The sequence below is a fragment of the Leucoraja erinacea genome, chromosome 13, assembly GCF_028641065.1.
Source record: "Leucoraja erinacea ecotype New England chromosome 13, Leri_hhj_1, whole genome shotgun sequence".
NCBI classification, from domain to species: domain Eukaryota; kingdom Metazoa; phylum Chordata; class Chondrichthyes; order Rajiformes; family Rajidae; genus Leucoraja; species Leucoraja erinaceus.
The window spans coordinates 34,334,190-34,441,997 of NC_073389.1; the positions used below are offsets into that span (position 1 = coordinate 34,334,190).

At 40.4% G+C, this 107,808-nt stretch overlaps 2 protein-coding genes across 7 annotated transcripts; one reads left to right on the forward strand and one right to left on the reverse strand.

Moving 5' to 3' along the window:
• Positions 1-4,872: 4,872 nt before the first annotated feature.
• Positions 4,873-21,213, forward strand: serpine3 (serpin peptidase inhibitor, clade E (nexin, plasminogen activator inhibitor type 1), member 3). Its single transcript, XM_055644210.1, has 8 exons — positions 4,873-5,541; positions 7,992-8,032; positions 8,316-8,549; positions 10,184-10,381; positions 14,661-14,859; positions 16,556-16,656; positions 16,982-17,068; positions 20,552-21,213. Exons 1-8 carry the CDS (start codon positions 5,267-5,269, stop codon positions 20,740-20,742), a joined length of 1,326 nt encoding a protein of 441 aa, XP_055500185.1. The 5' UTR covers positions 4,873-5,266; the 3' UTR covers positions 20,743-21,213.
• An 825-nt stretch (positions 21,214-22,038) lies between these two features.
• Positions 22,039-107,483, reverse strand: LOC129702847 (integrator complex subunit 6-like). 6 transcript variants are annotated; one of them, XM_055644875.1, is made up of 18 exons: positions 106,967-107,378; positions 106,729-106,806; positions 99,007-99,156; positions 75,608-75,697; positions 71,966-72,149; positions 67,775-67,903; positions 62,561-62,724; positions 61,251-61,403; positions 55,310-55,442; positions 47,622-47,716; positions 40,927-41,037; positions 39,420-39,635; positions 35,044-35,170; positions 33,264-33,406; positions 31,246-31,483; positions 28,768-29,139; positions 27,822-27,915; positions 22,039-22,837 (listed from the first exon to the last, which is right to left on the reverse strand). In XM_055644875.1, exons 1-18 carry the CDS (start codon positions 107,075-107,077, stop codon positions 22,744-22,746), a joined length of 2,682 nt encoding a protein of 893 aa, XP_055500850.1. In that variant the 5' UTR covers positions 107,078-107,378; the 3' UTR covers positions 22,039-22,743. The 6 variants fall into 6 exon arrangements, 3 of the variants coding, with proteins under 3 accessions (XP_055500850.1, XP_055500851.1, XP_055500852.1); XM_055644876.1 differs by lacking the exon at positions 99,007-99,156 and having other exon boundaries at positions 106,967-107,377; XR_008724452.1 differs by lacking the exons at positions 22,039-22,837; positions 27,822-27,915; positions 28,768-29,139; ... (2 more) ...; positions 35,044-35,170; positions 39,420-39,635 and adding an exon at positions 53,162-53,286 and having other exon boundaries at positions 40,928-41,037; positions 106,967-107,400.
• Positions 107,484-107,808: the final 325 nt, after the last annotated feature.

Below are 107,808 nucleotides of genomic sequence, written 5' to 3' on the forward strand. Positions count from 1 at the left end.
CGCCGGGCCAGTATCAAAGGACAAATGTCACACGCAGGTAGACAAAAATGCTGGAGAAACTCAGCGGGTGTGAGGCAGCATCTATGGAGCGAAGGAATAGGTGACGTTTCGGGTCGAGACCCTTCTTCAGACTGATGTCTTAAACAATGTCACACGTAGGATATTCAACGACTTTTAAAGTAGACCGTGGGAACTAGGAATTGGTGAATACAGCGTGGGAGGGAGAGGGGCAGGGTGAGAGGGAGGGAGAGAAGGAGAGAGCAGGAGGGGAGAGAGAGAGAGAGATAGAGAGAGAGGGGTGGGGGACGTGGGATAGACAGCAAGGCTTTTACATTGGTCGGTATGCAGTAGTGAATTTGAGTGAAAGATGTTTTGAGGGATTTGGGGATTAGGTCGTGGCTGTGACGTGATGTCCCCTTTTTCCTCGCCTGGTTTTGTACATAAGAGCCGCTTGTAAGGATCCGGGGAGAGTGGTACTGGCAGCGCCGACAGCCGAGACTGCAAACCTGCCGCGGTCACAGGCAGAGTCTCATGACTTCTCTCAGGAGGGCATGAGAGAGGGCGCAAGATAGTTGGCGAAGAGGGAAAAAAAAGGCAAAAGAAACCAGGAAGAAACCAGCAGGTAATTAATCTAAAATGATAAAACACAAGAGGTTGCAGACGCCGGGATCTTGAGCAAAGATCAAACTGCAGGTGGAACTCAGCGGGTCAGGCAGCATCTGTGGAGGGAAATGGACAGAGGTCGGAATCCTACAAGAGTAAATAATTTAACATGTTTTGGCGCATCCAGGCGGCTATTTTATTTAAAGAATTGCAGGGAATCATATGCATATTTCAATTACTAAAGTGGGTAAAATGATGAATAAGCAGTTGAAAGTGGGGTGATGGCAGCAAAAGCTGAGAGATGAGATAAGATGAAAGATGAGATGCGGTGAGATCAGGTGGGCACATTAACACTGCAAACTAAGGTCCAAAGATCTTCTCTGGAATGATAGAATGACTACTGAAAGCACTCAGCGGACAGACAGTGTCGGTGGAAAGAAAAACTGTTTCAATTTCTGAAGAAGATTCTTCAAACTGGAACGGTAACACCGTCTCGCTTTTCACGGGTGCCTCTGAGAGTTTCCAGCGTTTGTAGCTTATATTTCATATTTCCAGCATCTGCAATTTTCTGAGCTTCAATAAGTAAGGAGAAAGAGGCAGTCGGTGTGAAAGAAAGATTCACAAGAAATGGAGGAGTTGGTTATGAGAAATTATGGAAAAGTCTGGACCATTGCCACAAGAACACGTCAGTTTTCTCTTCTCAGGCTCATAAGAGGATTTGAGAGCAGATGATACTTCCAGGTGCCACAAAGACAGTAACAAAGATCAAGACAGTTTTTTTTAAAATATAGGTACTGCAGCAGAAGCTTCTCTCCACCAGGGGGCAGTTAAGGTGTAAGACTCCCAATTTCACAAGTAGGCTTGGGAGGTTTCAGGGGGAAGCTGGGTGGCCATTAGAGGAAAATGGACCAAAGGCTTTGGTGAGATTTGTTTTTAAGGTGGGGGGTGGGTTGCTAGTGTGAAAATAAATTGTTGACGCTGTCTGAGGGAGAGTTGTTCCAGTCCAATCAACAGGCTGAGGAGGGAAGTCACCTGAAAACAGAATGCAAACATAAGGAAATAAATTTATGCAAACATCAACTGTGACAATTAACAAACTGATTTGTTTTTAAATATATGGGTTTGTAGTTATTTCCCAAGAAATCATTGCTCTTTGGGAAGTCGAATATAAGGTGAAAATCAATGGTTAATGGCATTGTTACAGAAGCTCTTGGAGTCTACAGTCCCCCAGAAGCAGCAACAGAAGTGGATAGAATGGTTTTGGTGGGTTTACTGGCAGAGGAGATTAGTGGCATCTTGTTCAACATGGACATTGTGGTTTGGAAGGGGTCTGTTCCTATGCTGCACTGTTCTATGTTGAGAAGTTGCCTGCAAGCCTAACACGTTGCTTCCCCCCCCCTCATTTCTTATCCAATAATTTGCGTGGAGCTTACTTACACCAAATCATCCAGGTGCGAATTGTCTTCAACTCACAGAAACCCTACTCAGCTCACTAGCGTAACCTGCCCCCGTGTCAAATAACAGCTTTCCTGAAAAGACAAGTTAACATTTGATTCTAACATGGGCAGGATTGCAGGGGTCTATTCTTGATGTTTGTAAAGCAATTTTGTTTACCAAAAAGTTAAAAAAAATTCTCCTTAATGTATTTTCCGCATAATGGTTTTGCGGCTTCAGATCGGTCGTAGTTAAAAATAATCACACTTACATAAAATTAGTAAGTATAAGGGAAAGCTTGTTGCATTTTAAAAAGGAATAGTAAAAGAGAGTTGCAGGGAAACATTATTATGATTTACTTGGGTCTGATTGTTTGTGTTTGAAATGTTCCAGGGTGTGATGATGAGATTTTAGAAATGTTGGATCAAGTTATTTTAGAAATATTAACATGTAAAATATGAGAATCACTTTGTCTGAAGTACATCAAGGACATTCTTAGGCATACTAACAGTAGTGTGATATTGATCAGGTCATTTGATCAGAGAGGCAGCATTGTACCATTCAAAATTAAACAGGATAAGGTGCTTAGTTGGAATTACAAATCAGTGCACAACCGTTACAAAGCCCAGTAAGCTTAGCTAAAGAGTAAATGAAGTGAAGGCACCAAGATAAGGTTGCTAAATGTGCAGATGACACAAAGATAGACAAGGGGGGAACTAGGGTAGGTTGTGGGAGCTCAAAGATTTGGCAAAAGGAGTGGAATGTGGGAGATTACAAAAACATCTATTTTGACAGGACTTTAAAAAAAAAGCATATTGCCTAAATAGAGTCATAGAGTGACCTAGCATGGAAACAAGCCCGTCGGCCCAACTTGCCCAAACCAGCCAACATGTCCCAGCTACACTAGCTCAATCTGTTCCGTTTGGTCCATAAACCCTCCAAATCTGTCCTATCCATGTACCTGTCTGTTTCTTAAATGTTGGGATAATCCCTGCCTCAACCACTTCCTCAGGCAGCTTGTTCCATACACCCACCATCCTTTGTGTGAAAAAATTATCCCTCAGATTCCTATTAAATCTTTTCCACCTTAAACCTATGCCCTCTGGTCCTTGATTCACCTACACTGGGCAAGAGACTATGTGCATCTAATCGATCTATTCCTTGCATGATTTTATACCCATCAATAAGATCACCCCTCATCCTTCTGTGCTCCAAGCAATAGAATCCAGGCCTACTCAACCATTCCCTAAAGCTCAGACCCTCTTGCCCAGGCAACATCCTTGTAAATCTTCACTGTACCCTTTCCAGCTCGACAACATATTTTCTATAACATGGTGCCCAGAACTGAACACAATACCATTGGCCTTACCAATGTTTTATACAACTACAAAATGACCTAGCAACTTCTATACTTAATGATGACATACTGCAGAGATCTGAGGCGCAGATGGGATCAAAATGTCTGAGTGCTTGATCCGTAAAAGGCAGGCAAGTAATTAGAATTATTAGAGCACCATAGAATTGTCAACTTGTCATCTCTGGCCTTTGTCCACCTATCTGCCAATTAACCACTGTCACCTGTGTCCACCTATCACCGACCTGCTTTGTCAAGTCCCCACCTCGCTTGCAGCTTCCTTTCTCTGACTACAATCAGTCTAAGGGTCCCGAACCGAATGTTGCTTGACCCGTTGAGTTCATCCAGCAGTGTGTGATATTTGCTGAAGATTCCAACATCTGCAGTCCCTGTGTCTACAGAACACTATCATATATTGCTTCAAAAATTGAATTAAAAAGGAGCCATATATTGGGGATTAGTGTGACCACATCTGGAATACTGTGTACGGTACTGTTTTCCTTACTTAAGGAAAGATTTTAATGTTGGAAGCAGTTCAGAGAGGGTGTACTAGACTAATATCACAAATGGCAAGGTTGTTATAAAATTAAGAGTTGAAATAAGGGAAGGTTTGTATTCGATAAAGTTCAAAGGGGGACATGAAATATAAGATCATGATGGGATTTGGCAGGGTGGATTTGGAGATAATGTTTCCAGTTTTGGGAGAATCAAGGACTAAAGGTTGGTGTTTTAAAATGTAAAGCAAAGATGAAGAGATATTGTTTTGTCTTTCAGGTTTGTATGGCTTTGGAACTCTTTTCCTCCAACGGTAGTGAAAAGAGTCTTTAATTTTTTTTAAAGTAGAGGCAGATTAGACTTTGTAGCCTTCCATCACAGTGAGAAATGTGGGGAATCCACTGTGGTGGATGTTAATGTTAACTTTTATATAGTTGTATGTCTTGTTGGGTTTTTTTTAGTGTGGCTGCATGGTAATTCACATATCACTGTACCTTAATTGGCACACTTTTTGGATTATTGGTGCTCCACACCCTTTCCTGCTGGACATATACAGGAAGAGATGTATCAGCAGAGCCATCTCCATCATCAAAGACCCCTACCACCCATCGCATCACATATTCACCATCCTGCCATCTGGGAAGAGGTACAGGAGCATTAACTGCAAAACCAGCAGGATGCTCCTCAGCTTCTTCCCGCAGGCTATAAGACTGATAAACGGACTTTGCCCCCTGCCAAAGTATCGCGCACCAACCACCAACCTGGACACACTGCAGCAGAGCCACTGTCGTGCCGCTGCCGATCGGAACACCTGTTGAATGTTTAGTAGAGTGTTAAATTTGTTCATGATATATGTATTTTTATTTCTATTTATTTTTAATGCACACTGAATGGACACTGGTTGAGCAACGTTTTTTTGTTTCCTCTGGGTATGTGAATACTCAGGAAATGACAATAAAGATATACAATACAATACAATAAATACACGTGATAATAAAAGAGCTTTGAAACTTTTGAAGAGGAAGTGCTCCCTCTCCTGGCCAACTTCATCAACAGCACGGGAACATTGTTATTATCACTGCAGAAACCTTATATTGCCTGTCGCGTTTTTGTGTAACGGTGACCGAGTTGCAAACGTCATCAATCTAGTCAAAAGAATTATGCAAATACCTTAAAAAATATATTGCATTATGCGTCAGACGATATGGACCTTATGGCCACATTTATACTTTAGTTGTGTTAAGTAATGTGTTGTGCACTCGCTGCAAAGCTGAAGACGAGCAATGTTTTGTTTGTTTCCCCCACCTCATTTGCCTGCATCTTATAGGCACTGAGCCTCATCGAGGCAGAGTCGAAGCTCGCTACAGCCGCCACATTATCATGCGTCCCCCCTCGATCCTCAGTTTACTACTGCACTTGCAGTTAACGTGGGAGAGCAGTGCTTTCCAGGACTTCATCAGGCAACGGAACACAGAGTTCGCTCTCAACCTTTACCAGCAGTTTACTGTCGCTGAAGAGAAGAGCAACCTCATCATATCGCCTGCGGGTGTCACTTTTGCATTGGGGCTCCTGCAATTGGGAGCCAAAGGAGAGACTTCCGCGCAGCTGGAGAATGCCCTGGGATACACTGTACACGGTAGTGGTGAATATAATCTGTAACAATGCCCTGGGATACACTGTACATGGTACTGGTGAATGGCAATAATGCTCTGGGATATAGGGTGATTTCACGAAAGGTCACTGGAGCGTAGATCTGCACACACGTGACCGAAAATCTCAAGTGGAGGACATGCTAGACATCCCGTACATGTTAGCGGATGGGAAAACACGCACTTTCCCACCCGTTAAAAACATAGAAAACGACCAGATTTTGATCTGCAATTTATTGTGCCAGTCGGGGTGACCGTGAGGCACAGCTACCTAGATTTGCAGTTTAAAAAAAAATATAGAAACTAAGGTAAATTAAAGAGGGAGCTGAAGGTTCCAATCCAGCGGAAGTGAATAGCGGACATTTGCCGTGGAGATTTAAAGGTCCAAAATATCGGGAATTATCGCGTTTGCTCGCTGAATTTCATCAAAAGTAAGGCATTATTGGCTCTCCACGGCAAATGTCCGCTGTTCACTTCCGCTGGATTGGCACCTTCAGCTCCCTCTTTAATTTACCTTAGTTTCTATCTTTTTTTTTTACTGTAAATCTAGGTAGCTGTGCCTCACGGTCACCCCGCCTGGCACAATAAATTGCAGATCAAAACCTGGCCGTTTTCTATGTTTTTAACGGGTGGGAAAGTACGTGTTTTCCCAGCCACTAACATGTACCGGATGTCTAGCATGTCCTGCACTTGAGATTTTCGGTCACGTGGGTGCGGATCTACGCTCCAGTGACCTTTCGTGAAATCACCCTATACAATGCGTGGTACTGGAGAATGTGCCCCTGAACAATGCCCTGGGATATAATGTACATGGTAATAGTGAATGTATCCTGGAGAATGTCCCGGTCTTTGTGGCTGACTTGTCCAAGCCGACCAACATGCCCCCATCTGCACTAATCCCATTTGCCTGCTCTAGGCACATACCCCTCTAAACCTATCCTATACATGTATCTGTCTAAATATTTCTTAAACGTTGCGATAATGCCTGCCTCAACTATCTCCTGCGGCAGCTTGATCCACACACCCACCAACCTTTGTGTAAAAAAAGTTCACTCACCCCACCCAGGTTCACACTAAATCTTTCCTTGGTATATACCGTAGGCGGTACTGGTGAATATTGTTAATTATATTGCACGGTAAATTGTTGATTTTATTAAATGCAAATTAAGTGCATCAAGATAAAAATGTCACCAAAGATAACACAAAATGCTGGAGTAACTCAACGGATAGAAGGAATCATAAGGGTCGGGTCATAAGGAATAGGAGTAGAATTAGGCCATTCTGCCCATCAAGTCTACGCCATTCAATCATGGCTGATCTCTCTCCCTCCCAATCCCATTCTCCTGTCTTCTCACCATAACCTCTGACACCTGTACTAATCAAGAATCTATCTCTCTCTGCTTTAAAAATATCCACTGGATTGCCCTCTACAGCCTTCTGTGGCAAAGAACTCCACAGATTCACCACCCAGACTAAATACATTTCTCCTCATCTCCTTCCTAAAAGAACGTCCTGTAATTCTAAGGCTATGACCTCTAGTTCTAGACTCTCCCACTAGTGGAAACATCCTCTCCACATCCACTCTATCCAAGCCTTTCACTATTCTATATGTTTCAATGAGGTCCCTTCTCATTCTTCTAAACGGCTGCTCATTCCTGGAATCATTTTTGTAAACCTCCTCTGGACCCTTTCCCGAGTCAGCACATCCTGACGCAGATATGGTGCCTAAAATTGCTCACAATATTCCAATTGCGGCCATACCGGCACCTTTTTGAGCCTCAGCATTACATCCCTGTTTTTGTATACAGGCCCCCTTGAAATAAAAGATAGAATTTAGTTTGCTTTCTTTACTATCAATTCGACTTGCCGATTAACTATTTGGGAATCGTGTACCAGCACTCCCACGTCCCTTTGCACCTCCGATTTCTGGATTCCCATCCCATTTAGAAAATAGTCTACGCCTTTATCCCTACTACCAAAATGCAAGATTCCACACTTTGCTACACTCTTTTCTATCTGCCACGGTCCTCTCTATCCACTCTCCCAACCTGTCCAAGTCCTTCTGCAGAGTCCCTGCTTTCTCAACACTACCTGGTCGAGAGTCGAGACCCTTCTTCAAACTGAGCCAAGGGAGAAGGAGACATCGAGATGATGTGAAAACGAGACATCAAAGGGGACGTGGATCAAGGAAATGTAGGATAGATCGTTATTAGCTAGGAAAAGGTACCAACGAAGCATACAGATACAATTTAATCAAGGGGGTAGTCACTAGGAAACTAGGAAGGGGGAGGGACGGTGAGAGAGGAAAAGCAAGGATTACTTGAAGTTAGAGAAGTCAATATTCATACTGCTGGAGTGTAAGCTGCCCAAGTGAAATACGAGGTGCTGTTCGCATTCATTCGTCAAACTGTGAGCGTTTTCTACTGCTGCTACCATTGTTAAATGTTTAGGTGAAGGGGCGCGTACAGGGACCCCGCCAACCAATTTGAGGAGACAGGTTGGGGAGCTGCACGGAAACAACCCAAGTGATTCGGAGCCCGAACCCTGGTCCCCGGGCAGTCCAGACCTGAAATGATACAATTTCTTGAGTTGGCGCAAACGTCATAGAACTGGATCAAATAGTTGGGCATGACGACAGTTCCTTAATCTAAAAGATTTCATGATTTTACACTGAATGTCCAGTTTTAATTATAAAGCAAATGAATATTTATTTCAACTAATGTAAGATTTGTTACATCAGTTTCACAAAGCATGCAATAACTATTATCAACGCTTATCAGATTCGCGAGTGCAACATTTGTTACAATCGACCTACGGGGCTCTGACGAACTCCAGCCATAGTCCAAACATCCATCTGTCGTGTGGCCTCTTCGTGGAATCCGGCATCCAGCTCTCTCCCAAATTTTCGGAGGACACGGCCATCTGGGTAAACGGGAGCTTGCAGCGGGTGAACTTCGGCAACCCCAATGAAACGGCCACGCTGATAAACAAGTGGGTTGGCACCAGGAGTCGAGGTAACCAGCACTAGCGCACATCTGTGAAACAACGAAGCGCGTTCTTTCAGTAGGTTGTGTAGGGAGAACGCAGACTCATAGATTCCAACCAGAATGGTGAAGGAACATTATCCAGAAACAGTCGCGTGTACATCGGGCCTTTACAACCTTACAGCTCCTCAGAGGTTTACATGCAACAAATATTAAAGAGCTCATGGTGGGAAATTTTATAGCCTCTGATCTGCCCCCACCTCATTCCTGAAACCGCGTTGAAAAAATGTGACCGTATCCTGAACGTTTTTAAGTAGTTAGTTGGATATTGGAATTCTGTAGTAGTTAGTTTTTAAGTAGTTAGTTGGAAGTCCAGCACTTAGCAGCATGGTGCGCAGACAACAACCTGGCCCTTAACTCCAAGAAGACCAAGGAGCTCATTGTAGACTTCAGGAAGTCCAGAGGCGGCACGCACACCCCCATCCACATTAACGGGACGGAGGTGGAACGTGTTTCTAGCTTCAGGTTCCTGGGAGTCAACATCTCCGATGACCTCTCTTGGACCCACAATACCTCTACTCTGATCAAGAAGGCTCATCAGCGTCTCTTCTTCCTGAGGAGACTGAAGAAGGTCCATCTGTCTCCTCAGATCCTGGTGAACTTCTACCGCTGCACCATCGAGAGCATCCTTACCAACTGCATCACAGTATGGTATGGCAACTGCTCTGTCTCCGACCGGAAGGCATTGCAGAGGGTGGTGAAAATTGCCCAACGCATCACCGGTTCCTCGCTCCCCTCCATTGAGTCTGTCCAAAGCAAGCGCTGTCTGCGGAGGGCGCTCAGCATCGCCAAGGACTGCTCTCACCCCAACCATGGACTGTTTACCCTCCTACCATCCGGGAGGCGCTACAGGTCTCTCCGTTGCCGAACCAGCAGGTCGAGGAACAGCTTCTTTCCGGCGGCTGTCACTCTACTCAACAACGTACCTCGGGGACTGCCAATCACCACCCCCCCCCCCCGGACACTTATTATTATTTATTCAAATCGTTTGCTATGTCGCTCTTCCAGGGAGATGCTAAATGCATTTTGTTGTCTCTGTACTGTACACTGACAATGACAATTAAAATTGAATCTGAATCTGAATTAGCCAAAACACCCCCGCTCTTAAAAATAGTGATACGGAATATTTTAAATGCCGCAAGGGGAGAGGAGCGTTGGTTCAATTTAACTTCCCTTAGGCAAACTTAAGATCTATTAAGAACAGAATTAATCTAATCATGTTCTAAATTATACTTCTTTGGAATTCGAATTAATTTATTGTTCCAATGTAGTTACGTTTCAGTTTAAATTATTCTTTTCACTTTCAGTGCGTTTTACGAAAAACTGGGTGTTGTGGGAAGTCGGTTTATGGGTGTTGTAGCGGTAATAAAGAACCAAAAAATATTAAACAGTGTATATATAAAGTAACAGAGTAATAATCAAAACTCCTAATATCCCAAATAACAAATTTTATAATATTTCAAATCAATTGCAAGAGTTAAGTTTTTGTGCCGTTTTGTTCTCTATGCCATTAGTTATACTCTTTAACATAACAAGCCTATTTCAATGGAAAAACACAAATGCTTGAGAGTCAAAATAGTGCAATTATTTGATTATCTTTACAGGTGAAATACAAAATGTAATATCTCAGCCAATAGAAGATTCATCGCCAGCGCAGATTGCTGTTATCAGCACTATGCACTTCAAAAGCAAGTGGCAGAATCCCTTTTCACTCTCAGAGACGCAGCATTTCAAATTTACCAAAGCAGACGGATCTGTCATTAAAGTACCAATGATGTATCAAGTATCAGAAGTAAATTATGGTAAGTGGCATAGGCCATGCGCATATAGTGCTTGCTCGGCTCCATTGGTAATCATGAAAGTACAAGCTCAAAATAAGAATTTCAACTAGAAATGGAAACGGAAAGCAGGTATCAGTGCCCATGAAAGAGTTCGTAAAAAAATTAAAAAATTGGTTAATGTCCTGCGAGAAAGATTGACTAGCAATGCTTATCTTGAGTTAGATAGAGCTCTTAAAGATAGCGGAGTCAGGGGATACAGGGAGAAGGCAGGAACGGGGTACTGATTGTAGATGATCAACCATGATCACAGTGAACGGCGGTGCCCAATCCTCTTGCTTCCCGCTCATCTTTGCTACCTTGTACTTCTTCGCTTTAATTTTTAAACTGTCCCTGACGTCCCTTGTCAGCCAAGGTCACCCCTTGGAATCTTTCTTCCTCCTAGGAATGAACTGAACCTGCACCTTCTGTATTATTCCTAGAAACACCTGCCATTTTTGTTCCACTGTCATCCCTGCTTGTGTATCTTTTCAGTCAACTTTGGCCAGCTCCTCCCTCATGGCCCCATAGTCCCCTTTATTCAACTGCAACACTGACACCTCCAATCTACCCTTCTCCCTCTCCAATAGTAGATTAAACCTGACCATGTTGTGGTCACTGCTTCCTAATGGCTCATTACAGGCTATTCTATTCTATTTTAACCACAAGGTCCTTTTTCAAATCCGGTTCATTACATAACACTAAATCCAGAATTGTCTTCTCCCTGGTAGGCTTCAATACAAGTTGTTCTAAGAATCCATCACAAAGGCACTCTACAAAGTCCCTTTCTTGGGGTTCAGTGCCAACCTGATTTTCCCAGTCTACCTGCATGTTGAAATCTCCCATAACAACCACAGCATTACTTTAGCTACATGCCAATTTTAACTCCTGATTCAACTTGCGCCCTATGTCCAGGCTACTGTTTGGGGGCCTGTAGATTACTCCCATCAGGGTCGTTTCACCCTTACAATTCCTTAGTTCTATCCATACTGACTCCACATCTCCTGTTTCAATGTCAGCCCTTGCAAGGGACTGAATTTTATTCCTCACCAACAGGGCAACCCCACCCCCTTTGCCCACCTGTCTGTCTTTTCGATAGGAGGTATACCCTTGAATATTCAGTTCCCAGCCCTGGCCCTCTTCCAGCCATGTCTCTGTAATTCCCACAACCTCATACTTGCTAGTTTCTAACTGAGCCTCAAGCTCGTCCACTTTATTCCTTACACTTTGCGCATTCATATACAGCACTTTGACCTCCGTATTCACTTCCCCCCTCGAACCGCTCGCAATTGGCCCTGACCTTACTCTGTTGTCCATTCTCGATCTTTCCTTCCCATTAATTTGAGAATCTTTTGTAATTTTTCCTGTATTCACTTCCCCTTCAACTCCATCTTTATACTCCCAATTTATCAATCGCTCGCCCCCCCCCCCCCCCCCCCCCCACTATTTAGTTTAAACCCACATGTGTAGCCCTAGCAAACCTGCGTGCCAGAATGTCGGTCCCCCTCCAGTTAAGGTGTAACCGTCCCTTTTGTAGATGTCATCCCTAACCCAGAAGAGATCCCAGTGGTCAATAAATCTAAATCCTTGCTCCATGCTCCAGCCCCTCAGCCACACATTGAGATCCCCTGTCTCCCTGTTCCTGTCCTCACTAGCATGAGGTACTGGAAGCAATTCCGAGATAACCATCCTAGAAGTCCGGCATTTCAGTCTTCCTCCCAACTCTCTGAAGTCACAATGGAGAACCTCCTTCCTCTTCTTCCGGATGTCGTTTGTGCCTACGTGCACAACTACTGCCGGCTGTTCATCTTCTCTCTCGAGGATGCTCTGAATTCGGCTCATGACATCCTGAACCCTGGCACCAGGGAGGCAATAGACCATCCTCGCATCTCGCCTGCCGCCACAGAATCTCCTGTCTGCTCCTCGGACAATGTAGTCACCCACCGCTAGGGCTCTGCCCGACGGTCTCGCCAGTCGAGTCCCATCTCCAGGATTGGAGCCACCAACGTGTCCGCCGCACGTACTGGAAACATCATCTCCCCGGACAGTTCCCAAGAGGGCGAACCTGTTTTCATTAGGCACAGCCACCTGGGTCTCCTGCACTCCACGATTTCCACCCTTTTTCTCCGTCACACACCTTGGTTCTTCCCGTATCCTCGGCGTGACTACCTCACTGTAGGTCCTGTGCAGGAAACGTTCGTTTTCGGGATGGTCCTGAGGTCATCCAGCTGCTTCTCCAGTGCCCCAACACGGTCCTTTAGGAGCTGAAGCTGAGCGCACTTGCCACAGTTGTAGCAGCCAGAGGCTCCATCTGTGTCCCTGGGCTCCCTCATTCTGCAAGACTCACACTGTATCATCTGCCCCCACGTATTCACCGCGCTCCGTCCTCTCGAGCTTTATGCGTAGCCTCCTCTCCTCAGTCTCCTCGCCGAAGACTCTCGAGCCAAAGATTCTCGAGCCAAAGATTCTCGAGCCAAAACTCACACTTTCCTTCATAAGGCTGCTCCCTCACTGCCGCTCCCTAAGAACCAGATGCTGGTTTAAACTGAAGATTTAGCCTCACTCTGACAATGGAGGAGACCGACAACAGAAATGTCTGAGTAGGAATGGGAAGGAGAATTAAAGTGTCCAGCAAACGGGAGATTGGGTTGGTTCACGCGGGCTGAGCGAAGGTTCCGCGAAACGATCGCCCAGTCTGCGTTTGGACTCGCCAATGTATGAATCCACATCTTGAACAACGTATACAGTAGATGAGGTTGGAGGAGGTACAAGTGAACCTTTGCCTAACCTGAAAGGACTGTCGGGGTCCCTGGACCGAGTCGAGGGAGGAGGTATAGCGACAGGTGTTACATCTTCTGCGGTTGCAGGGTACGGTACCTGGGGAGGGGGTGGTTTGGGTGGGAAGGGTTGTTAACCAGGGAATTGCAGAGGGAATGGTCTCTGCGAAAGGCAGAAAGGGGTGAAGATGGGAAAATGTGGCGAGTAGTGGGATCCCGTTAGAGGTGGCGGAAATTTCGGAGGATTATGCGTTGTATGCGACGACTGATGGGATGGAAGGTAAGGACTAAGGGGAACCATCTCTGTTATGACTAGGGGGAGGGAGTAGGGAATAGAGTCTTTGCAGGAAGCAGTGTGGGAAGAAAAATAGTCGAGATAGTTGTGGGAGTCAGACGTTAGTCAATAGTCTATTTCTTGTGATGGAGACTGTGAGATCAACAAAGGGGAGGGAGGTGTCGGAGATGGTCCTAGTAAATTTGAGTGCAGGATGAAAATTGGTGGTGAAGTTGATGAAGTCAATGCAAAGTGTTTGTTACAGCAGAAAAATAAGCTTAGTTAAAAAAAAATAAGGAAGACATTTCTAAAATGCAAGTGATGTTGCAGGTATATTGCAGGTAGGGCTATCGCTGTGGATTTTGCACACATTCTCCCTGATTGCATGGGTTTATCAACATCTTAACAACATGCTTATAGGTTAACTTGCCACAGTAAATTACCAAAGTATAGGTGGGTGGTTGGAAAAGTAGGGGAAGTATTACTTCACGCAAGACACAATAGATTACTGGGAAATGAGATTGATCTGAGAGTTGAACAAGAACGTGCTCTGCCCATCAAATCTTTTGAAATTTTGATTGAAGAACAGCGTGCAACAAAAGTTGAAATGACAATTAAAGTGATACAACTCAATTAAATTATGATAATCTGATTAAAAGACTTATCACTAACTTTCCCTTTCAAACCTGCCTCCCAAATCCTTTGACCAAATTTTCTTGAAAGCCCATTTATTATTTTCCAATCCAATATTTTACTGAAAGACTAATTAAAACACTCTTAAAAGGCCACAAATGCAATTGGAGTGACTATCTGCACAATTGATAGTTCTGAGCATCTTCACCTAACTTATTAACTTCACCATTCCAAGAAAATATTAAAACCCAAAAGTCTCTCAAAATTAGCCTGGGACAAATGTCCCAATTGGTTCTGTGATTCATCCAACTCTGCCGCTTTGCAGACTTACTCCCTGTGCAGACCATTCTAATCTCAGACCTTTGCCAAGCTGCAGTGAAAACCATTTGAGCTCTAGATTTCCAAGGGTAAATTTTATCAAACCTATTTTCGAAGTAGACCGAGAAAGAAATACATACAATTGTGAGACCTCTCCCTCATTCTCCCAGATAATAAAAACAATGAATATAACTTGAATAAGAGATTCTTAAAAACAAGGTTATTTATTCTGATATTTATTTCTTCCCCATCTAAATTGAAGGCCAGATCAAGACCGGAGGTAATCAGAGATTTATAATAGTTGAACTCAGCTATCTGGAGCACACAGTAAGCATGTTTATCATCATTCCCAGTGAAAGAAAACAAGGCCTCTCTTATGTAGAGCCACACATCACAGCTCAAACTCTTTCAACGTGGGCAAAAAGTATGAGAAGAATGAAAATGGAAGTTTTCTTACCCAGGTAAGTCTGGCCCTTGTAGACATAGAGGTACATATACAAATACATTGGTCAATGACACCCTCAGTAATGTTTTAGTAACACATTAGTTAAATAAAACATTGACCATGGAACAACACCACAATTCAAACAATTTCCCCATGGCTGAAAATAATAACTTTAGCTGGAGTTTCCATGCAAAGGGGAGTATGAATCCTCGGTCCAGGAGTTTGGAGATAAGTTTGGTTGGAATTATGGTGTTGAAGGCAGATATGAAGTCAAATGATTGGGAGTCTGATGTTGGTGTCCTTTATGTCCAGATGAGGTGGGCTAGGCAAATGGCATCTGCCATTTACCTGATGCAGTGGTAGGCAAATTGCTGGAGATCACAATTGTCTGCGAGGCTGGGATTGATGTGTCCCATGGCCAATTACTCGATGCATTTCATGATAGCCATGAAGGCACGCAACTCTGCTTCTCTTTGCCACAGGGATTATATTGGTTGTCTTGAAGCTGGGGGGAACCTCAGAATGGAGCAGGAAGTAGTTAATGATGTCCATGAATACTTCTGCCAGCAGGACTGCATAGATTCTAAGGCCATGACTGAGAAACTGTCTGAGCCAGTTGCATATCATGGGTTCACTCTCAGGAAAGCCGATCTGACATCTGAAACAGTGGTTGTGAGTATAGGCGTACCAGAAGCTGTCGAGGTGGGCAACATTATACTATTGCCCTCTATTCAAAACAAGCATAAAATGTATTATTGGCAGTGATACCACGAACCTCACTTTGCAACATGTAGAAGTAATTAAGCCTTAACGCAATCGATAGGTTCTATATGGTTATCCTGGGACTCTTTCTCAGGCTAGAATTTTCTCTGGGTGTCCATGATAACTTTGTGTAGGTCGTATATGGATTTCTTGTGTAGGTCATGATTGTTGACTTGCATACTTTCAGTTGTGGAACACTTGGATTGTCTGGAGAGTACATCACCTTTTCTGCCTGTTACAGATAGTATCAGTAGATGCAAAGCAGATCCACCACTATTTTCTCCAAATGGTAGGATTATTTCCATTCCCTCCATCCAAGTGAGTGACAACTGATAAGTGGCGTGACAATTCACACTTGTGGATCTATAGAGACTTTTACGTAGCTATCTAGACTAGACTGAAAAATCTGGTATCGATAAAGAGCGTTACATGTTGCATTAATACCCAAGCTGTTAAATTCATTTTTTTAAACCGTCTTTAATGGTAAATTTCCTTTAACTTACCATTCTCTGAACAGGCATTCTTAAAAAAAAAAACTGCATGTAGATCAGTGCTGCTGTTCTTGTAGTGAGATGTTCTCAATGGTGAGAGTTGGTTCATCAGAAGGAAAATATTTAAGAGGTGGAATATCTTGGTTTTCCCACACTCCAGGAGGGAATGTCCACAAATACTTGAATAGTGGGAAGTCATTAGAATGAACAATGAAACGTCATCTGACCGAAAATGGCTGTGCACATTCATACACTAACATTGCCACTTCGTGACTTAGTATTTAACAAATACACAAGGGTAACTTTGCTAATTCACTAAACTGAAGACTGGCAAGATCAGAATATCCTCACTTTACACACTCACCTGGATTCACTTTACATTGATAATGATTTTGGACTACTCAGTGCCACAGTTGTAGAACATCAAACTGATTGCACCTTATCACACTTAATATTTAGGTTTAAAGTGCAAAGTAAATTCAACCTCAAGACGGTGCTATCAACTTTGGGTATCACTGATCTTTTCAGTCCTACTAAAGCAGACTTCAGAGGAATTTCTGGTAAGCAGCACTCTAATCCTAACTAGGGTGGATTATGGCTATAAATAAAATTGTAATACAATAGGCAATAGGTGCAGGAGTTGGCCATTCGGCCCTTCAAGCATTTTAATATTTAAAATACATTTTAATATTCCTACTTGATCTTCACTTAAAGCATTTTAGATCTTTCTATTTAAATATTATTTATGCAGTGAAATTACTTAATTGCTATGCGAGAAAAGTGGCAGATTAATTTGTTTCTAATAAATAGCCAATAATCCTCTATTTTAAATGCAATTGTGATTTTCAATGCTAAGTAATAACTGACAATGGTTCATAATTTTAGAGCATGAAAAACTATTTGTTTCTGAAGCTATTCATGAAGCAAGAATAGAAGTAACAGAAGATGGCACTGAAGCTGCAGCTGCGACAGGTATTTATTGTTGTGAATCCGTATTTCCCGGCAATGAAGGCGCACCCCCAATTTAAGTAGCTACATTTTGAAAAAAGGATGGCGGGACAGGATCAAGGGTTTGGTTTTATCCAGGGGTCTGCAACATCACCTGCATGCACCGGGACTGCCTGCAGTTCCCAGGTCGCCTGCAAGGAGGGAGGGGGAAGGAGGGAGGGGGAGAGGGAGAATCGTTCCTGAGGTGGCTGTACTGAGGGATAGCCAAGTTATATGTCTTGGCTAACAACCTAACCTTCGGCCTCCAAGATGCAGGTAAATATTTGTGCCTTATTTTGGGGTAAAAAATAGCGTCTTCATTGCCGGGAAATAAGTTAGCTCTTCCAATGTAACTTTGAGAACAAGAGCTCTCAGATGTGCAGAAATAAATACCAACTAGTTTGCCTTGCACTAGAATAGAGATTCAAGAGAGTTTATTGTCATGTGTCCCAGATAGGACAATTAAATTCTTGCTTTGCTTCAGCACAACAGAATATGGTAGGCATGAATACAGAACAGATTAGTGTGTCCATATACCATTATATAAATATATACACACATGAACAAATAAACAGATAAAGTGCAAATAAACAGATAATGAGCTATTAATGTTCAGAGTTTTGTTTGAGTTGAGTTTAATAGCCTGATGCCTGTGGGAAAGAAGCTACTCCTGAACCTGGACATTGCAGTCTTCAGGCTCCTGTACCTTCTACCTGAAGGTAGCGGGGAGATGAGTGTGTGCCAGGATGATGTGGGTCCTCGTTGATGCTGCCAGCCTTTTTGAGATTCCCTCGATGGTAGTGAGGTCAGAACTGATGATGGACTGGGCAGTGTTTACTACTTTTTGTAGTCTTTTTCACTCCTGGGCACTCAAGTTGCCGAACCAAGCCATGATGCAACCGGTCAGCATGCTCTCTACTGAGAACCTGTCGAAGTTAGAGAGAGTCCTCCGTGACATACCGACTCTCCGTAACCTTCTCAGGTAGTAGAGGAGCTGATGTGCTTTCTTTATAATAGCATCAGTGTTCTCGGACAAGGAGAGATCTTCAGAGATGTGCCTGCCCAGGAATTTGAAGCTCTTGACCCTTTCCACCATCGACTCGTTGATATAAACGGGACTGTGGGTTCCCATCTACCCCTTCCAAAGTCCACAATCAGTTCCTTGGTTTTGCTGGTGTTGAGGGCCAGGTTATTGTGCTGGTACCATTTGGTCAGTCGGTTGATCTCACTTCTCAGAAGTAACAAAGGTTCATGGTTTTCTGTACACCACCTATCTTACACATCACCTATCTTAGTATCACCTGCATACTTACAAAACCAATTTACCACACCATCATCCAGATCATTGATGTATATGACAAACAACAGTGGACCCAACACAGATCCCTGAGGCACCCCACTAGTCACCGGCCTCCAACCTGACAAACAGTTATCCACCATTACTCTCTGGTATCTCCCATTCAGCCACTGTTGAATGCATCTTGCTACTCCACTATTAATACCCAACAATTGAACCTTCTTAACCAACCTTCCATGTGGAACATTGTCAAAGGCCTTAATGAAGTTCATATAGACAACATCCACCGCTTTACCCTCATCAATTTCCCTAGTAACCTCTTCAAAAATGTCAAGAAGATTAGTCAAACATGACCTTCCAGGCACAAATCCGTGTTGACTGTTCCTAATCAGACCCTAGATAATATATATTATCTCTAAGTATCCTTTCCATTAATTTCCCCACCACTGACGTCAAACTAACAGGTCTATAATTGCTAGGTTTACTCTTAGAACCCTTTTTAAACAATGGAACAATATGCGCAGTACTCCAATCCTCCGGCACTATTCCCCTTTCTAATGACATTTGAAATATTTCTGTCATATCCCCTGCTATTTCTACACTAACTTCCCTCAATGTCCTAGGGAATATCCTGTCAGGATCTGGAGACTTATCCACTTTTTCATAAGTGTCTGTGCTTCCTCTTCTTTGATCCTCATAGTTTCCATAGCTACCCTACTTGTTCCCCTTACCTCACATAATTCAATATCCTTCTCCTTGGTGAATACCGAAGATAATAAATTGTTTAATATCTCCCCCATCTCTTTTAGCTCTGCAGATGGCTGTCCACTCTGACTCTCTAATGGACCGATTTTATCCCTCGTTACCCTTTTGCTATTAATATAGCTGTAGAAACCCTTTGGGTTTACTTTCACCTTACTTGCCAAAGCAACCTCATATCTTTTAGCTTTTCTAATTTCTTTCTTAAGATTCTTTTTACATTCTTTATACTCCTCCAGCACCTCATTTACTCCATGCTGCCTATTATTATTGTAGATCCCTCTCGTTTTCCGAACCGTGTCCAATTTCCCTTGAAAACCATGGCTCTTACCAATTATTACTCTTTCCTTTCAACCGAACAGGGACATAAAGATTCTGTACTCTTAAAAAGTCACCTTTAAATGTCCATTTCTCTACTACATTCACTCCTTTCAAATCCTTTCACATCTTCTCAAAGTTAGCCTTTCTCCAATCAAAAATCTCAACCCTTAGTCCAGTTCTGACCTTTGCCATAATTATATTGAAAGTAATGGTATTGTGATCACTGGACCTGAAGTACTCCCCAACACATACCTCCATCAACTGACCTGTCTCATTTCCTAACAGGAAGTCTAGCACTGCCACTTCTCTAGTAGGTACCTCTATGTATTGCTGAAAAAAATTATCCTGCACACATTTTACAAACTCCAAACCATTTAGCCCCTTTAACAGAAATAAAGTAAGTTTATAAAATCAATTTCTTCATCTGTCATATACGATCTATCATGCAGGTAATTTATATATAGATTTGAGTTACAGCGTGGAATCAGGCCTTTATGCCTACCGAGTCCACCCCGATCACCTGTTTGCACCACTTCTATGTTATCCCATTTTCTCATCCACTCCCTACACACAAGGAGCAATTCTCAGAGGAAAATGAACCTACAAACCTACTTTGGGATCTGGGAAGAAACCGGAGTGCTCAGGAAACCCATGCGGTCACAGGGAGAATGTGCAAACTCCACAGTGACAGGCACCGAGATCAGGATCAAACCCAAGTCCCTGATGCTGTAAGCTCTAACAGGAGCCACACTATGCTATCCATTACGTAGCTGTGCTACCCACATTTCATTTAGGAAAAATTGGGAATATGGATTACCGGATCAGATTGTCAAGATCTGACAAATCTTGTCGTCAGATTTTACAAAGAAACTAGAAAAATATAGCTTACTTGGAATGAGGGTTGCAAGTGTGGGGCACAGGAAGAAACATACAGCAGTGGGAAGGAGAGAAAAAAACAGCAGAAAAGGAGTTGAGATAAAGGGTACCATATTGTAAAATACGACTCAAAGCAATGATATATATTTCACAAAACAATTAACAATTCTATTTTTTAGTTCTGCCCATTTAAATTTTATTCCATTTTATTTCAGCCATGGTTCTAATGAAAAGATCCCGGGCACTTGTATTTAAGGCTGACAGGCCATTTTTCTTTCTACTGCGCCATCTCAACACAGGTAATGCACTGTTGATGTGTTTCCTTTTCATATACTGCTTTTCGTATGAAGCAGTTGCTGTTCAAATTACAGTGCATTATGTTTGCCATCTTCCATTAATCTTTTAAGCTCACATGATAAAGAATCCAAGCTTAACATGTCCCTCATTCCTGGTCTAGAACATGCATGTCATCCCTGCATCTTTTCAAAGTCTTTTCCAATGTTTAGTGCACAGATTTGAAAACCATGCTCCGAGGTTTAACCAGTGAATTTGCTTTATATGATTTGGAGCATAATCTTTCATGCTTTCGCTAATTACCTACATCTTGCATTGGTCATAATTTGATTTGTAATTGATCATTTGCAATGAATATTGCTCAAAAATAACACTTATAAACAAGTTACGAACAGCAGCACATTATGCAGCAATTTTACTGTACTGGCATTGAATTTTTACCCTGCAGAACTTGATGAACACAATACAAAAATGTCATGTTAACGTGAGCCATTTAATTCCACAGGAACAATAGTTTTCATGGGTCGTGTGATGGATCCGCTTGAATAAAAACATTACAAAAGGTTATCGGGGACAGTCTCTTCAATGAATCACTAAACCAAGGCACTGTCCGCTCTCTCAGGTGGATGCAAAAGATTTCATGGCACTATTTTGAAGTCTAGCCGAGAAAGTATCTCCAGAGTTCTGACCACCATCAATCCATTCACCAGTATCGCTAAAATAAACCATTCCATCTGTTTGTCAGAACCCGGCATGCAAGTTGCAGTGCATCTGACATTGGACTATAAAGTAGATAACCGGCTTGAAATAACTGTGGGATGTCCTGAAAGGTGTTATAAAATTGATACCTCTGTAGAATTTTAAGGTATGAATTAAGCAATAAGTACTTTGCATATTCCAGGAAATATTATGATGTTGAAATACCTACTTACTTTGTCAATTTAAAGACAGGCATCTGGTCGAGATATTACATACCATACATATCACTTGATATATAAACTCAGTGAAAGTGTTGTATAGTTTAATGCTAAAAGTATCAAACATCTCTGTGCAGCATAACATTTTCTTGCTTCTTGTTGAGTCAAAGCACTATTCACACACGTAGCAAAAATGCCTTAAATAATTCACCAAATGTTTATATTTAAGCACTGCATCACTTCCTCCTACCTACAATCCACTTTAAACATTCAGACTTACCTGGTATAAAAGGGAACATCCAGCCGCCCAAATCAGTTTGAATGCACTGCGAATGCTTCATTACATTGCAGTGTAGATTAGTAACACCTGTAAAGCCATCCATTCCAGTAGACAGGTAATTTGCTTATTTCAATGAACCATGTCATTGTTGAAATAAATACCCTGAGTACACAAGGCTGGTTACACATGCACAGGAAATCAATCCAATATAAAATAGATACTTTTTAATGCAGGAAATAGTAACAAAGGCATTTTAAATAATCTCAAAATATGGCCTTTTACGACAGAATGTTCCATTCAAAAATAATTTGTCTTAGGCAAATTAGTTTGTTTTTTTAAAAGACAAATGTCCTCATTGTTTATACAGTTTTCTTGATATGGGCCAGTTTCCAATGATTGATCAGAAGGATTGACCTGGGGAAACCAGGTCAGCCCAGAAACTGTGACAAAAAGTAGACAAGACAAAAACACATCTTGGAATTCATTGGACACAAAAGACTTTTCCTCCTTTAATTCCATGCAACATGAAAATCAAATTGGGTTCATTTTTGCCAAATGATTTATCCCATTTCTGAGGCAAGCTGCTTCAACTGGAAAAAAAATGGTTAATCACAGAAAGCAAATGTTACAGAATGGTGTCTTTCTGAAGGTAAAATAACATAACTCATCTGCTCGAATAGTGATGTGCCTCGTGCCCAGTGTCCTGAATGTGTCATACAATCATCAAAAGATGGCATGTCTAATACTACTTATGCTAAGGTCCAGATAGTCTAACCGTGCAAAGAAAAGGCGGCAAATTTTGCCACAGAGCAAGTGAAAGTACAGTAAAAGTAAGCTTGTGTGGTCCAATATGGATTTCTCAAAGACTTTAAGAGAACACCAGAAAACAGTCCAGTCTTATGTTTCTCAGGATTCATTATCGGTTGTTGATATAATTTACCCGACTGGATTTACTTTGTATTTCTTCCAAAATCCCTTCAAGCTCTTCAATCAGTACTCGTTTTTTAAACCTATTAAAAAAAAAAAATAACATTAGCATTTACAGCAATAACAGCCTCTTCAAATCCATTTGGAGGCAATAATAATACTAACTGTTCGAATTCCAAAATAGGAAAAGACTGGCTTGATTCAATTCGATAAGATCAATTATTTCAGTCAAGTGAACATCCAGAATAAGTCTAATCAGGCTCATTGAATAAGATTACTTTATTACAAAATAAAGGGTGTGTCACTTTCTCAATTGATGAAGTCATGTCACTTATTTTTAAGCATCTCTCTGCTTTTTGTAAAAAAAATAAAAAGCCGTCATGGCTTTCTTTCAAAAACGGATTCATTGCTTCTTCCTTCCTGTTCAGGGTTAGGAAGTGAGAGAAGGTCATCTGAGCATAATGTGAGGTGTCAAGTGATTACTGGGAAAACATTTTCAGGAAACTAACTTGCATTAGCATTCATTTCATTGGCTCTTTTTAAAAATATTACACTTTGATATATAGGACAGCTAAAAATAATTGTATCCTTTTGGGGGGGGGGGGGGGGGGAGGGAAAGAGAGTGGACATTAAAAAGTTTGAGATGTTACTACTTTCCTTTTGCTTTATGATAAAGCGAAGAGAAAAGCTGTTCAAGAGTAACACATTTGTTGCAGGCAATAGTTTGGGCATCTGTTTTTCCAGCTATTCCTTTCAGTACCTTGGAATGTTTCTTGCTTTTCTCTAAACTCAATGGACAGGTCATCTGCCGCTGAAACCTCTGAGTACTCTGGCCGATGTTACTCTGGTTATGGCTGGACAACACTCTGCTGCCCATCCTCTCTTATTCCACTCACCATGAACTTACTCAAACAATGCTGCCTGTATTCTAATTAAAAACTCATCCTTCACCTCAGAGCATGCTGACCTATATTTGATCTATCCACGAATAGGTCTCCATGGACTTCCATATCCCAAATATTAAACCATGTATAAAATTATCTTCCCAGGTTTAGTGCAGTTTAGAAATACATCATAGAAACAGGCCCTTCGGCCCACCGAGTCTACGCTGAACACAGATAACTTTCACAAACCTGTTCTATATTATCCCACATTCTCATCGACTGCCTACTTATAAGGGACCATTTTATTTTGCAGCAGCCAATTAACCTCCAAACCCAGATATGTGTCTTTGGGATGTGGGTGGAAACAGGAGCACCTTGAGAAAACCCATGTGTTCACAGGGAGAACATGTAAACTCTACAGACAACACGAGGTAGAAATATAGAAAAATAGGTGCAGGAGTAGGCCATTTGGCCCTTCGAGCCAGCATTGCCATTCAATATGATCATGGCTGATCTTCCAAAACCAGTACCCCGTTCCGGCTTTTTCCCCGTATCCGTTGATTCCCTTAGCCTCAAGAGCTAAATCTAACTCTTTCCCTTTGACGAAAGAGAGGTCAGGATTGAACTTGGTCTCTGGCGTTGTGAGGCAGGAGCTCCAGCAGCTGTGAAACTATGTCGTCCTAAGGTTCTCTGCCTGTCACAATTTCCATGGAATCCATATTAAAAGCCATTAAAAATATAAATTATTGTTGCAAAAATATGACAAAATATAGAAGATAAAAATTTCCAGTAATCTTTCAGTAAGATTGCAAAATAATGATTGGCCAAGGAGGATAGTTGAAGTGGCGTAGACAAGGCTGAGAACTTTTATTTTAATTCAACTAAGTATCTGTATCTTAGATGAAAGCATTGCCCAGTGTATTTTATGTGGAACTCTTCCAAGTCTGTTTGCAGCGCCCTTTTCATTGTTTGCATCCACACAGACCTCTACAGTGGTTAGCAATTATTTTTTCCATGGTAAGGCCACTTTGCAATGCAAAGCTGTGCAACACATAACAGGTAACAATTGTGAAGATTCTGGTGATATTTTATGCAAAGCAGCACTTCGCCCATTACACCCTGCAGAAAAATGTGTGCAGATGCACGGGTTTCATAGTTGTGCTCTGCATCAGATAACGACCAAGGAATAAAAAGATGTTAGCGACTGATGAAATTAACTAAATTATCCTTGCAATCATCTTCACATTCAAATAAAAATTGGCAATGAAGAATACTTTCAAATGAAACTATGCTTGGGAAGCAGGAATTAATGCATGAATGAGTGCAACTGATCAATAACAGAACCCTTTGGAAGAAATTCTATAGAGAGCATCAGATTCTGCATTCCCAGACAAACATATAAATTGTATCACTGGATTACTATCCTTTTTGCTATGTTACAAGCAGCTACATAATATTATTATTTGGCAAAAGTGAATAGAGGAATCATCATGAAAAGTTAGTCATCATTACAACAAAGTCACAAATGTTTTTATTACAGATATCTTATGTGGAAAAGTCAGAGGCAATCCTGATCTTGAGTGATCATGTTGCAGCGAGAGAGGATGGGGAGGATGTTACATCTGTTTCAAACTGACAACCGTTCACAAAAATTTGGCTAGGTGAATATGTTGACAAGAAAGCTTTGAGTCTAACATTGATAGTTAACTTTCAGTGATCTGGTAAACATTCCCATCCTGGCAGTGGTGATTACAGCCAGCCTGGATTGTCCTTGTATTCCTAGTTTGGTGAAGGCTACCTCAGTTATGAAACTTAATGACATGGAAGCAGTATGCATTTCATTTAAAGTATGTGAAATTCAAATGTAGTCATATGGTGGGCAGGATTTTACATGGTATAAAATTTAGAGCTTCAAAATTCTTTGTATATTTGCTTTATTACTTTGCACAGACAGTAAATTTGAGTGAGAAATTGCCATGGTGTGTGCTCACGGCAGGAACGAGAAATCGGAAATAATTTGAGAAATTCAGAGACAATAATTCAGTTTTTATTGAGGTGAAAAGAAATATGGACAGCCAATTTATTCCAAGCTCCTTGGGGAGCAGACCCCCAATCCATGGTCAGGCTACCGAAAATGTTCTGAGTCACTGGCAGTATTTTAAAGAAACCCATTTTATTCAATATGTTGTTTGAAGTCTTAAAATCTCTATCTATCTATATATACACACTAGTAAAAGTCTCATCCTGTCTGTCTGTCTGTGAGATTAAGGTGCTGCGCCAAAACGGTACAAATTAGCACAAAATTTTTCACAGAACTTTACTCAACTTTTTCCCGTGGACGTCAGTATCATAGTTCTTCACATTTGATGTTATATTTCACGTTATTGATATTTAAAGTTAAAAAAGCCAGCTTTGAAAATAATAACTGCTTGTGAGAGTAAGACTTTTCTAGCAGCTTCCAGTGATGATGTCACAATGGCATCTCAGTCGTCCAATCACAATGGGATCTCATTTACACAAGCTACCGTGAAGATTCCGAAAACCGAAAATGACATCACAATGTGATCTCTGCTGCCAATACAGAAGCTATGAGAGTTGACGGAGTTGGGGATGACACCGTGTGACGCCAACCCCCCCCCCCTCGCATTGGGGGACGGGGCCCAACTGGTCCCACTTGGTCTAGTATATTATTAAAACTCTCATCTTGTCTCTAACTATGCGTGTAATTTCATGTGATCATGGACCTATGCCAAAACGGTACATGATAGCGCTAAAATGTTTTACACCATCTTACTCACCTTTGTCCCGTGATTGTTTGTTTAAAGTTTAGTTCAGATTGATGTTGTATTTCACAAGTTATTGACATTTCAAAGTTTTTTTTTTTTTAAAACACTTTGAGAACAATCTCTTCAAGTACTGTGACAGTTGCTGGCAGATTCTGGCAGTTGCAGCTATGATGTCACAATGGGATCTCATTTACATAAGCTACCCGTCAAGAGTCCTCCACCCGACAATGACATCACAATGGGATCTAATTTACATAAGCTGCCAATCAACAATGTTCCACCGATGCAATGAGAGATTTGTTACATTGTTGTAAGGAGAGGGAGTGGGGAGGAAAATAAATGTTATTTAAACATAGTGTTTAGTGGGGGAGTGCAATAGGGGAGAGGTGAGGGAGGGAGTGACTAAGGGTAGGAAAAAGGAGAGGTGGAGAGGTGAGAGAGGGAGTGGAGGAGGTGAGGAGAAGAGGGAGGGTGGAGGAGGGGGAGTGAGTGTATGAGCCGCACCTGCGCAGTTGGGGGCTATGGGTGAGTGGTGGAAACGGGCTGCGTTGGGGAAAGGTGAGTGGTGGAATACTGCGTTGGGGGAACGGGGACCAATGGGTCCCACTTGGTCTAGTATATATTTTAAATGTTTCACGGTTCAAAGAGAGATGTTGCTCAACAAATGCTAACTTTCAGTCATCTGTGACTTGCATCATCACCATAAGGGTATGAATTGTAAACCAGATTGTTATTCTGCAGAATATTCACTGAATATTTAACACACTGATCCATATCCAAGCATTTATCCAAACAACAAAATAAAATACAAGTGAATATATGTAAAACAATAACGTCTCCTTTCTAAACAGAAATAATTTATAATCAGAAGGCTAGCTAAAAGTTAGCTATCATCTTCCAAATAATTGAGAGATAATTCATACTGAGAAGTGAGGAAGATCAAAGAAAAAAATCTCAAACTGACAATTAAGAACATACAAAAACAATCGTCAAAAGTAGCTGAAACCATCCAAATAACCCAAAGTAATTTAGGTGGATGGAAAACTGTGTAGTTGGAATTGGGTGGAGGCGGAGTTATATTTGAAAGCATAGTTTTAAACCCACCAAGGATAATAAATCAAATCACTAATCTTTTTTAAAAGAATTGATTCAATTGTTGTGCATCTACATGCATGTGCATGCTTGTCAACTGCCAGAGATTGCTTGAGCCAAAGATGGGGAAATGTGTCCTTTAAAAACATAAAAAGGTCAGCTCAAAATGTGAACAGGGTAAAATACTTCAAAAGAAGTCCTGATTAACTTCATCACAAAATGCAATTGATAAGACATGGAATTCTATAATAAATTGACATTGCTCTTTCACCAAAATTCCAAAGATCCATTCGGTAAGAAATTACCTTGCTGCCTCTTTAATGACATTTTGTACAAATACCATCCGTGTCTCCAGACTGCCTTGCACTAGTTTCAATAAATAGAAGATATTTTCATAATCTGAAAGAGATGATATTCAATTAACAGTCAGCACCATGTGGGAAATGAATGATCAATCCCAGTTTAAGCTAACAGAATCTATGGCTTCTGATGTTCACAAAAAGCAAGTAGGTAATGAGGTTGAGCAACCACAGGGTAACAAAGGTTCATGCTACTTCCACTCAAGAATTTAAACTCCAGAAAGAAACTGAACAGCTGGGCCAGACTGTGTATTCAAATAAAATTAAGTGAAATAGGGTTAAACTCCCAAACAGTTAATTATCAGCTCTACCTGATCATGGCACTTTTTAAAAAAAATAATTATAATCAGAAATATTTAATTGGGTAAATCAGCCAAGTGGTATTATGGCTTTGACAAGGACTTAGAAAAGCAGAGTCCAACAAAATACAGATCAGAATTGAAAGATGTACACTGCAGAACAATGTCTAGACTGGAATTTGACCAGGACCACAGGACTTGTGACTCCCTTGCAATTTGGAAACTGAAACTGATCCACAGTTCAAGGTTAAATCAGACCATCTTAACACTGCTGTAGTTTGGCTTCTTAGGTTTGGCAAAAGATAAAGACTTGACCATGTGACAGGTAACAATGGTTTAAGTGAGAGCAGTAGGAAATATGAAACCAAACACAAAGAATATGAAACCAAGTTCAATGAGCCTGCTTCTGGAATAGAGCCTCACAAAGTAGAAGTAGTAGAGACATGGACCAACAATTCTTTCGGACTTCTAATGGCCAACATTAATCCCTCTGAGGTAGAAATAAATTCTGAATACTTGTAATAGAAACATCGTTGAAGACTATTACTCGAGGGAGCAAAGCAAGTAACATTTTATTCTTAAATCATACTTACGCCTGCCAGGTTTCCGAATTTCCTTAAAAATTTGTGTCCTTAACTCTATATTAGTCTCTTGTTGCTTTGACCTCATAAGTGTTTTAATGGCATTTGGTGAAGACCTGTTCAAATGTCCATCTTGGCATACTTCACTGTCCTTTGATTCCTCATGGTTAAGCTCAACACCATCAATAGAATTATTATTGACAAGTAAAAGACCACCGTCCATCTCATGACTTGCAAATTCTTCTGCAAAATCCACAGAGTCAGATGTCGCATCGATCAGAGGTGCTGCTAATTCAAGTGTGTGGGGTGGAATTTCAGCTGGAAGTAGGTCTGCAATATTGTTTTCAACATAGTCAACACACGTAGCCTGATTTTCTTCAGTCTCTGGAAAAGGAATTAAAAAAATCAGTGGATAACTATTAAGAATTAATGAGACTAAAATTCTGCACATTTTAAATTCTTGCTAATTCTTGTGCTAATTAAACAAAATACACTGGAGATACAAGGAACTGCAGATTCTGGAATGTTAAGCGCAACGCAAAGTGTTGCAGTAACTCTGTGGGTCAGGCAGTATCTCTGGAGGAAGTGGATAGGCGATGTTTTGGGTCACTACCCTTCTTCACTTTGACTACTCTTTCGCATACTCAGCCCAGTTGTCTTTGAGTGTCATCTCAGTTCAATGCTAGCACTCTCAGCTTAGATTTAGAACATAAGTTGACAAGTTGAGTGGAATTCATGCCAGACTGCTGTGGTGGTCAATTCATTGGGTATTTTTAAAATGGAGATTGCTAGATTCTTGATTAGTAAGGACGTCAAAGGTAATGGGGAGAAGACACGAGAATGGGGATGAGAGGGGAAAACAGATCAGTTATAATCAAATGGTAGAGCAGACTCGATAGGTCAAATGGCCTAATTCTATTCCTATATCCTATGGATACCATACAATGGTTCTTACACAGAAATATTGGCTGGTATTTCAGTGCAGCTGTTCAAAGGATGTGCCTGTTAAATCAGATATATGCGAGATCTCACAACATCCTAAAGCAGAAGAGCCAGTTCTCCCAATGTCGTAATCAACAGCCTTTAATCATTATCATGACCATCGCACTGGCTTCATCCGCAGAGAGAGCCATAAAAAACAAACACAGGTCCTTTGGCTCAACTCATCAATATGGACTGTTGTCAAGACATCTCCATAAACTCCTCTAGTTACCCTTCTTCCATTAATATACATAAAATATATTTGGACTTCCATAGGATCCAGTCCTGCACAACCGGCTGATATATTTACCATTGCTCAGTTTGTAGCATGTCATTTGGCAGAAAATTAAAGTTTCATTCCAAACACCCGAGGATCACACACCTTGAAGTACTCAGGGAATGCAAGTAAACTGCAAACATTGAACGATGAGGGCAAACTAAGTTTGGTCACACCAAATGATCAAGCTCAATATATTGAAATGTCAAGTGTTTAAAGCCATGCTCAAAGTTTAAGCATGGATACAAAATAATGCTGAAAGTTAAGAATCTGTGAAGTCATCAACTTCACAGTATCAGAGAAGCAGATTAAACAATAGGACTTGAAACAGATGCTAAACCACAGACATCAAAGTGGTTAAGACGTCATACTCTCTTTCAGGGTACCCCAGACAGGACAGTAAATGATTACAGGTCTTTCCATGTTAAGAATGCTTGACTTATAGACACCCTGCACATATAGACAAATGCCTGGAGACAAGCAGGATGCTGCAAGCATCTTCTGCCAGGTGGGAATGGGGTATTTCTCTCTGCATCCCCTGCCCCTCCAATCCAGAGCCACACAATCAGGGGCTAGGTGGAGTCAAGCAGAGTTGAGCAGGCTCATTTGCTCACTTATTAAGCCAGCAAGTTCAACTGGCAGTAAGCGCTTCCCAGGCCTGTTTGCTTTCCTGTCACAGTTGTTTCTGTGATCCTGTCCCACACAATGTTTATGCTTATTTCTGACTTAAACAGTTCGGGTCACAAACAGTTTTCAGTAACGGAATCCTGTCGTAACCTCGGGACTGCCTGTCACATTATATATAGGGCCGAACATTGATTTGTTGGAAAAAGGCACTTACGTAAAGTGATGATAAAATAAGAGAAAGGAGAAGAAGCAGAAAGGGCTGTAAAGGGTACTCTGCAAAGTTTGTGAACTTGCAGGAAGAAGTCAATCTGGGTAGAAACCATGAGCGGGAAAACATTGGCCATACACATTGACAATGATAAAACTCTCCAGCACAATATCAAAGGAAGGAAGATGATAATGAAAAAAGCCTCCTAAAAGACAAATTCACTTATGTGTTTAAGTACAATGCATTCAACAGAAATGGCTGGTATATTTTGCTTTTGTGATGAAACTTCACATTAGTTCATACACGCCACATTATATTGGTTCTTTCAAACATTCATGATACGACATCCATAACAAACCAATAACTTCAGCATTGATTGAATTACATTTGCCCATACCTGGAACAACAGCTACTGGCTTTATAAGATCTGCTTGTGGCTGTATAACTGGCGAAAGGGGAGGGCCCTTGCCATCGCTGTGATTAACCATTGTTGACGACGTTGGTGGATACTCTTTCAATAAAGGTGACATACAACGACGTCTTTTTGGAATTCCTGCCACATTCAGCTCCATCGGTCGTTTGCTTCTGTTCTGAGGTCCCGACACAAACTCATCGGCTTCATCAATCATCATTCCCTGCAACACAAATATCCGTAACTCTCGTGTCCACAAAGATACGAGTCTCTGTCTATCTATCAATAACTTATCTATCAATAATCTGTCATCACATACCAAAAAACTAAATAAAAATTACATCACAAAAATGTTATACATACAGCACTCAAACTTTAGAACATCTGCAACCACGTGATCTGGGTGCAATATAGATTACGCCTTTAGATTCACAGTAATTTTAAGTGAAATGCAAGTTTTAATCCGGGCACGGTGAAATTTAAGGAGCTGTACCAGAAAACCGTTAGAACTAATTCATTGGAATAAATAAAGAATAAAAAAAATATTCAGTTACAAGCAAAGAACACGGGAATGAGTGTAATTAGATAGCTTGTTCAAAAGCTGTGATTCTAGCAAAAAATAGGGCAAATATGCAAGGCTGCCAAGAGTCAGAGGGAAGTTTCCTCAGTTAGTCTGTAATTTATCCTTTGGCTTTCTACTAACTTCATCACCTCTAGTTGAAGGAAGGAGAGAACAAAGACCACAGGTTCCAGCAATGTGCACAGCACTTTAGTAAGTATCCGGCAAGGAATATGTAAACCTCAGTTGAAAGTCCCATTGCTGAATAACACCCACTATTGATGCTCACCCATAATTAAAAGCATCTCAAATGGTACTGGATACGATACACATTAAATTATTCTCCCTTAAATTGGGTTTGTGTGCAGAAATTGCATAAGAAACTCAAAAGACTGCATGTGTTGAAATGCAAAATAAAAACAAAACGCTGGAAATATTCAGCAGGTCAACCAACATCTGAGGAGAGAGAAACATAGCTGTTTGAGGGAGTGTTTCCATATGCAAAGGGAATGTGAAAAGTATAAAAGAGACATTTGTGATAAGGTGGAGATACATGATACATGTATCTCCAAGTTGATACGGAGTTGATGCTGTCTGATTAATTTGCAAATCAGACCTTGTGGAATGCACAAATAAATAAATTCCATAGCCAGATTAGAAAATATTGAGATTTACTTAAATACATTGAATGGCATTCAAAGAAGCTTTAAAATTGAGTTCAAAGTTCTTACATTACTGCCTCGTCACGTTTTAAAACTGAACTGGTCGGTGTCCATTGACGGCAGTTTCGGTATTGGTAGGCATGTCAAATCTGACACGATTTGCCTGGATAGCATGAAAAACGTTGTTTTGCATTGTATTTCAGTACACAATAATTGTTGCACTGGTTTATTATTGTGTAGAGATACAGTGAAAAGCTTTATGTTGCATGCTATCCAGGTAAATCATGTCAGATCTGACATAAAATACTTCAGTTTGCTTGTTACTTGAAATATTATACAGCAACACTTTGTCCATTCCAAACCCAATCAACATATGCACAGAGGCTTACATTAAACAAAGATTTGTTTCCTCTACCATCCCCGAATAGAAAGTGCACACAAGGTAGATAACATCTGTGTTATGAAGATTTAACTGAGATATACACAATGTTCTATGTAAGCAAGAGTACTCAAGTTAAAACAGCCAAGAGTCTCAAGAGGGCCATTAGCACGTCTGCCAAATGATTTATACTACTTATGGCTTCATAGTCCCAAACATTGCTAAAAATAGCTCTAAGGAAAAAAACAGAAAACATCTGACAGCTCAAGAGACTTAAGCCAGAGTACAGCTGTAAATATTTATTTGAACACCTTGGATCGGTACGAAAGTGCACAACCTCTTTTGGAAAGGTCAAGGTATCCTCAATTTGCAGCTGCCCGTATTTAAATATATAGGTACATACCTTCTTATCCAGTTTGAAAGGATTTCCAAATGTATGCAATCGCCTGGGCTGATCAGGGTCAAGTTCACGCAGGGGAGAAGGCACATGTTTCAGGAACTCCTGGTAATTTCCCATCTGTGCTATTGGGACACTGTGCATCTGATCTGGAGAGGGGAAAAAATAACATGGATAATTCACCATTTTTCACTCTCACAGCAAATCTGAGTAATAATATGAAAGAGTCTGCTGAAATACCACCACAATATTACAGTATCTTTGCAGCATCCATGAACAAAAGCAGAATAAAAGCTGGAATTAACTAAGCATATCTACAGAAATGAAATGGGGTGCTCTATACAAACAAAAATAATCATCAAATATTCTAAAATACTGGGACAATTACATACTGGGACAATTACATACAACAATCAGGGGTTCCACAGAAACTGAGATCCAAATACAGCAGATGGAAATGCTTTCTTACAAAAATATGGTACCTCGGTACACGTAACACTAAACTAAACTAAATTTATCATGGTTTGAAAAACCCAAGGAAAAAAAATGATAAATTAACTAGAAAGTTATGCACCTTTGAGCAACTACTCCAGAATGTTAAAAATATTTGCATTTTAACAGAGCTTAAAGAATAACTTTTGAAAAGTTATTGACATTTTAAGCTTCAATGTAACAGGCTGCCTCTGTGGCAATTAAGAAACTGGAAGATCAAGCCCCATTGTAAGACAAAATTAAAACTTGGTTAGTTGGCATTCAAGTCCATTCAAAGACTCACCATTCTCCATCTCTAACTCTCCTAGCCTCACAGCCTAGAGATAATTTTACAATTCTACTTCTTTCAACTCACTTTAAAATTACCTTCTCTTTCAATACTCTTTAAATTCCAAGGAAGTTCTTAATATTGCACTACCCATCAATTTTTTTTTCAGTTGCAACTTTTATTGGAATTGACTTTGGTATGTGCTTTTGTTCTTAGGTTATTTGCCTTCATAAATCAAGGCAGTATTTTGGAATGGAGCCATAGCATTTTTGAACTTTCCTCAGGTAAGTGTGCACCACAAAATCTAAGTGAGCATCAAGATTCGCTTGTCCAAAATTCCTAACTCATTGAGTTTAAACAGGCTAAATCTTAGAAGGACAAGCACAACCAAGATAGGTGCTGCGCATTTTGTATCAGCTATTTTCATTATTGGCAATCATATGTGTTTGGCAGTTGGAAACCTGCAAATGATAATCTGGTCTTTCAGGTCAATGGCAACAGATTTAATCATTCATTTCAAACTGTCTTACACATTATAGAATGGACTGCTTTGGTGCAAAACAAAATAGAGAACAGTGTCATTAAAGCACATCTTCCATTTATTTTTTTTCTCCCCCATTGCTTGTGCTTGGCGTGATTAATATAGGGCGGCACGGTGCTGCAGTGATAGAGTTGTTGCCTTACAGCACCAGAGATCCATGTTCGATCCTGACTACGGGTGCTGTCTGTACGGAGTTCGTACATTCTCCCCATGATCTGCGTAGGTTTTCTCCGGGATCTTTGGTTTCCTCATTTTGTAATTGGCTTGGTATAATTGTAAATTGATCCCAGTGTGTGTAGGATAGTGTTAGTGTATGGGAATCTCTGATCGGCGCGGACTCGGTGGGACGAAGGGCCTGTTTCCGCACTGTATCTCTAAACTAAACTAATATTGAAAATAGTGTTTAATTACCCCAATAGTGGTTGTCCTATTATCATTGCATCCATTTAAATGGCACAGAAATTGTTAGCCCTGACCATTTTTACCTTCATCTTGTCCTTTCAATGGACCATGTGAAGTTTTCAACAGGTTTAACCTCATGCGTGTAAGCTGATCCAGAAGATTTCGTCTTGGTATATCATAAGCATTCTTGTAACTCTGAGGTTTCAAATCCTTCAAAATAATTTAAAAAAAAAAAAATTAAAGTACCAAAGTGACATTACATGATCTTGCATATCAAACATTCACTAAAGGCAACCTCAAACAACCAGGTCCTGAAGCATGGTAAATCTATAGTTAAAGTTATACTACAACTGTCTGGTGTGGAGTAAATTTTGAGTTGGTATGGAACCTTTCATAGACCCAGAAAAACTGAATGGTTTTGCAAAGGTCAAACTTCCTCTGCAATTACTTTACTTGGACTCTAGACATGATTGTTATCTGAATGTTGCACACAAGAGTAGGAAATATGACTTCCTACAAAGAAAGAGCACCAGAACATCCATAATCTCAAAAACCAAGACTTTGTCTTAGAACCTGTATGAACATACAGTGCCCTCCATAATGTTTGGGACAAAGACCCATCTTTCTTTATTTGCCTCTGTACTCCACAATTTGAGATTTGTAATAGAAACAAAATCACGTGGTTTAAAGTGCACATTGTCAGATTTTAATAAAGGCCATTTTTATACATTTTGGTTTCACTATGTAGAAATTACAGCAGTGTTTATCCATAGTCCCCCCATTTCAGGACACCATAATGTTTAGGACACATCAATGTCATGTAAATGGAAGTACTCATGTTTAGTATTTTGTTGCATTTCCTTTGCATGCAATGACTGCTTGAAGTCTGCGGTTCATGGGCATCACCAGTTGCTGGGTGTCTTCTCTTGTGATGCTCTGCCAGGCCTGCATTGCAGCCACCTTTAGCTTATGCTTGTTTTGGGGGCAAGTCCCCTTAGTTTTCTCTTCAGCAAATAAAAGGCATGCTCAATTGGGTTCAGATCGGGTGATTGACTTGGCCACTCAAGAATTTAGCATTTTTTAGCTTTGAAAGAAACACCTTTGTTGCTTTAGCAGTATGTTTGGGATCATTGTCTTGCTCTAGAATGAACCGCCAGCCAATGAATTTTGAGGCATTTGTTTGAACTTGAGCAGATAGGATATGTCTATACACTTCAGAATTCATTATGCTACTACCATCAGCAGTTGTATCATCAATGACGATAAGTGAGCCAGTACCTTCAGCAGCCATACATGCCCAGGCCATAACACCCCCACCACCGGGTTTTACAGATGAGGTGGTATGCTTTGGATCTTGACAGTTCCTTCTCTCCTTCATATTTTGCTCTTACCATCACTCTGATATGTTAATCTTCGTCTCATCTGTCCACAAAACCTTTTTCCAGAACTGTGGTTGCTCTTTTAAGTGCTTCTTGGCAAACTTACCTGCCCATCCTATTTTTTGTGGCTAACCAGTGGTTTGCATCTTGCAGTGTAGCCTCTGTATTTCTGTTTATCAAGTCTTCTGTGGACAGTGGTCATTGACAAATCCACGCCTGACTCCTGAAGAGTGTTTCTGATCTGTCTGACAGGTGTTTGGGAATTTTTCTTTATTATAGCGAGAATTCTTCTGTCATCAGCTGTGGAGGTCTTCCTTGGCCTGCCAGTCCCTTTGCGATTAGTAAGCAAACAGTTGATTTTGGTAAGCCTAAGGTTTGGCTGATGTCTCCAACAGTTTTATTCTTGTTTCTCAGTCTCATAATGGCTTATTTGACTTTCATTGGCACAACTTGGCATCAAATTGCAGAATGATCTGCGTTGGAATGGTCAGACTCATCATGCAACGGTGAAAGCAACAGGTGTCCTAAACTTTCTGAGGCGCAACTTTCATCATTGTTCAACTTCTGTCAAGGAGAAGCTTTTTTTTTTTTTTTTTTTTAATTTTATTTTTTTTAGAAGTACGGTAAATTACAATCCTACACAACACATATATCTTAATACATTTTTTGTACCCCTTCATTTTTTTTGAGCTTTAAGAAAAAGGTAGAAGTAAGGAAAGTAAAGAAAGTGCAAGAGAGTCGTGCAGTGCAAGAGTGTTGGGAAAAAAAAGCCCCTTAGGAAAGAAGTTAGAGAAGGAAGTAAAGTGAGAAAATAGACCCTAGAAAAGAAAGAGAGAGAAAATAGAAACAATCGCTCTATTATAACATTAAACTCCGCAGAAAGGGGACTACCAACCAAGTCTGTTTTGTTATTTTACCTCCCGTTACCAGGTCCTGATACCACTTATTTATATATTTGTTGTTTTTTTTTAATTACTATTGCACCTCATACTTGTAATAGGTCCAGAAACATAGACCACGTCTTTTGGAATTGGTCTGCTTTACCTGCTAGGAGGAATCTCATCTCTTCCAGATGTAATGTTTCAAACATATTTGATATCCACATTTTTATTGTTGGTGTCGGCGCATTTTTCCAGAATTTAAGTATAAGCTTTTTTCCCATTATTAGCCCGTAATTAAATAAATTCCTCTGAAACACGTTTAATTCAGGGTTATCTTCCGATATTCCGAAGATAATCCATTCTGGTTTTGGTACCAGTTTTATTTTGATCAATTTTGAAAAAATATCAAATATTTCATACCAGAATTTTTGGATTTTTGTACAAAAAACAAAAGAGTGCGCTATGGTAGCTTCTTGACACAGGCATTTATCACAGATTGGTGAAACATTAGGGAAGATTTTATTTCATTTAGTTTTTGAATAATATAATCTACGTAATGTTTTAAATTGGATGAGCGTATGTCGTACGTTGATCGAACATTTATGCACCTGTAGTAAATGATTATCCCAGGTCTCTTTTGAGATTTTTATAGCTAATTCTTGTTCCCAATCTTTTCTAATTCCATCTGTTGTGGGTATTTCTATGTTTAAAATGATATTATATAGGTACGATATTAAATTAGCTGATTCCGCCTTGGTCTTCATTGCTTCATCCAATAAGTCGGAAGGCATATCATGATAGTCTTTTGTGTGTTTTTTCAGATAATCACAAATTTGAAGATATTTAAAATATTGGTTATTTTTCAAATTATATTTCAGTTGTAGTTGTTGAAATGATAGTAAATTCCCCAATTCATACAGATCTTCGAGCATTTTAATTCCCATTCTTTCCCATTGTATAAATGATTTGTCTATGATTGATGGTTTAAACGATGGATTATTGACTATTGGTTGTCAAGGAGAAGCTATACTTCACCCTCGTTAGACCTCATTTGGACTACGCAGTTGCAGCATGGGACCCATACACAAATAAAAAAATTTCTTCCATCGAACGTGTCCAAAGACAGGCAGCTCGATTTGTTACTAACACCTATGAGAGAGAAGCGACTGTCACCAAACGTTTGAATTCTCTGGGGTGGAACCCTCTCCAAGACAGACGTGAAGCTCACCGTTTGACCTGTTTTTACAAAATGTTAAATGGTCAGCTCGACATAGACTACAAGACCTACACCAAACCCGAAACCAATTAGGAGCAGACGAGTAAACTCGATCCAATTTGTGATCCCAGCTACAAAGGCAGATGTATACAGCAATTCGTTCTTCCCCTGCACAATTAAAGCATGGAATAATCTCCACCCAACTATAGTTACCCAACCAGATGCAACTAAATTTAAAGTAGCTCTTTCTTCCCAATAACCCTTTCTGGCTTAAGCCCTCCCTTCATCACCTCCAGTTTAAATTCCATTTGGAATATTTTGGAGGACCAAGAAACCAAGAACTGGTCCTCATGTTGATAAAGTGACTGATAAAGGTTTCCCCCGATTCTCCCCCCACCCCCGCACTCCCCACATAAAACATACCAAGAGACATTAATAAGAAACATTCAAGACATACTTAAAATGATAAAAACAGAGAAGGGACAAGACAGAAAGTGAAACTCATACTCTAAGGTTATACTACAGCCGAGGTCTTATTAATCACATTCAGCACCAATCAGCTTTAATTTTGTTCTTTTACTTGTTAACAGCATTTTGTTTCTCAATAACATTTTTAAATCTCCAAGGTAACTGGAAATAAACGTATATTTCAGCAGACTGCAGATTTCATGGGTCCAACTTGAAGTGTCATCGGGAAACAATGTTTTGTCAATATGCTTGAAATACTTTTCCTTAGATAATCCTATTTATCATTTAAGAGGCAATACACATCCACCGTTCTTCACAATTTCTCTAGTTATAGTTTTTAAGTCAAATAGGCTAATGTCGTGTAGAGATGCTCAAGGGACCTCCAAAGTCAAAAAGGAGAATTTCCCATTTTCAAGCCAGCTGACAGGTCTCTGGAGAAATTTGCAATTAACTTTGCAAGTCCTTTGTTGAAACTGTCAATTCCACTGAAAAAGAAATACCTGAAGGTGTCTTACCGTATTCAGAATCCCAATTTGAAAGCCAGTAAACTCCTTCATGTTTAAATCCATAAGTCTGTATGGAGGCTCTCCTGTGATGCCCATCAAGATTTGCCTTAAGTCTTTGCGCTGTGTTAACGAGAGGGCATTGCTTCTATTCCTTACTTTAATGCCAGATTCTTGAAGCGGTTTCTTACCCACTGAACTTATGATTCGGTCGGATTCCAGTTTAGCCTGAAAATTACAAATGAGTGTTTTACAAAGGAAATAAGTTAAAATTCAAGATAAAGTCAGTAGTCAGTCAAAAATAACCGTAGATTGGTCCCAAACAATAGGAGGTTTGTGGCGGGACAATGGAATTCATATTTCAGGAGGCACCCCCAAAATACTAAAGTACTTAAAAATTCACCCAAAACTAGGCTGTGTTAATCCTGCCTTCGCAAATGCTTCTTCGGCTAGGAGTGGCCTCAACAAGCATGAAGGCACCAAATAATGTTGTTACTATACCAGATTGACTGGAAGAACAAACATTCCAATATCAGTGGCCTCTCCCAGTCCATTACCAGAGCCTCTATCCAAGTTCCTTTGGGCAGCCACATAAGAATCCTGAATTAATTTTGTTTAGAGATACAGCATGGAAACAGGCTCGTCGAGTCAGCACCAACCAACAATACGCTAGTTCTATTCTACACTCTAGGGACAAATTACAGAAGCCAATTAATCTGTATGTGAAATGTGAGAGAAAACCAGCACACCCAGGAAAATCCAAAGCAGTCGCAGGGAGAATGTACAAAGTCCGTAAAGACAGCACCCGCGGTCAGGATCAAACGCGGGTCTAAGGCAACAGCTCTACCGCCGCGCCACTGTGTTGCCCAATTTAACATACTATTCCACCATTTGATTCATGGGAAGAGATTGCCAGGCAGATAAAGGAAAACATTCAATCATGTGCTCAAGTATAAAAATGCAACAACCACAATGGTTCGTGGGAATTCTAAACTCACAATCAATCAAGGAAAATCAACAAATTAGGACTGCATTCCACGCACTGGAAATGCACAAAAGTTGCTCTGCTTAAAAAGGCATAATGTGCACATCCCCCCCAAACAACACATCCATCATGTCAGGCATCTTCCACCCCATCTGCAGAAGAGTCTGCAGTTTCCACCTTGGCCTCACCAGCCACCTCAGAAACCAAAACCAGAGTGGAAGAAAAATTATCTTTAATCTTGCGGGATTGCTTAAGAAAAATTCTGTACTAGAAACTGAGCTGGAAGTCAAACGCCCCTTAAAAATTGGTTTTGCTGCACGTAAAGTGGGTGTAATACCTTTGTCACTTCCTCACCGACACACAATTCACACATGGCTTTCACCTTGGGACAACTTGGCTGCAAATCTTGCTATAAAACATGACTATACAATAAATATTTAAGAGCTTCTGGAATTAATTCAGTTATTCCTTAGTAGGAAGGCTGTGGGAAGGCTGCTAGAAAGTAATGGTTAGATAAATTGAAAAAAATCTTACCTGTTGACTAAGTTTTTTGAGGTAAGAAATTACACTGTAGCTAAGACCATAATCCACTCCTTCTGCAATCAAGTTGGGAGCTCCCATCATCCTCAATGCTTTTTTCAAAGGCTGGTGAAATTCAACAAAATATTTACTGCATCAAACGTCCTTCACTCTCACAGAATCATCAGAATGCAAAGTCTAGTGATAAATCTCACGCTCGCCAACATTATACACCACCTTAGCAAAGTATAATTCTTCAGGTTTAAGCACTGTGCTTGAGGGGGAAGGACACTAAAATTAGAGATAAGAGACTGCATTTGCTGAAATCTGGAACTAAAAATCTAACAGCTCAAAGAACTCAGCAGTTAAACAGCATTTGTGGAGGCAAAGGGATGTTTCACATCAGGTCAGATGCAGGGTCTCAACTTGAAACATCGGCTATCTCTGCGCCTCCACAAATGCTTCTTGATGTGATGATTTCTTCCAGCAGTATATTTTGTTACTCTTGCCACTGTAATTACGATTAATATTCGCAAAAATTAAAATCAGCTCATAATTCTGTTCCTGGAACATTCAAAAACTGCAAAATCAGAATGTTTGATAATGTCTAATGTCACCAATCAAACTGCATTTTAAGTATTTAAGAAGGAACTGCAGATGCTGGAGAATCGAAGGTACACAAAAAAGCTGGAGAAACTCAGCGGGTGCAGCAGCATCTATGGAGCGAAGGAAATAGGCAACGTTTCGGGCCGAAACGTTGCCAATTTGCATTTTAAGTATTACTTTTACACAACATATGCAATTGTTTGATCAATGTAATTTCCAAGCACTGTCTTTTGAAGAGGCGAAGGCAGCCAGATACTTCCTTTACACCACTGCAAAGAAGCACACAAAACTCTCGTAGGCCACATGATAAACCTCAATGCCAACATTGCAGTGTTGGCAACTCTCACATATTGAGCGCGAGTCTCAAGCATTTCACGCAATTCTCATGCTGATCACAGAATTTCTCACGCTAAAAAAAGTTGATATAAATAAATAGATACAGGGAGTCACAAACAATTCTTCCAGATCTAGACAAGGCTTCCAGATCTCCGCCACACTCACCAATGAGAATAGTTTTCTGTCGGCGGGTTTCCCATAAAGAACGAGCAATTTGATTGGCTTAAACCCACCGCACACTATTTATATGCATAACCATCTACCGACAACAATTGATCCGAAGTAAAGCAGCTGTCATAGAGCTCCCAAACGCCATATCCCATTGGCTGCAGATGTATACGCTCGTTATGCCCATGCCCGCGCGACATGGAAATGTGTAACGTCGCCAGATCGAATCCGGGTACGTTATACGTGCAGACGATCTCAGCTCATCATTGCACTTTGGTGAATTTAGAAGTTCCGCGGTTTCACTGACAGTGACTTTGCACGGTACGTATTTTGTTTATGATTACTTTGTTTATTTATCTATGAAGTGAACATGTATTAACTTTATTTTCTGGAATTTAGTTTTAAATGGGCAGAAATAAACTAAAGAAGTATCAAGTTAGACTGCCAACTTCTAAGCTTAAGTTAAACGCAATAAGCCACGCACCACCGCCCCGACGCTACAGTGCAGTGCAATTAGTGCCATGACATCACTAGGACGTGACGTCTCTGGTTGTTGCCGACAGGGTCGTAGCTTGTTGTATCTTGTCACGGGTGGACGTAAGTTGATCGGTTGTCGTAGGTTGTCGCCTGTGTGGTCGTAGGTGGATGTTCCAATTCGGGAGGAATTATGTCGCCGGTCAACATTGCTTGTCGTAGCTTGACGTCGACTAGGTGGTAGCTTGTCGTAGACATTGTCGTTGGATGGGTCCAGATTTCTCACTCTCAACTCTCACGCAATGTTGGCAGTTCTGACATTGTGAAGGAATGCAAACCCAAGGAGATCTGTTGTAAAGATGCCTGGGACTTGCAATCAATACCCAAGACACTGAATATTAGCATTCCTCACACCTATAGGTGGTTGCCAGAACAAGCAGAAATTCTTCTGATGCACCAAGAAAATTAGGACTAGCAAGACATGTTGTGAATTGATTAATCGATTGATTGAAAAATACAGCATGGAAACGGACTCTACAGCGCCTATCGATCACCCATTCACATTTGTTTTACGTTATCCCACTTTTTCACCACGCCTCACACATTAGGGGTAATTTGAGAGGCCAATAGACTACAAACTCGCATGTCTTTGGGATGTGGAAGGAAACCAGAGCACCCTGAGAAGATCCACACAGTCAAGCAAGAATGTGAAAACTTCATTTTGAGTAACCCAGATCTCTAGTGGTGAGGCAACACCCCTACCACCTGCACTACTATGCCACTTTAATATACCAGTCCATGCTTTACTGTGAAAATAATAATAATAATAATATTTATTTATATAGCACTTTTAAACAAAATCACTTTGAACCAAAGTGCTTTACAGAGATTGATCAAATTAATTGAATAGATTCAATGTCACAAATTCATACAAAATAAAAAAAGAAAAAGAAAAAAGGAAAAAGACACAGAACAGTACACTATAGAAATCAACAAGAAACGTCCCCCCACAGCAGAATACACTGTGAGGGAAGGCACTGAAAATATCCAGTTCTCCTCCTCATAGTCCACCCGATGATGTAAGATGAATCGCAGAAAGGGGACAGAAAGAGGCCGAATGGACAAAGCGACGGATGACAGGAAGAAACGGCAGCTGGTGAGAGGGGAGGGAAGCCCACTGTGACCAAGTGCGTCCAGTTGCTGGCAGCAGCCTAAAAAAAGCACCAACCCCTGGGGCTACAACATCAGCCGCAACAACAGCCACGTCAACAGGATCGTGCAGTGGGTGAAGAAAGGCTCACTGGTTCACCGTGCGTGCTGAGGGTCACATTGGAAGCCGGGGCTGTAAGCAGCCAGGGGGGCTGTGTGAACCGGGGGGTGACATGGGCAGGTCCGTCCGCTATAACTAAAATCCATTATAAAGGAGTCCGTTAAAACGAGGGTTTACTGTACTTGACTCTCACCAAACTGATAAAGTATTTGTGCACTTCTTCTTACACCATCATCCACAACACACTAATCAATGTGATCTTAGTTATCCAATTTTATGCCACTATTGCTAGGAACATAAAAAGCAGGAAACATGGCTCTGTATCTGGGCCTGCCCTCATCCTATGACGAAGCTGAAACCAAGGATGGTTCAGAAAAGCCGACAACACAAGTTGTGGATCAAAGGATTTTACCTGCATTTGCCAACTGACATAAGCTTTAAAATAACCTGGCGGAGGCTACCAAATAAAATATGTAGAAGCGCACACTGTCTCTAAAGAAAAGCACAGAATTATACATTCGCAAAATTTTGGGAATATAATGTTCAAAAATTATTTTTCTATTTTAATTTCGAATCAGTGGGAAGTCAGATTTTGTTTCCAAAATCATAACAATTCCTGAATTTATAACAGGATTGCCTTGATGATGATTTGTTCAGTTTTGTCTAGTGTGAGCAACCTGTCCTCAGAATATGACATGTTACCACATATGAATAAGTTGTTCTTTTTAATAAACCAATGGCTATCTTTATACTTAGCATAAGGGCATCCCCATCATTTTACCTCTAACCCTGCTTGTGCATCTCACTCTTGTCTCCCCTCCCCTCTGAATTATTTCCATTCTGAGGTTCTGATTTACACCAATTTGATACAAAGAAAATTGATATTTAAGCTTCATAATTCATTTATTAAAATTTCACTTTAAATCAATTACGTTGATGGGCATTTTTTGCAACTTAATATAGTAGCAGTTCACACAAAGTTCAAGTACAAACTACATTCAACAAGAATAGGTGTCATAATTTGCAAGAAATGCATTTGATGGAATTGGACTTAAGGAATGTTTCTACAATTTAACATGCAGATCAGATTTACTCTCCATATCTTCACGTGTTATATTCAGACAAAGGCTACACCAATTTTCAAAGGCTAGACAATTTAAAATTAAAATGCCAATTCCCACATTGGATTGCAATGAATGATTCAGTGACCACATTTAATTTGACCCTCCTAGTCCAATAATAGCAATGTGTGCTTTAATCTTGGCAAATAAATTAATCTTCTGAACAAAATTAAGTGTTTTATATTAGGCAGTGTGTCTGTACGATGCATATTTAAAGTAAAACGGTCATAAGTGATATTTAGAGGAATGTTGACACCTAAACCAGGTTATTTGATCTGGGTGACTCATAGCGATCCTCATCTAATTGAGTAAAGTAAATGGATTGAGAACATGCAACAGAAAATGCTGCAGGCAGAGGTCAGAGTGTATCGATTGGGAAAAGGGCACACCAATAAACATACTGGGTTTAAACCACTGATTAGACATCTGTCAGATAAATGTCGCATTAGTACCTGAACAAAAGGGAAGGGGGGGGGCGGGGGGGGGGGGGGGGGGAGATGATAGGTGCACACGGCTAATTATTTTTGATTTACATACAAAACGAACTGAGAAGTAGCAGCATTTTTTGGTATTCCATGTTTCCCAGGCGTCGAAATTATTTTGTCTTCAACATTAAAAATATTAGATGCTAATTTAGCAATGCCACTTATGCAAGGCATAAATTGCACTTTACTGCAACCAGTTTTGTGGAAAATTACTAAAAGGCTAAATGCAAAATTATTGTCGTTAATTGTGAGCAATGTTACATAAATTGCAATGCACAATTCACACATGACATTTAACTAGATTGTTCTAATCAGCACATAGAAAAAGATGCATTTCATGAAGCATATGATCCTTTATTATTCAAAGAAATATGATCAGTACTTTTAATACCCCTGTCCAAAACCTCCGAAGTGCCAGGTCATCCTTGTTTTCAGAAGGCAACACGCAATACGATACCTGACTGATTGTAACACAACCCTATTCAATGGTAACAGACCAAGCAAATAAAGTTTTATTACTTAAAAATACTTGATAAACTAGAAATATGCTACAATATGAAAATAGCTTGAACACTGTTGACAAATCAGCAGTAAAACAAAACTCAAACCAAATAATGCTAAAGCCCAACACAATTTGGCAGATGGGCAGAGATCGCATATTCTAACACACAGAGGCAACTTGATCTGGAATCTAAAGTACATTTAATTTCTATAATTTTCTCACTGTTCATGGAAGTTTTATTTGAAAACTTGAGTGAGATTCTTAAATTTGAACAAGCAGCCTGATGGATATCTTCAAAACTGGAAAATGTACGCAAATGTTTAGTTTGATTCAACAATGCAGCGCGGAAACAGGCCCTTCAGTCCACCAAGTCCGAACCGACCAGCGATCCCTGCACTCTAATGCTACCTTACACACACACGAGGGACAATTTACAATTATACCAAGCCAATTAACCTACAAACATGTATGTCTTTGGAGTGTGGGAGGAAACCTAAGATCTCGGTGAAAACCCACGTGGTCATAGGGATAACATACAAACTCCGTACATATAGCACCCGTAGTCAGGATCAAACCTGGGTCTACTGGTGCTACAAGGCAGCAACTCTACCGCTGCGCCGCCATGCCGCCCTAAATGTTGCACCAATAACTCAAAAATATTATCCATTATATTTCTTCACAACAGCAGTGGGTTAGAGATGAATTGTATGGTTTGGCTCCTTTTTAAAAAAAACTCAACTAATCATTTAACAATTATACAGTAGACCATGCTTTACAACTTAAATTTTAACCTAATGATAAAGTGTCAGAACTAAAGATATCACAAACCGTTAGACAAGACAAGAGAGTTTATTGTCACGTGTCCCAGAAAGGACAATGAAATTCTTACATTGCTGCAGCACAACAGGATATTGTAGTCATAAATACAGATCAGATCAGATGTGTCCATGTACCATAGAATATATATATACACACATCAGTAAACAGATAAAGTGCAATAGGTTGTTCATAGTTTGTTTGAAGTTGTGTTTAATTCATTTTCAGTCCGATGGCTGTGGGGAAGAAGCTGTTCCTGAATCTAGATGTTGCAGATTTCAGGCTCCTGTACCTTCTACCCGAAGGCAGCGGAGAGATGAGCGTGTGGCCAGGATGGTGTGGTTCCTTGATGATGCTGGCAGCCTTTTTGAGGCAGCGACTGCGATAGATCCCCTCAATGGTAGAGAGGTCAGAACCGATGATGGACTAGGCAGTGGTTACGACTTTTTGCAGCCTTTTCTGCTCCTGGACGCTCAGGTTGCCATACCAAGCCACGATGCAACTGGTCAGCATGCTCTCTACTGTGCACCTGTAGAAATTCGAGAGAGTCCTCCTTGACATACCAACTCTCCGTAATCTTCTCAAGAAGCAGAGGTGCTGATGTGCTTTCTTTATGATTGCATCAGTGTTCTGGGACCAGGAGAGATCTTCGGAAGTATGCACGCCCAGGAATTTGAAGTTCTTGACCCTTTCCACCATAAAACTCAGACTATTACTCTGTGCATCGACATTTATTGACCCAATAATTTAAATATATCCTTTATTTTCTAACCCACACCATAGACATAGCTTAATTGAGAAATAATACATCTTTAAAACTTACAAACATCTTAACCATTAAGTGCAGCCAAAATCTTCTCACCATGCAATAATCTACACATATAACTATACACCAGATTTACGAATAAAGCTGAATATTAAATTCTACATACCCCGATATAATAAGGAGGCATTGTCTTCAAGTAATTTTCAAACGCCTGTCGCCATTTCATAACTGGCTTCAGCTTATGCACTTTAAACAAATCATCTGCAAAACAGAAAAAATAATTCATTACTAGTTAAGTGAATTAAGAAATTCCCTTTTGTACACCAGCTGACCTGGTTTTTAAAAGAAAACATTCAAAGGTTATTTTCTGATGCAGGAGAAATATGCAGAGTGCGATTTTCCCCAGGCCTTAGTTTACATATAGTGTAAAGATCTTGTGCCTCTGCTATTAAAAAATCTGACCTGCTTCATGCTGGAGGTGGATATGGAGAAGAGGGATTAAAATCAAAAATGCTTTAACCTATCAAATAAGAAGTTTGAACTCTCCTGCACCTCCAAGTTACAATGGTAGGTTGGCAGTGAATTCAAAATACTTCAGTATTTAATCAATTTACTTCAATGACTATAATGATACATCCTAAATGCACATGTCACAGATGCACATTCCATTAAAAATTTTAAAAATGGAATGTTTGGAGACTAGAAACTAATATCCCTGCAACTCTAGGTTCAGAAATAAAGCAGTGTTGAATTAATGTTTCTTCTCTCAAACTGAAGGCTGCCAATGCCTCTATCATGTTCCTGCTGTATGTCATTTCACATTACAATTTTATTCAATTCGCTTATGCATTGCTGTTAAATTAGGTTCCTGGCAACTTGCACCAATTGCTCATGTTCTGCACATAAAGCAGAATTTAGTTTTTCTCAACACAGCAGAATTTTGCTTTCATGAAGTAAACACAAACATAATAAAAATGGTTTTAAAGGTTGGTGTCAGAATTGTGAGCACTGTTCCAAAGTTATAGAAGTTATTTCATTATACCAGATTAGACGGAAATGTATTTTGTACTTGGCCACTCTATAACTGACGTGGGGATGCCTGAAATTCTCAAAGTCCATGTTATTCTGCACCTAAATATTTCCTATAATACACTAAAGGTTATCAAAAAATACAATGTTATAAAAATATATAAATTAAATATTTTTGTACATCAGAGCAATTTGCAGCATTGCCAAGATTCAAAATTTTAATCTAAAATTATTTAAGGTAGCAATAACCAGGGAGGTTTAGATTGCAATTCACTATTTTTGCCAAGTCATTAATTTGTGAATAAGTATATAGTCAGATAAGATCTTATTTAAACCAAGGTATTAAGCACCGAGCATTTCCATATTTAATCTGTACTTGAAATTTGCTGACAATATCAATGGAGTTACAACAGCAATATGAAACAAGTTGAAGCAATTTCTATGCTTCTCGAATTTTAAATGAGTAGGAATCAGTCAAAAACCATGTATAAAGACCACAGTAATTCAGTCCCACCTGTGTTATACAAAACAGAATTAGATACACCACTCGCATTTTTATAATACTCGTTTCTGGACTAGGTAGACAGAATGGAATATGGAAACCTGCCATTCCAGTCCGGAGTTGTGTTGGCTTGAAAATCAGCAGCATCCAATCCAACCAATTCATACCTGGTAATGCCAATCTAATTTGGCAGACCTTGGAAGTAGTAATGATGCTGTATGGATTTATTTTTCAATTACAAGCAATCCTCACATTATTTGGCAGGGGGAGGAAGGGTATTATTTTCCAAGAATAAGCAAGTATTGTAATTTTCGGTAATGTGAAGCCACATAATGCGTCAAGGAATGTGAGTTTAAAGAAAATAACATGTTTATTTTCTTCCCCAAACCTCGCACAAATTCTGTGAGAGTGAGTTTTATTCCATGTCCCAAATTTTTTTTGGAGGCAATTAGTGAATTATGCGAGGACATATATTGTTATCCGTAATGCAGGGATCACCTGTAATAAGGTCATTTTACCCTAAAAAGCACAAATCACAACACCTCCAACTCTCCTAAATGTATCTGCAATCTGATAAGGCCAACCAACTAAAATACCATTCCTTACCCAAAATCAAGTCACTATCATAACAAAGTTGGGTGCAGGGAGATGTGTCGTCATCATGAGTTAAGTACTATTACAAATACCTTTATACAGGGAAAGAGAAAGCTAATTATACTAATACATTGTCTAGGGCTCAGGATGCATTCTCAGAAACAAGAGTATGAACAGTGGCGCAGCGGTAGAGTTGTTGCATTACAGCAAATGCAGCGCCAGTGTTTTTGCAGCGCCGAGCTCGATCCTGACTATGGGTGCTGTCTGTACGGAGTTTGTACGTACTCCCAGTGATCAGCGTGGGTTTTCCCTGAGATCTTCGTTTCCTCCCACACTCAAAAAAATGGACAGGTTTGTATTTTAATTGGCTTGGTAAATATAAAAATTGTCCCTAGTGGGTGTAGGATAGTGTTAACGTGCGGGGATCGCTGGTTGGCACGGATAGGTGGGCCAAAGGGCCTGCTTCTGCGCTATATCTCTAAACTAAACTAAACCAAACATTAGAAGCAGACAGAGCAGCATTAGAAAGAAAAATGTTACAAACAACAATGGTGTTCTCGGAGCCTGGCATGAACTTGTCCTACCCTCTGCTGTGTTGGGAACCATTGCCCTTGATGTGTGCTGCTGTGCACATCCTTACCTTCTCCACTGTTGTGCCAGACACCTGGCAGACTTTCAGCAACTAATTGCCCACAGCTTAATATGGAGAAACTACCCGTGAGGTCCGCAATTGAGCAGGCCAAGTCAAATGGTGCGGCTGTTCAGCATTGCACATTAACCACCATAGTGTGCGTAGGGCTATTGTGGGGTTTACAGAAGCTGCTCCATGTGTTGACAAACGCTCAGGTCCTGTAGTCTCTCCCATTGCTTTCTGCAAATGTAATGGAAATTGCCATTGCCCCTTATGTTTGGCTGCACAATTCTCCCAAGCCCTGTGATTTCCGAATGGTAAAAAAATATTTCAATAGCAAGCATTGTTACGGCTGTTACCATTCATAATTGCTGGGCTGGGGACAGCCAGGATTTCTGCATCCGAGTGAAATGGGAGACAGCAATGTTCATCAGGTCCAAAACTGATAGCCAGATCAGATAGGATTCAGGCAGTCTATCAACACATGGAGTACATGCACCGTCCTCACCAACAGTCCTCATTCACCATGCTAGCCAGGGTGCAATCCCAAGGGTCACATCTAAGCTCTGCATCACTCACTTCAGACTGTTCGACTGTCTCTAAGGCAGCCTCCCCACGCTAAGCCGTGGATAATTGATAGCTGTAGGTGTGCCAGCAGATGGCAGGGATTTATCTCAGCATCCGAGCACAACAGCTCACACCCCGAATAGATATATATTTTACAAGTGGAGGGGAATGTGTCTCAGTATTTGGAATGAAGGACCAAGAGCATTATAACAAAATCAATGCTCTGTGGGATACCAATGTATCAGTATTAAGGAAAGTGACAGAGTTTGAGCTTTCATCATTTGTAAAAAATTGATTCCATTGTCTGTCAATTTGCCCATTAAACGCTGCTCTTCAACAGAGTGCAGAGAAGAAGGAAGGGCGACGAGTTGGAAAACTTTCAATTTGTTTGTGAAGCCAAACTTGAAACTTATGTCCTGCTTGGTAAAATGCCGAAGACTGAGAAAAGGTTCACACATAGCAAAAGGAACGTTTACAGCAGAGCTGGCTGATTTACTTTGATAAGTTGTAGGTTATACAACAGAACTTGAAAGATGTATTCCTACATGAAGAATGGAATCTTTGACCCGAAACGTCACCAATTCCATCTCTCCATAGAAGCTGCCTCACCCGCTGAGTTTATCCAGCATTGTGTCTACCTTTTCCTACTTTGCCACATGATATGTGCAGCAGGATCGTTGCAGTTTCTTGTGTCAGTGACCAAGAGTCCCAAGAATCTGAGTACACTATCAAGACAAGTTAATAGAAAATGCAATGACATTACTGTCTTTTCCAACCAAAAGCTGCAGGATAGCATAATTTTCGATAACAAAACAGTCCCGCCAAGTTAATTCAAAATGTATTTGAAATGCTTAATTGGATAGCTTGTCAAATTAAAATCAACTATTTAAATTTGTGAATGTAGTCTGATCTGTTTATGGTCATTGTCTTATTCTGGATGTGACATGGAAGATAAACCAAGCAATATGAAGGGAAGGACATTGCAAACTAAAGGTTTTTAAATGACACAGAACATTTGAAAATATGGACCTGTGCTTGTTGTCCAAGAATGATTTCCAACCAAGCAAAAGTTTTAACTCCCATCTTCATCTTTAATTACATCCTTGACCTATTATATGTCTAATCTATACTAATCTTACAAGTCTCCAATGGTGATGACACACAAGCCAACCATTTTACTCGTGGATGCACTTTCAGCTACCAATGTCACGTGGTTTAGAAGTCTCTCTCTTGGCCTCAACACCTTTCTACTCTGGCCCATCTTTATGACAATTGTTTAAAAAAAACTCTCATTGCAGTGTCAAATGCTTAATTGCTTAAATCTGTGAAGCATAGAATCATAGAAAAATCAGTGCAGGAATTGGCCATTCGAGCCAGCCATTCAATATGATCAGGGCTGATCATCTAAAATTAGTATCCATCTCCTGCTTTCCCCCCTATATCCCGTGATTCCTTTAACCCAAGAGCTAAATCTAACTCTCTCTTGAAAACATCCAGTGAATTGGCCTCCACTGCATTCTGTGGCAGAGAATTCCACAAATTCACAACTCTCTGGGTGAAGTTTTCCTTGTCTCTGTCCTAAATGGCCTACCCCTTATTCTTAAACTGCAACTTGGAACATTTTGCCATGTTAAAGAAATATGTGATTATTATATAAATGTATGCTGTTTTTGTTTCATAGCTCAGTCCAAGAGTTTGGATTCACATTGCAACATTAAGGTAAACTCTTTCCTGGAGTATGTCTTGGAATAAAAAAAATCATGAGCCACAGAGGAAACTGAAAGATGAGCTACTGAATGCTTAATCAAAGGAAATGGGTCTTAAAGAGAAAGTCTACAAAACCAGAGATAGTTCTCAAGCTCACTGCCCAAAATAGCAAAATGAATTGTCACCAACAAGAGGATTAAAGAAAATACAGGTGCACAGAAAATGATCAGAAATGGAAAAATACAGAATTCTCAAAGAAAGTATTGGGTTGAGGAGAGGGTTAAGGCCATGAAACAATTTGAGTTGATTGAGAATTATTTTTTTTGCACGGTGGAATTGTTGGATATAAATGTTTACAAGCACAGGGTATTGGGTAAACTAAACGTCATTATTAATTCTTTAAGAAAAATGGAGCAGGATAAATTTATATTGCATTCTGCTTGTCCAATTAATTATTTAATGCAATACTCTGAACAATGCTGCACATTTATTAGGAAACAGTGAATAATGTGCAATCAACTTGTCAAGGTGTTTTAATAGAACTCGCTATTGATAATAACCCAGAATAAAATCATACAAAATGAAAATGCAACTTCATGAAATCTAAATAAATTGGAGGGAAGCAATTGCATGAGAAAATGTTACATTATACCAGAGTTCAGCAAAAGTTACCTACCCATGAAACAATGCAACAGCAATGGCGGGCCTTGGTGTCGACCAATGAACCATGTTTTCTGACTGTCAGAGGAAGTCGAGAGAGAGGCTTATTGGTCAGGCCCAGTTCGTGCTGATTGCATTTCTCTGGACATGTAAAGACACACACACATATACCATCATTAGATTCATGAACAACAAATAAACGCATCATACAGCAAAGGCCGAGAAGCAGAGATGCAAAAGCAGATTTTCTATGGCTGTTCAAAAATGAACTGTAAAGCAAAACAGCACTGACTGTTTTGCAAATGCAAAGGCCAGTGATCAACAAATCTGCTAATTTCTGTGTCAAACACATACACAATTGATAGATTAAGAAACCATTAATATGAGCATTGATAAATGGATAAACCAAACATTCCATGGGACTCCATTTATTACACAACTGGAAACGGATCAGATTGCAACTTTGCCTTCTATCATTCATAATTATTGTGCATTAGATGATTGAAGAACAGGATGATATTTAATTGTAATCAATTTATACATATCCCTAATCTCTATTCTATTTCATCTACAATATATTACCAGAATGTTGCCTGGAATAGATGGTTGGAGATAGGGAGAGATAGAATAGGCTAGGTATTCTCACTAGAATTTAGGAGGGTGAGATTTTTTTTTTAATTATGAGGGAAATAGAATATAAAATATTACCCCCCCCCCCCTTCCCCTAAGACAGGAAAGCCTAGAACTAGAGGGCACAGATTTGAATTGAAAGGGCAGAAATTTAAGGAGATCAGAGGGACATGAGATGTGGTGAATATCTGGAATGAGCTGCCAATGGATGGTGGAAGCAGGTATAAGCAGGCATAGACAAGGTGGGCCAAGAGGGCCCTTATCTGTTGTACGTTTCGATGACTCAAATACACAATCACATCACTTAAGTTATGGTATTCTCCTCAGATACAACCTAAAACCTCATCCTCTGCACAAGGCTAATTAATTGATTAAAAATAATTGTGCTTCCATCCACTTTTCTCCAGAAAACAGGCATCATGGGCAATTTTCATTTTGTGTATCACAAATCGCACAACTGGCCAACAAAACGTGTGGTGGGTTGCAATCTAATTTGAAACATAGCTGAAGTCTAAATCAGCTTTTTAAATTTACCTTTAAAGAGGTGGGCGCCTGCCTGCCGCCCCCCCCCCCCCCCCATGGCTTCTCTGAATGAGATTCATTACACTACAGCTTGAAGTGAACAATGCAACAGCACTACCAGGACATTTAAAATCTCAATTATATCATCAACATTAGTTCAGTACTTATTATTTTCTTTGAAGTTAAATTTGACCTGCAAGTCCAATGGGTAAGAAACATGCCTGCTTGATTTTTTTTCTTTAACAAGCTACAATGAAGAGCACAAGAACCATCGAGATATACAATCAGTTCGCAGGGATTGGAATGGTGCAGTCCATTTGCGTACCACACACTGATAGAGATTTATTTTTACTTGTGGCATTGTAGAACAATTAAGATTATACTTTATAGCAATTTGTAAAGGCAAAATGTTTAACTATGCTTCTACAGACTAATTACAAAATACTTCAAATAATAGAGGAATCCTAGTTTCACTACCACAAGATGCTTAAAGGTGCACAATTTTGACCCCAAGCAAGTTATTATATATAATATATATTATATAATATAATTATATAATATATAATATATATTGTATATATATTCTTCCAAGCTAAGATAGATCAACAAGGCATATGTCACTTTTTTTAAATCATGCAATGCATTAAGATTTCAATTGCAATGAACTTTCACAGCTCATTGGACATTTCAGTGTTTATATGTAGTATTTGACCTGCAATCATATTCATTAGTGCTTCTGCTAAAAGTCACTTATTTAATTCTAATTCAAACATCATTATTCATAGAAACTGACTCAGGTGCCATTTCTTTTATTGTCAAAACATTGCATATTAATTCAAATTTATGAGTTTATGAGCAATACATCTGCATTTGCATCCCATAGAATAAATAGACAATGACCATTATCAATAAATTCACAAGAATACAAAAGAAAATCAGATGACACAAGGACTTTATAGTTCACTTCAAAACTGGGCCCCTCCTTTAGCAGGGTTTACAACAATATACTTACCTAAAAGTGGAAGCAGTACAGGATAGTTGTAAGGCATCACAAAAAGATTAACACAATTCAAAGCTGTACTAGCTTTCAGGTAACCAAAAGGATGACCAAGGTCACTATACTTCCCACTGTTGTTCACATACACCTGGAATAACAATAGGATGAATTAGACTATGAAAAAGGAAGTCTGAAATCAAGTTTGGAATTCAGCTGCCTATATGACTTTGTAATAATAAAAATTGCATAGCTCAGATCAAGTTTAAAAACTGAATATGAAGTTTAGGATAACTTTTTTAAATGGTTATTTTAGAGTTATTTCCTGTAAACTACTTTTGTCTGAAATGTAACTCATTAATTCTTATAATATGGTCCATGTCAATATTCCGTCCCTGGTAGTAATCCCTGTCACTGTTCCTGAAAAACTTAAATCAAAACAAAGAGTTTGAAATACACAATGGCAAAGCTGATCGGGGGGAGTATTTCAGCCATTCAAATACATGATCTTACTTAACAGTAGACACAAAATACTGGAGTAACTCAGCGGATGAGGCAGCATCTATGGAGAGAAGGAATGGGCGACTTTCGGGTCGAGACCCTTCTTCAGACTTATTTAACGGTTTAGTTTAGTTTATAGATACAGCGTGAAAACAGGTCTTTCGGCCCACCGAGTCAGTGCTGACTAGCGATCCCTGCATATGAACACTGTCCTACACAAACTAGGGACAATTTTTACATTTGTCAAGCCAATTTACCTATACACATGTTTTGCACACATCTTTGGAGTGTGGGAAGAAACAGAAGATTTTGGTGAAAACCCACGTGGTCACGGGGAGAACATACAAACTCCGTACAGACAGCACCCGTAGTCAGGATCGAACCCGGGTCTCTGGTGCTGCAAGTGTATATATAAATATATAATTTAGCCAATTTTGTTCCCTATTCCTTAATATCCTTGGTCCATGATAATCTAACCCTAAATTATTAATCAGAGTACTACGATCATCAATTGACCGCCATCGACCATGTTTTTGTTGGGTGTCAAATTCCCTGTACCTAGTTCACATCTTTGCAAAGTTAGAAGACATAGCTACGTGAAAATATTAAGTTGTAACAAGAAATAAATTGAGTGGACATACCAATGGCAAATATAAAAATGGGGCAAGTTATTCACCTACACTGGGTAGAGAAAGAATAAGGATTACTTTCTTCATTAAAAAAAAAGCAAGTTGGAAGAAAATAAGGAATTGGAAGACACATATGCACACGAACCCAAGAGCGGGAAAACAGCAGCAACTTTCAAATGGGAGTAGGAAGCTTCAAATAAATATGTGCCCTTGGGTATGATTAGTGCAGATAAACTAACTGGATAGTGTTTTAAATAACTTTCATAGCAGTTAGTTTATTCCAAAGAAAGGTTAATGTGATCCTAGCCTTTCGTCTCAAGAGAGTTAAAATTCAAAACTTAAGTTCCAAGAATTAAAAATAAAACCAGAGCTCAAGAGTACCATATTAAATATTTAAAAGAAAAATATTCAAAAGCAACATTTATTTAAATATAAAATCTATCAGGGCCAGGAATCAACTTAGAACACAGCAGGTACCATAAACTTCAGATGCTCATTTACAAAGAAAGATACAAAGTTCTGGAGTAACTCAGTTGGTCAGACTGCATCTCTGGAGAACATGGATAGGTGATGTTTCAGGTAGGAAGCCTTCTTCAGATTGACGAGTCACAAACCGAAACGGAGCGGAATTTGACCATTCAGCTCATCGAGTCTGCTCTGCCATTTGATCTTGGCTGATCAATATTTTCCTCTCAGTCCCATTCTCCTGCCTTGTTCCCACAACCTTTGATGCCCTTTCTAATCAAGAACCCATTAATCTCCGTTTTAAAAATACCCACTGCCGTCTGTGACAATGAACTCCAGATTCACCACTCTCTAGCTAAAGAAATTCCTCCACATCCCCATTCTAAAGGTACATCCTTTTATCCTGAAGGTGGAGCTTACCATCTAAGCTCCACCAGCAATTTTCTGGCTGTGCATTAACTGTATGACAGACCTGGATTTTGTGAAACTCTAGCATTTTGACGATCAGGGTGGGTTGAGGGTGGGGGTGGGGGAGTAGAAATTGGTATTGGTTCTCAGATCCAGCACAAAGTTAGAACTTTAAGACCATTGGGCAGAAAGGGAAGAATAAACCAAGCATTTCCTTTTACTTTTGGTTTTCTTTTAATAAATACTTTTAAGTCTGAATTGCAAAACGTCAGGAGGAACGCAGAAATATTTTTTGCAATCCTGACAAAACTTCAGATCATCACCAGGTTTGAGGGAATACATCGAAGTCCCTCACCGTGAGCACAGGATCGCCCCAGGGTTGCGTCCTCAGCCCCCTATTGTACTCCCTGTACACACATTACTGTGTGGCTAGGTTCAGCTCCAACTCAATAATTGAGTTTGCTGATGACACTGTGGTGGTGGGCCTGATCTCAGACAACGATGAGAAGGCCTACCGGGAGGAGGTGGCTGATCTAGCACTCTGGTGTCAAGCCAACAGCCTCCTCTTGAACATCAAAAAAATAAGGAGCTGATCGTGGACTTTAGGAGGGCACATCACCATTGAGGATGTGGGGATATTGTGGATAGGGTGAGCTGTTTTAAATATCTGGGAGTCCACATCTCTGAGGATATGACATGGACATCACACGCCGCAGCACTCGTGAGTAAGGCAAGGCAGCGGCTTTACCACCTCAGGCAATTGAGGAAATTCAGAGTGTCTCCGAGGATCCTCCAGTGCTTCTACTCAGCGGCTGTGGAAAGCATCTTGTCCGGAAATATTACCATCTGGTTTGTGAATTGCTCTGCCCAGGACAACAAGGCTCTGCAGAGAGTAGTGCGTTCGGCCGAACGCACTATGGGAACTTCACTCGCCCCGCTGCAGGAACTATACATCAGGAGATGCAACTCCAGAGCCAATAAAATCATGGGAGACCCCTTCCACCCCTGCAACGGAGTGTTCCAGCTGCTACAGTCAGGCAAACACCTCCGTTGCCATGCTGTGAGAACGGAGAGGTTGAGAAGGAGTTTCTTCCCAGAGGCCATTCGGACTGTAAATCTCACCAGGGACTAACTTTACTGAACACTTTTCCTTCCGCCCACAATATTTAATATGTAAAAGAATATGTGTGTGTTTATGATTGTGTTTATAGTTTGTTTGGTTGTTTGTTTGTTTGCCTTTTTGCACAAAGTCCACGAGCATTGCCACTTTTCATTTCACTGCACATCTCGTATGTGTATGTGACGAATAAACTTGACTTGACTTGACTTGTCTTGAAAGGCTTACAGGAGAGTTTCATGGAAAGACCAAAAATGCTGGAGTAACTCAGCGGGACAGACAGCCTCTCTAGGCTGTCTGTCCCGCTGAGTTACTCCAGCATTTTTGGGATGGGTGGGGGAAACTTTTAATCTCTTCCCTGCATGGAGACCCGACCTTTTCCCTGTCGGGTCTCCGTTGCCGTTGGGGCCTAGCGCCGTGGAGCGGCCTCCACCGGAACGACCTGGAGGCTCAAGTCACGGAGCCTGTGAAGCTGGGGAGCTGCTGTGGAGCCGCGGAGCCTGTGGAGCTGCTGTGGAGCCGCGGAGTCTGTGGAGCTGGGGAGCTGCTGTGGAGCCCGCGGAGCTGTGGAGCTGCTGCGGACTTACCTCCGTGGAGCTGGCCGGCTTTGGGGCGTGGAGAGCGGCGGTGGCGCGTTGCTGCGGCCCGGCTCCGGTGGATGGAACACCGGGAGCTCGCGGATCCCCGGTGGGAGGCTGCTTTGCGGGGCACCGGCAGCGGCGACTTCTCCCGCCCGAATTGCGGGGTTGAGAATGACCTGGAGGGGGGCCCTACAACGCCCGGCGCGGCCTTAATTTGCCGCGGACTAGCGCCCGCCGGGGGCTTTGAGCTCGACTTCGGGAGGGAAATGGAATGCAGGGGAGAGACAAGAACTTTGCCTTCCATCACAGTGAGGAGGAGAGCCACTGTGATGGATGTTTATGTGAATAGTGTTGGTGTGTGTTTTGGTTCTTTTATTGTATGGCTGCAGAAACTACATTTCGTTTGAACCTCATGTGAGGTTCAAATGACAAATAAAGGTATTGTATTGTATTGTATTGTATAGATAGAAGGAATGAGTGATGTTTCGTGTCAAGACACTTCTTCAGACCTTTCTCCAACCATCCTCATCACTCCATTATGTCGACCAAGCCCTGCTGCCACATGGAGCCTATTTTGCTTAATTTGGCTGGACAAACATGGTCTTTCTACATCTGGCAGAGTAATATTTAGCAGAGAACTGACCACAAATGAAAGTCTATTGGGCCCAAAGTAATAAAATCAGAGGCATTGGTTTTGCTGCAAATTTCCCTGGCTTTACTTTTATATCATCATATCGAGCAGCAAAATTTGAGTACCATAAATTATTAATAATTTAATCCTTTTGAAAATGTTCAGCATTAAATGTGCTAGCCTTCTTTATTCTCAGTGGATACAAATGATAAATAGAAAGTGGTTACTCAGGACACCACCTTCCAATTTTCAGCAACATACAGGTGAAACCATTATATATTTCTGGAGGACATGGATAGGTGACATTTCATGTTGGGGCTCTTCTTTAGACTTGAGTCTGAAGAAGGGTCCTGACCCGAAATGTCAGCTATTCACGATCTCTTTTTTCCGTAAGCCAGCATCTGCAGTTCCCTGTTACTACAGGCTACTATATTGACTTTCATTCAGCCCTATTGTAGTTTCTTCTTGGAAAATCAATTTAACAACGTCAGAGATTTTGGGACAAACAAACAAGCATTATAACATTAACAAAACTACTCAATATTTATTTTATCCAACAAAAAGTAGGCATTGAACTTAATGAGCACACAACTTTAGACAATATAATGTAACAAAAAACTTTAATGGTACATTATCAATTTTACCTCAATTTGACTCTTTGAAAATGATCCTTGATACAAATTGAGTGCACAAGTTATCTGCATATGCTGGTATCCTCTTTGTTTAGGCATAATGTGTATAGAGGGCAAAAAAATCTGCACCATGCACAAGAATTTTACGCTCAACAGTTTTACAAGCTTCTCCTACAAACAGATACTTTTGTGAAGATCGCCAATAGAGTACACTGTGTCAGCTTATTTAATCATGGAGCAATGGGATAAAAACAAAATGAGAATCTCCCTTTCAGTAGTAAGGCCACCCAAGCTGTTTACAAACCATCAATGTAAAATTATGTTTTAAAACTTAACACTAAATTTATGCTATGCGATTCTTGTGGCATCTATTCTGTCAAAATGGGGTTTATTTTATGTGCAGGTCACAATGCACCAAGAAATTGGTCCCATTGCAGGTTTGGGAAGACGTATACAAAGACACTGCACCAAATTAAGCATGGATAATCCAATTTACTACCCAACGTTTGTTTCCCAGTCTTTCAGCGCAAAGACCTTGCCACTTCCTTTGCTTAGAAAATTACAAATCACTTTTGATTGCTTTGTTTTGAGCCATTTTATATTCTCCTACACCAGATGTACTTGCATCCCAAATCTGTAAATCATCATGCACTTCATCCCAAGTGCCTGCAGAAATATGCAAATGCCTTTGCTTAACTGTTATAATTGCAGCATAACTTTGAATAATTATTAGCTGTACCTCAGAAAATCATAAGAATATCCCATCATTTAAGAAACAGTTAGACAGGTACATGGATGGGGCAGGTTTGGAGGGATATGGACCAGGCGCAGGCAAGTGGGACTGGTGTAGCTGGGACATCATTGGCTGGTGTGGGCAAGTTGGGCCAAAGGGCCTGTTTCCACACTGCAACACTCTATGAGATATTGATCAGTGCCTCTGAATATAAATTTTGAGGTTGGTATGCTAAAATGCAAAACCATAAAAGATATCTTACCTGCCAGCAGGTGAGAGGAGATTTGCGCTCCAGAATATATTGGGTTAAAGGTGAAGGTTCCAACTCATATTTATCAAAAGGCAGTTTATCAATAACCATTGGGTCACAATCAGCACAAGAAAATTTCACCACTGGATGGGCACTACGAGGTGGCTGAATTAAAAGATAAAACATTCAGAAAGAATTGAGTTACCTGTAATGAAAATGTTAATTGCAAACCCATGATCTCAAGTTGCAATCATCAGTAAGCCAAGGCATCCCCAAATCTGGGTGTACATATTATGCTTTTTAAATGTTAAGAGACAGGACGAAAAGAACACAACTGCATAATATTTATATGCAATGCATATTTCTTTGGGAATTCTTTTCTTGAATATCATAAAATAATTAATGAACCATTGGAAATGCTGTGGTGAATTACAAGAGTAATGCACAGCAAGCTTAGCATAACTGAATGCTGTTGTACAAAAAAATAACAAGACAAAAGAACATTTCCATCTACTATTTTAGGTAAATATGTATTCAAATACAGTAAACCCTCATTATAATCGACCATAGTGGGGGGAGGGGGGGGGGGATGATGTTTGTTTTTCCGATTGTCTAGTACAACCAAGGAAAGTATTATCATTGTATGAATTTGAAACAAAGAACGAAAGATGGTGGTTAATACACAAAAGGACACAAAGTGCTGGAGTAATTCAGCGGGTCAAGCAGCATTGCTGGAGAACAATGGAAAGGTGATGTCAAGGCCCTTCTTCAGACTGATTCAATCTGCTGAATTACTCCAGCACTTTGTGTCGGTTCACCTTAAAACTAGGTGCCGGTGCCACTGCTCGGCACTGCAACTCCTTCACCAGCTGCTGCCCTAATCGGTTGACACAGATGTTGTTGTGGCTCACGTTTGGGACAGCACTTTCTTCAGGCGACTCCAGGGGAGAATGAGGAAGGAGGTGACGTTAGGGGTTGGGGGAAGGGAGCCCCATGGAGACCAAGCATCTGCTGCCAGTCGGCTGAAGAAAGTGCTGTCGCCAGGGACTATAACATGAGCCTCAACAGCTGCGCCAACAGACCATGCACTGGGTGAAAGGCTCACTGGTGCATCTTACGAGTTGCGGAGGGCGTGGAAAATCGGGGCTCTAAGTGGCCGGGGAGACAATGGGAGCCGGAATTTGGTCAGCAGGTCCGTCCACTATAGCCAAACTCCGTTATAAAGGGGTCTGTTAAAGCTGGTTTACTGTATTTGAAATAAGTTACTAAATATGCAATATCTTTAAGGCAGACAAAAACAGAAGTGATTGGCAAAAACTTACTAGGGTTGGAGAGTTTTGGTCTGGCCAGAAGGATTCAGGGATGGGCCAATGTCCAACTGGAACACCAGTTTTGTGGTTGGGACGTACATAAATTAGTTTGTGACAATTATGCCAAGGTTGTGGTCCAAACGGAGGGGCGGATTTAGGACCATCAGTAACACCATCTAGAACAGATGAAGAATCACCTTTACCTCTCTGTTCAATAAGAAACAATAACTTGTTACAAATAACTTTTTATCTTCCTTCCACTATATATCATATCAGAAATCTATTAAAGTGTGTGTGTGTGTGTGTGTGTGTGTGTGTGTGTGTGTGTGTGTGTGTGTGTGTGTGTGTGTGTGTGTGTGTGTGTGTGTGTGTGTGTGTGTGTGTGTGTGTGTGAATGTGATTTTGCATGTGAAACGTATTTCCTCGAAAAACCAGAGATTTTTGCAATTTCTGTAGGGATTTAACTGGGGGGGGGGAGGGGGGGGGGGGGGTGGTTAGAGGGGAGGAGGGGGGGAGGTGGTTAGAGGGGGGGGAGGTGGTTAGAGGGGGGGGAGGTGGTTAGAGGGGGGGGGGGAGGTGGTTAGAGGGGGGGGGAGGTGGTTAGAGGGGGGGAGGTGGTTAGAGGGGGGGGAGGTGGTTAGAGGGGGGGAGGTTAGGGGGGGGAGGGGTTAGAGGGGGGGGAGGTGGTTAGAGGGGGGGGGGGTGGTTTAGAGGGAGGGGGTGGTTAGAGGGGGGGGGGAGGGGGGGGTGGGGAAGGGGGGAGACGGGGATGTGTACCGTACGCGGGGGGGACGGGTTTGTAGGACGCCCCTTAGATACGAGGATTTTGTTTGAACGATCTGTACTTCCCTGTACGCGCTATTAGCATTTTGGTTACTGTATTAATCAGTCAGCACCTAGTAACGTGTTTATTCATATATGTCACTTTAATTTAGATGTGTTTCACTTTTATTCCTACAAGGAAAGATGTAGATTGGTTACTAACCAATGTAGTGCTTTAATATAAGAAGCTCCACCTGCTAACTCACTATTCATGTTATCGCAACCCGGCATGTGTAATCAGCCTATGCTGCTGTACAGTAGAAGCAGCATGCTGTAATGTGTTACGTGTTATTCAATAAATACCGATGTACCTGATCTGTGAGTATGTGTGATTTACTCGACACAGAGGACATAGGTTTAAGGTGACGCGAGGGGGTAGATTTAATAGGAACCCAAGGATAAACTTGTTTTTTTTACACAAAGGGTGGTGGGTAAATGGAACAAGCTACCAGAGGAGGCAGTTGCGGCAGGTACTTTCAGAATGTTTACAAGGACAGATACATGGATAGGAAAAGCTGAGAAGGATATGGGCCAAATGCAGGCAGGACTCGTGCAGATGGGGCACATTGGGCCAAAGGGCCTGTTTGCAAGCTATATAACTATCTCACACCAAGGATCAACCAAAACAAAGGCATTTTGGAAGTCTTTGGTTGACAGTTGCCTTTTGTGAGTTAACAAATAATTCGCAAAAGCAAAGATAAACGTAGAAAATCTTTTTACTCCTGGTTAAAGTACTACTAACATTTAACACCCTTTCTGCTCACACTTTGTACCTATCCAGTAAATATTCGGTGGGCAGCACGACTTTCGTCAGCAGCGGTCTCTGCAGTCCGTCTGTATTTTTATTATTTTTGTCTCGTTTCTATGTAGTTTTTATTTTATTTTTTTGGCGGGGTATGTGTGTGGGGGGTGTGGGTGGGGTAACTTTAAAATCTGTCCCCTGCACGGGAGGCACGACCTTTTCTTGTCGGGTCACCGTTGTCGTTGGGGCTGCAACGTGTGGCCTCCAACAGGAACGACCTGGGGCTCCAGTTGCGGAGCTGCGATCCTACTAACCGTCGCGAAGCTGGCCGAGTCCGGAGTGGGTGAAGCTGTGGTGGAGCGCTGCTGTGACCCGACCCCCGGAGATTCGGAGGCTACAACCGCGGGTCTGGCGGACGGCAACACCGGAAGCCCGCGGGTCCCTGGTGGGAGACCGCTTTTCGGGGCTTCCTCAGCGGCGACTTCTCCCACCCGAGTTGCGGGGTTGAAGAGCACCTGGAGCGGGTACTTACCATCGCCCTGCGCGGCTTGGAATGGCCACGGGACTTTGCGAGCGCCCGCCGGGGCTCTATCAACCAAACCCGGTGCGCGATCTTGCATCACCCGGCGTGGCTCTAATGGCCGCGGGACAATCACCATCGCCCGCCGGGGGCTTTGAATTTGACTCTGACATCGGGGGGGGGGGGGGGGGGGGGGGGGGGGGGGGGGGGGGGGGGGGGGGGGGGGGCAGTGGAGAGATACGATTTTTTTTGCCTACCATCACAGCGATGTGATGGATGTATGTGGAAATTGTGTTGTGTCTCGGGTCTTTTTTTCGTTTTGTAATGTATGGCTGCAGAGACGTCATTTCGTTTGGACCTCAACGGGGTCCAAATGACAAATAAATTGTATTGTATTGTATTGTATTGTAAATTTCTTACTCAATTCCCTTATCAAAAATATCTGATAGGGTTTGGATCACCAAATTTAAAATAAAAATACCCCATAACATCAAACTAACTTACAAAGCTTCAAGTATTTTCACCAGTTTTGTGATTAAGAATGTAATTCAAAGCTTGTAGGCGGAAGTAAGAATGCAGCCTTTTAACTCGGTATGGCTTCAATAAAATGTTAAAAAATCCTCCTGTGGAATTTTGGTAGTAATTTGGTCAAATCAAAAACATGAAGGATCTAAATATAGCAATTGTTCCTCTCCATTCAAAATGCAAGTATCAGAATTGAAGTTTAATGGATCAATACTTTGTTGATGTATATAAATAGTATACATTTCAGACTACTAATGAAGTCCAATATCAACGTTAAGATGAGGGTGGTAGGATTACTAGCAAACCTATGTTGAATGTGAGCTCTTTATGGACTTTCAGAAATAATATTAAAATTGTTCATACTGAGCACACAGTTCTCATGGAGTAAATATTAAGTGAACAGCTTTTTTAAGTTTGCTTTTTTTCCTATTTATACTCCTGAAAAGCAGATAAAAGATGCCCAAATAAAATGTACTCATAATTTACAGTGCCCTCCATAATGTTTGGGACAAAGATCCATCATTTATTTATTTGCATCTGTACGCCACAATTTGAGATTTGTAATAGGAAAAAAAAAAGAAAGAAAAAAAAAATCACATGCGGTTAAAGTATACATTGGCAGATTTTAATAAAGGCAATTTTTACACATTTTGGTTTCACCATGTAGAAATCACAGCAGTGTTTATACATAGTCTCCCCATTTCAGGGCACCATAATGTTTGGGAAACAGCAATGTCACGTAAATGAAAGTAGTCATGTTTAGTATTTGTCGCATATCCTTTGCATGCAATGGCTGCTTGATGTCTGCGATTCATGGATATCACCAGTTGCTGGGTGTCTTCTCTGGTGATGCTCTGCCAGGCCTGTATTGCAACCATCTTTAGCTTATGCATATAAAAGACATGCTCAATTGGGTTCAGATCGGGTGATTGACTTGGCCACTCAAGAATTGACCATTTTTTTGCTTTGAAAAACTCCTTTGTTGCTTTAGCAGTATGTTTGGGATCAATGTCTTGCTGTAGAATGAACCGCCGGCCAATGAGTTGAGGCATTTATTTGAACTTGAGTAGATAGGATGTGTTTATACACTTCAGAATTCATTATGCTACTACCATCAGCAGTTGTATCATCAATGAAGATAGGTGAGCCAGTACCTTCAGCAGCCATACATGCCCAGGCCATAACACCCCCACCACAGTGTTTCACAGATGAGGTGGTATGCTTTGGATCTTGGGCAGTTCCTTCTCTCCTCTATACTTTGCTTTTGCCATCACTCTGATATGATAATCTTCGCCTCATCTGTCCACAAGACCTTTTTCCAGAACTGTGGTTGCTCTTTTAAGTACTTCTTGGCAAACTATAACGTGCCCATCCTATTTTTGCAGCTAACCAGTGGTTTGCATTTTGCAGAGTAGCCTCTGTATTTCTGTTCATGATGTTTTCTGTGGACAGTGGTCGTTGACAAATCCACACCTGACTCCTGAAGAGTGTTTCTGATCTGTCGGACAGGTGTTTGGGGATTTTACTTTATTATAGACAAAATTCGTCTGTCATCAGCTGCAGAGCACTTCTTTGGCCTGCCAGTCCCTTTGCGATTAGTAAGCTCACCTGTGCTCTCTTTCTTCTTAATGATGTTCCAAACAGTTGATTTTGGTAAGCCTGAGGTTTGGCTGATGTCTCCAACAGTTCAATTCTTGTTTCTCAGTCTCATAATGGTTTATTTGACTTTCATTGGCACCATTTTGGTCCTCATGTTAATGAACAGCAATAAAAGTTTTCAAAGGTGATGAAAAGACTGGAGGAAAGACTAGGTGCTCAGAACTCACTTATATCTGCATTAAGGAGGCATTTAAACACAAATTGCTCACTGTGATGGAAGGCGGAAAAAAGTTCAATCTCTTCCCTTCTTTGTTCTCCCACATCTCCGGCAAGGTAAGAGATTGAAAAAAAGTTTTCCCGATCTTGTAACTGGGATTGGATATTATACCATCATAGCTCTAATATACATTTATAACATCATAGAACAAACTTCATTTTCAGTAACCTGTGTGGATACACAGAATCAGTAGCCAGATGGTCAGAACCCGGCAAAGCTTCAACATTTTCTGGGCACCAAAGTTCATACATTTCATCCTAATTAATGTATGATTCTAATTAATGTATAATAGGATAGGTAAAATAAAAGTTATTCTTGCAAGTACAGGACAAGGAGATATAACAGAATTAGAGGGTGCTATCAGAAGACCCTTTACAACGACGATAATTGAAATTTAGTATTCTATTGTCCAATCTCCCACCACCAAACAGGTTGTAACTTCAACAAATTTATGATTTCAAACCAAAAAGGATAGATTTTGTTCGGCAAACATTTCAAGGACTTAAGTATTAAAACAAGTTGATACTAATTATGAGCAAACAAGGTGAGAACTTGATCTGATTCCTTGTTCCTTTGTTTCATTACAAATACCCAGTCTCCTTGAGTGGCATCCGAACCACACTGAAATTTTAAGCCTGGCCCCAAAAACATCACTATTCAAATGCTTTTCATCAAACTTGCACAAACAAACCACTAGATCATTTAACTTGGATAGTCAATGAACACTAGGGTACAACTTACCATCGCCCACAGGTGCTGGATCTGGACCAGTTTTTTCAAAGTTCAGCACCACTCCACTTTGTACTTTTTGCACAAGTGACTCCAGACACTGAAGCAGCATTCGTTGCGTGCACACACAGTATGAACGACCTACAGGCAGAAATAGAAAGTCAGCTATATTTGTGGAGACCAGACATAATCGGCAAATAAATGCTTTCAGTTTTTTTTTTGGCTATTTTTCCACTAGTGAACACAGCTGTCATCCCTTACAATAGGGTCTGATTTTTTTTAGAAAACAGAAAAAATACATGAAACGTCAAAGGTTCCGCAAGGAGATTGCTCATATCATACTCAGTTGAGATAAAATGCTGATATATCCAATACATCAAAAGCTCAAAAATTTTAAGGATACGCTGTTTATCAAAGATATTACCACGCAAGTTCCTTTTCTTAATTAAGTGGGTGAAATAAAGGATCAACCCTCTGCACAGTTACTGCATGAGATAGCAAAGCACGAAACTAGGGACAGAGGAGAAAGCCTTAAAAGAGGAAAACAATGAGTAATACTTGATTCCTGCCTTTCATCAATTCGGCCTGTTGGTCAGTATGTGCAGTCCAGTCCACCTCCACATTTCTTCACAAAGCACTAAGTAAACTGTACAATTTACTATACTGTAAATTTACTGTACAATTATAGTCACTTGTGTTACACATGTTTAAAACTGTCAAATGTGTTCATGTACCTTCACACCCAGCTCTGGTAGAAAGTCATTAACTTAAAATGGTAACAGTCTCTCCATAAATGATGGAGCAATTTCCAGCAATTTATTTCCATTTTCCAGCATCTGAAAATTAACCACACCATTGGGGTCAAGTGTGTTGGACAAACTTTAGTCTACACAGTCCTTTTTTACTAACACCTGGCACACTGCACAAATATTAGGTCATTAAACATGGAATATAGACAGGTTTTGTGATGTTATGCTCTTAATAATTCAGTTTGCTACAACTGCAACTGAATATGTGGAAGGACTCCTAACCTAATAAGTGCATTATGACAAATACATTTTTTTGTTCTGAGCAAATACAAACTGCAAAGTTGAGATTGCTCCTCTGATTAATGGTAGCAAACCAACCATGCTTCATATGATAAGAAGTTATCAGAAACAAGGCTCACATTTAATTGCCTTCTGAAGTGTCTTAGGGTCAAGTTTCTCAGTTGCATCAAGGAACCATTAATCATTTGGAGGTATCTATTAATTGCAGTGGTTCGAACAATAGACAATAGGTGCAGGAGCAGGCCATTCGGTCCTTCGAGCCAGCACCGCTATTCAATGTGATCATGGCTGTTCATCCTCAATCAGTACCCCGTTCCTGCCTTCTCCCCATATCCCCCGACTCCACTATCTTTAAGAGCCCTATCTAGCTCTCTCTTGAAAGTATCCAGAGAACCGGCCTCCACCGCCCTCTGAGGCAGAGAATTCCACAGACTCACAACTCTCTGTGAGAAAAAGTGTTTCCTCGTCTCCGTTCTAAATGGCTTACCCCTTATTCTTAAACTGTGGCCCCTGGTTCTGGACTCCTCCAACATCGGTAACATGTTTTCTGCCTCTAGCGTGCCCAAACCCTTAACAATCTTATATGTTTCAATAAGATATCCTCTCATCCTTCTAAACTCTAGTGTACAAGCCCAGCCACTCCATATGGCAGTCCCTCCATCCCGGGAATTAACCTTGTAAACCTACGCTGCACTCCCTCAATAGCAAGAATGTCCTTCCTCAAATTAGGGGACCAAAACTGCACACAATACTCCAGGTGTTGTCTCACTAGGGCCCTGTACAACTGCAGAAGGACCTCTTTGCTCCTATATTCTTTTTGTTATAAAGGCCAACATGCTATTCACTTTCTTCACTGCCTGCTGTACCTGCATGTTCACTTTCATAGACTGATGTACAAGGATCCCCAGATCCCATTGTACTTCCCCTTTTCCCAACTTGACGCCATTTAGATAGTAATCTGCCTTCCTGTTTTTGATACCGAAGTGGATAACCTCACATTTATCCACATTAAACTTCATCTGCCATGCATCTGCCCACTCCCCCAAGTCACCCTGCATTCTCATAGCATCCTCCCCACAGTTCACACTGCCACCCAGCTTTGTGTCAACTGCAAATTTGCTAATGTTATTTTGAATCCCTTCATCCAAATCATTGATGTATATTGTAAATAGCTGTGGTCCCAGCACCAAGCCTTGAGGTACCCCACTAGTCACTGTCTGCCATTCAGAAAGGGACCCGTAAATCCCTACTCTTCCATTCCATATTCAAAGATGGGCAACATGCTGCCTTTGCTTGGAACAATAAAACCTCATGAACATTTTAAGTTTTTCCATAACAAGCTTTAGGAATATTCTGTCATTATTGCTGACAGGATATTTAAGTGATCTATTATTAATAATAAAGAACTCGACATCATCTGGCCAAGTGATGATGCAGTTCAAGTAACTTGTTTTGATCAGTACAATAATATGCTCCAAGTAACTGGAGACCATTCTAAGACTAGAAGATGCAAAAGGAAGACATTTCCCCGAGGACTTTTACAATCCTAACACAAGACATGACCAATTAGTTGAAAGAATGAATAGAAGCACTGTAAAGTTTTTAAGAAAAATTAGGAAAGCCAAAGCCACATCTTTTATATTTTCACAAAAGAACTTGCATTTCGATGTTCTTTCCACAGTATTAGCAACAGTAGTTACTACTGTATTGGTGGAAGTGTATGAGCCATTTGCTAATTCTTCCCTCTGCTTTTTTAACCAACTCTCACTATGCCAGTATATTCCATTTCCATTTGGTTTATGCTTTTGATGAACCTGTGGGACATTATTGAAAGCCTTTCAAAATCTAAATAGAGCACAGCTACTGGTCCCCTTTATTTATTCTGCTGGCATTATCCTCAAAGAACTCCAGTACTTTAATCAAACACAAGTTTCATGCCACAGGTGAATGGTGATCCTGCTCAATCCTTGTATACTTTACCGTTTTATATCCTTCATTATATAGTGCAGCAATTTCTGAAAGTTCCTTATTCTGGACCCTACATTTGTCTAAACCAATAACGCATTACATAGAGCAAGGGACCAGCAAGTGAACCTTGTAGTGGCTGAATAGTAATAACCTTCCAGTCACAAAAACACCTAGTAACCATTATACTCTGCTGCCCGACGATGAACAAACATTTAATCCAATTTGCTGCTCTCCCTTGGATTCCATGGCCTTTATGACCAGCTTGCCTTGAAGCCGCACGTAAAAGCCTTGCTAAAATCCAAATTCAATCCGTACACAAAATTCACTGTTCACATTAACCCTCTGACCTTTACTCAGAAAACATTAATCAGATTTTCAGACACGAGTCAAGAGTATTTTATTGTCATATGTCCCAGATAGAACAATGAAATTCTTACTTGCTGCATGACCTATCTTTTAAAAAACTACACTGAATTATCTCTTTAATCCATACCTTTCTACCAAATGGTTTATGGTGTTTCTGAGAATGGATTTAAGATTTCCCCTTCTGCTTAGTTTATCCCCATTCAATAGTAAATATTCCTCCTCCTTAACTGTAACAACTGCACTATTCCCCTCCTCTTTGAAGAAAACTATAAATTATTTATTCAGAAATTGGCCTCTATATCCCTCATCTCTATGTACATCATTCTCAGTGCCTCATAAACAGCATTCTTTCCTTATCCATGTTCTTTAAATGCTTAAAACACCCATGGTTTCTCGATCTTACTTGCAGTCTAACACACCATTTAGGACAGCATCCTTCACACTGCAATTAGCTGGACCAGCTATAATTTAGTTTATTCTTTTTTTTTGTAGAATATCAAAAGTACACATATAAATTTATGCATATCCAAACTATGTATTTCTTCAACTTGATTACATTTCATTTTGCAGTTCATAACGTATACAGGTCTTGCTGCAATTCTGTCCTGCATCCAATACAAGCCAACGCCATGCATTATGCGAACTGACATAAATGTCATTGTACAAAATGACAAGTGCACAAAGTACATGAAGATTTGAATAATATGTAAGGGTGCAGTAATTCTGTCATGACTAATTATAGGAAAGCAAATTGAATTTAAACAGTTTATTTTGAAGGGCGAGATAGTCCATTCAAACTTTAATTGGACAATAATCTCACCTCCTGTAACTTCACACATGGGTGTGATGGCAGATTCATCAGATGGCACACTGCCCAATTGCTCTGTTTCAAGGGGCATCAATCCAGGAAGACGCAAGACTAGGGCAAACAATCGCTGATCCCAACGAAATGGCTCTTTAGTTAATTCACTCCCTGGCAAGGGGGAATTTAATGGTAGGTGGAGCTGGAATTGTGAAAAGAAATAGCTCAATTAATATTTTATTCAAGTGCAACTACAAATTTAATTGTATATCCTTGTTTTTAATAACACGCAAGGATAAAGGCGAAAGAAGAAGTGTGTACAATTGTTGTCCATGGCAAAAGATTTCAAACTATAGTTTGAATCAAATCAAAGTTGGGTGCTTCCTGTTAAGTGTTGAACCATAAAGCCTGTCAGACACTGACAACCAGAGTGACAAAGAAAGGGCTTCAGCATCCAAGCTTCAGGGGCAGGAGGAGGCAGAATCAATTTGGAGTACAAATTTACAACCAATAATTTATTACCAGCTATTTTTTTTTTTTAAATCCCTTTTCAATAGTCGAACGCTCTGCCAACATATATAAAATAGCATTGTTGCATTTACATTGAAAGGGTTTTTAGTCTTCACAACATCCAATACATCCAATATGGTAATGTGTAGCTTTGTACACCAGTTGGTGTGATGACTCTCAATCTTATTGTTGGAACATTCTAGAATTCTTAACACTGGATGATAAATCTATCCTGCAATAGACCAAGTAATTAACCAACCATCACCTATATGACTTTGTAAACAAATATACCCAAACAAATCTGTCCAACATTAGGCAGATCAATGACTCAATCTCAGTGCCACTAAATTTCACTGTGGTATTGCCATTTTTTAAAAATTTGCTATAAAGCTGAGCAGTCTTAAAATTGATAAAGGAATACTGCAGTTAAAACCAAAGAGTAGGTGTTTATTTTCAAAATTCAATTTTGCAGCTCTAATAGGACCATATGGTGCTGCATGTGAATTACAATAACATTTCACAAACTGAAGGCATTAGAGAAAACTATGAAACATTTTTAACCTTTTCCACAGATGAAGATACAATTGAGAAATGCTATGCATCGTGCATTGCCCAGTTACCTATGGCATGAAAGACTATTCATCTAGCCCATAACACAAGTGCACAGTTATTGAAAGGAATAACTCCCACTATGAGAAGGATAACATATTGACAATACTCCCCAATCTAAGAATAACACCATAACTACCTGATTCAAATTTCAAATGACTATAACTTATTTTTTTCTCTAATTTATTAGAGCAAATGATTCCTTTTGAAGAGAATTGTGAGTTGCACTGGGCTACTTCTGAGCAACCTAAAATGTCCTCATATCCAACCCTCCAAAATAAGCAGAGTAAGGAGCATAGTGAACTTTTAGACCAGCTTACTTCTGCAGTACATTGAACAACTATTCAGAATGGGCTAATTTGGTTGAAGGCAGAGTAGGTTAGCTGCACAAAGAAACTGTTTGAACCATTTCAGCATTCTGGTATGAGTCAATAGCACGTGCCAATCCACAGAACTCTGCTCTTCAATGGAACAAGTCAGAGGAGATGCAAGAACTTTGCAAATGTGTTGTGAATCATTTGCAGCACTAACAAGTAAAACCCATGTCCAATCCTCACCAAGAGGAAACAGTGGAACACATTGATTAAACTAAGACAGGAAAATTCTCAGACGAGTTCATCTGTTTAAAGGAAGCAGGGATGTTTCCACTGAAAGACCATTTTCCCTGAATTGTTTCCACTGAATTGCCAGGCTTGCAATTTAACGACATGTCAGGGTACATGATTATGCACAAATCCACCATGCTCTCTGAAGGATGTATCTAACATCCTTAGTTTAAAATTTGAAGATCATACCAACCAAGAACATACATGGGTATAATTAAACCTTACCCTTTATAGGGCAGAATGATGGTATAATACTGGATTTGAGGTTTTTAGCCACCTATTATAACCAAAATGATGCACTACAGTTTGAAACCTAATGTTCAATATCCTTTTTCTATTTTATTTCTTTAGAAATGGGCATTGAAATATAGCAGGCTATGTGTGGCCATGGCACAAGGCAGATGGAACATAATATAGTGCTCTTTCAGGAGAGCAAGCATATGATGCCACTACTTCAGACACAACAGCAGCCATGAATGTGGATGCCTCGTTACACATCCAATACATGCATACAATTATCTCCCCGGGTTGTCAGGATCACCAATCTCTTGAGCATAGTTGCCTTGCAAGATATGTAGTCTTCCTAATGGTACAGGATAATTACACAGAAAGGGTTATGCATTTGGGAGGCCCATCGACCCAAATGTATTAGCTGCCGGCTAACTGAGTCAATTAGAACTTACTACAATCTCACTAACCATGCCATTTTCCTGACTCCCAAGAGTCAACTACGTCCCCCACTATTCACCACATACCCCAAATTCCATGACAAAACAAGTAAATAAATATTGGATGCATCAACTGAAATGGATCCAAAATAGTCAATTTCATTCCACTGATCCATCGTGTCCTTTTCCAATACCTTGATTAATAATGTAATAATCACATGACCCTTAAGGAGTCTTTGGTCTTTCAGACTTTCTCAAGTTTGCAAGATCTGCTCCTCATTCACACTTATACCTTCCTCTCAGCCTTCATGTCGTACTGCTGCGTGCATGAAATAATCAGATAATTATCTTATGCTTTTGATCACAATAAACATTTCTTCATTACTTCAAAATACCAGCATCCATTTGAAACTTGCCTTTAACAATTAAGCAACAACTGTCAAATGTATTTCTAGTCTTCAAGATTAAAAAAAAAAAACTTTTTAAACCATGATGAATAACACATAGAATGAGGGAAAATTAAGTTAATTATCCTGTTCATTGAATCATTGGGTAGCACGGTGGAGTAATGGTAGAGCTACTGTCTTACAGTGCCAGAGATCTGGGTTTGTTCCCGATGTTGGGGGAGTCCAGAACCAGGGGCCACAGTTTAAGAATAAGGGGTAGGCCACTTAGAACAGAGTTGAGGAAAAACGTTTTCACCCAGAGTTGTGAATCTGTGGAATTCTCTGCCTCAGAAGGCAGTGGAGGTCAATTCTCTGTATGCTTTCAAGAGAGAGTTAGATAGAGCTCTTAAAGATAGCGCAGTCAAAGGATATGGGGAGAAGGCATGAACGGGGTGCTGATTGTGGATGATTAGCCATGATCACATTGAATGGCGGTGTTAGCACAAAGGGCCGAATGGCCTACTCCTGCACCTAATGTCTATTGATTATGGGTGCTGGTCTGTACAGCGTTTGTGCATTTTTCCCGTGACCTGCTTGGGTTTTCTCCGAGATCTTCGATTTCCTCCCACACTTCAAAGACTGACAGGTTTTAAGGTCAATTGGCTAGGTATAAAAATGTAAATTAGCCGTAGTTTGTGTGTTGGATAGTGTTAGTGTGCAGGGTTCACTGGTTGGTGTGGACTCGGTGGGCCGAAGGGCCTGCTTCCACGCTGTATCTCTAAATAATCTTAAATTACACTCAAGGGACAAGAATAAAGCTCATGAAAAGAAAATCTATTAACAAAAATTGGTATGATCATTAATAAAAAGACCATAATTTACCTCCTCCTGTACGCCACCATTGTTTGTTAATTTATTCCCATCAGTGATTGTGATGATGATTGATGGCTCAAGAAAGAAAGGATTCCTTCCCTGAAAAACAAATTAATTTTATTTTGTAAGTCTGTGCTGTTGTTAATGTTCCTATCTGCATCATAGCTGATACCGAGCGCACGCTGAGCTGGAAGAAACCGATAAAAAGTGAATATTTTTTTTTTTTTTCGTAAAGGTTGGTCAACAAGGTGAGAAAAATTCCTTGAAATGGTACTTAGTATTTTTAATAAATCATGCAATAAGCTTTATGCATATGTTTTGAAGTTTTGTTCCCATTTCGTACCAAGGTCCCGCCCTCCTGGATATTGGATACAGCACTTGCTGACATGACTCGCCTTCACACTAGATGACATGCCAGAGGAATTTGGATCAGAACGTATTGACCTATGACCTTCATCAAAAGCACTTTAGGTACTGAATCAAGCATAATTCAAAGTGTTCCTCCAGTATTAACATTTTATCAGTCACATCATTTTAATGAATTACAATTATCAAAGCTGGCAGCCGAGAGCACCCAAGCATTCATGTGGTGATATCCACTTCACAGATGCCTTGCTGTGACTCAGGATAACCTGTTATGGGGTTTAATTGGCCTGTTCATGGTGTAGCTGGAAACCTAAGCAGATGTACCTCCACTCTTCCACACCATCCCCCACATCATTGTTTTTGACCTCTCCATCTCCCACAGCTGAGGAGAGAACCCTTTAGTAGTACTTATTCTTCTCATTAATCAACACATGCATGACACAGCAGCCATCTGTTTAATTGAAATCAGATTTATAATACTTATGGGTGATATCCAATAAGAAACTGTAGCACATAATCAACTCACCAAAAAATATTTTTGAGCATGTGACAAGTAAAATGGAAGGAGAGCCAGTGGATGTAGTGTATCTGGACTTTCAGAAAACCTTTGATAAGGTCCCACACAGGAGATTAGTGGGCAAAATTAGAGCGCATGGTATTGGGGGTAGGGCACTGACATGGATAGAGAATTGGTTGGCGGACAGGAAACAAAGAGTAGGAAGAAACAGGTCCCTATCAGAATGGCAGGGAGAGGCGAGTGGAGTGCCGCAAGGCTCGGTGTTGGGGCCACATCTATTTCCAATATATATTAATGATTTAGATGATGGGATTAAAAGTAACACTAGCAAATTTGCAGATAATAATAATGATGGATGGGATCTATATAGCGCCTTTCTAGATACTCAAGGCGCTTTACATCGCATTATTCATTCACTCCTCAGTCACACTCGGTGGTGGTGAGCTACTTCTGTAGCCACAGTTGCCCTGGGGCAGACTGACGGAAGCGTGGCTGCTAATCTGCGCCTACGGCCCCTCCGACCACCACCAATCACTCACACACATTCACACGCAGGCAAGGGTGGGTGAAGTGTCTTGCCCAAGGACACAACGACAGTATGCACTCCAAGCGGGATTCGAACCGGTTACCTTCCGGTCACCAGCCGAACACTTAGCCCATTGCGCCACCTGATACAAAGCTGGGTGGCAGTGTGAACTGCGAAGAGGAGGCTAGGAGGTTGCATGGTGACTTGGACAGATTGAGTGAGTGGGCAGATGCAGTATAATGTAGATAAATGTGAGGTTATCCACTTTGGCGGCAAGAACAAGGAGGCAATTATCTCAATGGTGTCAGATTAGGAGAAAGGGAAGTGAAAAAGGTAACTGAAAGTAAACATGCAGGTACAGCAGGTAGTGAAGAAAGCTAATAGCATGTTGGCCTTCATAACAAGAGGATTTGAGTATTGGAGTAAAGAGATCCTTCTGCAGCTGTACAGGGCCCCGATGAGACCACATCTGGAATATTGTGTGCAGTTTTGGTCTCCTAATTTGCGAAAGGACATCCTTGCTATTGAGGCAGTACAGCGTAGGTTCATGAGGTTAATCCCTGGGATGGTGGAACTGTCATATGAGGAAAGATGGGCAAGCGTATTCACTGGAATTTAATGAGAGGATATCTTATAGAAACATATAAAACTAGATGCAGGAAAAATGTTCCCAATGATGGGGGAGTGCAGAACCAGGGGCCACAGTCTAAGAATAAAGGAGAGGCCATTTAAAACTGAGATGAGAAAAAACTTTTTCATCCAGAGAGTTGCGAATTTGTGGAATTCTCTGCCACAGAAGGCAGTAGTGGCCAATTCACTGGATGAATTTAAAAGAGAGATAGATGGAGCTCTGGGGGCTGGCGGAATCAAGAGATATGGGGAGAAAGCAGGCATGGGCTACTGATTGTGGAAAATAAAAAATATATAAATGATCAGCCATGATCACAATGAATGGCGATGCAGGCTCAAAGGGCCAAATGGACCCCTCCTGCACCTATTTTCAATGTTTTCTATGTTTTCTGAGTGAAATCCAACTTGGAAGCAGGAAATGGGTACAAACACTTCAGAGCATTGTGCACGTAAAATCTTAAATATATTTCATAAGCATGTTCCAGGGAATAAAGAGATCATGTTGACTGATGTTTGGAAAGAAATTCAAGAAAAATATTTCAGATTTTTTATTGGAGTGGAAATGGGTTTGCAGAAAGCTTGCTTAGAATGTCATAAACATACAGCAAAACCCAGAAGTGTCAAACTGGTAAATCCTGTACAGTACTTCCCCAGGCAAATAACACCTCATGTCAACTGTTCCGATTTAGGCATGTAACAACAGCAACAAAATGTTAACCTTTAGAGTGGGTGAAATGAGGATTTAATAACTAGGGAAAATCCAAATCCAAAACCCATCACGCTTAACATTTAACTTGGACACATTCCATCATGCCCGAACTATTGAATATTCAACACAGATGAAAGCAAAGTGATGAGCAGCAGACAAATTATTTAGCCCTGACCAAAAACAAACCTCAGTCCATTCAATCCAGGAATTGCCTGATGGCTTGTAATAGGGAACTCTTAACTGTTTACAAATTCTAGCAGTTACTAGACTAAGTGGGACCCGTTGGGTCCCAGCATCACACAGGAGGGCTGGTCAGACAACGCAATATTCCACCTCTCCACCAATTCTAATATTGGTGGCCAGGGGGGGGGGGGGGGGGGGGGGGGGGGGGGCTTTCTGGAGCGCTAGTATGGGTGTTGTGGGCTGAAGGGACTGGTTTCCAGAGGGCTAGTATGCAAATTGTGTGCCAAATGGATTCTTGGACTGGCGTCTCAGTCAATCAAGCCTGTTGTGCTGGCAACTCACTCACGGCTGGTAGTTGACTCACGGCTAATCCTTGAAATTCTATTTCAAGCAGGGTATAAGGCCACCAAATTCAAGTGCCGTTTCATACCATTTGAAGTAGGGTGCAAAGCCACTAAAGACAGCGAGTAGTGACCTCTCCCTCCTCCATTTTGCAGAGACTGAGTCACACCCACATTTCCGGGTTTTATAACCCCTCCCTTCCCCCCCACCGGAAAAGGTGTGGCTTTCATGGAGTGATTGACAGGAGAGAGATTCTCAATTTTTTTAAACTAATAACACTTTTATTTTTCATTGATGGGAAGAATTCTCTGCACCTGCTCAGCGGAGGTGGACTGAGTAAGATGGCCAAAAATCACAGCCGTAAGTGGTAGCGTTTTATCTAAAATCAATATACAGTGCAAACAGGGAGTAAGTGCATTTACAGTGGTGCCTTTTAACTTCAAGCCAAAGGACCCAAGCCACCATTTGAGTAAGTAGTGCCTTTCAACTTCATGCCACCATTTGCAGTAAGTAGTGCATTTCAACTTCAAGCCACCATTTGCAGTAAGTGGTGCCTTTCAACTTCAAGCCAATGCACCCACGCCCCCATTTGCAGTAAGTAATGCCTTTCAACTTCAAACCAAAGCTCTCAAGCCACCACTTGCAGTAAGTAGTGCCTTTCAACTTCATGCCACCATTTGCAGTAAGTAGTGCCTTTCAACTTCATGCTACCATTTGCAGTAAGTAATGCCTTTCAACTTAATGCCAAAGCACCCAAGCTACAATTTGCAGTAAGTAGTGCTTTTCAACTTCATGCCACCATTTGCAGTAAGTGGTGTCTTTCAACTTCAAGCCACACCCAAGCCACCATTTGCAGGAAGTAGTGCCTTTCAACTTCAAAGGAGGGCGGGCAGGGAGGGGCTTTCTGGAGTGCTAGTATGAACCATTTTAGAACCAATAGACATTTTTTTGCAATTTTTTTGCAAGCTTTAGAACCCATAGACCATTTTTGCAAGCTTTAGAACCAATAGACTTTTTTTGCAAGCTTTAGAACCAATAGACATTTTTTTGCACTTTAGAACCAATAGACATTTTTTGCAAGCTTTAGAACGAATAGACATTTTTTGCAAGCTTTAGAACCAATGGAGACACTTTTTGCAAGCTTTAGAACCAATAGACATTTTTTTGCAAGCTTTAGAACCAATAGACACTTTTTTGCAAGCTTTAGAACCAATAGACATTTTTTGCAAGCTTTAGAAACAATAGACATATTTTTGCCCGCTTTAGAACCAATAGACGCATTCTGCAAGCATTTTAGAACCACTAAGGGCACTTACATTTGAGTAGACATGTGTTCAGTGTTATTCACAGCTCAGAGAAACGTGACCCTCTGCCTTCCTCCAGCTTGCAGACACTGATTGAGGCACACCACTTCCTGGTTTTATAGTCCCTCCCCCCTGCCGCCAACGGGGGCAGCAGAGAGAATGGGGAGTTTTGTAAAAACATTAATATCTCTGTCATTTTTAATCGACGGGAAAATTCCTCGGCACACATGCGGCGGACGGGGGCTCTGAGCAAGGTGGCCAAAAATGACGGCCGTAGGTGGCGGCGTTCTCTCGGAAATCGCAGCACAGATGGCCAAAACCGGTCAAGAACAGACTTTTAGTAATATATAGATTATTGCCGAACTCCGACTCACCCAAGTAGGTCAAATATTCTGGAAAACAGCTTCAGAAGAATACACAGCCATCAAAAGGTTTCATAACCTAAGCTGCCAAACACTCGCTCATAACCAATGCAGCGAACTTGTGACCCATCAGCAGAATTTCATTCTGATGATCACTCATTCATGAATTTGGAAATGGACCAAGTTTATTTTGTACCCCTAGGTGAAAATGGCCTTTAAATCAACCCGAGAAATGTTAAATGCACACTAAAATTTGCCTTTGTGGCAGTATCAATTCTTACCATGATTAACAGGCTAAATAGCAACAAAAGATGGAGTAAATATCTATTCAAACAAATGGGAATTCTCTCTTTTAACCTTTTTAAGCACTTGGACTGGAGTGTAGACTAATGTTCTCTCTCACTTCTGTTATTTTGGCTGCAAAATGAAATTGGACCCATGATATCAGCTGCAGTTTAGCTGGTAGCACTTTCATCTTAAATCCCACTCCAGAGATCTGAACACAAAAATCTAGATTAAAGTGTGCTCAATGGCTGGAGCTGCTAACTTTGGAATGAAGTTAGTCCCCATCTGTCCTGTCAGCAAGATGCAAAATATCCCAAAGCACTATCATTACGAACGTTACATAAAATATTCAGTAGCCTAGCAAGTATTTATCCATCACTTCACATTAAAAAAAAGTGGCTAGAAATGTCATTGTTTGTAGGGATTTGCAGTTGTCAAAAAGGTTACCATTATAGTTACATAATTGAAGTGGCCATGTTTTCCGAGTACTTCCAATAACATATTCTTGCAATATTCAATTAAGTCTTGAAAGTTCAATTTGAAGAATAAATACAGTAAAAATTATGATCATCCAGCACCCAGTACATGACCAACGGAATTTCCCGACTATTAGGTATTCATAAGAGTATAATCCAATGCACTTATGTTTCACTTTAAAACAAATATATCATACTGTACTATAATAAACCTAGTGAGTTTAGTGAGAGTAGGAAATATACCAGCATCCTGGACCCCAACTCCAGCAATGCATCTTCCTGCCCCAGATCCCAACCTTGACAACAGTTGCACACCCAGCCTTGTCCAGACACTGACCCTACACCCCACTTGTACCATCTAATTCCGACTCACATTCTCGACCAATGTGCTAGGCAAATGCCAACCATTAGGATTTTAAACAATTCGATACTAAAATAGTCTGAGTTTTATTGAATCGGTAAACATGTTTTATTCGTATGGCTATATGGTGACCCCAAATTTCACTGTACCAATTGGTGCATGTGACAATAAATGTTTCTTGAATCCCCTTGAATCTTGAATGTAACATGCTGCAAGCATCAAAATATAAGAAAGTCCATTTGCTTTGCTAACATTACTTGAAAAAAATCAAGCCAAGAACGAAAACAAAAAATAAACTGGAATAACTCGCGACAAACAGTACATGTGAAGAGAAAGGGATGGTCGATGTTTCAGATCAAGGGTTCTATAACACACAAGTCTCTGTTACTACCGTTCCCCCTCTTCTCCCCCCCCCCCCCCCCCCCATTCCCCTCCCCACTTATCTGTTTTCCATTTAAGATACCAACCAGTCATAAGATCATTAGTCATCAGTGATAGGAGCAGAATTCGGCCATTCAGCCCATCGTCTACTCCGCCATTCAATCATGGCTGATCAATCTCTCCCTCCTAATTCCATTTGCCTGCCTACTCCACACAACCTCTGACACAGGTACTAATCAAGAATCTATCTCTGCCTTAAATATATCCACTGACTTTGCCTCCATGGCCTTCCGTGGCAAAGAATTCCACAGATTCACTACCCTCTGACTAAAGAGATTCCTCCTTATCTCCTTCCTAAAAGAACATCCATTAATTCTGAGGATATGACCTCTAGTTCCAGACTCTCCCACCAGTGAAAACATCCACTCTATCCAAGTCTAATCCCTCCCTCTCATTTCTACAGACAGGCTACCTTCCCTCTCCACTCCTGATGCAATATCTCAATTCAAAACGCTCTGCAAAAGCATAATACTGTAGAAGCTGGAAATCTTCAATAGATTAGGGAATATCAGCAAAACTAAAATGTTTCAGGTCAATAACCTTCTGTTAGAATTCATCTGGTTTATACAAAGAGGAGGCACAAAATTACTGGAGTAACTCAGTGGGTCAGGCAGCATCTCTTGAGAACATGGAAAGGTGACGTTCGGGTCAGGACCCTTCTTTAAGTCCAAAGAAGAGTCCCGGCCCAAAACATAACTGTTCCAACTTCTGCAGAGATGCTGGCTGGTCCGCTAAGTTACTCCAGTACTTTGTGTTTCTAAGATACACGACCTCCATCTCCGTCCACATTCGTGATCCCACATCATCCCACTAAAACAGAGAGCAGTGCTGAACTACCTCTTTGGTGACCCTCAGGTTATCCTTGATCGGCCTTTGCTGGCTTTACTTTGCACTAAACGTTATTCCCATATCATGCATCTATAAACTGTAAATGGATCGATTGTAACTATGTATTGTCTTTCCGCTGACTGGTTAGCACGCAACAAAAGCTTTTCACTGTACCTCGATACACGTGACAATAAACTAAACTGAACTGAAAAAGTTAACTGATCAGTGTTACCATCAGCTGGTTCCACTAACCAAATAATCTGCATGCTTGGATTGGAGCAATAAACTACAATATATAAGGATTGTGCATTGAAAAAGCAATAACTTTAAGGTAAAACCCCCCCATTGACATAAATTAATAGTTTGTGTATAATTTAAGATAACTTTTGCTCCAAACATCCACCCTACACCCTAGAAACTGTTCCTGTTGACTGTAAAGAATATTAATCTTCAGTTGTCTGATCCTCCGCTCAATTATTTTTGAAGTTCTCCCAGCAATTTAGATAAGGTCTCACTTAACAGCGAAGCGAAGAATTTTTCTGCCACTGTTATGACAAAAAAAAAGAATTGAAAAGCAGTGGATAGTTATGTTCCTTCACCAGAAGAACTATCCAGTGTCATGTTTATTGGTTAAGCAGTACCTGAACAGATGTAAAAGCTTAAATCTGAAAAACAAGGAAATCCAATCAGGAGAGAATGTTATATGTCATCCCACTCAATTATTCCACTGTTGGACCATTGGTGGTCTTGTTTTCGGATGAGCTCCAATGCAAATAACACAACGCAGGGCAGGGAAAATAATGTCACAATTAATGGAAGGATCAATTCAATAGCTTACGCTGAATGACAGTGTGATATGCCTTTCAAATGGTAGTTCCCCTGAAAGCAGCAAGTTTCTACAGTGCATAATACAAAGCAAGAATTTCCTGTTTTATTAAATGAATATAAAAATAGCAACTATGGTAGGTTGCAATAAAACAGTGAAATGGGTAGTCCTATGAAATATCGATAGATCAAACTAGTTTAGGCAAGTTCACTAGGAATCAATCAATGGCATAATCAGAAGCACCATGAGACCAAAGTTCAATGACATTTGGAAGAAATACATTTTTAAAAAAAAGCAAAAATGACAAAATAATGTAAATGACCACTAGCTAAAGTTGAACCCCATTGAATTGAAGGCAAATTACTGAACTGACACAGGAACTGTCATTTGGCAGAGTACAATATGCATAACCAGCATGTATTCAAATTAATTTATTGGACCCTACAAGAATTTGTAATCAATGCTATAACCAAATCACCGTATTATTGAATGATTTTTCATGACGCAAAAGAAAGCCATGCATTGAAGTTGAGCCTAAAAAGTTTAAGGTGTTCTCTTCAATTGTATGTAGATCCAAAGAGCCATATTAAAATTATCAATCCTAATGGAAAGCCTTTACATTAGAGATTTGGTACGCAACAGAGTGGTACTTACATTAGAACTCTGCAAAGCACATTAGAACACACTAGGTGCAGTGATCCGACCTGGATACCACATCCAAGGAAGAATACATGAGGCTTGGCAGGTGCACATAGTAAATTTATCAAAATGGCATCAGAGGTCAAATTACATGGAGTGATCCAATTTTCTATAAAGTAAAAGCAGAAACAGTTTGCAAAAACATCAAGCAAAGTAAAGTTTTTAGGGGTGGACGAAGGGATAACAGTGGCACAAGATATAAATACGAACAGCAAGTGTTGGGTATGTTGTAACCAAATCCCCTCAGTGCCATACAGATGGAACCTCGTTGCAAGAAAAATATCTAAGAAATGGAGATCAATTTGACCCATATTCATATCTCTTTTAGATCAGTTACAGAGAAGGACGAGAAGAAGCAAGATAGCAACTTAAAGTCTAAATAGTCACATGTAAATAAGGAAATATGGAGCTGGCTTGGCGGGAACACACAAATCCAAAAAGGTACCATTATAGCACTTAGGCCAAACAACACAAGGCATTGTGAAGAACACTTAAAATCACCTAACATTTGCTAATACCTACCTACATTTTTGCCCCCCCCCCCGTCCCAAAAAAATCTTAGCAATGAGTGTGTCTGGCAATTAGATTTTTGACAGGTCATTTTGTAATCTTGCGAAAATCTGTAATGGACATCTACATATGCAAATCATGCCTGGAGATGGCATATATTATATTCTATTGAAATAAGAATGAAAGCAACACCACATCGAAAAAAGTGATCAAGCTTGAACTAGGCCTACCATCCATCCCACTGCAATACAAGTTTCAAACCTATTCTTAGTCCCTAAATTTCCAGAAAGAAATATGATTTTGTACACCACTAAAAGATAACTCCCTCATCTTTCTGTGCTCCAAAAAATAAAGTCCTAGCTTGCTCAACCTCTCCCTGTAGCTCAAGTCCTTGAATCCTTGCATCATCTTTGTAAATCATTTCTGCACTTTCCAGCTTGACATCTTTCCGATAACATGGCGAACAAAACCAAACACAATACTCTAAATGTGGCCTCACCAATGTCTTATATAACTGCAACTTGCCCTCACAACTACTATACTCAATACTCTGACTATGACGGTGAATGTGCCAAAAGCCATCTTGACCACCCTATCTACCACTTTCAAGGAATGTGTAATGTCTTTAGCAATGTGATGGAAGGTGTTACTGACAATGCTATTAAGTGCCATTTACCCAAATAACCTGTTCATCAATGCCGAGTTTATGCTTGGCCAGAGTAGCTCCGCTTCAGACCTCAAGTTGTCTTAGTCTTAAGACAAACCAGAGAATTGAATTCCAGATAAGGGATGAGAATGGTCCCCTATACAGAGATTGCATTTGACCAAATGTGGCATCAAGGAGCCCTGGTAAACTAAAGTCACGAGCCTTCAAGGGGAATACACACCAGTGGATGAATTCATATCCAGCACAAAGGTAGATGATTATAACAATAATAATAATAATAATACATTTTATTTATGGGCACCTTTCAAGAGTCTCAAGGACACCTTACAAAAATTTAGCAAGTAGAGGAAAAACATGTAAGCGGAATGAAATAAATAGTAGAGACATGACTAGTACACAAATTAAAGACAGAATTCAATTCAAAACACAATATGAGGCAATTCAAGCACAGATGAAAAGGGAGGGGGACATGGGGCTAAGGATAGGCAGAGGTGAAGAGATGGGTCTTGAAGATGGGACTGGAAGATGGTGAGGGACACGGAATTGCGGATCAGTTGGGGGAGGGAGTTCCAGAGCCTGGGAGCTGCCCTGGAGAAGGCTCTGTCCCCAAAGCTGCGGAGGTTCGACTTGTGGATGGAGAGGAGACCGGCTGATGTGGATCTGAGGGACCGTGAGGGTTGGTAGGGGGAGAGGACGTCAGTGAGATATGGGGAGGGGGCAGATGGTGGAGGGCTTTGTAGGTGAGGACCAGGATTTTGTAGGTGATCCGGTGGGAGATGGGAAGCCAGTGAAGTTGTTTGAGAACTGGAGTGATGTGATGCCAGGATTTGGTGTGGGTGATGAGTCGGGCGGCTGCGTTCTGGACCAGTTGGATTATGGGTTTTAAGTACAGTGTCTTAGCGATCAAGCATTTTCAGCTGCTTCAATTAACTCTCAATCATAAGGTCAGGAATTGAATGTCCAATCATTATACAATGCTATTTTGTTTGTAACACCTCAGCAAATGAAACAATCCCTGCAAAGTTTGGCCACGGTTCAAGTATGGAATGATGTATGGAAAGTAACATTGATGTCACAAAAGTTGAGCCAATGATCACTTCTCGGAAAGAGTTTCAACACCAGCCTTGACAGTAAACAGCATCACCACTGCCAATTGCCTCAACAATACCCAAAGGGAATCTCAACTGATGCAACCACAAAAACAGTGCCTACAGAAGCAGGTCAGAGTCTGAGTATGCTATGAGTGGTTGAATTTAGACTCAAAGCCACTCAACAAATACAAGACAAGCAACTACCCATTAATTCCCTTCATGACTGGGGTTGGGGTGGGTGCAATCCACAAAATGCATTGCAGTTACTTGCCTAATCCAACACCACCTCCCAACACTCAACCTCTTTCACCATGTGAAGAAATTCCTTTTAAGTCATACCCTATTCCGACACGGAAATAATTAACTGTTTCCTTATCACTGGGATTCCCTACTCTTCAGAATTGTGCAAATAACCTCACAGGACATCAGTGGTTCAGATAGGTAGCACTCTTCTTTTTAAATGGTCATTAGTGATGGGCATTAAACATTGAACTTGTCAGCAGTGCCCATATTACTCTGGAAAATAAATAAAAGCAAACGCCAACAGTGACCTTTTAAAACCACCTCGTCGCTCAAAGATTAAAAGTTAATAGTCCCAGTCTGCAACCTGAAAATTATTACTTTCAGCAGATTATAACTAAAAAATATTAACTACATTTTTCAACAATCTCAGAAAGTGAGCTTCCTAGCTGCCGATGTCCATTCAGATAGCCATAATTCTGAAATTAATCAAGTTAATTTCATAGAAACACAGAAAATAGGTGCAGGAGGCCATTCAGCCCTTCGTGCCAGCACCGCCATTAATTGTGATCATGGCTAATCATCCCTAATTTATAACCCGTGCCTGACTCCTCCCCATATCCCTTGATTCCACTAGCCCTAACTAACTCTCTCTTAAATCCATCCAGTGATTTGGCCTCCACCGCCCTCTGTGGCAGGGAATTCCACAAATTCACAACTCTCTGGGTGAAAACTTTTTTTTCTCACCTCAGTCTTAAATGGCCTCCCCTTTATTCTAAGACTGTGGCCCCTGGTTTTGGACCTGCCCAATATTGGGAACATTTTTCCTGCATCTAGCTTGTCCAGTCCTTTTATAATTTTATCTGTTTCTATAAGATCCCCCTCATCCTTCTAAACTCCAGTGAATACAAGACCTAGTCTTTTCAGTCTTTCCTCCCGCCATCCCAGGGATCAATCTCGTGAACCTACGCTACACTGCCTCAATCACAAGGATGTCCTTCCTCAAATTAGGAAACCAAAACTGTACACAATACTCCAGATGTGGTCTTACCAGAGTCCTATAAAACTGCAGGAGAACCTCTTTACCCCTATACTGAAATCCTCTCGTTATGAAGGCCAACATTCCATTAACTTTCTTCACTGCCTGCTGTACCTGCACACCAACTGTGACTGGTGTACAAGGACACCCAGGTCTTGCTACACCTCCCCCTTACCTAACCTAACCCCATTGAGATAATAATCTGCCCCCTTGTTTTTGCCGCCAAAGTGGATAACCACACATTTATCTATATTATACTGCATCTGCCAACTCACTCAACCTGTCCAGGTCACCCTGCAACCTCCTAACATCCTCTTCAACATCTTTCGGATAAACAAAATACAATTTTACAAAAAGTAAAGTTACAGACACTCCATCAGACCTTGTTCTGTATGGAGCAAGGTTTAACAATGATTCTTGTATGTTAATTTGATTACTCTCAAAGAATAATTTAAAATTATACCTTTTTCAAAAATTATGTTGTTGAACAAGGAGGCGATTTATAAACCAGATGAGCCTGGATAACACTAACAATTTCATACCAGCTAGGAGTGCAGCATATCAAACTAACATATCATTCCAAAATACAAAGTTTGCAAATTTTCCAAACAGCTAGACACAAATGAAGCATTTGGTTCCCTGCTGGGCACAACCGGCATCACTTAAAGGAATTAAATCCAAAATGAAACGTTGGTATCAGTAATAATCATTGTAAAACACCTAAATGATCCTAAACCCACCTGCGTCACATGTCTTTCAGGGCAAAGATCTGTCCCGTGTGCAACTCCAGGCTCACCCAAAGCCCACTCTCAACAGCCCTTCAAACTCTGGAAAGCTGCTCAGTTCAAGGAGCAATTTGGGAAGAAATAAAATGTTGGCCATAACAATGACGATCACAACCAATGAACAAATATCAACCTACAGTACTTAGTTGCCAACAGCTTGTTTCCATACAATATTGGCAGAGATAATATAACAAGCCACATGATCTAGAAATAAATCATTATTCAGATTTGGGAATCAAACCCAAACATTTTCACTTCGTTGGTATTCTGTGCTCTAAAACAAAATTAGTTTCAAATATTTACTGAATTCTAATGTGATAATTTTCTCAATGGAATCCTAAATGTGTAGTTAATAAACACTGTTTATTACTGCAGAACTTTGCAGAATATAAAATCTTTTCATATATTATCTGAATGAACTTGGATCTGTTGCATTCCTGCTTCTTTTAAGGTCATCTGTTCAAGCTGCACATCAGAGATTTGACACACAACTGAAGTGACATTCAATTGAAGATTGCTACTTTAGTGAACAAATGGGAGATATTTTCCAATAGGAATATCAGAACAAAGCCTAACATTTACAACAACCCAAAGAAACTTTATCGACTATAGTATAATAACTGGGAAAAAATTAATGTTAAGATTTTGGAAAGGTCCTATTACCTCCGCAATTAAAATGTGGATTGTGGAAATGTCGGAGACCTTATACTTGGAAAGAATCAGACTTGTCTTAATGGACAAACAAGAACATTTTATCAGAATATGGTCTCCATTCATTGACTACTTGAAGGGGCAGACTGGCTCGGCACGTGAACCTGACTGAAACTCGAATTAAGGATCAGTTGAAAAGTTATACTATAATTTACGAACTTATCTCCAAAGTTGTATTTTTAGTAAATTATTCCATTCTTCTTTATTATACTTTTTTCATTTTTTTTTCTCTTTCTTATTTTCTATCTATATAAAAAAAATACTAGAAGTAGAGTTAATATCAATTGATAATATTAGTAATGTAGGAATGATATACATGAAATGTTTTTAATATATGTACCTGCCTCTAATAAAAAGATTATTAAAAAAAAAAAAAAATTCCTGATATACTAGGCATCTTTTATTCCTTAATCCATTATTAAAACAGATTTTCTGATTTGTTTTCTTCCATTTTCTCGGATATATGTATCATTGAAAACAGTGGATGAACTGTGAGGACCATTCCCGGGTGACGGCCAAGATCGCTGCATACAAGTCAAATAATCCCAATCAGTATAAGAAGGCTTGCTTTATTCTTTGCAAAGCCACCTGGAATGCCAATACCCGGACAAACTTATAATCACTCTCACCCCTGCCGACTGTGGCAAGGCCTAAATAACATAACTGGCTGCAAAGCAAAGTCAGGCAGCATTGTTTGATGAAATGGCAGAGCCCTCCCTGATGAACAATGCATTCTATGCTCGCTTTGAGGAGAAGGCCAACAAGGTGATAACAAGGTCAGATTCAAGTATGCCTTTTCTCAGAGTCATTGTTGCAGAAGTTAATATGCCTTAATGATTACCATCCAGTGGTCTTGACAACCACCATAATGAAGTACTTCGATAGGCTGGTTACAGCACACATTACATCCAGCCTACCAAACAACCTTGATCCACTGCAGTTTGCCTACTGCCACAACAGGTCCATGGCTGATGTCATCTGACTGGCTCTACACTCATCCTTGGAACACCTGAATAAAGACATAAGTTCCAACTCTCCCCTCTGCAACTGGCAGTGTACACGTGGCAAAAATACCAACTCTGCACGACACTTTCCAAATCTGATACACCTTTCTGAAGATGCAGTGCCAGGAGTACGAATATAATCCCAAGTGTGTGCAGGAACAATCACACATTCTACACCAGTAATTATAATAGCAAGCATTGTGTTACATTTTTGGTAGGTTTTATACCTGCTTGCTCCATTTTAACGATCAGTGCACATGGATTCCATCTCTTTAGAACTCCACTCTCATTTTAATATATTATGACACTATATTAATTTATCCACTTGTCTAATTTTATACTCCCAGTTACGCTACTTATCTTGTCATCGGCATGTGTCATTTGCCATTTTTGATATGGTTTTCCAAGGCATTAATATAATATATGAAACTTCAACATAGATCCTTGCGGGATACTACAGCATTGCCATTTCTGATAAGGGAATGGCAATCGCATTGTACTACTTGCCCAGAGAAATTAATAACTGTATGATCAGTTCAAATGATACCATGGCAGCTGGGAAATAAATGCACCGAATAAACAATCTGAGGAAAGTTAATCAGATATGGTCACGATGAACCTAGTATGTTCTATGAACCCATCAGGAAAATTGGGACATCCTTATCTATCTGTGAGACACCTCATACCCATCTTTTGGATGACTTTTGACTACCTTCTGAAAAGGTTAAATACAGTTTCAGTTATATAAAACTGCTGTAATAAATTTTAACTAAAGAGCATACTGAGCATCAACACTGACAGGCCATCCAGAGTTGACACACAAGCAACGCCTGAAACCAGTCAATAAGGAAACGTTGTCCAACAATATTCATGAAATGACTGAGCACAAGAGCTGTTGCATAGACTATTTAACTAAAAGAGAATCATACTTTCAGCTTCTGCCCTACTTGCTTGCATCACTAAATTGAAGATGTTTTTTTTTACCCATCTATAGATCCACCATGGTGCTCCAGAATACCTTTCCAAAATATGGAAAATTTACCATATGTTCCAACCAATTACTGCCTCAATCATTCTCAATCATTAAATTAACTAACTTGAATGGAAATTGCTAGGTAAGTGCTCTCAAGTCACTAGCAAATAACCTGCCCACTTCAGTTTGTTTTACAGCCTTGGTTCAAAGAACCGAATTCCTCGATGAAATAGAGTAATTGTCTTTAACAAGCAAGCAGTTATGTAAGTGAAAATCAAGAAACTCTGACTAATTTCATGAAGAATAATAGAAATGGTTAAATAAATCTACTTTAGGAGGGCAATAAAGAAATTATTGCAACTGGGTCAAGGGACACAAATCAGACGGGAAAAAGTCAGCATGTTTATTTCCCCAATAAACTGCAGTCAACCATTTGGATTTAAGACTAACCAACAACGTTATGTTTTTTATCTATTGTTACCATTTTTTTTTAATCTCCATTTTAGGTGCCAGAAGTAATTTGAACTAATTCACTGGATGAGATCAAGCCTTGTTTTTAAGCCAATGATCTTAATGATAACAATGCATTTTTATATCCATATTAAAGGTGCTCAAGTTCCACCTACTTGCCACTCCTCCAATATTACAGGGAGACAGAGCAAGGATGAAAATAACATGAAAATCAAAAGAAAATTCTGCAATGCAAAGAAAGAACTTTAGGTTCTAAAATTGACAATACAATGTAACTGATTTAAAAATCTGTGAGGCAAAGTAGCTTTTATGACAGGTCAACAATGCTACTGATAGATGGCACTCAGCTTTTGCATAAGGTTGTGGCTATATGCTCCATTTAAGTTTGTGAACGCTCCAGAATTGATTATTTGCCTCGGTGCTACAGGTGAAATCTAATTCCAACTCTCACCATGACTACATTTTACATTTCTTTCTGAAAATGTCAGCATGCCAACATGGAGTTAAGTCAAATCAAGAGGCAAGTTGTTTAATCCAATGGATGCACAACACCTATTGGAATATTCAAAAGAGCAAAATCTTTCTGTGAAAACATTTGGGACAGCCTTAAAGTAAGGGCCAAGAATACAAGACAATCTCAAATATATCCAAAGTTAAGAAAAATTAGTCATGGGGAGATCATGGAATTGGATTTCACCTTTCGAAGTGAAGCAAATAATATAGATTTGTTCAAATGACAAGTATCACAGGGAGAAATGCAGCAGGCCACGGTAGGTTGAAAATAAAGTTGAAAAGGGAAGATGTGGACATGGGGCATGGACACCAGGCAAATGAGACATTTCTCACACACCCAACATGACAATGCACACCCAACATATAAACAAATGCACAGTGTCACATTCTGACAGCATTACATTATTTTCTTACTATGTTACAAGAATGTATAGGAAACCAAGCAAAACAATTGTAGGTTCCACTGGATCCATTTTAAGCATGCCTTGGGGGGAAACAGATTAGTTTATGAGCACCTATAGTGCAAATCAATAAACTTGAGCACATGGACTGCAACAATTGAAGCAGCAGATACCATTCAATAGCTGAATGTCCAAATGCAAGCCTCTATGAAAATTGGGAGATGAAAACCTTAATTTTAAGCATTCATTTTATTTATTTCCTGGTTCTGATTAAGGGTCTCAGCCCTGAAACAGTAAGTTTCTTTTTTCAGAGCAGCTGAGGGTTTCCAGATAACTTATATAGTAGTTTGCACAGTTAGCTGATCTCATTACAGCAACAATAATTAGCTCACAATAGCCATGAATGTCCAAGCTGGCAACAGGACTAAAAGTGGAAGTAGCTATCATTGAATATTATTTTCTGCCCAGCTCTGATGGTAAATACATCGGCCTCTATTCCATATTCACATATTCCGATCATAAAAACACAGAAGGTTATCTGGGCCTTCTAGCCTATTTCACCATTCATAAAGATCAAATATTTTGATCCATATCTGTATAAAATTATGTTTGACCATGGGCAGTCGAGAAGGGACAAGTAATACATTTTTATCACCGATTTATTTTCTCGTGCCAATATGGGCAAAGACGTTATTTGGACTATAAAACCTGCTGTGCCAAGAAACAAAAGATTTAACAATAATCTCACTAATTATTCCCAAACTAGAACTTAGATGCTTTTGTGACTGAATTGAATTTCCTAGAATTCAAGATTGAGAAGAGTTACATGGAACTTTTTTAATAGTATTGGAAAAGAACAATTTTTACCAGATTAAATTAGTGATAAACATATTCTGCTACCTAGGTAGAACATTTGCAGGAATTCAAAGGTAACATTTGAAATTCTGAATTTGAAAATGTTGCCACATGAATAGATATGTTATTCTTTAAAAAATGTATTTTTATTAATGAAGAATAAATTTTGTATTTCATAGTATCAAAGTTTTTTTAAAATCTGAAGGTACTATTGTGTTTCCTGATATTCACGTGGCAAGCATTCAGAATTATAGCTTTCCATGATTTTCATGTATATAAAAATTCTCTATTCATGAATATAGAATTTCAACAAACCAGGCCATGCAAAGTTGTAATAATGTGATACTGCTTAAAGTATTAACTGGGATAGTTTCTTAATTTCACAGAATAGGTGTTTGCTCTAAAAGTCTCCCGTTTAAAGTATTTTAAGGTCAGAAAGTAATGTTTCCTACATTAGCTTTCATCTGTAACTAGTTGTTGATGGCATTGTCACATGAATTGGCTGCACTCAAATACTCTAGATGGCAGTTATAAGCCACCTGTGTGCCTCACTGCAGTCTGTACAGAAACGTGCATTATTTTTGATCAGGAATTCCAATACTCTGACCCTGTGGCTAAGTAATTCTCAATATTTTCCCAAACTAGAATGAAGTGAGACATGGAAGGGACCACAGCCTGTATGATTAATTTAAATTACTGAATTACAGCACTGCAGCTCTGTCCAGGCTGAAGTTATTCACTCAAATCATGCAGTGAAGCTCAAGCTACTGCAGTAAATGAGGTAATCAAAAATATTATTTCTGTCCTTTTGTCAAGTATAGTTTGAAGACAGTATAAGTGCATCAAACAGAAAAGTGGCATTCTAAACAACTGATCAGTCTTCATTCTTTGTAAAATAAAACTGAGATATCAACCACATGCCAATTAAATATTACAATTCTTCCCAAGAAAAAGTTCACTTTGTGCTCCTTTAGAACACTGACACTTGGTTGCAGAGTAATAACTAGGTCTATTATTTCTTTCATTACCTGATCATAGCAAGGTTTTTCAAAAAATAATTTTTTGGTTCATGGATTTCCAGGTTAAAAAAAACAAAAATAATTCTTTTTTTATGAGTGTATTTTTCACATAAATTTAGTGAAGTGATTTGTAGTAAGACCCAAAATATAGTAAAGGCAAATAGGAATTTCATTAAAATGAAAAAAGATTGAGTAACTGCCAGGGATAAAGTCAGTGGCGAGAATAGTCCCAAATTTGTTCTGTGCTGAACAAATGTGCTGTACTAAGCAATTATTCAGATGCCAGTAAAGGGAGGCAATTCAACTGTGCTGGGGAAAAAACCCAAAATCAATGTCCATGCTTTCAGACATCCACACATGTTCACCCTTTGCATGGATCTAGATTGGAGCCCTGCCAAAGAGAAGTTGAGCCAAGCCAGGAAAGCAGAATTTTGATTTACTCTCATTTAACAGGGATATATGGCAGACAACCAATGAATCAATATCTTTAGTCATTTTCCCAATAGTTCCTAAACCTGAAATGACGTAAATATAAATTTTAATATGTGAATTCCCTTGCCCTACAATAACATGCATTGTGTAAATGGGTGACAATTCTAAATTGACAAATATTGAAATGTTTAATATCATATATAACACAAATAATTAGGCTAAAAACCACAACTTTGAATGTAATTTTGAAACTATGCCCACCCAGAAACACTATGTCCAAAAACAAATCAGTACCTAATGAGTCAGGGCTTGTCATTATACTTTGAATGCCCCCAAGTTTAAAACCCCTATGTGTCTATCATACCAGCAATCAGTTTTCCTTTGTCCAATTTTAAATATACCTAGTCCTACACATTATTCTTGAATATGATCAAAGTATTACTCATCGGAGAAACATTCTATTCATTATACAGATAGCAATTGCTAACAGAACTGCAAAGTGTTTCCTCGGAAGAACTTAAGACTTTCTTGCATAGTGTTGTAAACTTTGTCCAATTGATACAAATGTTTAATTTTAATATTTGTACTGATTATGCCAATTTGCAGACAAAGTGGTGACAATTGAAAAAAATGTTGGCCACATTAATGCAAGGTATTTGGATTTTTAATGTATGCAATTTGTAAGGAACTACTCTCCACTGACTGGATTTTCTGTTTTGTTACACCTATTTAAAGAATGGCAAAAACAGGCACTTACCCAATTACTATACAAATGACAGTATGCTAAAAGTTTGCACACAGACACCCCATTTTTCTCTTCTCAAATTAAATTTTGGTGAATAGTTAAGTTATCTAGATGATAGAGGTAACCGCTTGGCAGAGATAGGCACCCGTTCCGTTTGACCTCAGTCACTCTGTGGGTTCAAACACTGGATCAATTCAGCATTGATTACTCATTGAGTAAGCCATTTGCTAATTGCTCAGGCTCTCATTTAAAATGGCTATTCATTCAAGTTACTGGAGGGCACTCAAGACATGCTAAATCACTTTAAGATTCTTCACATCCAAGTATTGCTTGAATTACTGCAGATAAATTGAAAGGAAGCCCTATTTTACAAACATGAAATTATAATTTATGAAAACTACTCAAAAGTTTTAGAACCGATCTCTTAGATGAGCAGAGGGACTAGAACAATTATTGCTTTTCTTTGCCTTCCACAAGCTTCAATATGTTAGAGGTATATAAAATCATAAAGATAATAGATAGGGGAAATACACCCAGAATAGGAGAATCAAGAACCAGAGAGCATAGATTTATGGTGAGAGGGAATAAATTTAATAGGAACCCATGAGGCACCTTTTACAAACACAGAGGGTGGTGGGTATATAGAACAAGCTGCAAGATGAAGTAGTTGAGGTAGGTAATATAAATATATTTAAAATACATGTGGACAGCTAAATAGGGAAGGTTTAGAGGGATATGGACCAAATGTGGGCAAATGGGCCTAGCATTAATGAGGCATCTTGGTTGGAATGAATAGGTTAGGCTGCGCTGCATGACTCTATGACAAAAAAATAATTGTGGGGTTACATGAGAATATTTTTCAAGCCTTGATAAACACAACATAGAAAATCGACAATTGTAGGCAAAGCGGCATGGTATGAAGCAGAACTTTTATAATCCTTAGTTTGGTTAACCTTCTGGATCAGAGGGCAGAGCTAAAAAAAATTTTAAAAAGGAAATGGTTTTATCCTTCAATAACCCTTCTGTTAATTAACTAACCAGCTCCACATTCTGGTTAGGAGTTTCAGCAGAGCACAATTGGAGAATGTCAAGATGGGAAGAACTTCAAGTTCTGAAGAAAATTTCAAATCATATTTTCAAAGACTGCTTTGATGAGGATCAGTACAGACTTGATCAGATTCTATCTTCTTATCTTTGGAACTTGATGCTGAATCAAACACAGCTACACTCTTACATGGCGAATGCCCCCCAGTGGTTAGATGATGCAAATTCAACCATTTCCAAAAGCTGTTTGCAAACAAAATATTTGTCCTTCGAATTAGTCTTTCAAAAATAACAATAAATATTTTGTCTTCTATTATGTTTTTAAATAAATGTTTAGGAAGTCAAAAATGTTGAATATATTTACAGTATAAGCCACAAAATAAATGTTGTCACTTATACTGGAAACATGAAATAACTTGTTTTCTAAGAGACCCACGTGCTTTTAATCACCTGCCCTAATATACCGATCAGAGGCATGATACCAGATAAGTTGGCCAAAGCAACTTGAAAATTAAAATCTTTCAAGCCAAAATGGTAAACTAAAGTTTGCCAAAATGGTAAACTAGTAATGAAGCATTAGTAGTACAGCCGATGTGAATGTACAAATATGCACAAAACACCTACTTTAGCTGGATCATCAAGAAGATAATTCAAATGTAATGTTTTAGGCATTGAGGAAATGTCAGCAAAGGTGGCTCAAATATTTAGACATTTAAAGTTTTCACACAATCAACATCACATGGAATGATTTTTCCAGCAATTGGTGCTCAGACTTCAATTAACTCAGGAGCACAATGTTTTAATAGTGAGACACTGATTTCAATGCCAACCTTAGAACACATGTGGTTTTGGTTACATCAGCCCATCATTGCAATTGGATGCAGATCAGAGGCATGGTATTAAGTCAATAAAGAGACAAAAATAATCAGCACGGTTACATATTTGCCATGTGTTCAATTTCTGTGCATACTTGCTGATTACAGTAAACATCAGAGATCTATACTGTCTGCATCCTTTCTTAAAGGATATACAGCTTTGGAGATCAGCAAGTCTACAGGGAAAAAATAAGCACAAGAAGTTTTAAAATCATGGTTATATGAAGACATTCGTGAAAAGTACTTCAGGAATATTTTCCTATGACTAAATGCAAATTATGGATTATTAATTCAACATATTTAATTTAAAGTTTTAAACATAACTCCCAAATATTCACTACTTAAAAATGATTTAACATTTAACTTGCATTATATTTCACTTCCCTTGTGATCAGCCATGATCACAATGAATGACGGTGCTTGCTCGAAGAGCCGAATGGCCTCCTCCTGCACCTATTTTCTATGCTTCCCCATTCTCAAAGTATTTTTGCTTCGGCGTTGTTCCATTGATACCACCAGATACCCTCAGTACCATTCCCAAGCAGCAGTTAATGCATTTGCTTCAACAGCAAGTCATTATGTTATCCAGATACTGGAATGGTAAAGAAATCGGTGAAGCCCAGTCACGTTGCCTTTGGCCAGTATACTGTCCATCTTATAACCTAAGGGTCAAACTTTTCAGTCTGTGGCCTGGTTAACCACTAGATTAACTCTTGATCTCAAGTTACCAGTGCTCCCTCCTGGGCAAAACTGCATCAATGTCCACTGCATTGTTGATGCACTCCTTTCCTAAATAAATGCTTGCTTACCGAGTTAGCTAAATGGCCATTCTTCAGTGACACAAGCAGCAGTATTCTGCCTTTCAATTACGTTAACACTTTAGCACAAATTACCGTTTTGCAATCAAGATAAAATGACCCTTTTTGCACAGGGAGTTGTACATCAAAAACCCTGGCAAAAGTCAAATAATTAACGACAGTGTAGGAGCCAGGCTTCAAGATTCCACGTGCATTTGGGGAAATCAAATCACTTAACTGCCAAAATGTGCACTGTCACGTGTCCATGTGTTTTTTTTAATTCATAACTGTGAATGGAATGGTTGCAGGGATTTTTTATTATACCTCAGATAGAGGTTTTAAGAAATATTTTGTAGAACTGTATTTCTGTGTTAAACATACCTGCCCATAGTTGTCTATTCCAGTAACTAATCTATTTAAATTTAATAAATCAAAGGATGTCCTTAAAGACTGGCCAAGGGTTGACAATCCTACAGCTTGAAGATTTTTCAATTCGTTCATGAACGTTGCATGGTTTTCCTTCCAGCCAGCCTGAAAAATAAAATATTTCAGTCATGCTCTCTCATTTCCTGTTCAGAAATCCTTCCAATTCTGTCATCACTTGTTGCATGGAGACAGCTTCCGCAGGTCATTTTAAGAAGATGTCAATACAGAAAAAGCATGGAAATATGAGATTAGTAACTTCACAATATAAAAGATTTTAAAAATGCTTCATTTTAATAGAATTTCTATTGTCAGGCTTCGCTTCATTTTATTTGTAAATTGCTGCACAAGCCTAAAAGGACATTGACCCTTGAAATGGGAATAGAGCCGTAGAGCTGATATAAACATGTGCCACACCAAGTAACCGGAGTGTTTATGAGCGTTTATGTATAAGGCCGCTAAAAACATTTCAACCCAATTTAATCTATTCACCTCCAGCGCCTAAGAGGTTACTTATTTATTCAGAGGCAAGAGCTAAAAGGACAGCCAATTTTATCCATCAGAACTCAGGTCTGCACTCAGTCTAGGCCGAGTTTGCTAATGTCATCCATGCAGAATGCATTTATATTAAAAGTCTATAGGTACAGGTACGTATCCTACTGGTTCACCAGCATACCCATCCTACAGTGCCCTCCATGTTTGGGACAAAGACCCATCATTTATTTATTTGCCTCTGTACTCCACAATTTGCGATTTGTAACAAGAGGGAAAAAAAATCACATGTGGTTAAAACGCATTGTCAGATTTTAATAAAGGCCATTTTTATACATTTTGGTATCACCATGTAGAAATTACAGCAGTGTTTATACATAGTCCACCCATTTCAGGGCACCATAATGTTTGGGACACAGCAATGTCATGTAAATGGCAGTATTCATGTTTAGTATTTTGTTGCATATCCTTTGCATGCAATGACTGCTTGAAGTCCGCGATTCATGGACATCACCTGTTACTGGGCGTCTTCTCTGATGATGCTCTGCCAGGCCTGTATTGCAGCCATCTTTCGCTTATGCTTGTTTTAGGGGCTAGTCCCTTCAGTTTTTTCTTTAGCATATAAAAGGCATGCTCATTTGGGTTCAGATCAGGTGATTGACTTGGCCACTCAAGAATTGACCATTTCCTAGCTTTGAACAACTCCTTTGTTGCTTTAGCAGTATGGTTGGGATCATTATCTTGCTGTAGAATGAATCACCAGCGAATGAGTTTGGAGGCAATTGTTTCAACTTGAGCAGAGAATGTGTCTTTACACTTCAGAATTAATTATGCTCCTACCATCAGCAGTTGAAGATAATGAAGCTAAGTGAGCTAGTACCTTCAGCAGCCATACATGCTCAGGTCATAACAACCCCACCACCATGTTTCACAGATTAGATGGTATGCTTTAGATCTTCGGTTGTTATCTCTCCTCTATACTTTGCTCTTGCCATAACTCTTGATACAAGTTAATCTTCATCTCATCTGTCCACAAGACCTTTTTTCAGAATTGTGGTTGATCTTTTAACAACTTCTTGGCAAACTGTAACCTGGCCATCCTATTTTTGTAGCAAACCAGTGGTTTGCATCTTGCAGTGTAGCCTCTGTATTTCTGTTCATGAAGTCTTCTGCAGACAGTGGTCATTGACAAATCCACACCTGACTCCTGAAAAGTGTTTCTGATCTGTCGGACAGGTGTTTAGGGATTTTTCTTTATTATAGAGAGAATTCTTCTGTCATCAGCTGTGGAGGTCTTCCTTGGCCTGCCAGTCCCTTTGAGATTAGTAAGCTCACCAGTGCTCTCTTTCTTCTTAATGATGTTCCAAACATTTGATTTTAGTTAGCCTAAGGTTTGGCTGATGTCTCTTAACAGTTTTATTCTTGTTTCTCAGTCTGGTCCTCATGCTGATTCTGGTCCTCATGCTGATAAAAAGCAATAACAGTTTCCAAATGTGATGGAAAGACTGGAGGAAAGTCTAGGTGTTGAGAACTCTCTTATACCTGCATTAAGGAGGCAAGTAAACACACCTGAGCAATTACAAACGTCTGAAGCCATGTGTCCCAAACATTATGGTGCCCTAAAATGGGGGGGGGTGTATGTATAAACACAGCTGTAATTTCTACATGGTGAAACCAAAATGTATAAAAATGGCTTTTATTAAAATCTGACAATGTGCACTTTAACCACATGTGATTTTTTTCTATTACAAATCTCAAATTGTAGAGTACAGAAGCAAATAAATAATTGATGGTTCTTTGTCCCAAACATTATGGATGGCACTGTGATTAACCGCAGTACATGAATCAGGTTAAAGGATTAGTCGGTCTGGCTGACAAAATATTAGGCCAGGATGCATACTCAATCTAAATTAAAGGAGGTATGTGTATCATCACTGAAATATCCAATTTCCTTCAAATTGCAAGCAGCACAACTGGCAGAGCTGCTGCCTCACAGACCTGGGTTCAACTTGTGACCATGCGAGCTCCTCTGCATGCTCGTGTCCCCGCCCAATCCCACATACCATGTGAGTTGCTAGGTCAATTTGTCACTGTGAATTTCTCCTAGTGTGTAGATGTGTTAGAATTTGGAAGAGGATTGGGGGGGATGGGGTTGATGAGAATGTGGGGAGAATTATTTTTAAAATAAGGTTAACATGTAGGATTAGTGTAAATGGATGATTGATGGTCAGTGCACTCAGGGTGACAGGGCATGTATCCATGCTATATCTCTCCACGACTCAACTGCCTTCCCACCATCTCCCCTCTATAATAAAACCAATCAAGATTTTTTCCAAACAACATAACCCAAATGGAAATTTAGCAGCACATTTTTGATGCAGTCCTTTACAGAGAACAATGCATCAATTCAATATAAGCCACCCAATTTAAATGGTGTCTATTGTGCAATAATATCACAAGGCATTTTTGCAGGAGTTTTATAAACAAAGTATGGCACAATCATGTTCAGGCAGATGACCAAAAACTTTCTCACAGGTTTTTTTTTTCTTGAACTGAGAGGCAGAAGGCTAAAAGATGGAATGCCTTGGCCTTCAAGGGAAGTTTTAGCAACATCTCCAATGGTCAGAGATGATCAAGAAACAGAAAAAGGGAGAAATACTCCCTTTTCTGCAGGCTGAAGACCATTGGTAAAGTCATGGCTATGAAGAAAGATTTTTTTTCAACTGGAGCTCTACCTAATTGAAAAACAACGAAGGTCAGCAGGCCTGGAGATAAGATGAACAGGTCAATGTGAATTAAGACAGACTGGCAGATGCTGGAACGTGGAACAATGTGAACTGAGAGAGTTTTGAATGACCTTAACTTTATGAGTATAGAAAAATCGACATCAGCCATGAGTGCGTTGAAGTAACCATTTTGGGAAACAAAGACACGAGTGAGGTTTCATCAGCACTCGGGCAGGGGTAAGCCATGTTACAAAGGCAGAACAAGGGCATTCGTAATGATGCTTCAACTTAAGGTTGCAGCCTTCCAGCATTTAGTTCAGATTAGCTTCTCTGGATCCACAGTTCAATAACAGTCTGAAAATTGTGAGAAAAGCATGAGCAAAGAAGGGTGGGGAAAACAGTCTATAGGAACATGGCGGTTATATTACTGGATTATTAATCCCAACATCAGGATTAATGGTTCATGAATGCAAAATTGAAATCAGAGCAGCCAAAATATTTTGAATACAATGAATCAGTTATGTCAAAGAAATAAAGTGGGCTGTTGTTATAATTTAAATAGTTAACCAACCCACAACCCAAGAATGAAAATTTAAAAAAGCTGTCTGTGTTTCTGTATAGTCTTAAGTGTATCTTTGGATATGGTTGTGGAAAAACATGGAAATAATAAATTGTCACTGCCACAAGAGGTAACCATTCAGCCACCCAAAGATTAGCCAATACAAACTCAGCCTCCCAACCACCACTTGAAGTGCCTTCAGCATTCAATTAAAAGTGCTCCAGGCTATATTAAACCTTGATGTCATATTCTCCAATTCTACTTTAGGCCACTTGTTCATTCCATTTGATGACTTAGCTCCACGTTACTAATACCATCTGCTCCCATCTCAGTCCATCCACGCTCAAAAACCTCACCCACATCTTCAGGAAATTGAACTATTCCAACACACTCCTGGCTGACCTATCTCTCCTCCTATTCGTCATAAAACTATCATCTAAACTTTACTGTCAGCATCCAGATCTCACCTAAATTCATTTGTGCCGTACTTGGATGTTTGCTAATCTACAGTCACTCCCAGGGAAGTAATGCCTATATTTTAAAATAATTATACTTGTTTCCCCTCCTCCATCCAAGGAATAACTCCATGGTATTAGCTGCTCTCAGTAGTGTCCTCCAGTATTACAGCCCTTAAAATATCATACTTTGGCAGATAGCATTAAGGCCAACCCCAAAAGATTTTATAAATACACAAGGGGAAAAAGTGTACCCGGAGAGGGAATGGGACCCCTCAGGAATCACAGCAGTCAACTCTGTGTGGAGCCACTGGAGATGGGCAAGGTCCTCGATGAGTATTTCCCCTATGTATTTACCGAGGAGAAAGTAACAGGAGGACAGAGGAACTTGGGGCAGTCAATGGAAGTGTCTTAAGAGCAGTCAGTGTTACGGTCGAAGAGGTGCTGAAGGTACTATCACGTATAATAATAATAATAATGGATGGGATTTATATAGCGCCTTTCTAGATACTCAAGGCGCTTTACATCGCATTATTCATTCACTCCTCAGTCACACTCGGTGGTGGTGAGCTACTTCTGTAGCCATAGCTGCCCTGGGGCAGACTGACGGAAGCATGGCTGCTAATCTGCACCTACGGCCCCTCCGACCACCACCAATCACTCACACACATTCACACGCAGGCAAAGGTGGGTGAAGTGTCTTGCCCAAGGACACAATGACAGTATGCACTCCAAGCGGGATTCGAACCGGCTCCCTTCCGGTTGCCAGCCGAACACTTAGCCCATTGCGCCATCTGTCGCCCTAAACGTATGAACGTAGCCAAATCTCCAGGGCCTGATCAGATATACTGGAGAGAAGATATACAGCGAGAGAATTGCAGGAGCACTAATTGAAATTTACGAGTCGTCTTTAAATACAGGAAAGGTTCCGGGAGACTGGAGGGTGGTAAATGTGTCTTTCTTCAAGAAGGGTTGCAGGGAAAATGCTGGGAACTATAGGCCAGTGAGCTTAACATCTGTAGTTGCAAAGTTACTCGAGAGTATTCTGAGGGATATGATATACATGCATTTAGACAGACAAGAGCTGATTGGGGATAGTCAGCATGGTTTAGCACGTGGGAGGTCGTGTTTCACAAAGCTGATCGTTTTTTTTGAAGATTATTTTTGGAAGTTTTGAGGTTTATTTTGCTGCAAGATCTCGATCAATTGGCCAGGTGGGCTGAGCAATTGTTGATAAAATTTAATACAGAGAAAAGTGAGGTGTTGCATTTTGGGAAGTCTAACCTGGGCAGGACCGACACAGATAGGGCTCTGGGGTATGTTGTAGGGCAGAGGGATCTAGGAGTGCATGTGCATGGTTCCTTGACGGTGGAGTCGTAGGGAGATAGGGTGCTCAAAAAGGCATTTGGCACATTGGCCTTCATCAGAGAGTATTGAATATAGAAGTTGGGAGGTTATGTTGCAGTTGTAGAAGACGCTGGTGAGGCCGCATTTAGAGTATTGTGTTCAGTTCTGGGCACCATGTTACAGGAAAGTTGTCAAGCTGGAAAGGGTACAGAGAAGATTAACAAGGATGTTGCCAGGACTAGAGGGTCTGAGCTATCGGGAGAGGTTGAGTAGACCGGGACTCTATTCCTTGGAGCGCAGGGGGATGAGGGGTGATCTTATAGAGGTATATAAAATCATGAAACTAATAGATCAGGTGGATGCACATAGTCTCTTGCCCAGAGTAGGTGAATAGGTTTAAGGTGAAGGGGAAAAGATTTAATAGGAATCTGAGGGGCACCTTTTTCACACAAAGGGTGGTGGTGGTGGTGGTATGGAACAAGCTGCCGTAGGAGGTAGTTGAGGCAGGAATTATCCTAACATTTAAGAAACACACAGGTACATAGATAGGACAGGTTTGGAGGTTTACAAGCCAAACACGGGCAGATTGGACTAGTGTAGCTGGGACATGTTGGCCTGTGTGGGCAAGTTGGGCCGAAGGGCCTGTTTCCACACTGTAACACTCAACGACTTCTGCAGTTCAGACCCTGGAAAATTCTAAACTGAAGGGTCTCGACCAAAAACATCACCCATTCCTTCTCTCCAGATATGCTCCCTGTCCCACTGAGTTATTCCTGCGTTTTGGGTCTATCTAAATTGAAAAGTTCCATCACTCAGACGCCGTTACCCAAAATTCGGGAAACCTGCCCGTAAGGGTCAGAATCTCCGTCTCCTTATCTAAGATGCTCCTCAACATGTATTCTTTTGATCAAGCTTTTAGTCTTGTGCGGTTCAGTGCCAGACTTTGTTTGACAACACTCCTGTGAGTTGCCTTGAGACATTCTGCTCCATTATATGATGCCAAGTTGTTGTTACCTAAAATTGGAAGAAGATATTTTAAACAAAAATAATTTAACAAGACTATCCTTAATTTTTCGAGAACAAATTTCAGCATTTAATTCAAGGTGTCTTGCCATTTTACAGGAGTATCTTATTTAAGGATCACTGTAATGCCATCCCCAATTGAACCAAATAGCAGTAATAGTAGCAAGCCATCTTGAACCACAACAGGACATCTGGGGAAGGGAAGACAGACAAAAAAGGCTGGAGTAACTCAGCGGGTCAGTCAGCACCTCTGGAGAAAAAGCATAGGTGACGTTTTGCGTCGAGTCCCTTCTTCAGACCTGAAACATCACCTGTTCATTTTCTCCAGAGATGCTTCCTGACCCGCTGAGTTAGTCCAACATTTTGTGTCCGTCTTCGGTTGAAACCAGCATTTGCAGTTCCTCCCTACACATTCTGGGAAAGGGATATGGAAAGGAAGATCGTTCAGGATAAAGATCAAGAAATGAAAAAAATTGTTAATAATTCCACGACTTTATAGAGTCTGACTTGGAGGAGAGCCTATCAGTAGGTGTGCCCACATGTACCTCTTTATGTAAGCAGTTGTGTGTTTTGAGGTGCGTCAAAATATCTTGGTTAAAACAGCTGAAATGTTTTATCGGGTGGCTTTCCCCTTTAAGAAACAAGTGTGGGCATTTGATTTGGATTGCCCTCCCCTTAAAGGAGCAAGTTTGCGTATGTGACAAAGACCGCCCTTCCCCTTTAAGGATCAAGTCTGCCACACATCCTTGTGAGAATGAATCACCAGGGAGCGGACCGACTTCACATTCAGTACAAAGCAGTGGACTTGTTTTGAAACTCCCCAAGTTAGCTTCCCTCCAGCACCCTCCCTCCCACCCAATTAGTTTTGTGAAACGAAGCGGCGTATCCGCCGTCCCCCGGCAGCTGTAGCCCAGCCTCAGAGGAAGAAGTCGGCCATGTTTGAGGTGCCATGGCGGAAAGGCAGCCACAAGCCTCCCCTCCCTTCTTACACAACTCAATCAATGCAAATCGACCAGTCTCGTCCTCCCCTCCCTCCCGCTGCTCTCCCCACAACGTTAGCGCCAGGGCACGGGTTTACCTTAATACCGTAGGGCGGCTCATCGAACGACACCAACATGTACCTGTCCCCGCGGCTGCCAGGGTCGCGGGCCCGCAGCTGTGTAGAGACGGGGAATAAGATGGAGGGGGAAGAGAGAGGAGACAAGTTAGAGGATCAACCACCGGCGCCACTGCGGGGCCTGAGGCCTGTCCCCCAACCCGTTTTTCGTTCAATAATTAAAAACAAAACTCCCATTGCTTTTAATTCCTTTTTTTACCTTCATGAAGGTCTCAACCGCGCCTTTGGCTATGTCCAAGTAGGTGGTGCCCAGATGGGTGCGCTGGCTCATGGAGGCGGACGTGTCTATGAGGAAAAGTAAGATGGGCATGGTGGAGGGGGCAGTTAGGGGGTCAACCCCGGCGGGGTGGGGGAGCTGTGTGCTGTCACCAGAAACCCCCTGGATGGGCGGCTGGTGGGGGTAAATATGGGCGTGGGGGGGGTGCCCACACTCAGGGGAGGCGGGGTGAATGAGCCCCGATTCTCCGCTCAGCTGGACACCGACCGCTGACGTTTGAGGGGTCAGTGGAGGGAAGGGGCTGTGGGGGGGTTTCGGCTCTGTTGTGTCTGCCTTTTACCTTTACCCCCAAGCCCTCCTCCCCCCCACCCCGTGCGGGCAGCTCCCACGCCCCACCACACACGCTATCTATCTATCCAGCCCCGGCTCTCCGCCTTGCTGCCCTTCCGTGTGCCTGTCCCTCTCTTAAATGCCGCTCGGCACAACTTTGCTTCTCGTTTTGACTCCCCCTCCAATCCACCCACCGGACCCACGTGACTAGTCGCTGCCGCGGCCACCCATTGGTCACGGGCAGCCCCCCTTCGTTTGCATGTTTGCATATTCCGACGCGCTGCTCGCGCTGGGGGGGAGCCCGTGCCGGGGCGGCCGCGCGCATGTCCGAGCGGCGCAAGCGGGCAGAAACGCACACGTCAGCCGTCGCCAGTGCGCATGAGCAGCTATTTTCAAATCACCCAGCCTTCCAAAACGTCCCGAGTTCTGCGCGTGCGCACTGGCGACAGATGCCCAGACGCTGGGCTCGGAGGTAGGGAGGGTTACGTCCCGGC

What these genes read in the sequence shown, in the direction of transcription:
- serpine3 (XM_055644210.1), top strand. Translation starts at nt 5,267, where the DNA reads ATGCGTCCCCCCTCGATCCTCAGTTTACTACTGCACTTGCAGTTAACG. An exon ending in GGTTGGCACCAGGAGTCGAG is followed by an intron (nt 8,550 to 10,183) that starts GTAACCAGCACT and finishes TTATCTTTACAG; the next exon opens with GTGAAATACAAAATGTAATA. An exon ending in AGACTTCAGAGGAATTTCTG is followed by an intron (nt 16,657 to 16,981) that starts GTAAGCAGCACT and finishes TCATAATTTTAG; the next exon opens with AGCATGAAAAACTATTTGTT.
- LOC129702847 (XM_055644875.1), bottom strand. Translation starts at nt 107,077, where the DNA reads ATGCCCATCTTACTTTTCCTCATAGACACGTCCGCCTCCATGAGCCAG. An exon ending in GAATAGACAACTATGGGCAG is followed by an intron (nt 75,698 to 99,006) that starts GTATGTTTAACA and finishes TTTGTTTTTCAG; the next exon opens with GGAAGGAATCCTTTCTTTCT. An exon ending in ACCAAAACTCTCCAACCCTA is followed by an intron (nt 61,404 to 62,560) that starts GTAAGTTTTTGC and finishes CTTTTAATTCAG; the next exon opens with CCACCTCGTAGTGCCCATCC.